This window comes from Sinohyriopsis cumingii, chromosome 9 (assembly GCF_028554795.1).
Source record: "Sinohyriopsis cumingii isolate HCF-2022 chromosome 9, ASM2855479v2, whole genome shotgun sequence".
NCBI lineage: Eukaryota > Metazoa > Mollusca > Bivalvia > Unionida > Unionidae > Sinohyriopsis > Sinohyriopsis cumingii.
Genome location: NC_142969.1, coordinates 33,847,781 through 33,974,673, shown reverse-complemented (window position 1 = coordinate 33,974,673; position 126,893 = coordinate 33,847,781). Strand labels below are relative to the sequence as shown.

At 36.0% G+C, this 126,893-nt stretch overlaps 1 protein-coding gene across 1 annotated transcript; it reads right to left on the bottom strand.

Annotated features, from left to right (window-relative positions):
* Positions 1 to 6,172: 6,172 nt before the first annotated feature.
* Positions 6,173 to 89,572, bottom strand: LOC149791513 (uncharacterized). The gene is made up of 18 exons (XM_089969439.1): positions 89,474 to 89,572; positions 59,968 to 60,064; positions 56,787 to 57,011; positions 55,151 to 55,375; positions 52,934 to 53,158; positions 50,707 to 50,931; positions 48,249 to 48,473; positions 46,019 to 46,243; positions 27,047 to 27,271; positions 24,821 to 25,045; positions 22,355 to 22,579; positions 20,136 to 20,360; positions 17,670 to 17,894; positions 15,451 to 15,675; positions 12,985 to 13,209; positions 10,766 to 10,990; positions 8,300 to 8,524; positions 6,173 to 6,303 (listed from the first exon to the last, which is right to left on the bottom strand). Exons 2-18 carry the CDS (start codon positions 60,053 to 60,055, stop codon positions 6,173 to 6,175), a joined length of 3,594 nt encoding a protein of 1,197 aa, XP_089825565.1. The 5' UTR covers positions 60,056 to 60,064; positions 89,474 to 89,572.
* Positions 89,573 to 126,893: the final 37,321 nt, after the last annotated feature.

The following is a 126,893-nucleotide window of genomic DNA, read 5'->3' as shown; positions in this document are numbered from 1 at the left end:
TATTCTTCACTATGGATATTCGCAGTAATTTCGCAATTCAAATTTGTATTACACGGATGTAAATTCAGTTTGTTAAGGACGATTCTTTCTTTCAATAGCAATAGACATTATTATTCGAAAAGTTTTTTTCTTTGCAAATAGAACGAGTGGAATTGGCCATGAAATATTCTCCGCAAACAAAAACAGCTATGAACAATTTGGAGACATGAATAACGCTCTTAATGTGTTTGCAAGACAATGATGTACATCGCGTGCAAGATAAAAAGTGTTTTAAACAGCGCTAAAGGAATTGATGTTTCAATCTTAGGATGTGCGTAGTTGCCAACCAAGGATATAAAAAGAATGATAAAATTGTGTCGTTTGTAAAGCCTGCTATATTATTCAATGAAGTCTCCGTGATCCGTTTACAAGCAGGAAAGCTTGTAGAAATAAAATATATCTGAGTTGGATTCCGTCTCATTTATTCCAATTCCAAACACACCTACACCTCAATGATTTGTTTCTGTAGTATCTGTGACCCAGAGGTAAATTATACAGCATCATCTTTACTTACATTCTGACCCATGTGCCTTTCAATAACATTTTTACTATGTAAATAATGTGTAGTTGCATTTGTTAATAAATGGTTTTAAAAATCTTACATCTTCTGCAATCGTTTTCTTTACACGTGGACAGAAAACAGTATATGAAAAGAGAGATTTCGAGAAAAGTATACCTTTTAAAATTCTGAACAATTCCATTTTAAAATGTATCTGTAATCCGTTCTTCTTCCCTGCCTAATAAACATCTCAACTTTAAAAGCAATCGGTGAGATACCTATATTGTGCCATTCTAGATCTCTTACAATTGTTCTTGTTCTGGAATGCATGTGTCCATTTTTGCAAGTGAATTGACACTATTACTGATCCTCTGAATCGCTCAAATGGATTCGTCTCGCAATGTGTTGCAGAACAGAATGCTTGTCCTTGTCATATCTCCTTCCCCAAATTGAAATTAGTCTTTGACATTCGCTTAGTTTTAAATGGAGAATGGAAGTAAACAAATGTTTCTCTATTTGTAAATGATGAATATTTGCTATGCTAAAATATACAAACAAGTGACAATCAGATCTTAAGAGATCATTTTGATTTTCCGAGCAGTCTGGAAGAATGTATGATTTGGTAGTCTCCCACGTATTGAATGCAACATTCAATAAGAATCTAAATATCATTTGTCTGGTTGTTTTATTCGTCATCTTATGTACTTTATTATAAATTTCACAGCTTCTTATCAGAGCATGATAAGTAACAAGAATGAATTTTTAAAAGATCTACCATTAGCACTGGTGAAGTGGTCAGCCAATTTGGTAATGTTGGTTGTTGGTTTGAATCAGGTGTTGTTGTTAAGATAGACATAGTTTTACCCTGTAGTAGTGTCTCTATCTGTGGTTGTAGTAGTCGTTGCCGATGTTGTGCTGATACTTGTTGATGGGAGTGTGGTTGTAATTGTGGTATCACTTTCAGTACTTGCCTGTCGATGAAGTCAATGTCGAGCTCGAGGTGGGAGGCTGGTACTAGTAGTTGCAGTTGTAGGTGTTTCAGTGGATAATGTTGTTGATTCCACCGTGGTGCTGCTGGTTGTTGTTTGATCTGTGTAAATACATTGAGAAATAAAATGCCAAGAAAGAATCTCTCGCAATCTGAAAACGTCGCGTAGCATTCGGAGAGGGAATCTGATTCTTATTGTGTTTGCAACCAACCCGATGTGACAGCGAGCAAAGAGAAAACAGTGTTCTTTGCTGCTGCAAACTATCTGCATTATTTTACAGTTTGTACATGTAGAAGTGCAGTCTTTGATATAAGACGATGCTACGAATGCATTGCTGGTAATGTCATCTCCACTATTCAATGATATGATTTCTTTATGATGTGTTTCGGAAGGAACTACACTCATTTAAGTGTATACGTTTGATCATGTTCTCCTTTTCAATACGAAACTTCCATGGTACATATATCCCAGTGAGGGCCCTGAGTGACCGAGTGTGTAAAGCGCTCTCCGTTACGGATCACTGCCATCTCACCTCTATCTGCGTGGGTTCGGGTCTAGGATTCGGGCAATGTGGGTATGTTAGAAAGCTTGCTACTAGCTTCTCGTGAGTCGGTGGTTCTTCCTGGGGTTTTCCCGGGTTCCTTCCTCTACCATTAATACTGGCCGCCATGCATAGCCTATCGTGTGCTGACAAAATGACTTTAAACCCCACAACAACAACAGCATATCCCAGTGATTTCGTTCGATCTATATCTGCTAAATATCATTAAGTCTTCAAGTAATAGAGCAAATACCTAGCACTAATTCTGAGTCTTGTGGGTTACAACAACCGTATAAAGTCCTGGAAATAAGGAAATAAACTGGCTTTGAAAAGTCTGGTTTTAAACAAAATAACCTATGTTCTTTGATTTTATTGAAAGTGATTGTCAAAATAAATTCCTCAACGTTACGTCAAACAAGTGTATCTTCTAGCACACCTTGACAATATAATTTAACTGTATCTGATAAATTTAATTTTCCTTTATAAGAGCTATCTAAACTTCCAAATCGAACTCGTCAGGAAATCATATGCTGGTATTTTGTATGTCTATCATTTATGAATTGAGATCAATGCATTTGTCTCTTTTGTCATTTCTTAATGATACATATTGTTGGAATATATATATCTTAGTATGTTCTCCTTCTCAATTCTTCTAATTTAATGCACATATTACATCAACGATTTGTTTATGTGACCTAGGGATAATTATGCTTCTTATACAGCAACATCTAACTTTACATTCTGAGCCATGTGCCTTTCGAGAACAATTTAAATAATGTGAATTAACGTAACTTGTATTCATCTTATGGTTTTTGAAAACAATTTAATCACTTTCGTTCATCTTTCTTGCAGTGATTGACAATATGTAAAAGAGATTTCTAGCAAGTATATCCTTTACCAATTCTGAACAATTCCATTTATCTGTATCTCGAATCCTTTCCTTTACCGGCTTAATAAACCTCTGAACTTAAAAGCAATCGGGCGAATCCCCTACATTAAGCCATTCTAGATCTCCTACAATTGTTCTTGTTCTTGATGCACGTGTCCAGTTTTGGAAGTGAAAGGAACTATTACTTATCTCTGAATTGCTCAAATGCATTCGTCTCGCAAATATGTTGCCGAATAGTATGCTTGTGTTTGTAATATTTCCTTGCTTGAATTAGGCTTTGGCATTCAGATAGTTTTGCATGGAGAAATGGAAGTAAACCAAATCATTTCTAATTTGTAAATGATGAATATTTGCAACAATAAACAGTACTAAGAAGTGACAAGAACATCTACAGAAAACATTCCGATTTTCTATGTATGATTTAGTAGTCTCTCACCTTTAGAATGTAACATAAATTAAGTATCTAAATATAATTTGTCTAGTTATTTTATTTGTTATCATATGCGTGTGTTATATAATTGAAAACACTCGTCTCGGAGCATGAAAAAAAGAATGAGTTTTCTCATGATCTATCTTGGGTATTGCAGGAAGTCGTCACCGAGGTGGTAATGGTGGTTGTTGTGTTATTAGGTGTTGTTAAGATATACATTTTTTTACCTGTAGTAGTGTCTCTATCTGTGGTTGTAGCAGTCGTTGCCGTTGTAGTTGCTGGTACTTCTTGATGGCTGTGTGGTTGTAATTGTGGTATCACTTTCAGTACTAGTTGTCGGTGAAGACAATGTCGAACTAGAGGTCGGGGACGCCTGGTACTAGTAGTTGATGTTGTAGGTGTCTCTGTGGATAATGTTGTTGGTTCCACCGTGGTGCCTGCTGGTTGTTTTTGTTCTGTGCAAATACATTCAGAATTAAATGTCAAGAACCAATTCTCTCACAATCGAAACACATCAGTACCATTGGGAGAGGGAATCGGATTCTTACAATCTTTGCATGATCCTGAGGTGACAAGCGGGCAAGAGTAAATTCATTTCCTTTGTCTTGTGGCAGACTATCTGCATTATTTTAATTAGTACATGTAGAAGTGCAATCTTTCATATAAGCCGATGGTTGGCATGCATTGCTAGTAATGTCATCTCCATTATTCAGTGATATCTTCAAGATGTGTTCTAAGGAAATGCACTCACGGTAGGTTTATAAGTCTGATCATGTTCTCCGTTTCGATTACTTAAAACTCCAAGGTACCTGTATCCATGTGATTCATTTCGATCTATATATGCAACACATCATTACGTCTGCATGTATAGAACAAGACCTAACACTACATTCTGGGCCAGTGGGTTACAACAACGGTAGAAATCGTGGTAAGGAAGGAATTGGCTTTGAAAAATATGGCTTTAAACAAAATGGCTTCTGTTCTTTGCATTTTATTGAAAATGAGTGTCAAAATAAATTCTCAACGTTACGACAAACAAGATTTATCTTCTAGCGAACATTGAACATACAATTTAACTTCATGAGATACGTTTCAACTTTCCTTTATAACAACTATCTCAACTTCAAATTGAGTTCAAGGGCAAAATAATATGCCCGTATTTTTCGATGTCTTTCATTTATGAACGAGTTCAATGTTTTTGTCTCTTTTGTCATTTTCTAAATGATACCTATTGTAATTACTGTCGCAAAGGACAGGCAAGGGGATTATGATATGATTAATGTACGTTTACCCCAGCAGAGATTCAAATCATTTTCCTTATGATATTGCAGTAATTTCAGCAATTCAATTTGTATTACACGATGTAAATATCATTTGTTAGACGATTCTTTCTTTCATAGCAAAGACATTATTATTCGAAAGTTTTTTCTTTGCAAATAGAAACCGAAGTGAATTGCCATGAATTATTCTCCCGCAAACAAAAACAGCTATGAACAATTTGGAGGACTGAATAACGCTCTTAATGTGTTTGCAAGACAAATGTGTACATCGCGTGCAAGATAAAAAGTGTTTTAAACAGCGCTAAAGGATTGATGTTTCAATCTTAGGATGTGCGTAGTTGCAACCAAGGATATAAAAGAATGATAAATTGTGTCGTTTGTAAAGCCTGCTATATTATTCAATGAAGTCTCCGTGATCCGTTTACAAGCAGGAAAGCTTGTAGGGAAATAAATATATCTGAGTTGGATATCCGTCTCATTTATCCAATTCCAACACACCCTACACCTCAATGATTTGTTTCTGTAGATATCTGTGACCCAGAGGTAATTATACAGCATCATCTTTACTTACATTCTGACCCATGTGCCTTTCAATAACATTTTGTACTATGTAAATTAATGTGTAGTTGCATTTGTTAATAATGTTTTTAAAATCTTAATTTCTGCAATCGTTTTCTTTACACGTGACAGAAAACAGTATATGAAATAGATTTCGAGAAAGTATACCCTTTTAAAAATTCTGAACAATTCCAATTTAAATGTATCTGTAATCCGTTCTCTTCCCTGCCTAATAAACATCTCAACTTTAAAAGCAAATCGGGTGAGTACCTATATTGTGCATTCTAGATCTCTTACAATTGTTCTTGTTTCTGGATGCATGTGTCCATTTTTGCAAGTGAATTGACACTATTACTGATCCTCTGAATCGCTCAAATGGATTCGTCTCGCAATGTGTTGCAGAACAGAATGCTTGTCCTTGTCATATCTCCTTCCCAAATTGAAATTAGTCTTTGACATTCGCTTAGTTTTAAATGGAGAATGGAAGTAAACAAATGTTTTCTATTTGTAAATGATGAATATTTGCTATGCTAAAATATACAAACAAGTGACATCAGATCTTAAGAGATCATTTTGATTTTCCGAGCAGTCTGGAAGAATGTATGATTTGGTAGTCTCCCACGTATTGAATGCAACATTCAATAAAGAATCTAAATATCATTTGTCTGGTTGTTTTATTCGTCATCTTATGTACTTTATTATATAATTACACAGCTTCTTATCAGAGGCATGATAAGTAACAAGAATGAATTTTTAAAGATCTACCATTAGCACTGGTGGAAGTGGTCAGACAATTTGGTAATGTTGGTTGTTGTTTGATCAGGTGTGTAGTTAAGATAGACATAGTTTTACCTGTAGTAGTGTCTCTATCTGTGGTTGTAGTAGTCGTTGCCGATGTTGTGCTGATACTTGTTGATGGGAGTGTGGTTGTAATTGTGGTATCACTTTCAGTACTTGCTGTCGATGAAGTCAATGTCGAGCTCGAGGTTGGGAGGCTGGTACCTAGTAGTTGCAGTTGTAGGTGTTTCAGTGGATAATGTTGTTGATTCCACCGTGGTGCTGCTGGTTGTTGTTTGATCTGTGTAAATACATTGAGAAATAAAATGCCAAGAAAGAATCTCTCGCAATCTGAAAACGTCGCGTAGCATTCGGAGAGGGAATCTGATTCTTATTGTGTTTGCAACCAACCCGATGTGACAAGCGAGCAAGAGAAACAGTGTTCATTTGCTGCTGCAAACTATCTGCATTATTTTACAGTTTGTACATGTAGAAGTGCAGTCTTTGATATAAGACGATGCTACGAATGCATTGCTGGTAATGTCATCTCCACTATTCAATGATATGATATTCTTTATGATGTGTTTCGAAGGAACTACACTCATTTAAGTGTATACGTTTGATCATGTTCTCCTTTTCAATTACGAAACTTCCATGGTACATATATCCCAGTGAGGGCCCTGAGTGACCGAGTGGTGTAAAGCGCTCTCCGTTACGGATCACTGCCATCTCACCTCTATCTGCGTGGGTTCGGGTCTAGGATTCGGCCAATGTGGGTATGTTAGAAAGCTTGCTACTAGCTTCTCGTGAGTCGGTGGTTCTTCCTGGGGTTTTCCCGGTATTCTTCCTCTACCATTAATACTGGCCGCCATGCATAGCCTATCCGTGTGCTGACAAATGACTTTAAACCCCACAACAACAACAGCATATCCCAGTGATTTCGTTCGATCTATATCTGCTAAATATCATTAAGTCTTCAAGTAATAGAGCAATACCTAGCACTAATTCTGAGTCTTGTGGGTTACAACAACCGTATAAAGTCTGGAATAAGGAAATAAACTGGCTTTGAAAAGTCTGGTTTTAAACAAAATAACCTATGTTTCTTTGATTTTTATTGAAAGTGATTGTCAAAATAAATTCTCAACGTTACGTCAAACAAGTGTATCTTCTAGCACACCTTGACAATATAATTTAACTGTATCTGATAAATTTAATTTTCTTTATAAGAGCTATCTAAACTTCCCAAATCGAACTCGTCAGGAAATCATATGCTGGTATTTTGTATGTCTATCATTTATGAATGAGATCAATGCATTTGTCTCTTTTGTCATTTTCTTATGATACATATTGTTGGAACTATATATATCTTAGTATGTTCTCCTTCTCAATTCTTCTAATTTAATGCACATATACATCAACGATTTGTTTATGTGACCTAGGGATAATTATGCTTCTTATACAGCAACATCTAACTTTACATTCTGAGCCATGTGCCTTTCGAGAACAATTTAAATATGTGAATTAACGTAACTTGTATTTCATCCTTATGGTTTTTGAAAACAATTTAATCACTTTCGTTCATCTTTCTTGCACGTGATTGACAACATTATATGTAAAAGAGATTTCTAGCAAGTATATCCTTTACCAATTCTGAACAATTCCATTTATCTGTATCTCGAATCCTTTCCTTTACCGGCTTAATAAACCTCTGAACTTTAAAAGCAATCGGGCGAATCCCCTACATTAAGCCATTCTAGATCTCCTACAATTGTTATTGTTCTTGATGCACGTGTCCAGTTTTGGAAGTGAATGGAAACTATTACTTATCATCTGAATTGCTCAAATGCATTCGTCTCGCAATATGTTGCGTAATAGTATGCTTGTGTTTGTAATATTTCCTTGCTTGAAATTAGGCTTTGGCATTCAGATAGTTTTGCATGGAGAATGGAAGTAAACCAAATCATTCTATATTTGTAAATGATGAATATTTGCAACAATAAACAGTACTAAGAAGTGACAAGAACATCTTAAGAAAACATTCCGATTTTCCTATGTATGATTTAGTAGTCTCTCACCTTTAGAATGTAACATAAATTAAGTATCTAAATATAATTTGTCTAGTTATTTTATTTGTTATCATATGCAGTGTGTTATATAATTGAAAACACTCGTATCGGAGCATGAAAAAAAGAATGAGTTTTCTCATGATCTATCTTGGGTATTGCAGGAAGTCGTCACCGAGGTGGTAATGGTGGTTGTTGTGTTATTAGGTGTTGTTAAGATATACATTTTTTTACCTGTAGTAGTGTCTCTATCTGTGGTTGTAGCAGTCGTTGCCGTTGTAGTGCTGGTACTTCTTGATGGCTGTGTGGTTGTAATTGTGGTATCACTTTCAGTACTAGTTGTCGGTGAAGACAATGTCGAACTAGAGGTCGGGACGCTGGTACTAGTAGTTGATGTTGTAGGTGTCTCTGTGGATAATGTTGTTGGTTCCACCGTGGTGCTGCTGGTTGTTGTTTGTTCTGTGCAAATACATTCAGAATTAAAATGTCAAGAACAATTCTCTCACAATCTGAAAACATCAAGTACCATTGGGAGAGGGAATCGGATTCTTACAATCTTTGCATGATCCCTGATGTGACAAGCGAGCAAGAGTAAATTCATTCCTTTGTTTGTGCAGACTATCTGCATTATTTTAAATTTAGTACATGTAGAAGTGCAATCTTTCATATAAGCCGATGGTTGGCATGCATTGCTAGTAATGTCATCTCCATTATTCAGTGATATCTTCAAGATGTGTTTCTAAGGAAATGCACTCACGGTAGGTTTATAAGTCTGATCATGTTCTCCGTTTCGATTACTAAAACTCCAAGGTACCTGTATCCATGTGATTCATTTCGATCTATATATGCAACACATCATTACGTCTGCATGTAATAGAACAAGACCTAACACTACATTCTGGGCCATGTGGGTTACAACAACGGTAGAAATCGTGGTTAAGGAAGGAATTGGCTTTGAAAAATATGGCTTTAAACAAAATGGCTTCTGTTTCTTTGCATTTTATTGAAAATGAGTGTCAAAATAAATTCTCAACGTTACGACAAACAAGATTATCTTCTAGCGAACATTGAACATACAATTTAACTTCATGAGATACGTTTCAATTTCCTTTATAACAACTATCTCAACTTCAAAATTGAGTTCAAGGGCAAAATATATGCCCGTATTTTCGATGTCTTTCATTTATGAACGAGTTCAATGTTTTTGTCTCTTTTGTCATTTTCTAAATGATACCTATTGTAATTACTGTCGCAAAGGACAGGCAAGGGGATTATGATATGATTAATGTACGTTTACCCCAGCAGAGATTCAAATCATTTTCCTTATGATATTGCAGTAATTTCGCAATTCAATTTGTATTACACGATGTAAATATCATTTGTTAGACGATTCTTTCTTTCATAGCAAAGACATTATTATTCGAAAGTTTTTTTCTTTGCAAATAGAAACCGAAGTGAATTGCCATGAATTATTCTCCCGCAAACAAAAACAGCTATGAACAATTTGGAGACTGAATAACGCTCTTAATGTGTTTGCAAGACAAATGATGTACATCGCGAGCAAGATAAAAAGTGTTTTAAACAGCGCTAAAGGATTGATGTTTCAATCTTAGGATGTGCGTAGTTGCAACCAAGGATATAAAAGAATGATAAAATTGTGTCGTTTGTAAAGCCTGCTATATTATTCAATGAAGTCTCCGTGATCCGTTTACAAGCAGGAAAGCTTGTAGGAAATAAATATATCTGAGTTGGATATCCGTCTCATTTATTCCAATTCCAACACACCTACACCTCAATGATTTGTTTCTGTAGATATCTGTGACCCAGAGGTAATTATACAGCATCATCTTTACTTACATTCTGACCCATGTGCCTTTCAATAACATTTGTACTATGTAAATTAATGTGTAGTTGCATTTGTTAATAATGGTTTTAAAAATCTTAATCTTCTGCAATCGTTTTCTTTACACGTGACAGAAAACAGTATATGAAAAGAGATTTCGAGAAAGTATACCTTTTAAAAATTCTGAACAATTCCATTTAAATGTATCTGTAATCCGTTCTTCTTCCCTGCCTAATAAACATCTCAACTTTAAAAGCAATCGGGTGAGTACCCTATATTGTGCCATTCTAGATCTCTTACAATTGTTCTTGTTCTGGATGCATGTGTCCATTTTTGCAAGTGAATTGACACTATTACTGATCCTCTGAATCGCTCAAATGGATTCGTCTCGCAATGTGTTGCAGAACAGAATGCTTGTCCTTGTCATATCTCCTTCCCCAAATTGAAATTAGTCTTTGACATTCGCTTAGTTTTAAATGGAGAATGGAAGTAAACCAAATGTTTCTCTATTTGTAAATGATGAATATTTGCTATGCTAAAATATACAAACAAGTGACAATCAGATCTTAAGAGATCATTTTGATTTTCCGAGCAGTCTGGAAGAATGTATGATTTGGTAGTCTCCCACGTATTGAATGCAACATTCAATAAGAATCTAAATATCATTTGTCTGGTTGTTTTATTCGTCATCTTATGTACTTTATTATATAATTTCACAGCTTCTTATCAGAGCATGATAAGTAACAAGAATGAATTTTTAAAAGATCTACCATTAGCACTGGTGGAAGTGGTCGACAATTTGGTAATGTTGGTTGTTGTTTGATCAGGTGTTGTTGTTAAGATAGACATAGTTTTACCTGTAGTAGTGTCTCTATCTGTGGTTGTAGTAGTCGTTGCCGATGTTGTGCTGATACTTGTTGATGGGAGTGTGGTTGTAATTGTGGTATCACTTTCAGTACTTGCTGTCGATGAAGTCAATGTCGAGCTCGAGGTTGGGAGGCTGGTACTAGTAGTTGCAGTTGTAGGTGTTTCAGTGGATAATGTTGTTGATTCCACCGTGGTGCTGCTGGTTGTTGTTTGATCTGTGTAAATACATTGAGAAATAAAATGCCAAGAAAGAATCTCTCGCAATCTGAAAACGTCGCGTAGCATTCGGAGAGGGAATCTGATTCTTATTGTGTTTGCAACCAACCCGATGTGACAAGCGAGCAAGAGAAACAGTGTTCATTTGCTGCTGCAAACTATCTGCATTATTTTACAGTTTGTACATGTAGAAGTGCAGTCTTTGATATAAGACGATGCTACGAATGCATTGCTGGTAATGTCATCTCCACTATTCAATGATATGATATCTTTATGATGTGTTTCGAAGGAACTACACTCATTTAAGTGTATACGTTTGATCATGTTCTCCTTTTCAATTACGAAACTTCCATGGTACATATATCCCAGTGAGGGCCCTGAGTGACCGAGTGGTGTAAAGCGCTCTCCGTTACGGATCACTGCCATCTCACCTCTATCTGCGTGGGTTCGGGTCTAGGATTCGGCCAATGTGGGTATGTTAGAAAGCTTGCTACTAGCTTCTCGTGAGTCGGTGGTTCTTCCTGGGGTTTTCCCGGGTTCTTCCTCTACCATTAATACTGGCCGCCATGCATAGCCTATCGTGTGCTGACAAATGACTTTAAACCCCACAACAACAACAGCATATCCCAGTGATTTCGTTCGATCTATATCTGCTAAATATCATTAAGTCTTCAAGTAATAGAGCAATACCTAGCACTAATTCTGAGTCTTGTGGGTTACAACAACCGTATAAAGTCTGGAATAAGGAAATAAACTGGCTTTGAAAAGTCTGGTTTTAAACAAAATAACCTATGTTTCTTTGATTTTTATTGAAAGTGATTGTCAAAATAAATTCTCAACGTTACGTCAAACAAGTGTATCTTCTAGCACACCTTGACAATATAATTTAACTGTATCTGATAAATTTAATTTTCCTTTATAAGAGCTATCTAAACTTCCAAATCGAACTCGTCAGGAAATCATATGCTGGTATTTGGTATGTCTATCATTTATGAATGAGATCAATGCATTTGTCTCTTTTGTCATTTTCTTAATGATACATATTGTTGGAAATATATATATCTTAGTATGTTCTCCTTCTCAATTCTTCTAATTTAATGCACATATACATCAACGATTTGTTTATGTGACCTAGGGATAATTATGCTTCTTATACAGCAACATCTAACTTTACATTCTGAGCCATGTGCCTTTCGAGAACAATTTAAATATGTGAATTAACGTAACTTGTATTTCATCCTTATGGTTTTTGAAAACAATTTAATCACTTTCGTTCATCTTTCTTGCACGTGATTGACAACATTATATGTAAAAGAGATTTCTAGCAAGTATATCCTTTACCAATTCTGAACAATTCCATTTATCTGTATCTCGAATCCTTTCCTTTACCGGCTTAATAAACCTCTGAACTTTAAAAGCAATCGGGCGAATCCCCTACATTAAGCCATTCTAGATCTCCTACAATTGTTATTGTTCTTGATGCACGTGTCCAGTTTTGGAAGTGAATGGAAACTATTACTTATCATCTGAATTGCTCAAATGCATTCGTCTCGCAATATGTTGCGTAATAGTATGCTTGTGTTTGTAATATTTCCTTGCTTGAAATTAGGCTTTGGCATTCAGATAGTTTTGCATGGAGAATGGAAGTAAACCAAATCATTCTATATTTGTAAATGATGAATATTTGCAACAATAAACAGTACTAAGAAGTGACAAGAACATCTTAAGAAAACATTCCGATTTTCCTATGTATGATTTAGTAGTCTCTCACCTTTAGAATGTAACATAAATTAAGTATCTAAATATAATTTGTCTAGTTATTTTATTTGTTATCATATGCAGTGTGTTATATAATTGAAAACACTCGTATCGGAGCATGAAAAAAAGAATGAGTTTTCTCATGATCTATCTTGGGTATTGCAGGAAGTCGTCACCGAGGTGGTAATGGTGGTTGTTGTGTTATTAGGTGTTGTTAAGATATACATTTTTTTACCTGTAGTAGTGTCTCTATCTGTGGTTGTAGCAGTCGTTGCCGTTGTAGTGCTGGTACTTCTTGATGGCTGTGTGGTTGTAATTGTGGTATCACTTTCAGTACTAGTTGTCGGTGAAGACAATGTCGAACTAGAGGTCGGGACGCTGGTACTAGTAGTTGATGTTGTAGGTGTCTCTGTGGATAATGTTGTTGGTTCCACCGTGGTGCTGCTGGTTGTTGTTTGTTCTGTGCAAATACATTCAGAATTAAAATGTCAAGAACAATTCTCTCACAATCTGAAAACATCAAGTACCATTGGGAGAGGGAATCGGATTCTTACAATCTTTGCATGATCCCTGATGTGACAAGCGAGCAAGAGTAAATTCATTCCTTTGTTTGTGCAGACTATCTGCATTATTTTAAATTTAGTACATGTAGAAGTGCAATCTTTCATATAAGCCGATGGTTGGCATGCATTGCTAGTAATGTCATCTCCATTATTCAGTGATATCTTCAAGATGTGTTTCTAAGGAAATGCACTCACGGTAGGTTTATAAGTCTGATCATGTTCTCCGTTTCGATTACTAAAACTCCAAGGTACCTGTATCCATGTGATTCATTTCGATCTATATATGCAACACATCATTACGTCTGCATGTAATAGAACAAGACCTAACACTACATTCTGGGCCATGTGGGTTACAACAACGGTAGAAATCGTGGTTAAGGAAGGAATTGGCTTTGAAAAATATGGCTTTAAACAAAATGGCTTCTGTTTCTTTGCATTTTATTGAAAATGAGTGTCAAAATAAATTCTCAACGTTACGACAAACAAGATTATCTTCTAGCGAACATTGAACATACAATTTAACTTCATGAGATACGTTTCAATTTCCTTTATAACAACTATCTCAACTTCAAAATTGAGTTCAAGGGCAAAATATATGCCCGTATTTTCGATGTCTTTCATTTATGAACGAGTTCAATGTTTTTGTCTCTTTTGTCATTTTCTAAATGATACCTATTGTAATTACTGTCGCAAAGGACAGGCAAGGGGATTATGATATGATTAATGTACGTTTACCCCAGCAGAGATTCAAATCATTTTCCTTATGATATTGCAGTAATTTCGCAATTCAATTTGTATTACACGATGTAAATATCATTTGTTAGACGATTCTTTCTTTCATAGCAAAGACATTATTATTCGAAAGTTTTTTTCTTTGCAAATAGAAACCGAAGTGAATTGCCATGAATTATTCTCCCGCAAACAAAAACAGCTATGAACAATTTGGAGACTGAATAACGCTCTTAATGTGTTTGCAAGACAAATGATGTACATCGCGAGCAAGATAAAAAGTGTTTTAAACAGCGCTAAAGGATTGATGTTTCAATCTTAGGATGTGCGTAGTTGCAACCAAGGATATAAAAGAATGATAAAATTGTGTCGTTTGTAAAGCCTGCTATATTATTCAATGAAGTCTCCGTGATCCGTTTACAAGCAGGAAAGCTTGTAGGAAATAAATATATCTGAGTTGGATATCCGTCTCATTTATTCCAATTCCAACACACCTACACCTCAATGATTTGTTTCTGTAGATATCTGTGACCCAGAGGTAATTATACAGCATCATCTTTACTTACATTCTGACCCATGTGCCTTTCAATAACATTTGTACTATGTAAATTAATGTGTAGTTGCATTTGTTAATAATGGTTTTAAAAATCTTAATCTTCTGCAATCGTTTTCTTTACACGTGACAGAAAACAGTATATGAAAAGAGATTTCGAGAAAGTATACCTTTTAAAAATTCTGAACAATTCCATTTAAATGTATCTGTAATCCGTTCTTCTTCCCTGCCTAATAAACATCTCAACTTTAAAAGCAATCGGGTGAGTACCCTATATTGTGCCATTCTAGATCTCTTACAATTGTTCTTGTTCTGGATGCATGTGTCCATTTTTGCAAGTGAATTGACACTATTACTGATCCTCTGAATCGCTCAAATGGATTCGTCTCGCAATGTGTTGCAGAACAGAATGCTTGTCCTTGTCATATCTCCTTCCCCAAATTGAAATTAGTCTTTGACATTCGCTTAGTTTTAAATGGAGAATGGAAGTAAACCAAATGTTTCTCTATTTGTAAATGATGAATATTTGCTATGCTAAAATATACAAACAAGTGACAATCAGATCTTAAGAGATCATTTTGATTTTCCGAGCAGTCTGGAAGAATGTATGATTTGGTAGTCTCCCACGTATTGAATGCAACATTCAATAAGAATCTAAATATCATTTGTCTGGTTGTTTTATTCGTCATCTTATGTACTTTATTATATAATTTCACAGCTTCTTATCAGAGCATGATAAGTAACAAGAATGAATTTTTAAAAGATCTACCATTAGCACTGGTGGAAGTGGTCGACAATTTGGTAATGTTGGTTGTTGTTTGATCAGGTGTTGTTGTTAAGATAGACATAGTTTTACCTGTAGTAGTGTCTCTATCTGTGGTTGTAGTAGTCGTTGCCGATGTTGTGCTGATACTTGTTGATGGGAGTGTGGTTGTAATTGTGGTATCACTTTCAGTACTTGCTGTCGATGAAGTCAATGTCGAGCTCGAGGTTGGGAGGCTGGTACTAGTAGTTGCAGTTGTAGGTGTTTCAGTGGATAATGTTGTTGATTCCACCGTGGTGCTGCTGGTTGTTGTTTGATCTGTGTAAATACATTGAGAAATAAAATGCCAAGAAAGAATCTCTCGCAATCTGAAAACGTCGCGTAGCATTCGGAGAGGGAATCTGATTCTTATTGTGTTTGCAACCAACCCGATGTGACAAGCGAGCAAGAGAAACAGTGTTCATTTGCTGCTGCAAACTATCTGCATTATTTTACAGTTTGTACATGTAGAAGTGCAGTCTTTGATATAAGACGATGCTACGAATGCATTGCTGGTAATGTCATCTCCACTATTCAATGATATGATATCTTTATGATGTGTTTCGAAGGAACTACACTCATTTAAGTGTATACGTTTGATCATGTTCTCCTTTTCAATTACGAAACTTCCATGGTACATATATCCCAGTGAGGGCCCTGAGTGACCGAGTGGTGTAAAGCGCTCTCCGTTACGGATCACTGCCATCTCACCTCTATCTGCGTGGGTTCGGGTCTAGGATTCGGCCAATGTGGGTATGTTAGAAAGCTTGCTACTAGCTTCTCGTGAGTCGGTGGTTCTTCCTGGGGTTTTCCCGGGTTCTTCCTCTACCATTAATACTGGCCGCCATGCATAGCCTATCGTGTGCTGACAAATGACTTTAAACCCCACAACAACAACAGCATATCCCAGTGATTTCGTTCGATCTATATCTGCTAAATATCATTAAGTCTTCAAGTAATAGAGCAATACCTAGCACTAATTCTGAGTCTTGTGGGTTACAACAACCGTATAAAGTCTGGAATAAGGAAATAAACTGGCTTTGAAAAGTCTGGTTTTAAACAAAATAACCTATGTTTCTTTGATTTTTATTGAAAGTGATTGTCAAAATAAATTCTCAACGTTACGTCAAACAAGTGTATCTTCTAGCACACCTTGACAATATAATTTAACTGTATCTGATAAATTTAATTTTCCTTTATAAGAGCTATCTAAACTTCCAAATCGAACTCGTCAGGAAATCATATGCTGGTATTTTGTATGTCTATCATTTATGAATGAGATCAATGCATTTGTCTCTTTTGTCATTTTCTTAATGATACATATTGTTGGAAATATATATATCTTAGTATGTTCTCCTTCTCAATTCTTCTAATTTAATGCACATATACATCAACGATTTGTTTATGTGACCTAGGGATAATTATGCTTCTTATACAGCAACATCTAACTTTACATTCTGAGCCATGTGCCTTTCGAGAACAATTTAAATATGTGAATTAACGTAACTTGTATTTCATCCTTATGGTTTTTGAAAACAATTTAATCACTTTCGTTCATCTTTCTTGCACGTGATTGACAACATTATATGTAAAAGAGATTTCTAGCAAGTATATCCTTTACCAATTCTGAACAATTCCATTTATCTGTATCTCGAATCCTTTCCTTTACCGGCTTAATAAACCTCTGAACTTTAAAAGCAATCGGGCGAATCCCCTACATTAAGCCATTCTAGATCTCCTACAATTGTTATTGTTCTTGATGCACGTGTCCAGTTTTGGAAGTGAATGGAAACTATTACTTATCATCTGAATTGCTCAAATGCATTCGTCTCGCAATATGTTGCGTAATAGTATGCTTGTGTTTGTAATATTTCCTTGCTTGAAATTAGGCTTTGGCATTCAGATAGTTTTGCATGGAGAATGGAAGTAAACCAAATCATTCTATATTTGTAAATGATGAATATTTGCAACAATAAACAGTACTAAGAAGTGACAAGAACATCTTAAGAAAACATTCCGATTTTCCTATGTATGATTTAGTAGTCTCTCACCTTTAGAATGTAACATAAATTAAGTATCTAAATATAATTTGTCTAGTTATTTTATTTGTTATCATATGCAGTGTGTTATATAATTGAAAACACTCGTATCGGAGCATGAAAAAAAGAATGAGTTTTCTCATGATCTATCTTGGGTATTGCAGGAAGTCGTCACCGAGGTGGTAATGGTGGTTGTTGTGTTATTAGGTGTTGTTAAGATATACATTTTTTTACCTGTAGTAGTGTCTCTATCTGTGGTTGTAGCAGTCGTTGCCGTTGTAGTGCTGGTACTTCTTGATGGCTGTGTGGTTGTAATTGTGGTATCACTTTCAGTACTAGTTGTCGGTGAAGACAATGTCGAACTAGAGGTCGGGACGCTGGTACTAGTAGTTGATGTTGTAGGTGTCTCTGTGGATAATGTTGTTGGTTCCACCGTGGTGCTGCTGGTTGTTGTTTGTTCTGTGCAAATACATTCAGAATTAAAATGTCAAGAACAATTCTCTCACAATCTGAAAACATCAAGTACCATTGGGAGAGGGAATCGGATTCTTACAATCTTTGCATGATCCCTGATGTGACAAGCGAGCAAGAGTAAATTCATTCCTTTGTTTGTGCAGACTATCTGCATTATTTTAAATTTAGTACATGTAGAAGTGCAATCTTTCATATAAGCCGATGGTTGGCATGCATTGCTAGTAATGTCATCTCCATTATTCAGTGATATCTTCAAGATGTGTTTCTAAGGAAATGCACTCACGGTAGGTTTATAAGTCTGATCATGTTCTCCGTTTCGATTACTAAAACTCCAAGGTACCTGTATCCATGTGATTCATTTCGATCTATATATGCAACACATCATTACGTCTGCATGTAATAGAACAAGACCTAACACTACATTCTGGGCCATGTGGGTTACAACAACGGTAGAAATCGTGGTTAAGGAAGGAATTGGCTTTGAAAAATATGGCTTTAAACAAAATGGCTTCTGTTTCTTTGCATTTTATTGAAAATGAGTGTCAAAATAAATTCTCAACGTTACGACAAACAAGATTATCTTCTAGCGAACATTGAACATACAATTTAACTTCATGAGATACGTTTCAATTTCCTTTATAACAACTATCTCAACTTCAAAATTGAGTTCAAGGGCAAAATATATGCCCGTATTTTCGATGTCTTTCATTTATGAACGAGTTCAATGTTTTTGTCTCTTTTGTCATTTTCTAAATGATACCTATTGTAATTACTGTCGCAAAGGACAGGCAAGGGGATTATGATATGATTAATGTACGTTTACCCCAGCAGAGATTCAAATCATTTTCCTTATGATATTGCAGTAATTTCGCAATTCAATTTGTATTACACGATGTAAATATCATTTGTTAGACGATTCTTTCTTTCATAGCAAAGACATTATTATTCGAAAGTTTTTTTCTTTGCAAATAGAAACCGAAGTGAATTGCCATGAATTATTCTCCCGCAAACAAAAACAGCTATGAACAATTTGGAGACTGAATAACGCTCTTAATGTGTTTGCAAGACAAATGATGTACATCGCGAGCAAGATAAAAAGTGTTTTAAACAGCGCTAAAGGATTGATGTTTCAATCTTAGGATGTGCGTAGTTGCAACCAAGGATATAAAAGAATGATAAAATTGTGTCGTTTGTAAAGCCTGCTATATTATTCAATGAAGTCTCCGTGATCCGTTTACAAGCAGGAAAGCTTGTAGGAAATAAATATATCTGAGTTGGATATCCGTCTCATTTATTCCAATTCCAACACACCTACACCTCAATGATTTGTTTCTGTAGATATCTGTGACCCAGAGGTAATTATACAGCATCATCTTTACTTACATTCTGACCCATGTGCCTTTCAATAACATTTGTACTATGTAAATTAATGTGTAGTTGCATTTGTTAATAATGGTTTTAAAAATCTTAATCTTCTGCAATCGTTTTCTTTACACGTGACAGAAAACAGTATATGAAAAGAGATTTCGAGAAAGTATACCTTTTAAAAATTCTGAACAATTCCATTTAAATGTATCTGTAATCCGTTCTTCTTCCCTGCCTAATAAACATCTCAACTTTAAAAGCAATCGGGTGAGTACCCTATATTGTGCCATTCTAGATCTCTTACAATTGTTCTTGTTCTGGATGCATGTGTCCATTTTTGCAAGTGAATTGACACTATTACTGATCCTCTGAATCGCTCAAATGGATTCGTCTCGCAATGTGTTGCAGAACAGAATGCTTGTCCTTGTCATATCTCCTTCCCCAAATTGAAATTAGTCTTTGACATTCGCTTAGTTTTAAATGGAGAATGGAAGTAAACCAAATGTTTCTCTATTTGTAAATGATGAATATTTGCTATGCTAAAATATACAAACAAGTGACAATCAGATCTTAAGAGATCATTTTGATTTTCCGAGCAGTCTGGAAGAATGTATGATTTGGTAGTCTCCCACGTATTGAATGCAACATTCAATAAGAATCTAAATATCATTTGTCTGGTTGTTTTATTCGTCATCTTATGTACTTTATTATATAATTTCACAGCTTCTTATCAGAGCATGATAAGTAACAAGAATGAATTTTTAAAAGATCTACCATTAGCACTGGTGGAAGTGGTCGACAATTTGGTAATGTTGGTTGTTGTTTGATCAGGTGTTGTTGTTAAGATAGACATAGTTTTACCTGTAGTAGTGTCTCTATCTGTGGTTGTAGTAGTCGTTGCCGATGTTGTGCTGATACTTGTTGATGGGAGTGTGGTTGTAATTGTGGTATCACTTTCAGTACTTGCTGTCGATGAAGTCAATGTCGAGCTCGAGGTTGGGAGGCTGGTACTAGTAGTTGCAGTTGTAGGTGTTTCAGTGGATAATGTTGTTGATTCCACCGTGGTGCTGCTGGTTGTTGTTTGATCTGTGTAAATACATTGAGAAATAAAATGCCAAGAAAGAATCTCTCGCAATCTGAAAACGTCGCGTAGCATTCGGAGAGGGAATCTGATTCTTATTGTGTTTGCAACCAACCCGATGTGACAAGCGAGCAAGAGAAACAGTGTTCATTTGCTGCTGCAAACTATCTGCATTATTTTACAGTTTGTACATGTAGAAGTGCAGTCTTTGATATAAGACGATGCTACGAATGCATTGCTGGTAATGTCATCTCCACTATTCAATGATATGATATCTTTATGATGTGTTTCGAAGGAACTACACTCATTTAAGTGTATACGTTTGATCATGTTCTCCTTTTCAATTACGAAACTTCCATGGTACATATATCCCAGTGAGGGCCCTGAGTGACCGAGTGGTGTAAAGCGCTCTCCGTTACGGATCACTGCCATCTCACCTCTATCTGCGTGGGTTCGGGTCTAGGATTCGGCCAATGTGGGTATGTTAGAAAGCTTGCTACTAGCTTCTCGTGAGTCGGTGGTTCTTCCTGGGGTTTTCCCGGGTTCTTCCTCTACCATTAATACTGGCCGCCATGCATAGCCTATCGTGTGCTGACAAATGACTTTAAACCCCACAACAACAACAGCATATCCCAGTGATTTCGTTCGATCTATATCTGCTAAATATCATTAAGTCTTCAAGTAATAGAGCAATACCTAGCACTAATTCTGAGTCTTGTGGGTTACAACAACCGTATAAAGTCTGGAATAAGGAAATAAACTGGCTTTGAAAAGTCTGGTTTTAAACAAAATAACCTATGTTTCTTTGATTTTTATTGAAAGTGATTGTCAAAATAAATTCTCAACGTTACGTCAAACAAGTGTATCTTCTAGCACACCTTGACAATATAATTTAACTGTATCTGATAAATTTAATTTTCCTTTATAAGAGCTATCTAAACTTCCAAATCGAACTCGTCAGGAAATCATATGCTGGTATTTGGTATGTCTATCATTTATGAATGAGATCAATGCATTTGTCTCTTTTGTCATTTTCTTAATGATACATATTGTTGGAAATATATATATCTTAGTATGTTCTCCTTCTCAATTCTTCTAATTTAATGCACATATACATCAACGATTTGTTTATGTGACCTAGGGATAATTATGCTTCTTATACAGCAACATCTAACTTTACATTCTGAGCCATGTGCCTTTCGAGAACAATTTAAATATGTGAATTAACGTAACTTGTATTTCATCCTTATGGTTTTTGAAAACAATTTAATCACTTTCGTTCATCTTTCTTGCACGTGATTGACAACATTATATGTAAAAGAGATTTCTAGCAAGTATATCCTTTACCAATTCTGAACAATTCCATTTATCTGTATCTCGAATCCTTTCCTTTACCGGCTTAATAAACCTCTGAACTTTAAAATCAATCGGGCGAATCCCCTACATTAAGCCATTCTAGATCTCCTACAATTGTTATTGTTCTTGATGCACGTGTCCAGTTTTGGAAGTGAATGGAAACTATTACTTATCATCTGAATTGCTCAAATGCATTCGTCTCGCAATATGTTGCGTAATAGTATGCTTGTGTTTGTAATATTTCCTTGCTTGAAATTAGGCTTTGGCATTCAGATAGTTTTGCATGGAGAATGGAAGTAAACCAAATCATTCTATATTTGTAAATGATGAATATTTGCAACAATAAACAGTACTAAGAAGTGACAAGAACATCTTAAGAAAACATTCCGATTTTCCTATGTATGATTTAGTAGTCTCTCACCTTTAGAATGTAACATAAATTAAGTATCTAAATATAATTTGTCTAGTTATTTTATTTGTTATCATATGCAGTGTGTTATATAATTGAAAACACTCGTATCGGAGCATGAAAAAAAGAATGAGTTTTCTCATGATCTATCTTGGGTATTGCAGGAAGTCGTCACCGAGGTGGTAATGGTGGTTGTTGTGTTATTAGGTGTTGTTAAGATATACATTTTTTTACCTGTAGTAGTGTCTCTATCTGTGGTTGTAGCAGTCGTTGCCGTTGTAGTGCTGGTACTTCTTGATGGCTGTGTGGTTGTAATTGTGGTATCACTTTCAGTACTAGTTGTCGGTGAAGACAATGTCGAACTAGAGGTCGGGACGCTGGTACTAGTAGTTGATGTTGTAGGTGTCTCTGTGGATAATGTTGTTGGTTCCACCGTGGTGCTGCTGGTTGTTGTTTGTTCTGTGCAAATACATTCAGAATTAAAATGTCAAGAACAATTCTCTCACAATCTGAAAACATCAAGTACCATTGGGAGAGGGAATCGGATTCTTACAATCTTTGCATGATCCCTGATGTGACAAGCGAGCAAGAGTAAATTCATTCCTTTGTTTGTGCAGACTATCTGCATTATTTTAAATTTAGTACATGTAGAAGTGCAATCTTTCATATAAGCCGATGGTTGGCATGCATTGCTAGTAATGTCATCTCCATTATTCAGTGATATCTTCAAGATGTGTTTCTAAGGAAATGCACTCACGGTAGGTTTATAAGTCTGATCATGTTCTCCGTTTCGATTACTAAAACTCCAAGGTACCTGTATCCATGTGATTCATTTCGATCTATATATGCAACACATCATTACGTCTGCATGTAATAGAACAAGACCTAACACTACATTCTGGGCCATGTGGGTTACAACAACGGTAGAAATCGTGGTTAAGGAAGGAATTGGCTTTGAAAAATATGGCTTTAAACAAAATGGCTTCTGTTTCTTTGCATTTTATTGAAAATGAGTGTCAAAATAAATTCTCAACGTTACGACAAACAAGATTATCTTCTAGCGAACATTGAACATACAATTTAACTTCATGAGATACGTTTCAATTTCCTTTATAACAACTATCTCAACTTCAAAATTGAGTTCAAGGGCAAAATATATGCCCGTATTTTCGATGTCTTTCATTTATGAACGAGTTCAATGTTTTTGTCTCTTTTGTCATTTTCTAAATGATACCTATTGTAATTACTGTCGCAAAGGACAGGCAAGGGGATTATGATATGATTAATGTACGTTTACCCCAGCAGAGATTCAAATCATTTTCCTTATGATATTGCAGTAATTTCGCAATTCAATTTGTATTACACGATGTAAATATCATTTGTTAGACGATTCTTTCTTTCATAGCAAAGACATTATTATTCGAAAGTTTTTTTCTTTGCAAATAGAAACCGAAGTGAATTGCCATGAATTATTCTCCCGCAAACAAAAACAGCTATGAACAATTTGGAGACTGAATAACGCTCTTAATGTGTTTGCAAGACAAATGATGTACATCGCGAGCAAGATAAAAAGTGTTTTAAACAGCGCTAAAGGATTGATGTTTCAATCTTAGGATGTGCGTAGTTGCAACCAAGGATATAAAAGAATGATAAAATTGTGTCGTTTGTAAAGCCTGCTATATTATTCAATGAAGTCTCCGTGATCCGTTTACAAGCAGGAAAGCTTGTAGGAAATAAATATATCTGAGTTGGATATCCGTCTCATTTATTCCAATTCCAACACACCTACACCTCAATGATTTGTTTCTGTAGATATCTGTGACCCAGAGGTAATTATACAGCATCATCTTTACTTACATTCTGACCCATGTGCCTTTCAATAACATTTGTACTATGTAAATTAATGTGTAGTTGCATTTGTTAATAATGGTTTTAAAAATCTTAATCTTCTGCAATCGTTTTCTTTACACGTGACAGAAAACAGTATATGAAAAGAGATTTCGAGAAAGTATACCTTTTAAAAATTCTGAACAATTCCATTTAAATGTATCTGTAATCCGTTCTTCTTCCCTGCCTAATAAACATCTCAACTTTAAAAGCAATCGGGTGAGTACCCTATATTGTGCCATTCTAGATCTCTTACAATTGTTCTTGTTCTGGATGCATGTGTCCATTTTTGCAAGTGAATTGACACTATTACTGATCCTCTGAATCGCTCAAATGGATTCGTCTCGCAATGTGTTGCAGAACAGAATGCTTGTCCTTGTCATATCTCCTTCCCCAAATTGAAATTAGTCTTTGACATTCGCTTAGTTTTAAATGGAGAATGGCAGTAAAGCAAATGTTTCTCTATTTGTAAATGATGAATATTTGCTATGCTAAAATATACAAACAAGTGACAATCAGATCTTAAGAGATCATTTTGATTTTCCGAGCAGTCTGGAAGAATGTATGATTTGGTAGTCTCCCACGTATTGAATGCAACATTCAATAAGAATCTAAATATCATTTGTCTGGTTGTTTTATTCGTCATCTTATGTACTTTATTATATAATTTCACAGCTTCTTATCAGAGCATGATAAGTAACAAGAATGAATTTTTAAAAGATCTACCATTAGCACTGGTGGAAGTGGTCGACAATTTGGTAATGTTGGTTGTTGTTTGATCAGGTGTTGTTGTTAAGATAGACATAGTTTTACCTGTAGTAGTGTCTCTATCTGTGGCTGTAGTAGTCGTTGCCGATGTTGTGCTGATACTTGTTGATGGGAGTGTGGTTGTAATTGTGGTATCACTTTCAGTACTTGCTGTCGATGAAGTCAATGTCGAGCTCGAGGTTGGGAGGCTGGTACTAGTAGTTGCAGTTGTAGGTGTTTCAGTGGATAATGTTGTTGATTCCACCGTGGTGCTGCTGGTTGTTGTTTGATCTGTGTAAATACATTGAGAAATAAAATGCCAAGAAAGAATCTCTCGCAATCTGAAAACGTCGCGTAGCATTCGGAGAGGGAATCTGATTCTTATTGTGTTTGCAACCAACCCGATGTGACAAGCGAGCAAGAGAAACAGTGTTCATTTGCTGCTGCAAACTATCTGCATTATTTTACAGTTTGTACATGTAGAAGTGCAGTCTTTGATATAAGACGATGCTACGAATGCATTGCTGGTAATGTCATCTTTACTATTCAATGATATGATATCTTTATGATGTGTTTCGAAGGAACTACACTCATTTAAGTGTATACGTTTGATCATGTTCTCCTTTTCAATTTCGAAACTTCCATGGTACATATATCCCAGTGAGGGCCCTGAGTGACCGAGTGGTGTAAAGCGCTCTCCGTTACGGATCACTGCCATCTCACCTCTATCTGCGTGGGTTCGAGTCTAGGATTCGGCCAATGTGGGCATGTTAGAAAGCTTGCTACTAGCTTCTCGTGAGTCGGTGGTTCTTCCTGGGGTTTTCCCGGGTTCTTCCTCTACCATTAATACTGGCCGCCATGCATAGCCTATCGTGTGCTGACAAATGACTTTAAACCCCACAACAACAACAGCATATCCCAGTGATTTCGTTCGATCTATATCTGCTAAATATCATTAAGTCTTCAAGTAATAGAGCAATACCTAGCACTAATTCTGAGTCTTGTGGGTTACAACAACCGTATAAAGTCTGGAATAAGGAAATAAACTGGCTTTGAAAAGTCTGGTTTTAAACAAAATAACCTATGTTTCTTTGATTTTTATTGAAAGTGATTGTCAAAATAAATTCTCAACGTTACGTCAAACAAGTGTATCTTCTAGCACACCTTGACAATATAATTTAACTGTATCTGATAAATTTAATTTTCCTTTATAAGAGCTATCTAAACTTCCAAATCGAACTCGTCAGGAAATCATATGCTGGTATTTTGCATGTCTATCATTTATGAATGAGATCAATGCATTTGTCTCTTTTGTCATTTTCTTAATGATACATATTGTTGGAAATATATATATCTTAGTATGTTCTCCTTCTCAATTCTTCTAATTTAATGCACATATACATCAACGATTTGTTTATGTGACCTAGGGATAATTATGCTTCTTATACAGCAACATCTAACTTTACATTCTGAGCCATGTGCCTTTCGAGAACAATTTAAATATGTGAATTAACGTAACTTGTATTTCATCCTTATGGTTTTTGAAAACAATTTAATCACTTTCGTTCATCTTTCTTGCACGTGATTGACAACATTATATGTAAAAGAGATTTCTAGCAAGTATATCCTTTACTAATTCTGAACAATTCCATTTATCTGTATCTCGAATCCTTTCCTTTACCGGCTTAATAAACCTCTGAACTTTAAAAGCAATCGGGCGAATCCCCTACATTAAGCCATTCTAGATCTCCTACAATTGTTATTGTTCTTGATGCACGTGTCCAGTTTTGGAAGTGAATGGAAACTATTACTTATCATCTGAATTGCTCAAATGCATTCATTTCGCAATATGTTGCGTGATAGTATGCTTGTATGCTTGTGTTTGTAATATTTCCTTGCTTGAAATTAGGCTTTGGCATTCAAATAGTTTTGCATGGAGAATGGAAGTAAACCAAATCATTCTATATTTGTAAATGATGAATATTTGCAACAATAAACAGTACTAAGAAGTGACAAGAACATCTTAAGAAAACATTCCGATTTTCCGATGTATGATTTAGTAGTCTCTCACCTTTAGAATGTAACATAAATTAAGTATCTAAATATAATTTGTCTAGTTATTTTATTTGTTATCATATTCAGTGTGTTATATAATCGAAAACACTCGTATCGGAGCATGAAAAAAGAATGAGTTTTCTCATGATCTATCTTGGGTATTGCAGGAAGTCGTCACCGAGGTGGTAATGGTGGTTGTTGTGTTATTAGGTGTTGTTAAGATATACATTTTTTTACCTGTAGTAGTGTCTCTATCTGTGGTTGTAGCAGTCGTTGCCGTTGTAGTGCTGGTACTTCTTGATGGCTGTGTGGTTGTAATTGTGGTATCACTTTCAGTACTAGTTGTCGGTGAAGAAGATGTCGAACTAGAGGTCGGGACGCTGGTACTAGTAGTTGATGTTGTAGGTGTCTCTGTGGATAATGTTGTTGGTTCCACCGTGGTGCTGCTGGTTGTTGTTTGTTCTGTGCAAATACATTCAGAATTTAAATGTCAAGAACAATTCTCTCACAATCTGAAAACATCAAGTACCATTGGGAGAGGGAATCGGATTCTTACAATCTTTGCATGATCCCTGATGTGACAAGCGAGCAAGAGTAAATTCATTCCTTTGTTTGTGCAGACTATCTGCATTATTTTAAATTTAGTACATGTAGAAGTGCAATCTTTCATATAAGCCGATGGTTGGCATGCATTGCTAGTAATGTCATCTCCATTATTCAGTGATATCTTCAAGATGTGTTTCTAAGGAAATGCACTCACGGTAGGTTTATAAGTCTGATCATGTTCTCCGTTTCGATTACTAAAACTCCAAGGTACCTGTATCCATGTGATTCATTTCGATCTATATATGCAACACATCATTACGTCTGCATGTAATAGAACAAGACCTAATACTACATTCTGGGCCATGTGGGTTACAACAACGGTAGAAATCGTGGTTAAGGAAGGAATTGGCTTTGAAAAATATGGCTTTAAACAAAATGGCTTCTGTTTCTTTGCATTTTATTGAAAATGAGTGTCAAAATAAATTCTCAACGTTACGACAAACAAGATTATCTTCTAGCGAACATTGAACATACAATTTAACTGCATGAGATACGTTTCAATTTCCTTTATAACAACTATCTCAACTTCAAAATTGAGTTCAAGGGCAAAATATATGCCCGTATTTTCGATGTCTTTCATTTATGAACGAGTTCAATGTTTTTGTCTCTTTTGTCATTTTCTAAATGATACCTATTGTAATTACTGTCGCAAAGGACAGGCAAGGGGTTTATGATATGATTAATGTACGTTTACCCCAGCAGAGATTCAAATCATTTTCCTTATGATATTGCAGTAATTTTCCAATTCTTTCTTTCATAGCAAAGACATTATTATTCAAAAGTTTTTTCTTTGCAAATAGAACCCGAAGTGAATTGCCATGAATTATTCTCCCGCAAACAAAAACTGCTATGAACAATTTGGAGACTGAATAACGCTCTTAATGTGTTTGCAAGACAAATGATGTACATCGCGAGCAAGATAAAAAGTGTTTTAAACAGCGCTAAAGGATTGATGTTTCAATCTTAGGATGTGCGTAGTTGCAACCAAGGATATAAAAGAATGATAAAATTGTGTCGTTTGTAAAGCCTGCTATATTATTCAATGAAGTCTCCGTGATCCGTTTACAAGCAGGAAAGCTTGTAGGAAATAAATATATCTGAGTTGGATATCCGTCTCATTTATTCCAATTCCAACACACCTACACCTCAATGATTTGTTTCTTTTGTCCTTGTCATATCTCCTTCCCCAAATTGAAATTAGGCTTTGACATTCGCTTAGTTTTAAATGGAGAATGGAAGTAAACCAAATGTTTCTCTATTTGTAAATGATGAATATTTGCTATGCTAAAATATACAAACAAGAGTAGTAAATGGGGATAGATTAGCGACAATGGGAACTAGCATTACAGAGACCCCTGGGTCAGATTAGCGACAGTGGAAATTTAACATGGCGAAAAATCGGGGGTCAGATTAGCGACAAGGGAAATTAACATGGGAATAAATCGTGGGTCACTCTAGCGACAAGGGGAATTTAACATGGAACTATAGTGTGGGTCTGTCTAGCGACAAGGGGAAATTAACATGGGAATAGAGTTTGGGTTTGTCTAGGGACAAGGGGAATTGAATATTGGATTTTTTTTTAAAATTTAAATTTAAATTTAAAAAAGGGTAGGCAATGGAAAGGCTATCTCTTTTCGAGAAATATGGCTGGCCCTGAAAAGGGTCTTTGGGTTTATGTTAATGTATTCATTAACATAAATGGTACCGCATTGGTCTTCTTCTTGTCCTATGGCTACGTCTCACTGTTGGTCCGTAAATCAGCACTCTTTTCAGGCATCCTTGCCTTTCAAAGTAGATCCTACGTATCCACAGACTGGTGTTTGTCCTGTGGACAACGGTCCACTTGGATCGGACAAACATGAGCATGTCCGTCCGGAACATCATGGAAGACACAAGCGTAGAAGATTGCACATCGGTCCACATCTTGAAGCGACGAGAACAAGTGAATCAATGCAGTGAACTGCGCTTATTTATAGGTACAGGAAGGATTGAAACGGATTGAATTCATTCACCAATCCGAACACGCGTTACAAAATTCAGTCAGCTCGCATCCAATCCGAAAAGAGCAGTCTGTGACGTCACGTGGTCTATATAGATTCGTTAGCGCTTGTGTGCAGTCAATCTATGCGACAGTGATTCAACATGACGAAAACTCAGAAAACGATTCATTGGGGTGCACAAGCAGGGGAGACTGCCCAAGGGAACCCGGACTTACTTTCAGAAGAGGTACATTGGGATTTTGTGGATTTTCTTACCTCGCATGAATTTGTTCCGGAACCTTCGTTACCGTCTTCATTACCGCAAGTGGAGAATTTTAGACAGAGACAGAAAGAAGAATTGGAGAAATTTATGCAACGACAAAAGGAAGCGGAACAAGCTTTTCTCCTACAGCAACAGCAACAGCAACAAGAAGAGGTAAGAAAAAAACAACAGCAACAACAGCAAGAAGAAGTAGCAGCAAAGAAACAAGAGGGTGAAAATCAAACGGCTACGGTACTGTTGGACATTTTAGCGGAGTTAAGAAGTCTGAAACAAATGTATCAGACTTCTTTATCACGACCGAAGAGAATACGACCTTCCCGAGCTAAACACGCCAACCCTGTGACTAAGCCTGTCGTACCACTCTTAGTGATTTCAACCCAAACATCAGAAGTAGGCCTTGGCCGTGGCAAAGGCTTAAGGCAGTTAAAGTTGATTGGTTAAACTCACCCCTACACCAAAATAAAAAGGCCCTTTTCAGGGCCACCCACATTTCTCGAAAAGAAATACAATTTCAATTTGCCAATAACTCAAAAATAAACCCCACCCATTTTACCCTTATAGTACTTGTCTGTGTATGAGTACGTGAGTGTAGCTTCGTATTTTAAAATCAAAACTCAAAGACACTTACCTTATATCATTCATGTATTCTTTTATCCATTTTTTACAATCCAATTCACAATTCACCACAGAACACTTTAATTAAAAGTTCATTGACTTCTTCTTTCTCCTTGTTTAGTCTCTCTGTTTTTTGAATTTCTTCACCGTTTTTTCCTCATTTTCTTCCCTTCTTCTTTTCTTCTCCTGTTTCTTTGCTTCTTTTAAATAGAATTGTCTTCTTTCTTCCTCTTCTTCCTCTGAAGAATCCCTCTCTTCTTCTGAAGAATCCTTCTTTTCTTCTGACTCCTCTTGTTTCTTTTTTGGGCAATCTGGAGACCAATGTCCTTTTTCTTTACAATAATAACAGGTATCTTGACTTTTGTCTTTTTTAGCCCTTGTTTCTTTTCTTTTTTGACGGTCTGGACACTCTGAAGACCAATGTCCTTTCTTCTGACAGATATAGCAAGTATCTTGACTTTTATCTCGAAAGGAAGGAGAGTAGTCCGTCGGCTGGTCTGAAGATAATTTTCTAATGACCCCTCGCAAAGCTCTGACGAAACGTTCCATCTGGGTAGTCTCTTCCATCGTTGTGCTCGGCTTGAGAGTGAAATGAATAGTGAAAGGACAAGACACACACACCCTTTTTATATACGCTGGTTTGCCATGACTATAAATTAGTCTATGGTGTTTGAACTTGAGTCATTTGACGTTTTGCACTCAAGATGAAACGATCCTATTCATTTGAGAAGAAAGAAGAAGAAAGTAAGAGGCAGAAACGTGATCTATCGCCTCGTACCAGGGCTGAAATCTTGGCACAAATTCATGCCAGTGATTTTGAAGAGGACATGAGTGAACCAGAATTTGAAACCTCTAAACCAAGTTCACCACCCTTAGTCAATCCTGAAAAATACTATTCCATTCGAGAGACGGAAAAGCGCTCCTCTAGAAAATTTAGAACCACGGCTTACACCTACACGGTGAAGTTTAAAGATTTCAAGTCCGACGTACCCTTGGAGGAAGCAGAAGGGTTTATCACCGAGATGTGGGATTCTTTGCTCACCGCACTCAAGCGACAATGTCAAGCCAAAGAAGACGATCGCTTGACACTATCCATAGATCACGATGGTTTGAAATCCCCTGTTTGGATCGAGTTTAGCAGACCCGCAGAACTGACCCCTTCCAAAGTCATGGACAAGATTCAACACGTACAACAATCTAATGACCAGTTTGACATCACCGATGGTAAAGCCACACTGAAAATGGCCCACGTCTCTCCTCCTCAAGGAACTGGATGCAAAAAGATGTTATTGGTGGACGACCTTCGCAACACCAAAACAAGTCTCGTCCGAATTAACAACCCTCAAGACCAGATGTGTTTAGCCCGTGCCATCGTGGTGGGACGAACCTATGCCAACAAGAACGACACGGTAGAATGGAAAAGAACCTGGAAAACTATTCAACGATGCGATCGAGCCAAACAACGAAACGAAGCAGAACTCCTGTTACAACAAGCCGGACTGTCCAAAGACACACCCTGTGGCATTCCTGAGATGCAAAAATTGCAAGATGCCCTAGCTCCACGCTACACCTTGAAAGTGCACCCTCAAGAAATGCGTGGAACTCTGTTGTTTCGAGGCCAAGATTTTAAGGACGGAAAATACATTCATGTCTATCATCACGATGACCATTTCGATACCATTACCAGTATCACTGGATTCCTGGGATACGGTTATTATTGTGAGAAATGTGACTATGGTTATAACAATCGAGAGCAACACAAGCATTGTGGAATGAAATGCCCAGGATGTTTGGCCTCTCCACCCTGTCTGAGCGAAGGACCAGTGCCTTGTTCGACTTGTTTGCGCACGTTTGTCAGTCCTACCTGTTACAAACAACATCTGAAGACGCAAGGTTCACAGCAGAAATGTGCTTGTCAGCTCTTGAGATTGTGCCCTACGTGTAGACAAGGCATACGTACCAATAGTACCAAGGCACACGTATGTTCAGGAAAAAAAAATGTCACATTTGTCATCACATCGTGGACTTGGAACACCAATGCTACGTGCAAAAATACCAACCCCCACCACAGAAAGAGGAAGGTCACAAGAAGAAAGGCAATTTCATCTTTTTCGATTTCGAATGCATGCAAGAGACTGGCATTCACATTCCTAATTTCTGCGTGGCTCATCGAGAGTGCGAGAAGTGCATTCAAGAACCTATCTTCAGTCATTGCCCTCACCGCAGCAAGATTCCTGGAGGACGTGAAAAAATCTTTCGAGGACCGAACACGTTAGCCGATTTTGCCCAATGGGTCTTAGACCCCATCGACAAGACGTGGAGCCAAGAGGACATCGAACGTTACGGAGATTGTCATCGTCATGCCACGGTGATGGCTCACAATTTCTCCGGATACGATGGACAGTTTCTTTTGAGATACTATACGGAACAAGGCACCGAACGTCCTAAAGTGACTTTGAACGGAGCCAAAATCATTTTCATGCAAGTGGGACAAGTACAGTTTAAAGATCCGATGAGTTACTTGGCCATGCCTTTGAGCCGAATGCCTAAAACGTTTGGAATGACAGAAATGGCTAAAGGGTACTTTCCACTTTTTTTCAATACGGAAGCCAATCAACATGCCGTTCTACCCCATTTGCCTGAGGCTCACTATTACGACCCCGACAACATGCGTACCGAACAACGAGAAGCTTTCTACGCTTGGTACCAGGCTCACGCCTCGGACCCTTTCGACTTTCAGGAAGAAATGCCAAAGTATTGTCGTTCCGACGTGGACATTTTACGACGTTGCTGTGGAAAATTTCGAGAACTGTTCATGGAACACGGAGGGGTCGATCCTTTGAAAGAAGCTTGCACCATTGCCAAAGCGTGTTCCTTAGTGTACCGCCAACGATTCATGCCTGAAAACACCGTGGCTGTCATCAGTCCTCAAACGACCCACTTTGTCAAACGTCAATACTCGGTCAAAGCCCTACGTTGGTTACATTACTTGTACGACAAGGAAGACAAATGGATTCAGCATGCCCGCAACGGATTAGGCGAAAAGACCATCGGAACGTATTCGGTCGATGGCTGGGACTTAGAAAACCCCAAGATCGTGTACGAGTTTAATGGTTGCTTATTTCACGGATGTCCCGTCTGTTACCCTGACCGTGATACTAAAAATCAGCTTTTGCAACGAACCATGGAAGACTTGTTCCAGGACACTTGTCAGCGACGCCTAAAGTTAGAACAGCAAGGATGCTAAGTGATGGAAATGTGGGAACACGAGTACGATCACCGTTTGAAAACCGATCCCGAGTTTAAACGCCTCGTGGAAAGTTACCAGTTCATGGACCCGCTGAACCCGAGGGATAGTTTGTACGGAGGAAGGACCAATGCCACCTGTTTGCTGTACCAAGCCGACGAAGAGAAAGGAGAAGAAATCAAATACTTGGACGTGTGTTCGCGGTATCCCTACGTGTGCAAATATTGTCGCTTTCCTGTAGGGCACCCGCAATTGTTGACGGAACACATCGACCTGAAAAACATTCGACAATACGAAGGCTTGATCAAGTGTAAAGTTTTGCCTCCCACGAACCTATACCATCCCGTCTTACCTCACCATTGTCAAGGCAAACTGATGTTTCCATTGTGCCGTGCTTGTGCCGTAACGTGCAACCAGGACCAACCTTGCCATCACAGCCAGGAAGAACGTGCCTTGACGGGAACCTGGGTCAGCGTGGAATTGTTCAAAGCTCTGGACATGGGATACCAACTGTTAGAAGTGTACGAAATTTGCCACTTTCCCAAGACACAACAGTACCACAAGGGTTACCCTACTCAGAAAGGCATTTTCGCCGACTACGTGGATGCCTTTTTGAAACTGAAACAAGAAGCCAGCGGCTATCCTTCCTGGTGTCACACTCCCGAAGACCAAATACAATTCAAAGAGAAATACTACGAACAAGAAGGCATCTCTTTAGACCACATCGAAAAAAACGAAGGCAGGCGATCGTTTGCCAAAGTGATGTTAAATTGCTTGTGGGGTAAAATGGCACAACGACCGTGTTTACCCAAGACGGAATATTTGACAGAAACTTTCCGCTACTTCCAGATGATTCACGACAAAACCAAATACATGAAACAGGTGGGCGTCGTTCGAGAGGATTTGATCTTGGTCAATTACGAAGAAGATCTGGACTTTGTACAAGACGACCCTTTTGGAAATGTCATCATTGCGGCTTACGTGACAGCTCATGCTCGCTTAAAATTGTACGAAGCTTTAGAACTGTTAGAAGAACGCGTCCTGTACTTTGACACGGACAGTTGCATTTACATCCATCATCCGATTCAACAGCACCCTGACATCGAAGGAGACCGTTTAGGAGCCTGGACAGACGAGCATCCCGACGACAAGATTCTAAGTTTCGTCAGTGGTGGTCCCAAAAATTACGGCTACTAATACCGGGACAAACAAGGAGAAGTGCACACGACGTGCAAAGTGAAAGGACTGACTCTGAATCATCGTACCAGTCGAGTGGTCAACTTTGGGGTATTGAAAGAAGCCTTGCAATTTGTAGAGGATGGAAACTTTAAAGTGACCACTTATCAACCGAACAAGATTGTACGTTTACCCACTCACCACATCGTCAGTCGGCCCCTAGAAAAAGTCTTTCAAATCGTGTACCAGAAGCGAGTGAGACTTCCCAATCACTTTACGTTGCCGTACGGTCACGTCGGTATTGGTCTGTATATAAAAAGGAACCCTAGGCAAGATCGATAGTTCATTGTTCATTGAAGTAACTTACCATGTCGTTGACGAAGAAGAAACCAGATTGGTTAGGAGTCAAATGTTGGACATCACCGAGACCAGGGTTTTGAGGCTTGGACACAAGAGGTGGCTCAGTATGCACGAGAGTTATTCAAGGAAAAAAGTTACTTTTCAACCCGTGTTAGTGACGGTGCCAGAAGAACCCGTCACCCAGGACAGGACTGTCGTGGACAGGCCTGAAAGATCCCTTCGGGAGGACACTTGTGTGACCTTACCCCCTACTATAGAACTGGTTAGAACTTTACCCAAAACATGTGGTTGTTGTACAGACACTTGTTTTTTATTCCACGTTAATGGTTATCATGTGCCTTTTATTCTTGTACTTAAGCCTTTGGCTTTTATGTATTTTTGTCTTTCGTATTCATGTTTGAAAAAAAACATTCAATAAACGTGTTCTGAAAAAAGTATATAAACTCTTGTCTTGTTTGTTTTTCGTGTCACAAGTGACATTCCTCACACCATGGCTACCTCTACTGTCTCTGCTCCCTCTTCCTCTACTGTCAAAGTCATCGACGAACACTTAGATCGTGCCAGTTGGGAGGCTTTGTATCTTCGCCATCCCTTTAACATGCTCATTGCTGGACCTAGCGGTTCTGGCAAAACCGAATTCGTCAAACGTTTGATCGACATAAACATCATTTGATCGATCGACCACCTCAACGGATCGTGTGGTGTTACAAAGAGTGGCAATCGGCGTACAGCCTCTTGCGAGAAAGTCAAGGCGATTCCATCGTGTTTGTGGAAGGCATTCCTAAAGAAGACGACGGCATCGTCTCTGACTCCCGTCAAACCCATTTGGTCTTTTTCGACGACATGTTAGGAGAAGACGAAGAAGAAATTAAACTGTGGTTCACGCGCAAAGGACATCACCGTAATGCCAGTGTCGTTTACATCACCCAAAATTTGTTTCAACAAAGTAAAGCCCATCGCACCATCAGTCTCAATGCGCATTACGTGGTCTTGTTTAAAAGCCCTCGAGATAAATCGCAAGTGCAAGTCTTAGCCAAACAGTTAGGAACGCCTTGGCTGACTCAGGCGTACGACGATGCCACTCAAACGCCACACGCCTATTTACTCGTCGATTTGAAACCTACGACTCCCGAGGATTTGCGATTTCGTACCCACTTGTTTCACCACTGGTGCCAAGACGGAGGGCCTGTCCTGTACACGTCTCCGTCCTCGACTTAATTTCACTCCCCATAAAAAAATCTATAAAAACCTCAGACCCTTTTTCGTCTGTCTCACACAGTGCGAACATGACGTCCCTTCTGTCGCATCTTCCCGTCAAATTGATTCGTGCCTTGTATGGCATCAGTCGAGAAAAAGATCCACAAACACGAGCTCGTGTCTTAGAAGCTAGTCTCAAAGAAGTCTTACGATGGTTCACGGTGACAGCACGTCAATTACTCCAAGGAATCATTCAGATTCCTCATCAAACCAAACGCTTTTTCGATCGAAACGAAGTCGCTTTGGTCCAACTGGCCGATCCCCGCATCGACACTCAAACCAAAAAACAAATCATTTTGAAACCTGGAGGGAGCGATACTCTAGGAGGGGTCATCATTCGCTCACTCTTAAGATGGGATCCTAATGCCCCCAAAGTTATCCCCAAGACAAAAGTCCAACGAAGCCCCAAGAAGAAAAAGACCAGGTCCCCAAGGAAAACTTCTTCAGTGGCAGGACCCTCCTCTGACCAGACACTACCACCACCCCGGAAAAAGAAAAGAAGCGCCCAGAAAAAGAAACAGAGAAAAAGTCCCCAGAAAAAGAAAAGTCCACAGAAGAAAACTAGTCGCAAGAGAGGCACTTCGGCCAGGACGCAACCTTACACTCGCAAACCACGATCTGCCACGGCAGTGACTGCGTCTCCGGCATCCTCACGTTTGTCCACTTCTGCGTTGATGACACCAGGAACTGAAGAGTACTTGGAGACGTTGATCACACCAAGAACTTCTCCGTTGATGACCCCCAAAAGAACTTCCCCAGTGGCAGGGCCCTCCAATTTAGTGGCAGTGGCTGCTGCTCACAAAGTACCTTCTCCCAAAATCAAAGTTCAAGAAAGATCGGGCATGTTACAAAGTTTACTGGATTTGTCCAAGCAAGAACTGGCTCGATTTAGTCCGTTGCGTACCCCTGCACGACGTGTCATGCCTGTCCTCAAACTGATACGACGTAAAGACAATCAGTGGCGACGCGTTCCAGTATAAAAAAGGCATGTGACCAAGTCGGGTATCAGTGTTTTTTTTTGGTGCTCCTGAAGACTCAAAGATGTCAGAACCAGAAAACCCCAAGGAAAGAAAAGGAAAGGACTGCCACCACGTTTAGCCAAACATGGGGACATGTTATCTGTCCTGTCCAAAGCTTCTCCACCCCTACGAAAAAAAACTCATTCAAACAGCCTCCAAAGAGGTCATCGATACCGTGTGCGAATGTTGTTTGAACGTTTTGAAAGGCACGACCCCTTTGTCCAAACACCAGAAACAATGCTTAGGCAAACATCTTCACGTTCTTCGCCAAATGGTTCAAAAGAAAATTCCCATTCGTCAAAAAAAGAAGATGTTAGTGCAACGTGGAGGTATTTTACCTCTCTTGTTAGGCCCCATACTGAAAGGAGTCTTGGGAACCATGTTGGGAGGACTGGTGGGAGCAAGATAAAAAGGCCTCGGAAGTTCCAAGATCTCAGAATCGACCCCTGACAACCCCATGGAAGGACGAAAACTAGCTTTAGTGCCTTACAAACGATGGATGGAATACCATCGGTGGCAAGAACAACGCACCCCGCATTTACCTCCCAATCCCAATTTGAGCGAGATGTCCCAGTTACAACACGAATTGCAGTCCTTGATGGATCGCCAAGATTTGTCCGAAACAGAAAAATCGCAAAAGTACGGTCAACTCTTGCAACGACTGCAACTCTTTCACCAGAAAGCTTTAGACGAAACAGCTCTACCCACTCTGAAAGATTTTAAGACCTTGATGAAAAGTCCAGCACCATCACCAGTACCAGTACCACCAGTACCCGTGACCAAGACAGAAAAAGGAGAAGAAGAGGAAGGGTTTCAAACTCCACCAGAAAAAGTACGCAAGTTAACAACACCACCTACCTCCAGAATGGGATGGATTAAAAAGATGATGGCCACCCCTTCTTCATCACAAGAGAAAAAGAAAGTGAAGACAGAAGTGAAGACAGAAGTGAAACAAGAACCGATATCCCCCGCTCAGACATCCTCCTCCTCTTCGACACCTATTGCTGGCCGCACACGCAAAGCATTGCAATCCAAGAAAATACCCCAAGAGAAAAAGAGTAGCATCCTCCAAGAGTGGTTGTCTTATTAACACACCAATCAACACAAAAAAATGGAAAAAGTCTTAGCCAGCATTTACTACGATCCCTCCCATCCTGCAGGTTACGCAGGAGTTCAAAAATTGTATCGTGCTGCCAAAACGCGACTGAAAAGTCACCGTTTACCTCAAGTGCAACGATGGTTACAAGAACAAGCTACCTACACTTTACACAAACCCATTCGACGCAAGTTTGCCAGAAGTCGCACCCGAGCGGAAGGCATCGATCATCAATGGCAAGCCGATTTAGGCGATGTCTCTCATTTGGCCAGCTACAATCGTGGCTACAAATATTTGTTTTGTGTCATCGACGTCTTTTCCAAATTTGCTTGGGTCGTACCCTTGACTTCCAAATCGAGCAGCGAGTTAGTGCGAGCCCTGCAACGGGTGTTGAAACAAAGCGGTCGTCACCCTCTTCGATGGCAAACGGACAAAGGTACCGAATTTCTGAACCAAGCTTTCCAAAAAGAATTAAAGAAACGTGACATTCATTTTTTTACCACCGAGAATCCCGAAACCAAAGCCAGCATCGTGGAACGTTTTCAACGCACTTTGAAAGAACGCATGTGGAAATATTTTACGCATCACCACACTCTGAAGTACATCGACATCTTACCGCACCTGGTGCAAGCGTACAACCAATCTTACCATCGAAGCATCGGACGTGCCCCGCAAGACGTGACTCTCGACAACGAAGTGTTGGTGTTTTGTACGTCCCCGACGAGGGCTGTCCCCAAGAAAAGTGCAGAGTTGGCCGTAGGAGATTGGGTACGCATTGGCAAAACCAAACGCACTTTCGACAAAGGTTACTTACCTACTGGACGACCGAATTGTTTCTTGTCACTGGACGAGTGCATGGCCGTCATCCTGCCGTCTATAAATTGGAAGACATGAACGGAGAAGTGCTCAAAGGAACGTTTTATTTGCCCGAGTTACAACGTGTCACCAAAAAAGAAGACGACGTGTACGACATCGAAAGCATTCTCGAACGCAGAACCCGTAAAGTGGGCAAACGACGTGTCAAAGAAGTCAAAGTACGTTGGAAAGGATATCCACCCAGTTTTGATTCTTGGATCGACGCTTCGCAAGTCATCGACTATAAAAAGAAGTGACCATCATGCCCTTTCACACAGCAGACGCAGCTACGTCGACCACTCCTCCTTCACCTAGTTCTTCTGTGCAAGATTTACAAAAACAACCCTTGTGGGTGTGGTGTGGAGAACGTGTGCCTAAAACGCAAATCGTCTTTTTCTGCCAAATCTTCGTGGTGTATTGTGTCATCGGGGCAGCCATCGCCAATTTGAGTTTGCAACAAGGAGACAAACAATTGTGGACCATTTTATTGAGCAGTTGCATCGGTTACCTGCTTCCTAATCCCTCCCTGAAATTCACCTCGAACGGGAACCCCGGGAACCTTGTGTCCAGTGCCAGTGCCAGTCACCACTTCAATCACAACCAGAACCCCATTTTAGACGGAGACACGCATCTGACGTCCAGTAACCCCTCGGACAGCCACAGAACTCTGGAATTATGAGTCACCAAAACCAATTTTACTTAACTTTACCCAGTGACAGTTCCATGGAGGTGTTTCCCAACAACACGTTGTGCTTTTACACGGGCAAATTACCTCAGGCCATCCAGTTAGATCACGAAGCCCATTGGGAAGTGGCTTTAGTAGAAATGATTCACCCGACCCAAGTCCTCAATGTCCTTCCCAATCAAATTTTTTTTGATGTGGAAGTTCATGACGAGCAAATGCAACAGTGGATGGATAGCAATGTCAAATATGACAAGAAAACCCGTACACAAAAGTACACCACCTATCACTTGTTCATTCCCCCAGGCTACTATTTTAGTGGTCAACATTTGGTCAGCACCATAACCTCCAGGTTTAATGTCGTGTTTCTGAAAGCTTTGGAGCATGTCAACAAAAATGTCAACATGGAGTACCACAAAGCAGCTCGTCGCTTCTTGATGAAATTTGAACGAAGTAAAATCCTGTCCATTTTATTTTGTCCTGAATTGTTTGACATGTTGGGCGGAGACATGGACATGAGAAAGACCATGATCAAGAAAAACGAATTACCCATCGTTTACGACAACGAGTCTTTTAGCAAGTTATTTCGTGCCCCGGTAGAACTGAACCAAGGACTGAATTTGATGTTTGTGTATTCCAATGTGGTGGAGTACAACGTGGTGGGACACACCTCCGTACCGTTACTGCGTGTCATTCCTTTCAAAGTAGATTCTGTCACGAACGCTGACGAGGAAGGTGGAAACCCTTACCACGTCCACCGCGAATTTGTCCATCCTCACTATTTGCCGGTCAGCAAGTCGTATTTGGACACGGTCAACATTGCTATAAAAGGAGATTTGGGACAAAATATTCCATTCACCAAAGGAAAAGTCACGGTGAAACTCCATTTTCGAAAACGGTTGTCTCACGACTCTTAAGTCATGTATCCAGTGTACCGAGGGGTTGCTCGACAGCGAGGACACAGCTTAGGAGATATGTTAAAATCGGCCTTTCGTTCGGTGGCCCCGGTGTTGAAACCGATGGTGACACGCGGATTGCACGCCTTGAAAGATGCGGCACTGACGCAAGGCAAAGAATTTCTCCAAAATGTCATCATCGACAAACAAAACCCTAAAGAAGCCTTCATGAGGGCAGGCAAAAATGTCTTGCTGCAAACGGGCAAAGACATTTTAGGCCAACGAGAAACACCTATAAATGCCCTGCACGCTACCGAGTCAGGCATTCAGCAAGGACAAGGCAGAAAGAGACGACGAAGAAAATACCCTTTCACCAGACTTCAAGCGAGAAAGGCCAAGAACAGAAGAACCGTTCGAGACTTAGACGTTTTCGATTATTGAGAAAAGAGACAAAAAAAAATGATGTACCGAGAATCTTGCGCTTGTTCCAAGACGGAACTGGACCTATTTGCCATGCCCCCCACGATGATGACGATGCAAGAATCCCAGTGGGTGGAATTTCACCCCGTTTCCTCACTGACCGATTCCGCTCCCATCGAGTTTAAATCAAAGGACAGCCTGAAGATTACATCGATCTGAATGGCAGTTACTTGTACCTGAAAGTCAAAATTCTAGATAAGACTGGAGGTGCTATAGACGATGAAGCAGTAGCTCCCGTCAACAATTTCATGCATTCCTTGTTCAGTGGAGTGGACTTGTACTTGAATAACAAACTGGTCAGTAGCAGCATGGATACTTACCCTTATCGTGCCTACCTGGAAAATCTCTTGACGTACGGAATAGATGCCAAGAACACTCATCTCAATGCCTGTGTGGTATGGGAAGCTGACGAACCTACCAAGTTTGAAATATTGGAAACTGATGAAAAGAAAGACAACAATGATGGATTTCTAGAACGAAGAAAGAGAATCACGGGAGCCGACATAAGTTTAGAACTGATGGATCGTTTGCATTTGGACATGTGGTTGCAAGAAAAGTATTTGCTGAACGGGGTGGATGTCCGCCTGAGACTGAATCGTAGCAGTGCCGCTTTCCATTTGATGGCTGATAGTGACGGTTACAAAACCAAAATCCTAGAAGCCAGACTCTACGTACGCCGTGTGGAAGTGTTACCTAAAGTGGGAAACGACATCAGTCAGACGTTGAGCAGAACGACTGCCAAGTATCCCATACGACGCATGGAAGTGAAAACCTTCACCATTCCCAAGGGACAGCGATCCATGATCGAAGATCATCTGTTCCAAGGACAGTTACCCAAACGTTTGATCGTTGGTATCGTCGATAATACAGCCTTCAACGGAGCTGCCGAAAAAAATCCTTTCTACTTTCAACACTTTGGCGTGTACAAAATCGAAGTCAGTCGCGATGGCAAGACCTTGTGTACCCGACCTTTCGAACCTGACTTTACCAAGAAGAATTACTTGAGATCGTACTTGTCATTGTACGAAGCCACCGGACAGTTAGGAACCAATACCAGTCACGGTATTACGTACGAGGATTATGCAGGAGGCTACGCTTTGTGGGCTTTCGATTTCACTCCAGACCAAGGCAGCGACGAGGGACATTTCTACCCTATAAAATCTGGCCAGATTCGTGTGGAAATTCAGTTAAAGACCGAGACCCTGATGAAACGGCGAACGTCATCCTGTATGCAGAATTCGATAATACCATAGAAATCAACAGTTTGAGAGAAGTCATCCTAGATTACTAGAAACCATGGAAGACTGTTATCCCTCTTTACCTAGTGGAGAAACTTTTAGTGTTAGATTATTGTTAAAAAATGTTAGAGTTGTTGTTGTTTAGTGTTAAGTGATTTTTGAATAAAAAATGTTGTGTTTTGAAAAAATTGTTTGATGTTATATTGTTGGATTATTGTTAAAAATGTTAGAGTTGTTGTTTTGTGTTAAGTGATTTTTGAATAAAAAATGTTGTGTTTTGAAAAAATTGTTTGATGTTATATTGTTGGACTATTGTTAAAAATGTTAGAGTTGTTGTTTTGTGTTAAGTGATTTTTGAATAAAAAATGTTGTGTTTTGAAAAAAAATGCTTTTGTGGTTTGTTTAGCTATAAGAATGTTGGATTGATGCTCTTTCATTTCTTACTATCCCTCTCATGACACTCACTGAACGTTGCGACTCGAAAAACCGTGTGGGGGATGTTTTCCTTCACGTCCGCGCTTTGACTTTAAGAACCGGGGTTGTTTCCAGTCTAACCATCCATTGTCGACTCATCCTCCTACGAAGATGTGCTCCAAACTAGCTAAGCTCAACGAAGCCTACATGAATTTGCATAGGGTCAGACACAGTCTGATACCGAAGCCAGAAGAAATAGAGAATGTGAGAATGTTAAAAATCACTGAAGACCTGATAGAAGAGCTCTTCAGAGAAGAAATGAACAGGGAAAAAGAAGAATAGACAGAGAAGTACAGACTTCAGAGACAGCAGCAACAGCAGCAACAACAACAACAGCAGCAGCAACCTGAAGCTGACAGAGGCTTTGTCGATTGTCGTATCGACACCAAAGAGTTCTTCTTCTCTTTTCGAAGAAGCAGACCTATCGCCAGAAAGTCTATCCTCAGAGGACATCGCATTCTTAGAAACTAAAAAAGAATGCCATAGCAAACAAAAAAACAACCCTTTTCAGGGCTACCCAATACTCTAGAAAAGAAATAACAATCCATTTGCCAATGTGTGTAGGTAGAGTAGTGTGAAAATGAATACTAACTCTTTTTTAAAAAAATGTGAGGGTATGTGTTTGTGTGTTTGTGTTTGTAAGTGGTTAAGTAAGTTGGTATGGATAGTAGATTAAAATGATGTCTTTTTTTGGTGTTTGAGGTGTAAATTTGGGGTTAGATTGGATTGCTTTGCGTATGTGGACAGTCTATTGAAGTGATTTATAAAAAAGTTTAAAATAGTGATGGGTAGCATAAAAAGTGAGTGAGTGTTTCTTTTAGGTCCGCGCGTTGTTGTTTTTTGGTCATGATGTAGGCAAGATCAATTTTATGTTTTTAGGGGATGTTTTCCTTCACGTCCGCGCTTTCACTATAAATTGAAACTCGTTCGGCAGTCCAACTACCCATGTTGATTGATCAACACCAAAAAATGAACACGAGACTGGAAAAACTGTTGGAACTTCATGTGCATCTGGAATATGCCAGGCGCATATTAAATGAACTGGCCGCGGAAGCCATTATGGAGGAGGGAAGGATAAGAGAGGAGGAGGAAAGAAGAAACAAAGAAGAGGAGGAGAGAAGATATAAAGAAGAAGAGGAAAGAAGATACAAAGAGGAGGAGAGAAGATACAAAGAAGAGGAGGAGGAGGAGGAGGAAAAGGAGAGAAGAAGAAGAAATTTGAGAATCCCAGAAACCGAAAATTGGGATTCTGAAGCCACATATCCTGCCTCTGCTCTCTCCCCCAAAAGGTAAAAAGTAACTGGGGGATAAGATGTGTATGCGGCGCCAGGCCTGGAAGGTGCCACCATTAACCAGGTGTCCATGAAGTTCTAAAAAAACAGCCCTTTTCAGGGCTACCCAATACTCTAGAAAAGAAATAACCATCCATTTGCCAATGTGTGTGTAGGTAGAGTAGTGTGAAAATAAACACTAACTCTTTTTTAAGATAGTGTGAGGGTATGTGTTTGTGCTTGTAAGAGCTAAGGTATGTTTGTGTGAATAGTAGATTATGGGTTACTTTATTGTTTCTTAGCGTATGTGAAGAGTATAGTTAGGGTTTTGTAAGCGCTCACGTACGATTGTGTGGATAGAAGATTATGGATTTTGTTTATTGTTTCTTAGCGTATGTGGAGAGTATAGTTTGGGTTTTTATTATATGAAATGAGAAAGTATAGTTTGGGTTTTATTATAGGAAATGAAAAAGTAGGGGATGTTTTCCTTCACGTCCGCGCGTTGTTTGGTCATGATCTAGGTAAGATCAATTTTACGTTTTAGGGGGATGTTTTCCTTCACGTACGCGCTTTAAGTATAAGAACCCACAGTATTCGTCGTTCAAGCCATTCTGCAAAGAATAAAAAAAGAAGATGGCTTCTAACCAAATGGACAAAATACAAACATTACAAGACGTTTTAGACAACTTAGGAATGATGGAGCAGATGTTAATAAGACTGGTTGAAGACCATTATTCCTATAGTCCCCATCGTGTAAAGATGGAAATTAATAACTTAAAAAAGGTAAAGGACAAGATTAGTGGTGTCATGAAAGAGATAAAGGAGGAGAAGGAGGATGAAGAGAAAAGAATAAGAATAAGCAAATGGAACGAAAAGATTGAAAAAGAAGAAGAAAATGAGAAGAGGAAGAAAGAAGAGGAGGAAGAGAAGAAGAAGAAAGAAGAGCAGGAGAAAAAGAAAGAGAAGAAGAGAAAGAGTGTTGGAGATAAAATAAGAACTTGGTGGAGAAAAAGAAGAAATTAGAAGCAGAAGAAGAAAAAAAACCAAAGGCCCTTTTCAGGGCCAGCCATATTTCTCGAAAAGAGATAGCCTTTCCATTGCCTAACCTTTTTTTAAATTTAAATTTAAATTTAAATTTTAAAAAAAAATCCCATATTCAATTCCCCTTGTCCCTAGACAAACCCAAACTCTATTCCCATGTTAATTTCCCCTTGTCGCTAGACAGACCCACGATTTATTCCCATGTTAATTTCCCTTGTCGCTAATCTGACCCACGATTTTTCGCCATGTTAAATTTCCATTGTCGCTAATCTGACCCAGGGGTCTCTGTAATTCTAATTCCCATTGTCGCTATCTATCCCCATTTACTACTAACAAGTGACAATCAGATCTTAAGAGATCATTTTGATTTTCCGAGCAGTCTCGAAGAATGTATGATTTGGTAGTCTCCCACGTATTGAATGCAACATTCAATAAGAATCTAAATATCATTTGTCTGGTTGTTTTATTCGTCATCTTATGTACTTTATTATATAATTTCAAAGTCAGAGCATGATAAGTAACAAGAATGAATTTTTAAAAGATCTACCATTAGCACTGGTGGAAGTGGTCGACAAGGTGGTAATGTTGGTTGTTGTTTTATCAGGTGTTGTTGTTAAGATAGACATAGTTTTACCTGTATTAGTGTCTCTATCTGTGGTTGTAGTAGTCGTTGCCGATGTTGTGCTGATACTTGTTGATGGGAGTGTGGTTGTAATTGTGGTATCACTTTCAGTACTTGCTGTCGATGAAGTCAATGTCGAGCTCGAGGTTGGGAGGCTGGTACTAGTAGTTGCAGTTGTAGGTGTTTCAGTGGATAATGTTGTTGGTTCCACCGTGGTGTTGCTGGTTGTTGTTTGTTCTGTGTAAATACATTCAGAAATAAAATGCCAAGAAAGAATCTCTCGCAATCTGAAAACGTTGCGTATCATTCGGCGAGGGAATCTGATTCTTATTGTGTTTGCAACCAACCAGATGTGAGAAGCGAGCAAGAGAAAAAGTATTCATTTGCTTGTGCAAACTATCTGCATTATTTTACAGTTTGTACATGTAGAAGTGCAGTCTTTGATATAAGACGATGTTACGAATGCATTGCTGGTAATGTCATCTCCACTTTTCAATGATATGATATCTTTATGATGTGTTTCGAAGGAACTACACTCATTTAAGGGTATACGTTTGATCATGTTCTCCTTTTCAATTACGAAACTTCCATGGTACATATATCCCAGTGAGGGCCCTGAGTGACCGAGTGGTGTAAAGCGCTCTCCGTTACGGATCACTGCCATCTCACCTCTATCTGCGTGGGTTCGAGTCTAGGATTCGGCCAATGTGGGTATGTTAGAAAGCTTGCTACTAGCTTCTCGTGAGTCGGTGGTTCTTCCTGGGGTTTTCCCGGGTTCTTCCTCTACCATTAATACTGGCCGCCATGCATAGCCTATCGTATGCTGACAAATGACTTTAAACCCCACAACAACAATAGCATATCCCAGTGATTTCGTTCGATCTATATCTGCTAAATATCATTAAGTCTTCAAGTAATAGAGCAATACCTAGCACTAATTCTGAGTCTTGTGGGTTACAACAACCGTATAAAGTCTGGAATAAGGAAATAAACTGGCTTTGAAAAGTCTGGTTTTAAACAAAATAACCTATGTTTCTTTGATTTTTATTGAAAGTGATTGTCAAAATAAATTCTCAACGTTACGTCAAACAAGTGTATCTTCTAGCACACCTTGACAATACAATTTAACTGCATCTGATCAATTTAATTTTCCTTTATAAGAGCTATCTAAACATCCAAATCGAACTCGTCAGGAAATCATATGCTGGTATTTTGTATGTCTCTCACTTATGAATGAGATCAATGCATTTGTCTCTTTTGTCATTTTCTTAATGATACATATTGTTGGAAATATATATATCTTAGTATGTTCTCCTTCTCAATTCTTCTAATTTAATGCACATATACATCAACGATTTGTTTATGTATAGCTCTGTGACCTAGGGATAATTATGCTTCTTATACAGCAACATCTAACGTTACATTCTGAGCCATGTGCCTTTCGAGAACAATTTAAATATGTGAATTAACGTAAGTTGTATTTCATCCTTATGGTTTTTGAAAACAATTTAATCACTTTCGTTCATCTTTCTTGCACGTGATTGACAACATTATATGTAAAAGAGATTTCTAGCAAGTATATCCTTTACCAATTCTGAACAATTCCATTTATCTGTATCTCGAATCCTTTCCTTTACCGACTTAATAAACCTCTGAACTTTAAAAGCAATCGGGTGAATCCCCTACATTAAGCCATTCTAGATCTCCTACAATTGTTATTGTTCTTGATGCACGTGTCCAGTTTTGGAAGTGAATGGAAACTATTACTTATCATCTGAATTGTTCAAATGCATTCGTCTCGCAATATGTTGCGTAATAGTATGCTTGTGTTTGTAATATTTCCTTGCTTGAAATTAGGCTTTGGCATTCAAATAGTTTTGCATGGAGAATGGAAGTAAACCAAATCATTCTATATTTGTAAATGATGAATATTTGCAACAATAAACAGTACTAAGAAGTGACAAGAACATCTTAAGAAAACATTCCGATTTTCCGATGTATGATTTAGTAGTCTTTCACATTTAGAATGTAACATAAATTAAGTATCTAAATATAATTTGTCTAGTTATTTTATTTGTTATCATATGCAGTGTGTTATATAATTGAAAACACTCGTATCGGAGCATGAAAAAAAGAATGAGTTTTCTCATGATCTATCTTGGGTATTGCAGGAAGTCGTCACCGAGGTGGTAATGGTGGTTGTTGTGTTATTAGGTGTTGTTAAGATATACATTTTTTTTACCTGTAGTAGTGTCTCTATCTGTGGTTGTAGCAGTCGTTGCCGTTGTAGTGCTAGTACTTCTTGATGGCTGTGTGGTTGTAATTGTGGTATCACTTTCAGTACTAGTTGTCGGTGAAGACAATGTCGAACTAGAGGTCGGGACGCTGGTACTAGTAGTTGATGTTGTAGGTGTCTCTGTGGATAATGTTGTTGGTTCCACCGTGGTGCTGCTGGTTGTTGTTTGTTCTGTGCAAATACATTCAGAATTAAAATGTCAAGAACAATTCTCTCACAATCTGAAAACATCAAGTACCATTGGGAGAGGGAATCGGATTCTTACAATCTTTGCATGATCCCTGATGTGACAAGCGAGCAAGAGTAAATTCATTCCTTTGTTTGTGCAGACTATCTGCATTATTTTAAATTTAGTACATGTAGAAGTGCAATCTTTCATATAAGCCGATGGTTGGCATGCATTGCTAGTAATGTCATCTCCATTATTCAGTGATATCTTCAAGATGTGTTTCTAAGGAAATGCACTCACGGTAGGTTTATAAGTCTGATCATGTTCTCCGTTTCGATTACTAAAACTCCAAGGTACCTGTATCCATGTGATTCATTTCGATCTATATATGCAACACATCATTACGTCTGCATGTAATAGAACAAGACCTAACACTACATTCTGGGCCATGTGGGTTACAACAACGGTAGAAATCGTGGTTAAGGAAGGAATTGGCTTTGAAAAATATGGCTTTAAACAAAATGGCTTCTGTTTCTTTGCATTTTATTGAAAATGAGTGTCAAAATAAATTCTCAACGTTACGACAAACAAGATTATCTTCTAGCGAACATTGAACATACAATTTAACTGCATGATATACGTTTCAATTTCCTTTATAACAACTATCTCAACTTCAAAATAGAGTTCAAGGGCAAAATATATGCCCGTATTTTCGATGTCTTTCATTTATGAACGAGTTCAATGTTTTTGTCTCTTTTGTCATTTTCTAAATGATACCTATTGTAATTACTGTCGCAAAGGACAGGCAAGGGGTTTATGATATGATTAATGTACGTTTACCCCAGCAGAGATTCAAAACATTTTCCTTATGATATTGCAGTAATTTCGCAATTCAATTTGTATTACACGATGTAAATATTATTTGTTAGACGATTCTTTCTTTCATAGCAAAGACATTATTATTCGAAAGTTTTTTCTTTGCAAATAGAATCCGAAGTGAATTGCCATGAATTATTCTCCCGCAAACAAAAACAGCTATGAACAATTTAGAGACTGAATAACGCTCTTAATGTGTTTGCAAGACAAATGATGTACATCGCGAGCAAGATAAAAAGTGTTTTAAACAGCGCTAAAGGATTGATGTTTCAATCTTAGGATGTGCGTAGTTGCAACCAAGGATATAAAAGAATGAGAAAATTGTGTCGTTTGTAAAGCCTGCTATATTATTCAATGAAGTCTCCGTGATCCGTTTACAAGCAGAAAAGCTTGTAGGAAATACATATATCTGAGATGGATATCCGTCTCATTTATTCCAATTCCAACACACCTACACCTCAATGATTTGTTTCTGTAGATATCTGTGACCCAGAGGTAATTATACAACATCACCTTTACTTATATTCTGACCCATGTGCCTTTCAACAACATTTGTACTATGTAAATTAATGTGTAGTTGCATTTGTTAATAATGGTTTTAAAAATCTTAATCTTCTGCAATCGTTTTCTTTACACGTGACGGAAAACAGTATATGAAAAGAGATTTCGAGAAAGTATACCTTTTAAAAATTCTGAACAATTCCATTTAAATGTATCTGTAATCCTTTCTTCTTCCCTGCCTAATAAACATCTCAACTTTAAAAGCAATCGGGTGAGTACCCTATATTGTGCCATTCTAGATCTCTTACAATTGTTCTTGTTCTGGAAGCATGTGTCCATTTTTGGAAGTGAATTGACACTATTACTGATCCTCTGAATCGCTCAAATGGATTCGTCTCGCAATGTGTTGCATAATAGAATGCTTGTCCTTGTCATATCTCCTTCCCCAAATTGAAATTAGGCTTTGACATTCGCTTAGTTTTAAATGCAGAATGGAAGTAAACCAAATGTTTTTCTATTTGTAAATGATGAATATTTGCTATGCTAAAATATACAAAAAAGTGACAATCAGATCTTAAGAGATCATTTTGATTTACCGAGCAGTCTCGAAGAATGTATGATTTGGTAGTCTCCCACGTATAGAATGCAACATTCAATAAGAATCTAAATATCATTTGTCTGGTTGTTTTATTCGTCATCTTATGTAGTTTATCATATAATTTCAAAGTCAGAGCATGATAAGTAACAAGAATGAATTTTTAAAAGATCTACCATTAGCACTGGTGGAAGTGGTCGACAAGGTGGTAATGTTGGTTGTTGTTTTATCAGGTGTTGTTGTTAAGATAGACATAGTTTTACCTGTAGTAGTGTCTCTATCTGTGGTTGTAGTAGTCGTTGCCGATGTTGTGCTGATACTTGTTGATGGGAGTGTGGTTGTAATTGTGGTATCACTTTCAGTACTTGCTGTCGATGAAGTCAATGTCGAGCTCGAGGTTGGGAGGCTGGTACTAGTAGTTGCAGTTGTAGGTGTTTCAGTGGATAATGTTGTTGGTTCCACCGTGGTGCTGCTGGTTGTTGTTTGTTCTGTGTAAATACATTCAGAAATAAAATGACAAGAAAGAATCTCTCGCAATCTGAAAACGTCGCGTAGCATTCGGACAGGGAGTCTGATTCTTATTGTGTTTGCAACCAACCCGATGTGACAAGCGAGCAAGAGAAAAAGTATTCATTTGCTTGTGCAAACTATCTGCATTATTTTACAGTTTGTACATGTAGAAGTGCAGTCTTTGATATAAGACGATATTACGAATGCATTGCTGGTAATGTCATCTCCACTATTCAATGATATGATATCTTTATGATGTGTTTCGAAGGAACTACACTCATTTAAGTGTATACGTTTGATCATGTTCTCCTTTTCATTTACGAAACATCCATGGTACATATATCCCAGTGAGGGCCCTGAGTGACCGAGTGGTGTAAAGCGCTCTCCGTTACGGATCACTGCCATCTCACCTCTATCTGCGTGGGTTCGAGTCTAGGATTCGGCCAATGTGGGTATGTTAGAAAGCTTGCTACTAGCTTCTCGTGAGTCGGTGGTTCTTCCTGAGGTTTTCCCGGGTTCTTCCTCTACCATTAATACTGGCCGCCATGCATAGCCTATTGTGTGCTGACAAATGACTTTAAACCCCACAACAACAACAGCATATCCCAGTGATTTCGTTCGATCTATATCTGCTAAATATCATTAAGTCTTCAAGTAACAGAGCAATACCTAGCACTAATTCTGAGTCTTGTGGGTTACAACAACCGTATAAAGTCTGGAATAAGGAAATAAACTGGCTTTGAAAAGTCTGGTTTTAAACAAAATGACCTATGTTTCTTTGATTTTTATTGAAAGTGATTGTCAAAATAAATTCTCAACGTTACGTCAAACAAGTGTATCTTCTAGCACACCTTGACAAAACAATTTAACTGCATCTGATAAATTTAATTTTCCTTTATAAGAGCTATCTAAACTTCCAAATCGAACTCGTCAGGAAATCATATGCTGGTATTTTGTATGTCTATCATTTATGAATGAGATCAATGCATTTGTCTCTTTTGTCATTTTCTTAATGATGCATATTGTTGGAAATATATATATCTTAGTATGTTCTCCTTCTCAATTGTTATAATTTAATGCACATATACATCAACGATTTGTTTATGTATAGCTCTGTGACCTAGGGATAATTATGCTTCTTATAGAGCAACATCTAACGTTACATTCTGACCCATGTGCCTTTCGAGAACAATTTAAATATGTGAATTAACGTAAGTTGTATTTCATCCTTATGGTTTTTAAAAACAATTTAATCACTTTCGTTCATCTTTCTTGCACGTGATTGACAACATTATATGTAAAAGAGATTTCTAGCAAGTATACCCTTTACCAATTCTGATCAATTCCATTTATCTGTATCTCGAATCCTTTCCTTTACCGGCTTAATAAACCTCTGAACTTTAAAAGCAATCGGGTGAATCCCCTACATTAAGCCATTCTAGATCTCCTACAATTGTTATTGTTCTTGATGCACGTGTCCAGTTTTGGAAGTGAATGGAAACTATTACTTATCATCTGAACTGCTCAAATGCATTCGTCTCGCAATATGTTGCGTAATAGTATGCTTGTGTTTGTAATATTTCCTTGCTTGAAATTAGGCTTTGGCATTCAAATAGTTTTGCATGGAGAATGGAAGTAAACCAAATCATTCTATATTTGTAAATGATGAATATTTGCAACAATAAGCAGTACTAAGAAGTGACAAGAACATCTTAAGAAAACATTCCGATTTTCCGATGTATGATTTGGTAGTCTCTCACGTTTAGAATGTAACATAAATTAAGTATCTAAATATAATTTTCTAGTTATTTTATTTGTTATCATATGCAGTGTGTTATATAATTGAAAACACTCGTATCGGAGCATGAAAAAAAGAATGAGTTTTCTCATGATCTATCTTGGGTATTGCAGGAAGTCGTCACCGAGGTGGTAATGGTGGTTGTTGTGTTATTAGGTGTTGTTAAGATATAGATTTTTTACCTGTAGTAGTGTCTCTATCTGTGGTTGTAGCAGTCGTTGCCGTTGTAGTGCTGGTACTTCTTGATGGCTGTGTGGTTGTAATTGTGGTATCACTTTCAGTACTAGTTGTCGATGAAGACAATGTCGAACTAGAGGTCGGGACGCTGGTACTAGTAGTTGATGTTTTATGTGTCTCTGTGGATAATGTTGTTGGTTCCACCGTGGTGCTGCTGGTTGTTGTTTGTTCTGTGTAAATACATTCAGAAATAAAATGCCAAGAAAGAATCTCTCGCAATCTGAAAACGTCGCGTAGCATTCGGAGAGGGATTCTGATTCTTATTGTGTTTGCAACCAACCCGATGTGACAAGCGAGCAAGAGAAAAAGTATTCATTTGCTTGTGCAAACTATCTGCATTATTTTACAGTTTGTACACGTAGAAGTGCAGTCTTTGATATAAGACGATGTTACGAATGCATTGCTGTTAATGTCATCTCCACTTTTCAATGATATGATATCTTTATGATGTGTTTCGAAGGAACTACACTCATTTAAGTGTATACGTTTGATCATGTTCTCCTTTTCAATTACGAAACTTCCATGGTACATATATCCCAGTGAGGGCCCTGAGTGACCGAGTGGTGTAAAGCGCTCTCCGTTACGGATCACTGCCATCTCACCTCTATCTGCGTGGGTTCGAGTCTAGGATTCGGCCAATGTGGGTATGTTAGAAAGCTTGCTACTAGCTTCTCGTGAGTCGGTGGTTCTTCCTGAGGTTTTCCCGGGTTCTTCCTCTACCATTAATACTGGCCGCCATGCATAACTTATCGTGTGCTGACACATGACTTTAAACCCCACAACAACAACAGCATATCCCAGTGATTTCGTTCGATCTATATCTGCTAAATATCATTAAGTCTTCAAGTAATAGAGCAATACCTAGCACTAATTCTGAGTCTTGTGGGTTACAACAACCGTATAAAGTCTGGAATAAGGAAATAAACTGGCTTTGAAAAGTCTGGTTTTAAACAAAATAACCTATGTTTCTTTGATTTTTATTGAAAGTGATTGTCAAAATAAATTCTCAACGTTACGTCAAACAAGTGTATCTTCTAGCACACCTTGACAATATAATTTAACTGTATCTGATAAATTTAATTTTCCTTTATAAGAGCTATCTAAACTTCCAAATCGAACTCGTCAGGAAATCATATGCTGGTATTTTGTATGTCTATCATTTATGAATGAGATCAATGCATTTGTCTCTTTTGTCATTTTCTTAATGATACATATTGTTGGAAATATATATATCTTAGTATGTTCTCCTTCTCAATTCTTCTAATTTAATGCACATATACATCAACGATTTGTTTATGTGACCTAGGGATAATTATGCTTCTTATACAGCAACATCTAACTTTACATTCTGAGCCATGTGCCTTTCGAGAACAATTTAAATATGTGAATTAACGTAAGTTGTATTTCATCCTTATGGTTTTTAAAAACAATTTAATCACTTTCGTTCATCTTTCTTGCACGTGATTGACAACATTATATGTAAAAGAGATTTCTAGCAAGTATACCCTTTACCAATTCTGATCAATTCCATTTATCTGTATCTCGAATCCTTTCCTTTACCGGCTTAATAAACCTCTGAACTTTAAAAGCAATCGGGTGAATCCCCTACATTAAGCCATTCTAGATCTCCTACAATTGTTATTGTTCTTGATGCACGTGTCCAGTTTTGGAAGTGAATGGAAACTATTACTTATCATCTGAACTGCTCAAATGCATTCGTCTCGCAATATGTTGCGTAATAGTATGCTTGTGTTTGTAATATTTCCTTGCTTGAAATTAGGCTTTGGCATTCAAATAGTTTTGCATGGAGAATGGAAGTAAACCAAATCATTCTATATTTGTAAATGATGAATATTTGCAACAATAAGCAGTACTAAGAAGTGACAAGAACATCTTAAGAAAACATTCCGATTTTCCGATGTATGATTTGGTAGTCTCTCACGTTTAGAATGTAACATAAATTAAGTATCTAAATATAATTTTCTAGTTATTTTATTTGTTATCATATGCAGTGTGTTATATAATTGAAAACACTCGTATCGGAGCATGAAAAAAAGAATGAGTTTTCTCATGATCTATCTTGGGTATTGCAGGAAGTCGTCACCGAGGTGGTAATGGTGGTTGTTGTGTTATTAGGTGTTGTTAAGATATAGATTTTTTACCTGTAGTAGTGTCTCTATCTGTGGTTGTAGCAGTCGTTGCCGTTGTAGTGCTGGTACTTCTTGATGGCTGTGTGGTTGTAATTGTGGTATCACTTTCAGTACTAGTTGTCGATGAAGACAATGTCGAACTAGAGGTCGGGACGCTGGTACTAGTAGTTGATGTTTTATGTGTCTCTGTGGATAATGTTGTTGGTTCCACCGTGGTGCTGCTGGTTGTTGTTTGTTCTGTGTAAATACATTCAGAAATAAAATGCCAAGAAAGAATCTCTCGCAATCTGAAAACGCCGCGTAGCATTCGGAGAGGGATTCTGATTCTTATTGTGTTTGCAACCAACCCGATGTGACAAGCGAGCAAGAGAAAAAGTATTCATTTGCTTGTGCAAACTATCTGCATTATTTTACAGTTTGTACACGTAGAAGTGCAGTCTTTGATATAAGACGATGTTACGAATGCATTGCTGTTAATGTCATCTCCACTTTTCAATGATATGATATCTTTATGATGTGTTTCGAAGGAACTACACTCATTTAAGTGTATACGTTTGATCATGTTCTCCTTTTCAATTACGAAACTTCCATGGTACATATATCCCAGTGAGGGCCCTGAGTGACCGAGTGGTGTAAAGCGCTCTCCGTTACGGATCACTGCCATCTCACCTCTATCTGCGTGGGTTCGAGTCTAGGATTCGGCCAATGTGGGTATGTTAGAAAGCTTGCTACTAGCTTCTCGTGAGTCGGTGGTTCTTCCTGAGGTTTTCCCGGGTTCTTCCTCTACCATTAATACTGGCCGCCATGCATAACTTATCGTGTGCTGACACATGACTTTAAACCCCACAACAACAACAGCATATCCCAGTGATTTCGTTCGATCTATATCTGCTAAATATCATTAAGTCTTCAAGTAATAGAGCAATACCTAGCACTAATTCTGAGTCTTGTGGGTTACAACAACCGTATAAAGTCTGGAATAAGGAAATAAACTGGCTTTGAAAAGTCTGGTTTTAAACAAAATAACCTATGTTTCTTTGATTTTTATTGAAAGTGATTGTCAAAATAAATTCTCAACGTTACGTCAAACAACATTATATGTAAAAGAGATTTCTTGCAAGTATATCCTTTACCAATTCTGATCAATTCCATTTATCTGTATCTCGAATCCTTTCCGTCTCGCAATGTGTTGCAGAATAGAATGCTTGTCCTTGTCATATCTCCTTCCCCAAATTGAAATTAGGCTTTGACATTCACTTTGTTTTGAATGGAGAATGGAAGTAAACCAAATGTTTCTCGATTTGTAAATGATGAATATTTGCTATTCTAAAATATACAAACTAGTGACAATCAGATCTTAAGAGATCATTTTGATTTTCCGAGCAGTCTCGAAGAATGTATGATTTGGTAATCTCCCACGTATTGAATGCAATATTCAATAAGAATCTAAATATCATTTGTCTGGTTGTTTTATTCGTAATCTTATGTACTTTATTATATAATTTCAAAGCTTCTTATCACAGCATGATAAGTAACAAGAATGAATTTTTAAAAGATTTACAATTAGTACTGGTGGAAGTGGTCGACAAGGTGGTAATGTTGGTTGTTGTTTTATCAGGTGTTGTTGTTAAGATAGACATAGTTTTACCTGTAGTAGTGTCTCTATCTGTGGTTGTAGTAGTCGTTGCCGATGTTGCGCTGATACTTGTTGATGGGAGTGTGGTTGTAATTGTGGTATCACTTTCAGTACTTGCTGTCGATGAAGTCAATGTTGAGCTCGAGGTTGGGAGGCTGGTACTAGTAGTTGCAGTTGTAGGTGTTTCAGTGGATAATGTTGTTGGTTCCACCGTGGTGCTGCTGGTTGTTGTTTGTTCTGTGTAAATACATTCAGAAATAAAATGACAAGAAAGAATCTCTCGCAATCTGAAAACTATCTGCATTATTTTACATTTTGTTCATGTGGAAGTGCAGTCTTTGATATTAGACGATGTTACGAATGCATTGCTAGTAATGTTATCTCCATTATTCAATGATATCGTTAAGATGTGTTTCGAAGGAACTATACTCATTTAAGTGTATACGTTTGATCATGTTCTCCTTTTCAATTACGAAACTTCCATGGTAGATATATCCCAGTGAGGAGCCCTGAGTGACCGAGTGGTGTGAAGCGCTCTCCGTTACGGATCACTGCCATCTCCCCTCTGTCTGCGTTTGTTCGAGTCTAGGATTCGGCCAATGTGGGTATGTTAGAAAGCTTGCTAGTAGCTTCTCGTGGGTCGGTGGATCTTCCTGGGGTTTTCCCTGGTTCTTTCTCTACCATTGATACTGGCCTCCATGCATAGCCTATCGTGTGCTGACAAATGCCTTTCAACCCCACAACAACAACAACAACAACAACATATCTCAGTGATTTCGTTCGATCTATATCTGCTATATATCATTAAGTCTTCAAGTAATAGAGCAATATTTAGCACTAATTCTGAGTCTTGTGGGTTACAACAACGGTATAAAGTCTAGTTATTTGATTTGTTATCATATTCAGTGTGTTATATAATTGAAAACACTCGTATCGGAGTATGACAAAAAAACAATGAGTTTTCTCATGATCTACCTTTGGAATTAAAAGGTCAAGAACATTTATCTCACAATCTGAAAACATCAAGTACCCTTGGGAGAGGGAATCGGATTCTTATAATATTTGTGTGATCCCTGATGTGACAAGCGAGCAAGAGTAAATTCGTTCCTTTGTTTGTGCAGACTATATGCATTATTTTAAATTTAGTACATGTAGAAGTGCAATCTTTCATATAAGCCGATGGTTGGCATGCATTGCTTGTAATGTCATCTCCATTATTCAATGATATCTTCAAGATGTGTTTCTAAGGTAATGCACTCACGGTAGATTTATTAGCCTGATCATGTTCTCCGTTTAGATTACTAAAACTCCAAGGTACCTGTGTCAATGTCATTGATTTTGATCTAAATCTGCTACACATCATTACCTTTGCATGTGGTAGTTTCTTTATATGTGGTTGTAGTATTCGTTGCCGTTGTAGGAATGATGTAAATATAATTTGTTTTGTGGATGATTTTTATTTTTGCTTTGGACAGCCATTTTATATTTTACAGTTTATTTTATGCAAATTGATCTGGAAATGATTTGCCACAAATTATTATCTCGCAAACAAAAACATCCTTGTACCATTTAGAGAAGGTATGACTTTCTTAATGAGTTTAAAACAAAGCATGATGTGTAAGAGTGAAAGTTTATTTTGGACATCACAAGACGTTTTGTTTTTCTAATCTTAGGAAAGGAATTATGATTGAGTAAGGTATAATTGAACACGTTGAATAAATCGTATTAGAGATCTTCTCGAATGGTACATTAAGAACTACCCTTTAGTGTTATGAGGTGTTTTGATGAAGTCTGCGATATGTGTCAAAATACTTGCAAACGTAACCTACGATTTTACATTTTGATCAAGCAAGGAAGAATATATCTGCATGAATCAGACAATGATGCCAGAAAATTTAACGTTTGCTGATATTGGCTCGATCTACAATTATTGCTCAAACTTTTCGACACAACGTGTTAATAAATTGTCAATGATCTATTTATAATCAAAGAGTTAATCTCCTTGTAAGGTTATGTCTGCAATAGGTCAATAATTATCTTATGCACAGTCGTCGATTCAGTTGGATTTCAAAGCAGCAATTATCGTATTTACATGTAGTTGAGAGAGTTGAGTGAAATATAACGATAGCACAGTAATGCATGCCTCTTTAATGCTATGCAAGAGAGTGCGTACACGTTTCACTTGACAATGAACGAAACCAAGTTTCTTAAATTGCATGTTATTCTGAGTGGATAAAAGTCTTCTGTGGATATATATATATAATGATTGGCACATTGTACCAAAGTTCTCTCTCTCTGTTACCCCACCCCTTCTCTATATCTCTTACTAATATCAGCAATAAGCGATTGCTGTCCATCAAGTTTCAATATTTGGATCATCTCTTTGAAATGTAAGATTCTGGATGTTTTACATATTGTCTTTTTTTTAATTTGGTTGTTATTCATTCGTTGATTCATATTCGTTGATATTACATTACGGTCAATCTAGTCCTTACAAACATTAATTTTAGGGACCGGTCCATGGACAAGAAAAAAGAATGGATTCATGTTGGCACTGAAATTAACATTATTAAATCAAAACTTGTTTGAAAGTGAATTTAAGATTTAACAATATTGAAGATGCAAACATAGATTATTGAATAAGTAAACTATCACAGCTCCAGGTACGTGTGCGTGTGTATGTGTATGCGTGTGTGTGTGTGTGTGTGTGTGTGTGTGTGTGTGTGTGCATCGTTATGTGTGTTTGAGTGTGGTGGAAGTCGGCCAATATATAATTAGCTGATGCTTTTAGAATAGCGTAGAATTACATTTAGATAAAATGGACTCGACCTTTTATACCTGATACAAGCCATTTGCATTCGCCTGATCAAAGTATAATAAGTCTTGAACTTGTTTACTTGTGTTTAGAAAAGAAACTGAATAATATACTGATGTTGTTGAAATTATTTTTGCTCATAGTTTGTGTTACATATTCATCTACGATAAACATCCAATATCACACTGGTTCATCCCATTCTAATCAGTCTCCAAATACGTATTAACAGAAGTCAAGTATTTGAAAGAGAAATATCATTAGTATTTCTATTTAGTGTGTCAATATTGCCGTGATAGTAGCATGCTTGTTTTCTTGTGATACTTATGTAGTGCCAAAATTTGTAATTATTTAGTCTTGCTGCGATTGCGTTGAACTTACCGATTGTGCTTGTACATTTGCTCTGTTTTATCTCAGTCATAAGCAGGATAAAAGCGGTCATACAGGTGACAGATAACATTATATCCATCGCCTATTTCTGAAAAGAAATAAGATTATAAACTACTTTATGTAATTCATTTGTACGTTAAATGCATACATTTGTAACAAATTTAATCACAATGACATTAAGCAAAATCAACATAGAGTCAAATATCTAAAACAACTTCACCCAGTAAAGTTTTATTCCATTTGCCTTGTATATAAACTTGGTACTTATACAATCTGTTTGAAGATGAAGGCGAATGCGTGTACTGATTCGCATGCCTACTATCAAACGGGTGACATCTTGTCTGCTATATCGCGATAGGAATAAATCCCCAATGTAAGAAGCGTTTCACATTTTTTCTCAAAATGTTCTCTGAACCATAAAGTCACGTAAGCATATTTATAATACGTAGCAATGCGAAGAATGATTAAAATCCAATTATAATCTGAATATATAATTACAATAGATATAACAACTGTGTTTATGTATGTGGTATGCTTATTTCTGTTTCGATAATACTCGATAATTGAATGTGGATGGGAGGCTCATTCAAGACCGATAGTTATAAAATATCATCTTGTTTTCTCCAAGCCATTTAAAAGAAGGCTGGGTGTATCGTTTGAGCCTTCAAATAAATTCTGAAATAACGTTACCCTTAATATTGAATCAAATCTATTCTCTTCAACAACATTGCCACCACAATCTATAAAATACAATAACTGGTGTAACCTTCAGTAAAGTATTCCTTTTTTACGAAGTCCTTTAAATGATCTATATATACGTATGCTTAATGAGAAATCACATGGGTTCCGACAAACAAGGGTTTTCGTCCAATCGATAGCTTATCTGCTAACGTTTCGCAGATGTTCATTGCATGAAGTGAAGTGTATAATATATTAGTGCGACATCAAGGTTTATATTAGAATAATATAAATACAATTACAGCCATAATGAGCATGTTTCGTGGTTTGAGTATATGTTACAATGAAAAAGCAACTTTAACTAACATGTTTCTCCCCTCTGCTTTATTCCACATGTTAAAATAAAAATGTATTTTGTAAATAGTTGTGTACCCTAGGCGAATTCCAGAATTCATTGTGACTGCTTGAGTAGTCCACAAAATAGTGATATATAGGCCTGATATATTTTAGTTGCTGTATTTTGCCATATTTGCAATTCAAAAAATTAAAATTATTTCCCAAAAGTCTTGGTAATCAAACGTTTGGAGTGTTTCAAAAATCAATACAAAAATTATTATGCCACTCAGTGGTAATAACAACTATCTCATATTCGGAAAATAAATAATCAAAACATGTGACCTGGCTTTTTATGTACATATTTATGAAACACTCACTTAGCATGTAGTCTATGTTTTTTTTAAGAAATGAAACCAGATACCAGCGCTAGCTGTTTCCAGAGGTTTAACACTATATTCCAGATGTGTGCTTGCCAGTCTAAATGACGATTTGTTCTTGAGTTAGGTGGTATTCGATTGAACTATAGTTTCATGCTACTTATAGTCAAATAACAGGTTTTATTTGCATCAGCATAATTTACAAATGTCCATAATACAATTTTAATGTACGAAACGTATAATATGTTTCATCCAGATATGATCATATTTGTTTGGAATTTTATCCACTTCGAGTGAATGACTTTTGGAATTCAAGCTGGACCATATCACCTCTGGCGATGACTCATTCATATAGTCTTTACTTTTCAGCAGCATGCATCATTTGTCGTCCCTTGATTCAAATATTTGTAAATATACACTCTCGTTGTTTATATTATTACGTGTGTCTAGTTTGTATTCTTCTTTTAGTGAAACTAGATGTTCAATTAGTGTTTGTTAGTTATTTTATAACTTTTCAATGCGCTATATGTTATGGGTAGTGTAAATTTGGATAAGTGACCTTGTCCAAAATCAATGATATTGTTTGCGGACAACATTGTTTACCTTTATCTGACTGAAGATAACATATTAGTATTATTTTGAACCGCGCAGACGAAATTGTGGTACCACAAATTTACTGTACGTATTATAAGAAACCTTCTAATTATAATTATGATTTGATCTCGGAAACAATAGGAACCTGATAGAGTGAAATGTTTTATTAAGTATTTAAAATTAATAATTAGAAATGCTAATACTGATTTAGGTAAAGTGGGGTAGTACAAAATCTTTTAGCTGGAAATTAGTTTATTCCTCCAATAACGTATGAAGAACAAATCAGTCTTATTGTTATGTCGAGTATTTCTTTTCGGATGGGATTTATATATTCAAATTATTTGTCCCTTGAAATACAAAATGCTCACCTAAAATAATGTTCTTAGAAAGAGAGACATGGACATATATTTGAAAGTTAGAAGAAAGATATAATATATGATTACATAATTCTGACTCACAAAAGACTGTTGGCAATCATTACAATTCAGGCCATCACAAGCACATTAACACATTCAGCATTGGATTTATTCAGCGTGACTACTAATGTTTATTCAGACCTTTGACCATTATGATTTACGTTATAAATTAAAGGATTAATTGAGATTAAGCTAGCAATACTGTAAACTATATTAGGTCATTTCACTTTGTATTCGAAGGAAATAATTTGCTTTATTGACATTTACAAAACGTGCTGCTTTTCACTATGCTATGTTCCATTGTTTAATACCATACAGTCCTACCAGTCGAAACACTATTTTATTAATTTCCAATCCACGAATGTTCTGTCTCTAAATATAGTGTGAAGTACGGACATTTGTTTCAACAGTTATTTGATCTCAGAGATTAGATTCTCACTGCTTCAATATTAAGACGTTATTGAAGGGATCGTGACATGTGTTATACAGTTGTTTTCCATATATTGCGTAAATCGTACTTGGGCACGTTGACATAAAGGATATTTTAACTTTGACTACAATATGTGTAGTCTAAATGTTTCGAAAACGAAACCAAGATATTCTGACATGCTGATATATAATAGCCGTTGATATTTACAGAAGTCTGCAATCTAAAAGAGATTAAAATGATACCTTTGGAAACGAAAGAAATAAGCAATGGAAGATAAGCAAAATACATACGAAGGAAGAAAACTGACCTTTAGGAATGGGAGAGATCACAATAATTATGGACAATTCAATATTGATGAATATCAAAGCAGGGGGTTGAAACAACAGTTGGTAGAGCTGATTATAGAACATTGTGTACGATACCAAATATAATAAGAGATGGTTGCTTTCTCTAGGATATTTATAAGATGAGTCGTGAAACGTGTATGTACTTCATTGCGCGCGATTGAATAATACCTTTTCAATCATTTCCGCAACAAGACGGATGAGACTCGTTATAACTGTAATTCAGGGAAGGTCGAAATGTGTTTCACTCTATTGCATAAGCGTTTAAGAACGCAACTCTAGATTTGTAAACATAATATCGTGTTTTATATTGCTTTAATCGTATTGTACAGTAAACAATATGATTTATAGTTCCTGGTTTTAGCTACTAATATCTGCTTCAGCAAGTGTCAAATAATTCTGAGATCCTTCAAGGATATATTGGACAGTGTAATGTTATTATATGAAAGTCCAGTAGTATTCCTAAACATTTTACTATTGGGAATTAAAAATATTTTTTCCAATTATTTTTGCATAACCACTCAATTGAATTCAAACTCGTGAATATAATCAGTTCAATTGAAACTACATCTCGCAGAATTACACAGAAGTAAAGGAATACATTATGTCAATCATCGTATAAGTGATTTTGCCAGAGTTGAATTTCAGACAACCAAGCGGTTAGCTATCGGCGAATTATTGTGACCTAGAGCATCCATTGAATAACATTAATATTATTCGCGATCTTGAACAAGTCCTAAACCATCACCCACCAAGCCGCTGTAGTCCGTGTTAACTCCACGCGAATAAAATCATTACTTGTTTTCGTGACTTTTTTATGACGTACATTAATACTCGTTATGAACCTCCCGACCAGCATCATTACTTTAAGTGAAAACTTGTTCGGGTAATAATCTGATTTCACACCTAAAACAACGTTAAGATTGGTGAATTTCGGAGAAGGCACACATAAAATATACTTTCCAAACCATCAGCTGGCAGGGTGAACCCAATAACTTTTGGAGCAAGTCTTTTTCTTGAAAATAAGGCATTCTACGAAAATGAAAATACACGAAAGGTCAATAACGTCAAACCGAAGCTTCTGTCCAACCGAGATTTCTCTAATTGGGTAGCCTCGTTATATTACTTTAGTTTTGACGCTTGTGTTTTCCAATTTGTTTGCGTGTTTGTTTACTTACCCGGTCACTAAATTTTTGTTGTCACCTGCTATGTTACTGTGTGGGTGTGTTGTAATTAAATTATTATTATATCAATAATGGAATCTCACACAGCTAGACCAGCTCGTGAGCGATTAAAGGCAATTAACAAATATATTCTAGGACTTGATGCTGTCCAACAAAAATTGAAAGCGCGTCAGGGGTCTCAAGGGGAATTTTCAGAATGATACAGAACAATTATTTAAACTGGCTACGAAGGCTATCGTAGGAATTACAAACGCTAAAACAGATCTTCCCACTTTGGTGCAAACCGGTAAAGCAAATGGAAAAATAGAAGAAAGAACTGAAAAATACAAAAAACGATTATAGGAGAACTTCCAGGTGAAATAATTGCTGTTCAACCCCAATTGCGAGAAGAAATATAACAATTACTTGAGAGTGTTAACAAAGCTAACGAGGAGGTTGTCGATGTAAGAGATCTTGTTATGCCAACACCAGAAACAAAACCACCAGCCCAATGTTGAGTTTCATTTGATTTTACAATTTCACCTTCTAGTTCAATAAATACTTCATTGAGTAAGAACTATTTTCTTCTATCATGAATCTGCAGTTCATTTCGTCCACGCTGATTTGGTTCTTGTGCGTCATAAGAATACTATTGATAATTGCGCTCCGATTCGTCCTTAAGGACTGGTGTATCTGTGTCAAATGTTGGATCATTACATAACTTGATTATATTTGTTGTCGTCTCACACGAAGTCCATTTCCTGCTATTAAACTTGCAGTTATGTTATTTTCTTTTTCTGACAGAGGTACACCATCCAACTCTGCTAGATTCTTTTTGCAGCTTGATTTATTATTTACTATTATTTGCAGGCATAATTTCAGTGCTGGGCAGTTTTACTGGCTTAGGTGCTCGTCTATCCTTAATTACTGAGAATGCTTTGCCGGCAAAATCACCAACATCACCATTAGCTTTTGCACGAAAAACGTCATGCCATTCATGGGACGTGATCAACATTTTGATTGTGATATGCATAAATCACAACTAGATTTTACAACGCTGTATCCTATTTATTACTTCTCTATTGGAATATTTGAATTTAGTTAGGCAATCTGTCATTGACAATAACACTTATAAATGGGATACAGCGTAGTAAAATCTAGCTGTGATTTATGCATACCAGAATCAAAATGTTGAGCGTTTGCTCTATAATTAGCAATAACTCTTATTGCTAATTACAGAGCAAACGCCCTCATACTCTCAGACAAAAGAATGTTACTTTAATGTGTTGGGGATGAGTGAAAGTCATTAATGCCCAAGTAGATAATATGTAATTGGATCGCGAGCGATCAGTAACTAAATGAATCATGATATTATAATGTCATATCATCATGTTAGTGTTACTATGACTCCTGATCAGATTCAAAACCTAAAATCAGTATCAAAAGAGAACTGTGGAATATTAAAAAAAAAACTTGGTAAAAATAACAACTCGAAGGTGATTCAAATAAACTATTTTTGTCAGTACCTCAACTTATGTACTACAACGATTCAAAACGACCAAAGACCGGCGTACTACGTAATATTTCTGCGTTTGCCATTAAAGACATCGCTAAGACGGGTGGTATATTTCCATTTTTTGAAGTTATGCCAGCGGTGATAGCTTCTGTAGACACAGCCGTTGCAAAAGCAGCTGCCGTTAGCGCTGTTGGAACTGCTGGTGATATGGCATTAAAGAAAGCAACAGGTCACGGAACAAAAACTTTCAATAAAGGAAAATTTCTAAGACTGCCAGGAAATCCCCATTCTTGGTAAGGAACGGGTTTAAGACTTCCTGGGACATTTCGTTGATTCGTCCTATGTCCAATTTTGATTTACTTCATGCTGCTACACTATACATATAAGAACTTTCAGAGGTGTTTTATGCGTGTTAAACTGGTATCTTTAATCTCGATAAAAGTTATGTTCCACGTTCTCATTGGTTTGCATACGCGATTGATTCACGTCGAATTGTTTATTTCGAGTCGTATGGGTTGGCACCATCAAAAGAACTTCTAAAAAAATGTGATCACTGGAATACGTAATATTCCTACAATCTGGTATTAAACAGTACCAACACAGACAATAATGGATCCGCAAATATGTGTTATCGTGAAGTAATTGCTATAAGCGGAGCTGTGTCACGGTCCCTAATATCACCACATAAAGTCACGCAAATATATGGACGTGAAGTAATTGCTATAATGGATGCTGTGTCAAGGTCCCTAATATCACCACATCAAGTCATGCACGAATATAACACTTTAACCAACATTTTAAATATATCTTAAAGTATAATGGTAGAATTTTGGGGAATATGTACACTCAGTAAGAATCATGGCATGCCCAAATGTGACATCCAAACATGCAACTCATCATGATCTGAAGGAATAACTCGCTGATATTTCGAGTCTCGCAAATGTGGACTAAAATGAAATCGTTGTTTTTCAGGATAAACAAGGACCATTATAGAGGAGCAACATTCCCTTGACAGATATTATTCTGATGGTTCCAGATGCGACAGACGATAAATTAATGTTGTTTACTAAAAACGGTAAAATTAAAAACTCGGAGGAATAAATGTTAACACTCATGGGAGAGATTGCTCGACGTATCAGAACAATTGAAGATATTATGTATGGCAATCTCAACATGAGCAAAAATACCATTATTAATATGAAAGAACCAAAATTAGATGAATTTGTGCCAACAAAAACATACGTATACAGCAACAACAACAGGACCATAACTGAGATCAATACTCGTTTACAAACCAACGGTGATGAAATGTCTGGTTCTATCGATATGGCTAATAACAAGATTACTGGTCTTAGAGAACCAGAATCGACGAATAACACTTCAATAAAGAAATACTTTGACAATAGCAACATCACGATGATGACATCCTTAATGACAATCAATGATGAATTGAGCACATTTCGATCTGGATATTGTAATCATATAAACGCGTTTACAAATTTGTGCAAAAGAAAAATAAATCGTTGATGATTTCTTATGAAAGCTAACAGTTATCGGTATTAAGATCTCCGAAATCAGAAGGATCACCGACAGTGTATTTTATATAGTGGCGTCTGGCTCAGCATTACGGTCACCACACAATAAATCCGTCAAACATCGCGCTAATGTTACCAGTATATGCAGGGTCTCATTTCTCGGCGTTACAAGATTTACGCCATCTAACACAATTTGACGGCTGTATCCAATAACGGGATCTTCTTTATTGTTGTCGTTACAAGATCAAAACGATGAGGTACAATTTCTGGTTGAACCCAACGAAAAGGTCATTCTCGTTTGTACTTTTGGTGCCTTGAATTAGTAGCTAAACTCCTACCTACTTAAGATATAATGACACAAAACCAAATGTTCAACATTTCAGATACGAGCAAGAGTGTTCGTGGCATACATAACTAAAATATATCATCGATGAATATACAGTAAAACAAAACAAAATACCGCAGACGTGTCGTTTGTACCTATTTAATTGTATTCTCTGCATCTGCGGTAATCCCTGGAACAGTAACGATTATCTGCGCACTGTCAGTGTCATACTTGATAGCACCAGTTATATGAATTGATGTCGCCGTTAAAACTGACGTTGCTTGTATTTTTAATATCATGGAGAAAAAATATATACATGCCTGGTTGATAAAATAAACGAGTATAAGATAAAATTACACACAACGACGATAGTATACACCAAAGTAACTTCGTTGATATCGTCAAGTCTCAGCGATGAAATGATATCAGATCAATAATTTTCAGAAATGATTTAGATTTACCACGAGGCAATTACGTTGTCAGAATCTACGAAAAACGATATGAGACCTCCGATTTAAGAAATAATAATACTGTCGTCAAACGAGCAAAGATCGTCATAATTACTACAACAGATCTTCGCGAATACAACTCCGTCATAAACCACGATCAAGTTCATCCAATCCTGAGTTCAGCGTTAGATTTCCAGCTGAGATTTCAGGGAAGGATATAGCACTAGCACATTTATGACTATATCACAGCTCGCCAAGTATCAGATCAATGTCATTCGGAGGATTTCTACCAAATAAGTCATTGGTATTTGCGTATCAAATAAACCTGATTGCAACCCAGATTGGCAAGTTGTGAACATACATACGAGCAGTGATCAAATCGAACAGATACAAGATGAATTCCTGCGCTGAATCAGATCTATAAATAATCCAAAATAGATATCACTGTTCATGAGCAAACTCCAGACTATGTCGTCGATATATACCAGTCGTCGATCCGAAATGTGTTAGCATGGCCAGAGATAGCACATGTTTATGAAAGACTACCAGAACCGCAACGCGGTGAATATTTTTCAGACGAAAACAAATATTTTGGAGTAATCTCTATAACATATGACGACGTGTTGGTATATTTAATAAGGGGGAGATTGGCACCTAAAAAGGTTGCTCAATTTAATGAAGATGGGACCATAGATATATATTATGGATTTGAAAATTCATTGTGTTATGTGATATTTCGTTTTAACATTATCAGAATGTATTTGATGATAATGTTGTCAATTATAATGCGAGCATAAATTTGCCAAGTACGCAATATAGTATCCCATTGATAAACTTCGTGAAATTCCTTCACATATAAAACAAACAAATACAATCGAAGATGATCTTAAATTTTCCAACTGCAAATTTGTACAGTCTGTCACTAATTCAACATATACATTTACCAATAATTGGTATAATGATGGCATCAAACATTCAATCACAACATGAGTTTTTAAAGGTACTGGTAGTATCATAAACTGATTTACCAAGTTTCTAATTTTACTGAAATCGTGTCAACGTCAACGATATCATTGATTAATAATTTCCACAAATCGTTGACGCATGGTTAAAAATAGCCCCACCAGTGAAATATTCTCCGACACAACAAAGATCCATACGGTGGAAGTCGTCACCAGGTGTTGTCACCATCACATCAACAATTGCAGTTATTCTTGTATGTGAAGCAATTGATGGCAGTCATCAAGTAGATCTTGAAAAATAAAGTCAGGCCAAGTAGGGAGATATTTTCTATGCGTTCACACCTCAAGGACTCCATGGATGTTTGATCGTGTTAGAACCCGTTAATCTAGTTTATTAGTAATGCCAAGATCCGATCTTATCACGGATACATTTCAAACGTACTGATCAACGCAAATACTTGCTTGATTTAAGAAATCATGTTTTATATATTGATCTCTATGTGCATTCGTAGACGATTATGCAAAATCATTTCTTGAGTCGAAGTCCTCACAATCAATTATGTTTGTGGTATTATATAATGTAGCAACACGTGAGAGGTTTTGTATACAATAAAGAGATACTTGAAAGTGCCGTCAGAACAATATTGACGCTTCCATAACGGATTTGTGTTCACCCCTGAGCTGCAGCGAGAACATGTTATTACGATTGTGTGCAATATAGATTAGTTTCTAAATTATGGACATTCTTAAATTTAATTTGATAAGCGGAAAAAAATGTTATTATTTGATTCTGAATAAGTATGAGAATAGAAATAAATATTATATAATCTGTTTCAGAGTACAAATGGCTACTTTCTTCAGATGGATGGGTATATTACCCGTAACGTTTCAGATTATCAAACAATTTCATCACATTGATGGGTATTGTACCAAAATTAATCAGATTAATAGTCATATTCATTAACGATTTTATATTCGATGATTTTATCATTGATTTTAAAATGCTTTTATCGTTATTATCATTATTTAAGATTAATGGTTCATTTCACAGATTTCACGGGTATATTGCCCATAATTTTTCAGATCATCAAACAAATAATTACATCAAATTGATGGGTATATTACTCCAATTTTTTTTTCTCATTCAATGATTGTATCATTGTTGTTAATAGTTATATTTCAGAATTAATTTTCAGATTAAATGATTTAATCACTGTTATTACTATATTTGCTTATCGACCCAATGATTTATCATCGTTTTCAGATTAGAAAGTCTTCAGCCTGATGGATATATTATTCAAATTTACCATCTCGAGATGCTTTATAATTCTTGATGATGGGATATTTTGCAAATTCATTTTGTTTCAATTATATAATAATATTACTTGTCAAAATAATCATTTTGAAAGTCGGGCTAGATGGTCTTCAGCGTTTCTTATCCCGAGGATATTGTCATTGTTTCCGAAGTTACTTTTTATCATGATATCGTTTTAGCTCTCTTTAGTTTTAACCACCACAATATATACACAACTGCGTTTCTTCTGTAACCCCAACATCACATCGTAAACAGTTTTGGTCCCAGAAGTATTCTTCCAACGTGTTGCATGTGTAAAACCAATCATTAGCCATTTGCATCTATTCTTTGAATGAATGATTTTATAAATATATATACATATATATATATATATATATATACATTTTAATTTAAATATATATTTGCCTTAATTACACTGGTCAACAGTGAAATCATTACTGACTTGAAAAGGCCCTAATCTGTAGTATTTTGGTGTGCCGAACACGAATATAACCGTGAAAAATTTGTATTGGCTCTCGTTTTGAAGATATTCATATACCTCATTTTCTATGTTTCACTGTGTAAATTTCTCCAGTAGGACTGCAGCAACATCCGGAATAATGATGTAACATTGCATAATACCATCATGCTCACATCACCCACAGTTGATTGCATCATTTTCTGATGCAATGCAATACTAATGCCATGCGGCTGCTGAAGTAAGTTGACGTCAGCAGTGTACTATACATGTGTAGGCCTATTATACTAATGCCAGGCGGCTGCTGAAGCTGACGTAAGCAGTGTACTATATAAAGCCCAATCAGATAGGTTCAGCATTTAAAATATTTTAGACGTTGTGTGAGACAGTTCAAGCTACTGTTACATAAAACTTATTATTTTATCCATTTACGTACACTAAAGAACAGTAATGCCTCGAAAGTGTGTTAATACCGCGGACAATTTTTGCTATATTTGTGGGGAAGTGACATTTGCCAACCAGAAGAAAAGTATCAATTCTCAAGTGAAGAAGGCATATCATCTTTACTTCGGATGCAAGGTTGGTGACCAAGACAAGCCTTGGGCTCCGCATATATGCTGTGCTACATGTACAACACAGCTTTCACAGTGGTTGAATTGCAAAAGGTCATCAATGCCGTTTGCAGACCCAATGGTGTGGAGAGAGCCAAGCAACCACCTAAATGACTGTTACTTCTGCTTGGTTCCTCCTCTTTCCGGCGGAATAACGAAGTGAAAGAAGTCGAGAATAGTCTACCCAAACATTCCGTCTGCATTGAGACCAGTTCCACATGGTGAGGGACTTCCTATTCCAGAACCTCCAGCAGAATATTCTCTTGATTCATCTGACGAAGACAAAGGTGAGTCGACCTGTTCTTCTCCTGGTCCATCAGCATGCAGTGATCCAGATTTTCACTGTGGTGCATCATCAACCCCACACAGAATAACACAGGAAGAACTAAATGACCTGATTCGTGATTTGGACTTATCAAAGAACAAGGCAGAATTGCTAGGATCAAGACTCCAACAATGGAATCTTCTAGAAGAAGATGTCACAATTACTGCATATCGAAAGCGCCACCAGCAATTGGAGCCTTTCTTCAGAAAGGAAAGTAATCTGATATTCTGTTCCGATATTGAGGGCCTCATGAATGCTTTAAAAATCACTCATGACCCACAAGAATGGAGACTATTTGTGGACTCTTCGAAACTGAGTCTCAAGGCTGTGCTTTTGCACAATGGAAACATTCTTCCATCTATTCCAGTAGCGTATGCTGTCCACATGAAAGAGACATACGATAACTTAAGGCAGCTACTGAATTCCATTGAGTATAACAAGTACAGCTGGCACCTCTGTGGTGATTTGAAGGTAGTTGCCCTTTTAATGGGACTGCAGCAAGGATATACAAAATACATGTGTTTCTTATGCGAGTGGGATAGCCGAGCAAGGGAAATGCACTACATGAGGAAGGAATGGACTCACAGGCAGAATGTAGCCATTGGAGAGAAGAATATCCAACACCCAGCTCTGGTTGAGGCTCAGAAAATCTTGCTACCACCCCTTCACATCAAACTAGGTTTGATGAAGAACTTCGTGAAAGCCATTGACCGGACTTTGCCAGCATTCCGATACCTGCATGAAAAATTCCCTCGACTCAGCGAAGCAAAGATTAAAGAGGGAGTTTTTGTGGGTCCTCAGATTCGAGAGCTTTTCAAAGATGACCGGTTCAACAACTTGCTGGAAGGTGACGCGAAACAAGCATGGAATGCTTTTCGCCTAGTTTCTACAAACTTCCTCGGAAATGTTAGGGCAGAAAACTATAAGGAACTAGTAGAAGACATGTTGATGAAGTATAAGAAACTTGGCTGCAATATGTCTCTAAAGATTCACTTCCTTCATTCCCATTTGGATTTCTTTCCTAGCAACTGTGGTATTGTTAGTGATGAACACGGCGAACGTTTTCATCAAGATATCGCAACAATGGAACAAAGATACCAGGGAAAATGGTCCACTACAATGCTGGCTGACTACTGCTGGACACTCCTCAGAGATGCTCCCGAACAGCTGTACAAGAGACAGGCGAAGAAATCTAAGATGTAGTCAATGACTTGATTTTTTATAGGTAGGCTATTACAGTTGACCTTTTACTATTGGAATGCATTTCGTTATGTAAACATTAATTTCTTGCAGATTACAAAAAACTAGAGCCAATTTTGCAATTTGACTGTCATATTCGTGTTCAGCACATAAAAATTGATAAGAATTGACTAATTTTATTTCAGTAACATGACTTTTGTAAAAATTTGTTGTCCAGTGTTATAATATAGAAGAGTTTGAGAGGCCATCTGCGATTAAACCCTCTAAGGCTAGATTCGATCTTGACATAATATCCTCTCACTTGCCTAGGCGAGCTCTGGTCGTTCCGACGAATAAAACTCTGATTAAAATTATTCGTGTCGCCAAGAACGAATTTCGCGCGATGGCTTGGTTCACGTGTGGTCAACATTCAGAATTATACAAAACGTAGATGCTACAATGAATGACCAAAAAGCAGCGACGATTACTAATTATCTCGACGAATCAAAGATACTGTATTATGATAAAATGTATTGTGGATATAGTCGATACATGGATTACCCTTAACAAACGTTAGCCTGTTCGATTACATTACACTGAATACATTGTAAAGTTAAATAACAATTCCAAACCCGGAATATAGACTGGTGTTGACAGACCTTATTATGAACGAACGCATCCTGTGAATGCAGATATTTGTGCGATCTATACGCTGAATGACAAACCTAGCGTTGCTGATCTCAAACCGATGAAACTGTCAAGAGTTAATTGCGTAGCTGAGCGAGTTACAAAAAACTTCACAATGCGATACGTGGAAACGGTTTAACGGATTTAGTGAGTGGGCAGAAACAGCTAAAGATACCGGATTGTCCATCAAAGACATGGCTGAAATGTGAAACATATGAAGATTTTCAAACTGATTAGAATATTACCCGTGAGATTTTGTACGAATCGAACTATAAAAGCAGAGCTACGATAAAAACGCACACGCCTGGAATTCAGATATAACAATATTTCCACGAAATCGAACTGTTCAATTCAATGACGGTGATATGTTGGATTTTATCATAAATATCAGTAAAAGCGATCCTGGATTCGCGTAGCAGTTTCAAAGTTCCAATGATGGAAACTCTGATCAATTTGTACTAAATCATGCGTTGAAATATACCGCTGGTGCAGAACAATTACTGCGTAATTGTTTTACCATTCCGTTAGTTGCTGCTCATTTTAATCAGAACAAATATTCAAGGAAACCATCACGGTTGGATTTTCTTGAAGACATATAATGTAGTTGTTTTCAATACGGACAAGGCCGATTATGGAATACTTAATACGAATATAATGGTGTTAAGTCCGTTTTACATGTCTGCAAGTTATCCTGGAAGTTTTCTTGGAATGGGAGAGTGTTCTGCATATTTGAGGAGATTTGGACTTCCATCACACGAGATAACCACTGTTGCGATAAACGAACCTTTACCAGATTTTGACTTAACTGGATCTGCATGCATTGTGTCATTCGAATTTTCACCGAAAAACCTTCATCCTGTTTTCGTTGTTCGGATAGGGAATCATGTTAGCGAACGCTTTGTTACGATATATGCTTTATATACAAATATTGGTATCGATGGTTATAAGTGAAGCAATTAGATCATATCGTACACACAAAAAATGTCGGTTACCACAACAATATAAATATTCCCATGATGATAATCCTGATATGATATATTTCGGAAATAAACTCGAAAAAATTCTTGGTTGAAAAAAAATGGTACATTTACGCAAGGAGAATCATATGATCATAAATGACATTGTACAAGATTAATTATAGACGATGCTCAATTTGATTTTATACTTGCTGATACAACGGAGAGAAAGACATTTATAAGTTGAATAATGTTAACTTATCGAATGGACTTAGCGTTACAAGTGTGACTTACAATGATGGTGACTAACCACAGTTTACGCATTTAAGATTTTCGATGCTCGCGTACATTTTGATAAATTTATTATTCATGATAAACATATTTCCTGATACCGCAGCTAGAGTCGCCACATATTCATTTCATATCAATAAAAATACAGGATTGCTAGAACAATTACATTTCAGCGCTGATACATCATGGGGCGTATGGAGAAAATAAAACGAGAAAAGATACTAAGTTGTTCTCAATTTGCCGACGTTGAAATAAAGAATAATTATGACAAAAATAAACAGATGCCAGACTTGTCATCAGCACCATCTTTTTAGATCATGTGAGGAGACATAAAACAGTTTATCGCAATGGGCCTTGAGTTCTGGAAAAACAATACATTTCATTGAATTATTCCAGAACATCTTTTCAGGGGATTTTGATCTGACACCCATATAATGATTCGCCAGTGCAATGAACGAGCGAGGATTTAAATTCCATACTTATCACAGCTTCTTCCGATGGAAGGGAGCTACATGGAATCCTGAACGAATTGATGAGAAATATATTCTACTAACTTTTTTATGGGATGAAATATGAACAGTGTCTCTGGAGACAATACAAATATTTCTTGATTTGTTACTTACTAAATATACTGTTGTTATCATGTTTGGTGATCATGGTCAACCACCACCTTTTGTTGGATCATTCCCACATGAATAGTCGTAGATCATTATGAGGTGATAACTGAAGAGCATAGATCGCTTGATCCATAATGAAGAAAGCTTATAAAACTAATCAGACAACAACCAAATAACGTTCAGTGTGAAAAAATGCGTGAGATTACTTCAGAAACTCATATGAATGATGCTAGTAATTTGTGGAGACGAAATGATCTGATAATTGCAAGTAGAAAGATAGATCGTGGTGCACTTCAACAGCAATTATTTATGTTACATAAAGAAAGAATTTCAAATCTACCTGTACCATTTCGTTATCGCCCAGCTGATACCCGACAGCAAAATATCAACGTTGACATTCCAGGTTGCGATAGTAAAGAATATCTTGTGTTAAATGATATTGTATTAGTTCATGTCAGTGCTGTCGAGAGCGCATTAACAATAGACACAACTCCATGGACGCTAGGATATGTTATCGGGTTTCATTCTTCACAACGATTAACTATTTCGGATAATAATATTTGGATTGTTGGTGGTTATATTGAATGGTCAAATTAAGTTTATCTTGCAGTGTCTCGAGTCAGATGCATTTCTCAGTTGCAAAAGGTTATCATAGCCTTCAAATGAAAATAATATTCAATCTGCTAGCAATGACGTCAATTTAATAAGAAAACAATCAGCTAGTTATAAACAATGTGACAAATAAAATAAGAGCGGCGTTTATCTCTATGCTGATTATTCATGATACTGAAAAAAGACAGAATAATTGTTGTGCGCGCTGTAACACAATAATGTTGTGGCATTATTAAAATATTAATTAAACGTAGTGTTAGTCACACATGCGGAAATGTGATGTTCACCTGTATTGAATGTAATCGACGTCGACGAGCAGAGTTCACAAACGTTAATGCGGTGGCAAGTGTGTTTCCTCAAGATTTACTTTAAATGTTCACGTACAAATCCACGCTGAGGAGCAGTTCAGTCTAGTCTGTATATTGCAGGTTTACCCATAGATCTTACCAATTTGAAAATTGTATGTGTGGTGACACTCCATAATGGATCAGTTGCTCTTTGTTTACCACCTTCACGTTCACCAGGTTCATATAAATATCTTACAGTCACATTACCTTTGTTCAGGGATATGTCCTGCCTATACTGATATCCAAATAAACGCTTGACATGTGTTCGATTGAATTGTTCAACAAATTTCATGATCGCAATGAATTGCTGTGTGTTCTCGTCTAATTTTGGCGTTATGATTTTTGTATCAGAGATGACACTGAAACCAAAACATTCCTTGCCGGAATCATCCTGTAGCAACTGTGGCCATCGCAATGGTCCTCGTTGATAACTTCGTTCAAAAGCAGATGCAAATTATGTTGCTGCTTTAGTTGATTGTGGTTCTGCTTCTTTATACCTATTTGCATTGTCAAAGACAGTCAAAGCATATTTGTATGTACGTCATTGACGTCTACCAGTTTTAACGTATCAAACAAAATATCTGCCTGATGAATTTTATCGGGAGCGCTGACATCAAAATGCGAGTAATGAGATTTTTAGATGGTGGTAGGTAAATGTGCCATATTGCTTGTCGTGCTGATCAATTTTCAGCATCCGAAAGTGTGACATTTGATGCATCAGCAAGTTTACGAATCGCTGCTCTACCCCTCCAATATCCTCTTGGCTATAATACATCGATTCCATTATTATCATAATAATGTGTATAAACACATTCCTAAAATGGTCAGAGATAATTGCAATATATTAGGTGTATTTAATGGAGTCGATACACATACTCTGCGAAATATTCATCATATTTCCTTTTCAGGAGATATGTATAAGATTACGTTCAAAAACTTCTTTTCAAAAGCTAAAGCTACCCCAAAACGGATTTATCACAATACATGATCATCGGTCGCGATATCGTGTAGGTCGGAATAACAGTTTTGGTTAAGAGACACCGGCATGGAGGGTGACGAGACAAATTGGGTGTCCGGGAAAGTAAACCATAATGCATACAAAATTTAAACCACAAGCGCTGAAAATAAAGTAACAGAATGAGCTAACCAAATTAGATAAATCTCGGTCGATTAGAGGCTTTGATTTGGCTTTATTGACCTTGTATTTTCGTTTTCGTAGTAATCTTTACTTTAAAAAAAGACTTGCTGATAAATATAAGGGACAGAAAGATTAGAAATATGATTCTCTGTACATATTTGATATCAGCACATTTCTCACATTCTCTATTATGTGAGAAAATCAGCACATGGTATGAAATATAGGTTTATAACGCTTCACAATGCTTTATCGGTGCCAATATAATAATAATAATAATAATAATAATAATAATAATAATAATAATAATAATAATAATAATGATGACTTTGTATAGCGCCTAATCTTTAGAAGCTCTAAGCGTTTTACAACATTAGACAACACATATAAGATAAAATACATATAATGATATGATTACAAAAACAAACAACATAAAATTAGAAAACATGAAAAAAATATGCTGAGATTATTTAAGGTAGGAAGCATTATTAGGTCTTTAAGTTTGTTCTTGCAGTCGAAATACTTGAGTTTTGAGAGCACTCTTTAATGTGATCAATGTGTCTTTGTTTCTAAGTTCAGTGGGCAATTCATTCCACGTTGCTGGGCCCTGTTATGCAAAAGAACGCTGTCCATATGACTTTGTTTTCATAGAGGGAATAATGAGTATACGATTGGCAGATGAGGAGCGTAAGACTCTTGCCGGTGTATAAACATGGGTGAGGTCGGATAGGTATGTTGGACTAGAGTCCGACAGTGAAACGTAGCACATAGATTAAATTGTGTGTTTGATTCTGGATCGAATGGATAGCCAGTGTAGGGTACAGATCAGCGGGGAGGTGTGCTCTGATCGTGGTACTCTAAGGATGATCCGAGCAGTTGTGATTTGAACTTTTTGAAGTTTCTGAAGCAGATTTTGAGATGAACCAGACATAATTGAGTTACAATAGTCCAGTCTTGAAAGTGCTAATGAACACACAAGTGTATTAGTCGCATCAACTGAAAGATTTTTGCGAATTCAACTGATGCGTCTCAGCTTAAGATATGCAGCCTTGCATATGTTTCATGACAGGTTGGTGCAATGTGAGAGCACTGTCCAGATTAATACCTAGGTTTTGTACTGATTGTGTGAATTTAATGTTGATGTTGCTGATATTCATTGTTTGAGGTAGAGGATATGAATTAGAAAGTATTTGTGTTGTGATCAGAATGGCCTCATTTTAGCATCATTCATCAGCAGCTATTTACATGTCATTCATGATTTCACATCAGAAATGGACCTCTCAACATCTTGGATGGTAGCATCAACTTCAGTTGGGTGGCTAGATTTGAATATTTGGGTGTCATCAGCGTAAAATTGGTGAGACACTGGATGATTATGACACTTGAGAGCGACTGAGTGTACAGAATGAAAAGAACAGGTCCAAGAACAGATCCCTGTGGAACACCACAACATAGATCAACTGGGTTGCAGTGTATTCCATTTGCAGATATAATTTGTGTCCTGTTGACCAAGTAGGACTTGAACCACAGTAAGGCTGTATCATGAATGCCAAATACATGCTGGAGACGGTGAAATAATATACCATGGTCTATTGTGTCGAATGCTGCAGACAAATCAAGGAGGGTGAGGACTGTAATCTTTCCGCTATCCAAAACAGATAGAATGTCCTTAACTACTTTTAGAATAGAAGTTTCAGTACTGTGGCAAGGGCCGTATGCAGATTGTACATTGCAAAAAGACTGTTTGAATTTAGATCAGATACAAGCTGGTATAGAACAACCTTTTCTTTGATATTTTATATGAATGGGAGATTAGAAACTGCGCGGTAGTTAAATCGTTATGGTCTAGTGTTGAGGCTTTACAATGGCAGTTTTGAAAAATGATGCTAATTCCCCGGATGAGAGAGAGGTATTAATAACATCAGTTAGTGAAGGCAATACTGGATCTAAGCACTCAAGCAGCAGTTATGTTGGAATTGGATCAAGTTCACATGACTGTGGTGCACCCTTCATCAGGATTGTACGTACGAAATCCATAGACACAGGTTCAAATGCTGCTAATGGTTGCCACTCAAATTCTGTATCCAAACTGTATGGTGACGACGAGGAAATTGAAATTGTGGTGTCAAGCTTATCTCTAATGGTTTGTACTTTGTCACGGAAGAAATTTGCAAGCAGGTCCGGAAGGGCGACTGGAGAGAAGGTAGTTGGAAGTGGTGTACATTTGTTCCTTGACATTAGCTTGTTAGTAATCTCGAAGAGCTTTTTGCAGCTGAAACTTTCCATGCTCTTATTAGTGTAGTGGGCGCATTCGCTGCATGGAATATATGTGTGACATTCTTCTTAGCGGCTTCATAGCTTTGCTTGTGGACAGTGAGTCTTGTGGAAAGCCAAAGCCTCTCAGCTATACGGCGGTCTCTTTTAACAGTGCAAAGCTGGTCCCTAACACTGCTATACCATGGAAAACACTTTTGAATTGATACTCTGTACTTGGTAGCTGGGGCATGTTTTTCAAGCAATGAACGTAGGCAGTTATCGAATTGTTCTGCTGTAGGAGGTAAGCAAGTTGTTAGGTTAGCTTTGATGTCGTGCATTAGTTGGGTTCTATTTATCATACGGAGGTTTATCTTAGTAGCAAACAAAGGTGGAGGGTTAGGGACTGATAGGTCAAGATGGCATATAATACAGAGATGATCTGATGCCAGGTTATGGGATACCAGGGAGGACTGTACAATGGTATCATCAGGTCTATGAAGAATCCTGTGTAAAATGTGACCATGTTTATGGGTGGTTTGGTTAACTGACTGTTTGAGGTTGAAAATATCAATGGAATCTATGCGTTTTGATGTATTTGGTTTCCGGGACAGTCAAAGTGAAAGTTGAAATCTCCAAAAATAATCAGGTTGCCACATATCGAATTTCCATAGTCGAGGAGATTCGGAACCTGCTCCAAAAAGAGGGAGTCAGAAAGCTTGTTTTTCTACTAGGAGGAGGGCGGCATAGGCAGAAAAAATGGACCGACCTTTGCTCCAGTGTGAGTGTGGTTTGGACCAGTTTAAACGATGTGTGGTCGAAATTGAATGTTGAAATATCACGCTATCTTTACTGATTAAACAGCAAAGTATATGATTGTTTCGTGTTAATATATATGTTGTGTATTTCTGGAACATTTATCAAGGCTGTCATAATATGTATGAACATATTATTAAAGACTGTGCTTTATGGCACATTAGTACTCAATATATACCTAATAGTATCATCCCACTTCGTTCCCATTAGTATTAATTGATAATACATATTCAAGAATATGCATATATTTGTTTTATACTTGGTGTCAGAGCTCCTGGACACAACAACATACATCGTGTCGATGCAAAATCCCTATTTGCATTTTCTACGAGTGATGTGTTTTAGAGTATTGTCAGAGGTGAATAACTGCAGGAATACATCATGCTACCTCTGGTATTCAGTAAATTTATCATGCAGATATTTAAGCAAAACAAATATATAAGCGAATTTTCGGTGTAAGTTTTAGGTAAGAAAACATTTATAGAACATCCCAAAAATTGGCATAGTTTACTCGCATAGTTGTCATAAATCTGAATAAATTGTGATCTTTTTACACTGAATGACCTCTAATCGTTGGAGCTCTTTGATTCATCAAGTTGAATGTTAAGAGTGATGCATCTTTTGGAGTAGTGTATTCCAATGGCGTGAACTGGAACCGTACTATGGTCTACAGTTTGACACGTTTTACATTATACAACATATAATCATGCTATTGAACCAAATGCGGTTTCAGGAGGAAAATTTGAGAGTGTTTAAAATAATGGCACCAGTAACTGAATATTTGATGATTCTATTCCTGTTTTCTTTCAATCAGTTTTTCTTTATTTCCCTTAGATGACGGAGATTTAAAATTATCCAAGGTAGAGCACTCAATATCAACCACGTTGAACAAACATGATAACACCTGTTTTCTCCCCTTGAGTAAGTGCGAACCTGTTTGTATCCTAGTGTCCTTAACACAATGTCATGTTTACATTGAAACTTTGAAAAAAATATTTGATCATCAAGATCATAAATTGATTCATTATTCCCGGTATCGTATAAATTCACCATACCTTCAATAAAAAATTAACATAAAACTGACCCATACATTCACTGTGATTATATGGTAAACACGAATCTAGGTTGTTGACACAATTAAACACGTGATAGACAAGTTTGACAAATCCCAGATATACAGTAAAACATGTTTATCAGCAGTGGTTTTAATTGACCGAATTGACTCAAGCAAATAAAAAGGATCCTAATCAATGTTTGGAGTACATTGATGCTTTGTCTAGTGCAAATTAAATTTTCAAACCAGCATTTATGTGAATGACGATGGACAGAATAGTATGTACAATTCAGACACGCTGATTTTCAATGCACATACAATTTGCCAAAGTTAAATACTATAAATTATTCTTAAAGTTCCAATAAATGAATAATGATTGCATTGCATCGCAAGTGCTACAGCTATATATTTATATAGACTGTCAACCCCGATTACTTTATGGTCTGTCCTCCTGCCTGCCCCTATAACCATATCAGCATATTTTATATCTAATAGCAAATCCCATATAGTGAGGCATGACTTGCAAGAAGTACGTCATGGTTTTTCATAATTATAATATTCTTAAAAGTGCCTGTTTTCAGCCATAAGCCTTATTAAAATATACAGAAACGACAATATGTGTGCCTTCTATCAGAAGGATACAGATTTATTTGAAAATTTCATGTCTGGACTCCAACAGAAAAAGCTTCTATATATTTTCAAATAATTTCATTTAAACATTTGGCGATTTAGATGAGTGAGGTTATTTTTTAATTACACGGTAGCAGATCATTTATATTTTCTGAGGGGTTTTCAATAACATAAATATTATTTCTTTTATGTTGTATACATTTGCATGTTCTTTCCTTAAACTGAACTGATCCATTGATATTCTGATAAATAATGTTCTACAGCATCAAAACATTTTCATTTCACTGCACTGATCCATAGATATTCTGATAAATAATGTTCTACGGTATCAAAGGTACAACACTAAAAACCTTGAGTAGGAGTTTCTTACAATATTCTTAAATCATTTGAACTGATCAACTGAGTGCCTGTAAAGAGGTCTGGTCAGTTAAAACTTCAGACGAAAAAACAAAGGTGAGATCGTTCTATCAGCCAACCTTTTCTTAACGTTTTATATACTCATCGAGCACCAATGTTTAACAACAAATATTTCATATAATATTCTAATGCTAAATCCACCACCACAAAAGGAATTACTTTTTTCTACACTTTTCTTACAATACCATATAATACCTGAGGTGAACAGGTTTCATGCGGCAAAGTTACAACCTGTTCTGAGAGTATTACTTGATCTATACAATTTGGGGTTTAAATATAGTGAATGTAAATTGTTTAACATCAACTAGTTGATACTGTTACTACAACTATTAGTGACGATGATGATGGTGATGATGATGATGATGATGATAATAATAATAATAATAATAATAATAATAATAATAATAATAATAATGATGATGATGATAATAATAATAATAATAATAATAATAATAATAATAATAATAATAATAATAATGATAATGATAATAATATTACTAATAATGACACAAAGAAAAAATGAAGAAGAAGAAGAAGAAGAAGAAGAAGAAGAAGAAAAAGAAGAAGAAGAAGAAGAAGAAGAAGAAGAAGAATGAAAACTAATTCACATGTACAACGAATTCAAATTTCTCACCTGTCAAATGTCTATACATATAGCTCATCAGAATTAATGAATGTAAAACAAACGTGAACGTTACAGACTCTAATAATTTAAGTCTCAACTGATCAAGAAGAGTAACTATCATCAAATTTGTTAGCGCCACACCTTTAAACATGCCTATAAGGAAATGCAAATTTCCGGTTTCGATTTTTCTGTACAGGTAATATTTGATTTACGATATGACTATATTGTTATAGAATACTTTAGGTTTATGATATTAAATTATCTCTGAACAAAATCGTGTGAATTTGTAAGATTTATATATATTCATCGATTACGCCTTATGCAACTGTCAGTGGATGGACAAAAGTAAGCTGAGTAAGCAATGTCAACTTTAAAATTATTACTCTTTATAAATTATCAGATATTGATTTAGCACTTTTCTTTATTTACACTGAAGATTTTTAAAGGATTCTTTGCTAGCGTATCGATGAAGAGATTAGGAACCAAACGAAACACTGTTGCCTTATTGTTTCCTTGTGGTTGAGGTAGTGATATTGGTTGAAAGAATACTTGTATGAATCTTAAAATTGTTTTTTTTTTCTTCAGTGATTATTTAATACTTAATATTGTTTACTTCCTTATATATGTGTTTAAGTACCGTATTTGCCACCGGCTGTGTAAGGTCTCGTTGGAACTCTTGTTTGTCTATTGTTCCTGTAATTGTTGTCTTTTTTCTTTATTATTTAAATGTTATGAAAATTACCAAAGAAACCCATATATCAAAAACAATATAAACAAATTTTAAGTCATTGTATTTTCTGAAAGGTTCTTCTAAATGTTTTTGAAGCTTCTATGTAAAACATAAGGTCAACAAACCCAACGACAATATTAGTCAAATGACCTGCCATGGTAGCAACATCGGCAGTCCAACGAACAACCAAAATCTGACAATGTCTAATAAACACTCTGCTAAGGTAACTAAATATATGCAAAGGATCTAAAGGGTCTATCAATTTAATTAGGCAAGTGTCTACCTAATCCGGGCGGACAAAAAGTTTTGGTAAAAAGAGGCTGAAAATGCAACAAGACGACTATTAAAAAGAAAACCTGGAAAGCCAAGGTTGTCAGATTGACAGCTAAACCACTTTAGCCATCATATCAATATTAACAAGCTAGAGATATTTAACCCAAAACAAAAATCGCAATTATATTGATAAGTACATAAGGAAGGTCCTAAATACAATAACATCGATAAGTGTTTAATTAATATAAAATCACAGATTGCAGATAAATATTCTACATACGAATAATGGAGAAAAACATCACATTTTATTAAAATTTTATTTTAAGGTGAGCCATATTTAAAATGTTTTCAAGCACAAACTACGGGGTATACAGATTATAACAAAACATAAGTCATTTCGTGACTCTTAATTTAGAAGACAGCAAACACCATAAAGCCGTTACCCAGTGTGCATTATCAATGATTGTAACGTTAATTTAATTTTGTATGTTATGCAAACCCGTATATGGCCACAAAAAAATATTACATTAAAATGTAAACAATATATTTCCTATTCAAACTATACTGTTGCGAGTAGTGGAATATTGCTGGTTAAACTGTATGTAGCAAAGTAAGATACAATATCATCTTATTTTATTCATCTAATATATTTATGTTTGGAAGTAATCGTGATGTTCATATTCCAGTTGTAAATATTTTAAGACCTGCTGCGGCTATCCTTATTGCACAAGTTAGATATTCAAAAGATTATGGAGCAACATACGTGAAAAGATCTTGATAAAATATGTAAGTAAGATGTTCGAGCCAGGTTGGAAATGGTGCGAGCTTTATAATTAACGAAACAAAGATGATATACAGCTTATTATAATGATACAAAAAAGACCAATTCTATAATTATTGTCAAGATTACCAAAGGTTTCATAATGTTCTTAAAGCAGCAAACTATATATTGCTCGATTATTTTTATTACTTGTTTTGCTGTTTTTAAACTTATAAATTTAGTAGGAAATAGTATACCTTCATTTATGAGGTAACAAACACAATGATATAAACTGTTAAATAAATACATTCTCCAACTGTATTTAAAATAATGCTTATTAGACACGAAATAGCATTACACATTGTCATGCATGTTTAGTTAGCTAAACCGAGAAAATTATTTACACTACTAGGGAGACTTTAATTTATCCAGGAATGTGTCTACCTTAACAGGTTGCAGTACTTCCTGACCAGACTAATACCCGTACCGATATTGCTATTTACCTGTTAAACTTTGTGCTCTCTTTTATTGATTATACAAGAGCTTTTTAATCCTAATATATGTGCTACAATGTGTATACATTAACACATAAACACAACACTTGCAACTATATAATTTGATTAAAGTGATGATGTACAGCATGTAATTCTATGGTTGTGGTAAATTCATTATCTTTTAAATTTCCTTTATGTTCCAGTGAAAGAATGTCTAATGTTCCACATGGGTAAGCTATATGATGTGAAGTTTATAAGTTATACAGTCCGGAACCAGCAATATATATTGGACAGTACATATAAAGAATGAGCATCATATTGATTTTGTCATGTCCGTAATACAGACATTCGTTAACTCTTTGAAAGGTGTCACCTATAGTCAGTGTGTCCTTCTTGACGTAGTAATCGTAAATGTCACGGGGAGAGAGAGAGAGAGAGACAGACAGACAGATAGACCGACAGACAAACAGACATAGAGAGAGAGACAGACATAGAGAGATAAAGAAAGAGACAGACATAGAGAGATAAATAAAGAGACAGACAGAGAGACAGAGAGACAGAGAGAGAGAAGGAGAGTCGACTATTATATAACATAATTTTGCTAGATGGTAAATTTTCTGGTGCATAACTAAACGGCAAAGCATTATTTACATGTGTATATGTGTGTTTATTCATATTGTTATGCTTACTGGTGATGATGCCGGCTTTTATATAGCTTTATTGCCAACATAATTATATATTTTGCAATGACCCAAACAGCATATACATTGCTATAGATACATTTATGTTTTATTTAAGTCAATTTAACCTTCACAAGGTATGTATCTTCAAATAATGGACATACATTGCGTTATCTTGTTGGGTTCTGTGTTTATGTCATTTTAAATTACCTCAAATACATACAACTGTATGCAAGTTTTGTATGCTTCAGCTATTCACATTAGTCCATATGTGAACTTTCACGTCTTTATTAGTGTATGCCCAGATGCACTCTGACATATGCTATTGCATGTTGCCTTACACATATACTCATTATAGTGAATTGTAAATTATGTTAATACATTGACAAATATAATAATATTAACTCTGTGTGAGGCTTTCAGTGACGAGTCAGTGTTAAATTCCATCGCCAGCGCTAGCTGGTGTTATCAGGGTAACGTACCAATATATGTAAACGTGACATTATATAGCGATTCAAACGAAATAGTCGTTATTGTGTCATCTGAACAAAATATTTTCCAAGAACTATTTTTATTACCTGTTTCACTTGGTAGTAATTATTTGCATTATGTTTAACTTTGTTTACGTTTAAAGGTTTATCTTTACTATAAATAAGTTTTAAATAACTGCTATGGAGAAATTGCTCAACTGCATATGACTAAAACCTCAGTAAAGCGATCATATTTCACCTTGCCTAAATGTTAGTTAAACTGGTATGGTGAAAATAGAATACCATATTCAATAGTTTTGCTTTTTTCTACAAGCTACAATCCGAATTATTTCGCTCGGCAGCTTGAAAACATTAAGAAGCCGTCTTCTATTATCCCAATTACCGACAATATCACGTTTGATGCACAACTGATAAAATATCATGTTATAGCATGAACACTGTGATGCAAATTGTAGAATTATTTGTACTAAATATGTATTTATTATGTTTTGGTTAAAGGAATTTATATTAATTTATAATATCTTTGCTTAAATCACTTTTTTGCTAAATGAAATATGAGGTTGAATAAGCGTTGACTTATGTGATTTGTTTACTTAATATTGAATATTGTGATAATTTTATAAATTGATAATGTCATATAAATAATTATAGTATCTCCTTTGAACTTTGCATCTAGCCTTATATAACACTACATTCAAATATAGCTAATTTAAGATGCATACTGCCTCACTCACCAGCAAAGTAAACAATCATTGACCACCTACATTCACCTAATGAGATACTGGATTAAAACGAAAATAGCCACAGTAATTAATTTAAGAAGAATTTAGAAAGGTTCGGTCTTTATACAAAGGTTTCGGAAGGAGAAAAGAAAGCAAAAGAGTAAATAATACGATTACAACAAGTTTAAAATGAATAGAAACAAATCATTATCCAAGCGAATAATACAATATGATTATAAGTAACCCAACTCCTAACGAAACTTGTGCAGCATGTTGACTCCGGAATACGCGTCCCACTTTGGCATGTATGTAAATGGAGTAATGTAAATGTATCAGGTCTGTGTGTGCTAAATTGGAGATGGCCATATCTGCACTGGTAAAATAATATATTACAAAGAGTATTGAAAATATATCCTATCTCTCTTTTGTAAAGCCAAATGAAATATATTCATCCGCAAACAATAATACAAAATATAATGAAAAATAAAATAAAACTAACTACTATGTACCAAAACCAAGATTATAATTCTGGAATAGACTTACAGGCATATGCATGGAAATAACTGGAATATTAACTTAAAGGACCCCCAAAGTATTTTAATAACAAAATATCCTTAATGTATATCTAAGCACTTGTACCTATATGCTGCCACAATGACTGACAAACAATACATGCAAATAAATGAAATACATAGTAAATGAAGAACTTTTAAAAACTCCTTTCTGCTACAATTGATACATAACGTAAATGTAAACTTGAACTATATTAGAATGTATGAATGTATTGTGTAAAGCATTATGCTATTATATCTTGACAGTCATGTACATAGCGGTTGTTAAACAGTCTTTTGAATGTTATAGTGTTTGGTGAAACACCTGATTCAATTAAAAGCAACAGTAATACCATATTCCTAGAAATTTCCAACCTCTGGCGTTCACATGGACTTCTTAAAGTTATGACATATACTTGAGAGAAAACTAAACTAGGAAACAAATAGTAAAGGCAGTAAGACAAACGCAAGGTCACACAAAATACATTTATTTCATGTACTATCTTTTCCTTGCTTATGTATCTCTAATAAGTGATTACACGGAATAATGTGAATGGCCTGTTTTGTGGGGTGAGTGGGGGGGTAGGAGAGTAAGTGCTTCTGACATTATACAGTCATATTCACACCTCTCATGCCGAAACACTATACGTTTGCAAAGTTTGTGAATTGGTTTCCAAGGCGGGACATTATTAAAAGTATTATACACTATTCATCTCCCAGACAAAATCATTAACATATGTTCCACCTGACGGTAACATGCATGATCTTGTACACGCCGAATGGAAAACCTGTAAAACCATTTTAGTATATGTATAAACTTTAACTGTCCGTGAGAAACTAGATAATTTAATATTTTCCATAAAGTACGATAATAACGGCTGGGATAGGGTAATAATAACTAGGTCTACTAATTGGGATGATATGGAATTGAAATTATTGTGATCAATTCCGTTTCCGCATTTTCTTTCTTTCTAAGTTCTAAGATATTAAATATCTTCCACAGGTAATATATTACTGAAATATAAGCTATGACATGAACATGATGTAAACATGTATCTGCGATAGAGTTCAAGCAATCTCTTTTGTATTAATATTTATATACTGAAAATTATGTACAAATAACGTGTGCTCAATGCAAAAATATAGTAAATTTGAATAGATACTACTAATATAATAGGCAAAAATATGAGTTTCTCATTGATAGAAATTGACAATTATTGATTCGCTTTGCAAATATATAATATATAAATTATAAATTAAATGGATTACAATTTGATTTTTTTTTATTTTAGTTATGAATGTGTCCTCGTGGGAGGAATCCTCAAATAAGCTAAGATTTCTTACCTTTATGTGCTTCTCTTCACATCACAATACAATAATGAAGATGATATTTTGTTTTGTGAATGTCGAATATAACAAAACGATATATTCTCCGAAACATTAAATAATCCAAGTTAATGGCACACTTCCTGACAGGTAAATGTGAACAAGATTTGACACGTTTTTGTTTGTTTCGCTCTTGATTGGTACAGGATATCGTGTTGCAGGGTGCGGAGATTTGTAGGTAGATTGTTATAAAGTTGCAAACAGAATGACTTAAGTACAGGAACAATGTCCTGTAACGACTATGCGTGGTAGGACAGTCCCAATTTCTGTGAATTTATAAACTGCGATTAGTTTCGTTTTCACCGATGTACATGTACCTATTGACAGAAGTGAACAGAATACAGTATCAAAAACAGTGTTTAATGATATGGTTATCTGATAAAAATAAAGAAGACGTACATTAATATGCGCTTTTTGTTTAGGCAGATCTTACTTTTTTGAAGTCTTTCTATATATGCTCAACCGTTATAAGACATTAAATTTAAATCGCACTGTAAAATAGGCCCACCAATTCAGTATAGGTTATAAAGGATTTGATGAAAGTGAGAGTTCAAGGGAAAAGTGATGGTTTAGTTGTAGAATAAACGAAGATAAAAAAAGAAATAAATCAACTTTGTATAAAGCTGATCAACCTACATCAGGATTTGTTCAAATCACATAGATCAGGTGATCAACTTTTAAACGTTTGTATTGTTCAGTCTAAATAAATATGCTGCAAAATTACAGCTCTTTGGTTTGGCAAAGCAAATCAAAGGAATGAAAATAGACTTGATTTGTTGTCTAAGTAGCTGTTTCGTTTCTTCTGAAACATTGATTTATATATTTTTCGAAGTCGTCTGCTTCAGAGATAAAATGCGCTATTTTTGTTGGATTTTGATGTGCTGAATTCAAATATGACAATTAAAATATTTATTAGGCTACTGTTTCCAAGATTTCAACTTTTACATTTTGTGTCAATGTGCATTGTGTAGATAGCAGAGATGTAATAATAAATTGTGAACTTAAAGTTTTGCATGTGCTTATGGTTACCTTAGATGATATTAATTAAATTGTCATGTGTATCTAACACCTTGAAAAACAGTAAAATGGTTATATAAATAAAATGTATTTTGAAACAATAGGCAAGGAAATATTATGTATGTATAAGTAAATAGTTTAGACATTATTCAGTGTTTACTCAACGCTTCTCGGCTTCTCTCTTGTATTTATTAAATGGAGCATCTCTTGTCACTGTCCATCAATAGCCAGCTAGCATTTATGGACTCTATTTGATCTCAAATGTCGCAATGTCCTGGTGAAATCGCTCGGTCGAATATTTTTTAGATGGGAGTGCATAACATGTATCTTTAGTCACATGTTGCAACCAATGGTACTGTATGCAGTGAGGAGGTTATCCACCAACTCCATGTAGTTGGCTGCCTTGTTGCTTCAAAAAAATGTTGTTGTCACCAATTGGAAGGCTTACCATGCCGTCGTTTCCTTGCCACGCAATGCACAGTCAAATGCATCATCTCGAAGAAGTTCGCGAATCTGGGGACCAACAAAGACACCTGCCCTTATCTTATCTTCACTTAACCTTGGTTATTTTCTGCGTAGGTACTTGAAAGCTGCTAGTGTTTTGTCCATGGCCTTGACATAGGACTTCATCAGACCAGGTTTGTATTAAAATCTACCTTGATTCAACAAGTAGTAGATGCTGAACACGTTCTGTGACAGGCTCAAATGATTGTATTGGGAATCTCACACGCACGACTATTACATTCGCATAGAAAACAACAGTACTTTGTGTATCCAGTGTGCAGACCAAAGAAGAGAACATTCAAGTTGCCACAAAGCGGCCACAGATGTTGGTAATAGTTGTTGGCAATAGTTTATGCACCTCAATTGATGCTTCATGTTTTCATAGGTTTCATTCATTTTGGTCAGCATGACGAACTGCAATTGGTTACAAAACATTTCCAATATGCAGCAAGACAGATTTAAAACTAGTCTTCGATGAATCAATAAACATTCTCTACTCATCATGATCATGAGCGATATTGAGGGCTGCCATCACACCATCGGTGTTGTTACTAGCTACAATATCACCTTCCACGAAGAGGAATGAGACAAGATCCTTTTCACGGTCACGGAACATGAAACCTCTTTTATCGGCTGCCAGGATATTATAATGCTGCAGTCTGGAGCTCAAGAGCTTACTCTTGCATATTTCATAATGCCATACATGGTCATTTAGATCCCGTTGTTTTATGAGGTGTGCTTCAGAGGAGGAGGATGGTAGAAAATATAGGTCATGTGACATCGATGGTTCAGGCCTAGAAGTTTCATCATCTTCCTCTTCATCGTCTTACTTATGTGAGAATGATTCAGGTGCATCAGGAAACGGCAGTCTTTTTCCCTGGGTACTGGGCGTATAGCTGATGTAATGTGTGGATAGTGCATTGTCCACGTTTCCTTCCTTTGCACACCTTTCCCAACTGGAAGTACCATTCAGAAGGAACAATACCTGATATATGTTGGCTCTTTACAAATCAATGGCACTGCAAAAAGGATAGATTACCTTTTCCTGTTCATCTAACGTATATGTTGATAAGTGCAACATATCTGTGGGGCCCACCTCTTGTCCTGATTTCTAATTTTGCAGCCATTCTAAAGGTGACAGGCTTTCTCAACGTAAGTGGTTATACAAAATGTGATTCGAAAATCACTTCACCGCAAACAAAGCAGTAGTTAGCTGTATTGTGGACATAAGTTTGAGGCATCTCTGCTCCTTTTGGCTAAACAGAAATGTGTACTTTTCCAAAGTAAAACACTTATAAATAAGACAGCGTGACACTGAATGATTTCTAGAGCTTATATAGGACAATTTGTTCAGCAGAGTGATGGAAGCTTAGTTCGTATTGCATCATCAATGACGTCTAGGAACAACATCATGTAATTCATATCATGTATCACTCAATATCAGCTTCAGATTTCATCATTCATTGTTTTTACTATAAAACGAAATAATGTGCAAACCCAGTCATCAATTTATTCATAGAACGAGCCATAGTTGCATTTTAGTCATATATGGTTTAAATTGAGATCTCTTCCCTTTATAACTCGCTTAAACATAACCATTCCCAAGTCAAGGGTAATATATACTGACATATTATCATATATTTGGAACTAGAGCCAATTAACAGTTTTAAGCATCACTTTCATTCTCAGTGACCCAGAATAAGTAAAGCTTAACTACATTGCGCTGTATAACAGTGGAATCTTTCATGTTTATATGATATGCCGTTGCCTGTAAATCATGCAATTTTATACGGAGTATGAAAATTAAAATGACCAATATTATCATTATTTCTTGGTCATCCTGGGAAATCCTACTAAATTTCAAAATTGCAATTGTAAAGACTATGTTGAAGACAACAAGGCTTGACCATGCGGATGTCAGGTAATCTTCCCTTTATGTAAAAAATCTTAGACAAAACATTCTATCCCAACTCGCTTATTGTTTGAATTCTGATAGCTTTTATAAAGGTACTGTCTGCATGTCGCCCTCGCAAAGGTGCTGACACTGTCCTTCTGAAAGTAGTTATCGACCTGTTTTCTCCTATGGAGGGTGGATAGTTTACAGCCCTTACCCTACTTGACTTGATACTCTCTCCATCATGTATTTTAATTCACTATACAATCTAACTACGGTCCAATCGTTATTCTTCAAGACAACATTGTTCGTAAATGCAAAATATTCCAACCCAGTAGATTAATATGTTGTTTGTTAACAAGGCTCTATTATCGGCTCTATTCTCTTGTCTCTATTCACTAAGACGCTCTCATTTGTCAAAGGTCTACATCCGGTTATCAAAGTTGTACGCTGATGAAACTGAAATATACAAATCTAGCTTCACAGATAACCTAAAGGAAACAATCCAAGGTCTCCAAAGGCTCCTTTTCCGATGTGAAGGCAAGGATGACATGCAGAAAGCTGCAGATAAATGATAATAAAACTGAATTGTTTTTTAATTTATATACTTTACATCAGTCAATAAATATCAGCAATCAAGACAGTGAATTACCACAGTAAGTATAAATCCTATGTGTCACCCCCATCTGTGCTCTCTAATTATACCAGCATGTAATGAACTTATGCAAAACTGCATATCTGGAGGTGAGAGGCATCAGCTCAATTTGCAATTTTCTTTAGGCTGAATCTACTAAAACACTTGAGTATTCTTTAGTAAATTGAGGAATGCACTATTGTAATTCACCAATATCAGGTTCATCTCAGTATCTACTACATAAACCTAAAACGTTCAATACACAGATGCTCTGGTTATCCTTGTGGTACGATGAGCTGAGGACTCATCCCCATGTTCAGTAATATCGAATGACTACCTGTTCGATCCTGAATCAAGCACAAAATATGTTCACTGTGATACATTTCGTTGACTGGATCTATTTCAATATCCAATCTGACCTCAACCATGTGTACACCAAAACTAGAAATATACTCTCCTCTTCGGACAAACGTATTGACATTGATCTCACGCACAACATTATTTTGCCCACCAGGGTCAAGCTACGTGAAACGGATTGCATATTGACCTCATACCCAAGCACACTGTGGCAACATTCCATAGTGCTCTTAATGCGTACCTATTTATACAATATAAACATGCTAAATAAACTTAATAGTATTTACTTTCTAAGTTCATAATGACTGTAAAAATGTTTCTGCTTTCATGTTGTGTTTTGTAATCTTGTTGTAGATGTTTCATGTAATATCTAATATTGTAAAGCGTATAGTTTCTAAACATTAGGAGCTGTACTAAGTCCACGTTATTATTATTATTATTATTATTGTTATTATTATTATTATTATTATTATTATTATTATTAGTAGTAGTAGTAGTAGTAGTAGTAGTAGTAGTATTGTTAATGAATAAGTCAGGCCTGATAAGCTTAGTTATAACCGATCTCATGGCATTAATATCTAGCATCGCTTGCCGCTCTCTTCTTAATTCAGTCAAAGCATTATATTTATTATACAACGTATGTATAGTATGTGGTATTAAGGGAACTTTTTTATTTTCTTTTTTGTAGATTGAGAGGAAATAAACATAACTAAGGAAATTCAAAGTATCTTGTGAAACATCAACTAGATGTATACATTAACTACTTATTTAGCTAGATAGGTTTCCGATGCAAAAAAGTTTGCTTCAATTTGCAACCGGACCTTGTAAGATGTCTTTCATTGAAGGTCCCTTTTACACTCACATATAATATATCAATCATAGAGTCGCGCCGAAAAGCTTCGTAAATATATTAATGCTGGCAAAGCGAATACTTTACTCAACTACTGAGTATGTATCTCATGTGAACCTATTAGAAATTCTCGAAGCAACATACTTTCTTATTGCAGGTGTGCTATATTCCTTGATTTGAAGTCATTACTAATTCCCGAATTGTTTTATAAAATACAACATTTTACCAAAACGTATGCTTTCGAGATTATACTAATTCTGGTAATGGTAACAACTTGTCAAACGTTTTGGTTTTTAATTGCTCATTTTGTGAATCTTCTTTGGGCTGCACTATGCTAGCTTGTTGTAACTCTGAGACAGCTTTTCAGCAGAGTATCTTCAGGATGATCTCTTCTGCAAAGACTGCAATGTTAAACTAGTTGAAGACTCATACATTATAAAGACCCGCAAAAATCGCAAACAACAAATTACATCATAGGCCCTTTGTCATTAACTGAAATATCGTATGAATTAACGTGAATCTCAAACCCTATTGTCCTCTTTTCTCCTAGTAAGTATTACAAATCAGGAGTTATTTCATTCACTGATTACCATATATCTCTCAGGTTTTATAAATGACGGAAGCTACATGCAACTTATTGAAATTTTCATCTTAATCTCTCATAATTAAGTCCGGTGTATAGGTGCAAGCATATACTAACAGATTAATGCTTAGTGCCATTTCTGAAAACGTCAACAAAGTGTCATGCATTTATCCTTATCTTTTCATGTTATATTCAATAGTTTTAACATGTTTTAAATGTTCTTATATTTTCGCGGTGATCTTGGCAGGTGGTAAAGTAGATCAAAAGAATTACCATATTTTATTCACAAACATTGCAAGAGAAAATAAATGTTGATATAATTTGTTTTTAAGGAAATATTATAGATACTGGTGATGTTTATATAGAAAGAATGCTATGAAAAGTGGTAAATTTTCCAACACTGACTCGAGTAAGCTGAAAATCAGTCCTATCCCTGTCATTCAAGTTTGAAACTTTTCATTGTATATTGATATCTTTATATATTTGGAACTGTAATGCCATCATACACCTGAGTTGTCACATTTACAGAACTCGTTCCTTGAAAATTGATATGCTAATTATATAAATATTTAAATTATAATCAAAACGTTGCATCCCCTCCCTCTGTCTCTAGTGATCACTGTCATAATATTACCTTAAGAGGAAATCAGGTTAACATCTTAGAAATTAAATAATATGGAACTCAACACGTCATGGAATTATTCAACAGTGTGTGCTATCGCAATTACAAGCGAACTAATCCATCAGAGGATTTAATGAATGTAATAAGCAACCGTCATCGTGTAGTGAAAATGAAACGTGACTAACAGGTAATCGAATAAAATTATTCCAAATTATTAAGCTACTGACTAATGAAAAACTGTCACACTACTTCTTTGATGTTATTAATCCATATAGTAATATCGCCTCTACGAGTTTCCTGTCACTCTTTACACACACACACACACACACACACACACACACACACACACACACACACACATACACACACACACACACACACACACATATATATATATATATATATATATATATATATATATATATATATATATATATATATATATATATATATGTATGAAGCTCTTAATCTCTCTTAACTCACGAGATATATTATCTAACTTAGTGCTAATGCGGATATGTAATATGAGAAATGTCACGAAATGTTATTTTCCATGTTAATATATTTAATGTATCATAGAAAACACAAATGAACGACATACGAAGCATACAGTGTTCAACTACTCAGATCTATACAGTACTCCAGTTTTCAAATTTCAAATGACTAAGATACAAATTTAGCCATCATATTTGAAAAGAGTCACTGTACCCGTTAGAAATATAAATACAATATTATAACAATTGTCTTATTTGATATCAGTATGTATTGATATGTAATATATTTTTTTCTTTTTCACGATATGTGTTTACAATACGATGACTTGTTCCTTCAAGTATATTTACCTTTTTCTACCCTACATTATGCACCTGAGGACTACAGAGCAAATTATGTGATCTCAGTTGCTCACATGAAACCGGCATTATGAAGTTATCATATACCATTAATTCATTCTAATGCAAGACATTTAAAGCAGTCAAGTAGTTGATGCAATTGTTATAAAACGCGTAATATACATTAAAGACTCGTTTTAATATAACCTTAGCTTTTATATAACTTAAGGAATGTTTTCTTGTTAAATTATGAAATATATATTTATGTTTTACGTTCTACTTTTTAACACCCTGGGCCGATAACTACCCACTCATACAAGGATATTGCAGGCGCTTTTACACGAGAGCGATCGCAAACAACCGACATCATGTGCTTTAAGATTGGAATCTTTCGAAAATAGATGTTATTTTTTCCTTTCAGTTCACATTTGTCATCTATCATGCAAATGTATTATCTAATTCACTTGCGTAATAGATACTGTGCAAGTGATTGCTTTTACCCATGCGTTACAAGCGTATATAATTGAATATTTGTTTTTATTACAATGACACATTAGTCGGTGATAGCTAAGTTTATTGATTTTATTTAGGTTATGAATTGTCCAGGTAGTGACTACTTTTATCGGCAAATCTATGCGGATTATACTTGGGTGGCATTATGTAATTCGAGGAATGTTTACAATTTAGTTAACAAGCTTATACAATCTTTATTGTACTTGGCCTTTTTGTGCATCTTTGCTAGGGAGTCCATTCGAACGTTATTTGCCCAGATATATATATAATTATTTCAAAGCACATTTATTTCGTTCGAATACATATGCTGCTTTTGGTGAGCTCGCTCTTTTAATATATGAACTGAACAAATGAATAAACCGGCAGTTGTTTGCGTTTTGCACATACTTAAATTCGTTTTCTAGATTTTGATGCTTTCTTTAAATCATGATTTAGCCAAGGTTTTGTTCCAAAAGGAATACTGGAATGTGGACAAGTTGCCTTTGAAACACAGATTACCACTAACATTAGCTATACATAACGGCTTGTATTATTTTGGGTCTAATACGACTAAAAATGACGTGTGTGTCCACATTTGCGAGACTGTAATGTTATAAGTAATTTAGTGCATTCGATTAAGACGAAAAAATCCCAGATATACAAATGAATTAAATTACAAATATATTAATGTTATTATCTTTCAAGAATCGTAGACCACAAATAAAAAATGTTTGTATGTTGTATTACTAAATTTAGACATTAAATATGCTGAATAAATTTAAAATAGTATGTTGACAAAATATTTGATTGAACATCACTCTACAGTAAAAGGTTGCCTCTTGTGAGGGATTAATAATAGTAATCCTCAAGTTGCCTTATCTTGAGGAATTTTATTTTGTGGTAAACAAGTTATCTCATATGGTTCAAAGACCAAACTATGATAGACACTTATCTCTAAGAGCCGTCCGTCTCGATGCTAGCCCATAACAACCAAGTTACGTGTGCAACGGTATATCAGCTATTCCCACGAACAGCTCTCAAGGCATTAGTGTAACATTCATTAGAGCATTTTGACCCACAGCAGGACAGCATTTTGCTTATAAGAATTTGAAATAGCTTCTACAAACACACAATATTAAATACATTTATTGATAACCAACTTTGGAGACTAACCGACATAAAGTAAGATTGACATGATCCCAAAGACATTCAATGCCTATCTTTTGCCTAACAATAAAGTATATTCTAGCTAATTTTATGAGCATTTTTAACATGATAATAATATCTCAAGGTCGTTCTATAATACACGGCTCTCATAATATCGCGCTTTGAAAAATTATTCATTTTTGTATATATTATAATATATAAAATATAAAATACATTAGTTTAAATTAAAATCTGTATAATGATCTAGGGTAAAAATAATCAGATTCGTTTTGTCCGTCACATCGTAGAAACGATCGTGCGGGAATACTTTGTTCGGTCCAGTGTCCTAGTGGTTAGAGTGTCAGTCTCGCATGCATGAGATCGCAGTATCAAACTCCGACTGAGCCATCCTACGATCAATGAAAATATTTGGACCAAAACCTATCTGTCTTCACGCGTCGCATTAAGAACGTGCTTGGACTGTGCACATGGATGCAATACAATAATACTATGATGACATAACAGGTCGGAAGTCTCCCAATATCGGCTGTAGTCTATAGTTTGGAAACAGATATGCTAAGCCAGGTTACATCTGCCCATGTAACGCCAGGACACATTTATGACAATATGTAAATATATCATACCAGGTATGTGCAGCCCGAGTTATCAATATCCGCGCGATACGTTCAACACCAGGACGTAGGTGAGAAGTATACTATCATTCAAATACGAGCAAGAGGTAATATTTCCATTGGAACGTGGAATCTCAGTACAGTATCGTAGTCAACTAACTTTCAGATTCTCATTGACCAGGCACCCACGAATTAGTTTCAAGTTGTTCAAGGAAACTTGATTGCTAAGATAGGAGCGAACGCACAAGCAGAATTAAAAAGAAGCCTGTGGTCAATACGGTATTTAATAGAATAATGAGAGAGGATTCGAGCTCCTCCTCCACTTTCAATAGCTTGATGCTAAGGACCTTCACTGGTTCCATAAACTATCTAGAAGTTCTACTTCACATAGTCAAGACTGAAAATATCACAACTAGATTGACTACATATTGGTGTGGAGGCGCTCCCGGTCTAGCGTTAACCTTGCCAGAATGCATAACTTCAAGTAGCTGACACGAGAAACGACCATGATGTCTGGATTATGACTATCAAACTTTGTCCATGTAAGAACAAGGAGTCACGACAGTTTTGGATCAGGCTTAAATTTATCATATTTAATGATATAAGTATGGCACAAGAATCTGGAGCACCAATAGGCGGCAATTCATACACTCACAATTACGGGTGCTGAGGAAATAAACCTAAACTCCATGATCACCACCATCAACACGACAATAATAGGCAATAATAGGGAGACCCAACTAGATTATTGGCAAGCATCGTATTATACAGAAGCCATTGGGTGCAACATATATTTTCAACCTATTTTATTTGAGGAGAATACTAAGGAGGAAGCGAGGAGACCTTGAAGGAGTGGAATATACATAAAGATTAAGAACAGAATTAAGAAGAGCATACCTAAAGCGAAGGAAAGCTGACTATATAACCAATGTAAGGAAGTTGCGAAAATCGTGAACATGAATAGTTGATGCAAGACCGGGCAAAATAGAAATATGGGAAATTTACGACGATCCAGGACTAAATTGGTACTAGTCTCACAGACAATCAAGAGATTCTTTAACAGATGGACAGAATATTGTTTGGAACTTTACAGTCAGAGGTCGAACACTGATCCTCGGGGAAGAAATAGATGCTACGGAAAAGGCACAACAAATTAAAGTCAGCTGATGTTGACAAAATACAAGGAGATCTCATTCAAGCTGGAGGACCCTTCGTAATAGATGTCCTCCCAACAATACGTGGCAAACTCAGGGAATCATGAGAATAGTCAACCCAAAAGACCCTGTCATTCCTCCTAAGAATTGGAATCCACGGCTGTACCAAAACTACCAAACAAGCATTTTTATTCGTCAACCAATCAAACTTAAGCAGCAACATATAATAATTGTATGGTTAGCGTAGTTCTAGTCCATGGAAACATAGCAGATTGGTTCAGAACCACATGAGCAGTCGGACAAAGTTGCCTTTTCTCTCTCGACCATCTAACTAGAAATGATCATGACCAATGCTTTAGAAAACTACAAAGACATTGTATGAGTTAGAGGCAGAACAGTCTCCAACCTGCACTCATAGATGACATTGATGGCTTAGCAAAAGATGAACAAGAACTGAAAACCTCAGTGAAACCGTCTTTCCCAAGCATCATTAATAAGTGGAAGTTTGATCAGCAATGAAAACGACAAACTTATTAAAACAACGTGAGTGGATCCAAAAGAAGAAAGAATGAGTGAACACAAGCTAGGTACAATGACACGCTTTGAATATATAGAAGATGTAACCTTTGATGAAGGTTAAAAACATGAGATTACTTTCAGGATTGCGCTGACAACAACTGCGTTGATTGGCCGAAACCTGTTTTAAAGGACACCAACATTACGCTTAAGTACAAGATCACGTTTATGCGCTTCCTCGTCATGCCCATATTTAGATATGCAGCTTGTAATTTAGGGACACTGAAAGCAAAACTAGAGAGAATAATTCATGCTTTAGACATGAGGTGATATCGAAGACCCCGAAAATCTTTAATGAGGATCACGTCTCTAATGAAGATATGTGCATTGGAATCCAAGGTAAAATTTGGTCAGTTGAAAATCTGCTCACCACCATAAAGGAACACAAAGAAAGATGGTATGGTGAAATGCCATGCTAATTTGATGTCAAAAATAATCATACAGGGCATAGTGAGTGGGATGAATAAAGAAGGCAGATATTAGAAAGGATGGGAAGATAACATCAAAGAGTGTACAGGCATGGACTTTGCAACGTCCCAAAGATCAGTGGGGATCATGGCAAAATGGTGAGAGACTGTTGCAAAGTAATCAGAGGAGCTTTCACTAACTGCCAGTTTACGGGAGAAATAAAAGACAATAACGACGGTAAGAATAATTCGATTCGTAATGTGCGTCACTTCGCGTAAACTGTTGAGCAAGAATGCATTGTGTGACTAATATTAAATTCCGGGCTTCTCACACAACTGCTTCAATCTTGTGTAGCTTTGTAAGATAACTGCAAGGATTTTAAACTGCTCTTTAGCTTGTTTTCGACCATGCTGCTGTAAACTCAGCGCTTGTCCTTACTTCCCGCCCTGGGACATTTTATAAATTATCAATAATATAAAAATCTGCCAACCTTTACATCAAATTTAATTAAGTGATGACGTACATTAGGAAAGTGCTGTATATACTGAAGGGTTACGCCTGGTTTATGGTGACGTGAGAACGCTAGCACATTACGCATTGTATATTCACACTATCAATTCACACTATAACACATCCGCTGTACTGCTGTAGACCACGATAGTTATCGATCGGCTTTCAACTGAATCTTCCTACCCTGCAATAACGTAGACGAAACCTAGACAGAGTATAAAACCATTCCCTTCAAATCCACGGTCAAGACGATAGTAAGCAAAGTCAACGATTGTCTCCCTGACCTGGAATGAGGGATAATCAATATATTTCGAGAAAAAAAAAGAAAAAAAACAACACAAAAGACAATTTTTATATATATGTGCGTCAGTTCGCTTCAGCGTAGCTGTTTTAGATAGAATACTTGCTTGAACAATATGGTGTTCAGATAAAAAAATCATATCAGACGGTCTTCAACGTGGCGGTACTCGAGGTCATCCAGGTAGATGTCGATATTCAAATGAACACGATTATCTAATTGGTCGCTATGAAAATATTAATTTATTTCCTTCCGTTTGCTCCTAAAAATATGTCATTTTTGGTTATGTATGTATCATTCCAATAAGGACTGCACTTCTTTACTCTGCAAGCTATGTTATTACAAATTTAATTAGGCGGTAGTGGGGCAGCACATTCTGCACGACGTTAAAGTGTTATGCACATGCATTGTCTGAATAAATTATTGCCGTATGATAGCTTTCTCAATATATTAAATATAAGTAGGATCTAATATTATTAAACGACAATAGTATGTTTGCTAACGTAAAGAACTTGACTGTCAAACCTACTACCCTACTGAAGAAACAACTTGAGTACCAAACGTACAGTAAACATTACGCAACGGTGTTAGTTCATGCCTAGACACTCAAAATTCCAGTCCCCATTTTTGGGTACATATAAAAGACTTGACAATATCCCTTGGATGGAGAGAGATCGGAGTAGCATCAAAGAGCGTAAATGGGACCAAAAGTTATACCGACCAGAAATCTAGTAACAGAACCTCTTTTCCTTATATACTGTTGCTCAAGACTAATGGAATTATGCAAATCAACAAACGTGTGGAACTACTATGAAATGCGCCAGTTAAAAAAAGATGCTGATTATTGCACAAAGCTGTAACAATATCAAGTCTAAAAGATATTAAATGTATCAAAGACACGAATGGAGTGGCCACCGGTAATGCACATTCCATATTTAACGATTTGAATATAGAAGGGAAACATAAATACTTTCTATTAACATGAAAATGTTACAGTATATGCCTAATAAAGATAGATACAAGGATTATAGATGTGATGTCAGAAAAAATGGATCGCTCACAAACTTGACATGTAGACTTATTCTCGCTAGTAGAACATGCTGGGCATTACTTGCCTTTGATAGTGTTTATAGAATATTTTTTCATGTCATATCTTTTCAAGCCGATCAAACCTCACAATGGTCGTTGTGCACATACTACACAATGTGATATAATAAATATCAAAATTACATAACATTCAAGGTGTCTAATTGTAAATATATCAGTGTAATGTGTCTGCTTCACTACAAGAGACCATAACACAAAGGTGGGAAGAAAATGCAATAGCCCAGACTAAAGAAAATACACTAATTTAATTATATTGAGCTTGATCACACCGACAAGTTGTAGGAACGGATAACCTATAACGAGAAAGAATTTAATCAAGCCATTGAACATTCTTTCTAGTGATATGTATATTTAATTTGCATTTCTTGTTAGTTTCCTTTTGAACTGTTTTCATTATATGTTATTCTAATGTAACAATGTATGTGTTACTTGACCTCGTCCAAAGTGAAGTTAATTTTTTGCTTGGCTTGAATTGCTGAGTTTGGTTTTGCAGTAAATATGTTTATCACAATCTTTGTTTTGAACATCGGAAATTCCTTATGAAGTGGAAAATCTAATTATTGTTTACAACACATTTTAATATGATTATTTTAGTAACATTAATTAATGGCTAAATTTCATTTTATAAACATTAGGAACTTTCTGAAAGGTTATTCTCTATTAGAAAATGGAGATTGTATCCGGGGTACAAGTGGAAGACTACAACATAATCTTGTTAATATGATTATTATTTATTGGTGACTAAGATCTAGCAGAATCCATTTGTATTATTGCTGCGTGCAGAAGTTATTTTGGGCTGGAATGTATTTCTCCAAATTATTTAATGCAATGATTATTTTTTTCTGGAAATATAGAGGGCTCATAAAAATAATATTCATCGACAGAGATATTCACTGGGATTAAAAGTAAATTAAAATATGGAATTATATTACCGTGGTATAACAACATGATACAGGCCGACAAAGGCACATCAACATCTTTGGCGTTGGACCTTAATTGGATTTCAGCTAAATGGTATTCAGAACATTAAATTATTGGTACTTGCGTCTCTAATTCGATGATTGTTTTGAGATATAATCAGCACAAATCGTAGATTGTTTGTTTTCATTTTCACTTTGCATTCTAGAGAAATAAATTATTTTTATGTTGCTTATTTTAAGAGCATATAATCGTAATACTAGTCCTACAGTACTCCAAGGTGACACGTCTGGTTGTATTTACAGACGTAGTATATTGAGTGAAAAGTTGATGGAATAGAATATGTTTATATTTACAGTTAATAATTGGAGTTTGTCAGGAAACAAGCACTTTGTTTCTTTTTCACATAAACTAAATTAGATTCAACTAAGCATGTCGAAAAAGCTGTCAGTGGAGTACCTGTCAATAGTTCAATGCTATAATTCTGCAAGTTAAGACATGAATGTGAATATGAGGTTATTTTGGGCACTTTATCGAACAACGATAAGGAATCTATATGTTGAAGACGTTATTGCTGCTCCCGTTGCAATGATGTGTACAGTACAAAAACTTTTGCAGCACTTTTCTAATATAGGGTTGTTTACAGCTTAATATATAAAATCCCTATTGCCGAGAAACACTCTACGGAAGCGTATTTTATCTTATCCACTAAATAGCTCCCTTGATTACATTAACTTAATGCGACCTTTTGTAACTTAATACTGTATATCGCACATTGATAGCATATAACAAAAGTCACCTCTCGGCAAATTCAGAGCTTTGCTCTTAAGTACACACATTTTAAAAATATCTTTACATACATTTATAGAGTTAGATTAATTCTTTAATATGCATTTGTATTTATACCTCTTTAAATGGTGCATTGTTGGTCAATGAACTATATTATTTATAAGACTTTTTACTCACTTGCAACAATTACCTGTTTTATTGACATAGAACTATCCATCAGAATCAGTTTTTAAAAGCCTTAGTTGTCAAAATATATATTATTCAAATTGTAAAAGCGTAATTTACAAATTAACTAGTTCATGGCATTTAACAATGACAAGCCACTTCAGCGAGACTGTGTTAGTGATTTTGCTTCATTTGTCATGCTTACAATAGTTTTATTTCGGTAGAAATTATCTAGATAGGAAGAAGAACGAATATTTTTTTTTTCTGACCGACACGGTACCTTTCATTTGTTGTGCGTAAAATATAGTCCCAAACAAAGCGGAAATAGTTAAAGTAAGTTGTACATGTTTGATAACTGTAAATCAAAGAATAAGCCTCCACCCAAATAAAGGAACATTTTACAAAAGACAAAACATTGTGAACACTAAATATCCAACACGTGTGATGTCACATTGTTTGATATTGTGAACAGTATCGGTTTGAGTTGGCTAACATCACATCATAACAAAGCATTATATTGTTGCGATAGTTTTGTGAGAAAAACGATTATTTGATGCGCAAATGCACATATTTACTATAGTGTATTTGTGACTGTATATTTACAGTATTTGATTTGGAACATTAGATCGTACATAAGGCATAAACAAATTTCTTTCTGAGTCTGACATGCGTCACATATTTACAACATAAGCATGCTGTGGTTGGAAAACTTTCTGTCAGTTCCGGGGACTGGTTTATGTGTACATTTTGCTGTGAACAAAGGTGGGGTTATTTGCTTCAGTAAGGTCACATGTACACCAGGCTTGTATAAAGGGTCGATTCCATGCTACAGATACATCACCATTTGTCCATACCCCAATACTCGTTATAGCATATGCAATAGCCGAAGTTTTACTTGTTGTTATTGTTAATGTCTTATGTGTTTTGCCATTTTTCATGTTATATGTTACACATGACATTACAAACCCCTGTTGGCGTAAATTGGCAATAATTTGACAGACGAGACCATTTTATCCCAATTCCCTTTCACTAGTCGAATCAAAACATGGCGGCCAAAAATGTTCAATGAAAACAGAAACATTCCAGACGGCTGGGTTAAAACAAGTTTTCCCACGATCTCAGCCAATAAGTAAAGAGGATAGAACATAGTAAGTTCATGGTCTTATTTGTACTAATCAGAATCATTTAAAGTGATATGTTCACATGTATAATGTCAAAAATATTAAACTGCACGCACTATAGGCATAATGTAACGACTATATGATACAATCATTTAGAAAAGCTAACAAATACCAAAAAATGAATATATCATTATGTCTATGGCCGCCATCCCATCTCTCTGTTTATCTGTATGTATGTATGTCTCTCTTTGTCTCTATCTCTGGACCATCATAGCGTGTGTCATACGACGATCTCACTGGAGCTATGAATGATGTTGATGTCAAACCGTCCACAATGGAGAGAGAAACAATGAGACAGACATACAGCGAAGGAGTTAATTGTATGGTCAGGTGTAATGTTATTTAAGCAGAAAAATGATTTAAATTAACTGTAAATATGATATTATAGTTTAATTACCTCTTGTTATTTCGTCATTTCGCTTAGTTTCTATTCCACGTCAATTTCATACGCCAGTACGCGAATGCCTCTGTGTTCAGTGTACGAGAAACTAATCATGTTTGTAGTGCTCTACTTTCTTCATACAAAAACAATTTTCGTGTTTAAATCCTAAATGTGCTTTCTGTTAAATTAGTCAATGTGAATGAAACATAAACTCAAGAAAGAAAACAAAATATATATATATATATATATATATATATATATATATATATATATATATATATATATATATATATATATATATATATATATATATATATATATATATATATATATATATATATGTATATATATATATATGTATATATATATATATATATATATATATATATATATATATATATATATATATATATATATATATATATATATATATATATATATATATATATATATATAAATATATATATATATATATATATATATATATATATATATATATATATATATATATATATATATATATATATATATATATATATATATATATATATATATATATATATATCTTTAGAGAATATCACAGGTCAAGTCTAAGCATGAATATTTTATCTGATAATATCTTAAGTTGTTATGCTATGTCAACTAATATGCTTTGTCATTGGTGATGATGTGACAATGGATATGCAGGAGAATGCGGATGCAAATCACTAAGCAGCAAACGACTCGCAAATATGTATCACTATATATATATATATATATATATATATATATATATATATATATATATATACTTATATAACCATTCAATCATACATGTAACAATAATTTGAAGCTATATGACTACGACATATTTACCATATACTAACATTCGTGGTTACCTGTATCAATTAGAAATAACAGGATTGGGCGAGGAAGATCAAGTGCATAGATGTATCCATATCTTTTTCTCCAGATGCTTAAGATTTAAATCCAGAAAAGATTCCACAAAAATAGAATTTACAATAGAAAAACTAGCAAAACCTCTGATGTAGCATAATACTGACTTGCCTTTGTACGATTACATAAAGACAGAGATAAATAGATGGGTAGAAGGGTGTGTTGAATAGTACGATTGAATATATATATATATATATATTAATGCGCCTGCAGGAGAACTGGAGAAAGTGATTCCGAACATTTTAATGCTTGGCAATAATGACTATCTCAATCTCGGCTATTATAGAATCTGCTAACTTGGGTTTTGCTAAGGAATCTTGATTGAAACAGCTGTGTACGGATCGCATTAAGCATTCCTTTAGTGAGCAGCCAATGCATGAAAATATGAATGAATCAAATGTCACGAATCAAAATTACATCTGGCTTTTACTGAGGAGTACTTAGATAACAAACCAGACTACATGGTAAGGGTAAATGTGTATAGATTTCCAAATCATGAAAAACAAAGTATTTATATGCACGCACCGCACACAACATACACATACATACGTACAAAAATACATACATACATATATACATACATACACACACATCCATACATACACACACATCCATACATACATACATGCATCCATACATCCATACATACATACATACATACAGACATGCATACATACATGCATGCATACATACATACATACACACATGCAAACATACATATATACATACATACATACGTACATACATACATACATACATGCATGCATACCTACCTACTTACATACATACATACATGCATATATAGATGCATACATAAATACACACATACATACATACATACATACATACATACATACATACATACATACATACATACATACATCCATCCATCCATACATACATACATACATACAGACATACATACATACATACATACATGCATACATACATACATACATACATGCATGCATGCATGCATGCATACATACATACGTACATACATACATACATACATACATACATACATACATACATACATACATACATACATACATACATACATACATACATACATGCATGCATACATACATACATGCATACATACATACATACATACAAACATACATACATAGATAGATAGATACATACATACATACATACATACATACATACATTGCGTGAGGTTAGCATTCAGAGAATCCTCTCAAGTTATTTTGTTGTTATAAATGCCCCTGAATACAGGTAAATTGTAATTTGTTAGAGATAACAAGCAAATATTGTCCAGATTCTCATCGCAAGAGGCATACGGCCTAATATGACTGCTCAAAGACAAAATGTAATCTTTAATAATGGATCATTAACAATGGCATTCGTTTTAGACATGATCCAAAATTAAATTCCTCTTTTAAGAGTGGGTTAACATCGACGCACGCATTTGATTTCTTTTTAAAAGCACATTACTAATGCGTTTATTCACCTAACGCTATGACCCCAAAGTAGGTTAGATTCAGTGCATTTCAATTTAAGTACATTGTATTGAGGGCATTTACTCGGCTAAAACTCCAGGAGCTTTGACCTTCGAGCGGTACGTTAACAGTAAGTTAACATGATCTCCTTATGATGTATAGAGTATCTCTTATCTGAAATAAACTACCACTATTCTAAAAAGTAAACAAATAATGTTGGTTGCAAACTAATTTCTAAGCGCTATACAAATGCACATTACTTTAGTTTAACCGATGGACTCATAACCCCTTGAGGTAGGTTGCTTAAACATATTTTTCTAATGCAAAGTTGTATACTAGGCACATGTATTAGACGCAAATTCAGCTGCATCCATTATACTGTTTTGCCCAGTATGTACATATAAGCATTTACAGATTCAGCGGTATTACATCTTTACCTCTAAAGTGATCCATATTAGAAGACTATTTGTGTTTCTAGTTCTCACATCTGTAAATTCTTTATAAACTTTCACTTTGAATTCTAGGGAAATAATGTTGTACTGACTTTTGCCCCACTTAATGCTTTCGCTTCTTCATGTTGCATAGTTTAAATCCATACGGTAACATCTATACGAGTATATACTGAGAGAGGTATCATTACTTTATAAAACAGCCTTAAAACGTTCTTACATAGATGTTTCAAAGCATGACAAATATTTTTGAGTTCTGCAAAACAGTTACACTATATGTAAATATCTTTACTTTCGTCATTCATTCACTTTCTTGGAAAGATTCCATCTAGGTGCCATGACTTCCTTTCACCTTATTTACCCTCACAACTATCTATAACTATATCTCGTGTTGGGAAGAATAAACGACTCGGATTGTTATATAACAAAATTATATTCATAGTATGCATACCTGACCACTAACTTTCTTGTTTGGAAATAGTGTAATTTGTTTTCAAGGATGTCATAATTAAACAAATGTTAGGCAATGTTTACCTCGCAGAGTACCAAACATATATTTGGTTCATGTGGTGATAGCTTGTATGACTGTCTCCCAACCCACTGGAAAATATATGAACCTCATATATATAAGTTTATTATATATGTTTATGTTACTGGCTGACTACACTACCGATCTTTTTATGTCTGTTCCTCTTTGTTTATTTTTATTTCTTTGTTAACTGTCCATATGTGATAAAGATTACCAATTTGTACTTATAACAGTACATATATTTATTTAGCCGTGATGTTGGATTGTTGTAAATTGTGTAATGTGATATGATAATCAAATGACAAATGAGTTTTAGGGTGGTCTAAAGCTTTCAAGCACTAATTTTGGTTCAAAGATCACACATTGGAAATGGTTTTAGCACTGGTATTTGTTCAAACGTTAGGAATACTAAATTTGCAGAAGAAATGATATTAAAGTAGAAACAACGCACGTAAAACAGAAAGAAGTCAAATGTTTGTTCCAAAGGTACAAAATTATTCGCAGCCCTGTGGGCATGACTCTAGTAGATGTTAAGAAACATTACTCTTCGGACCCTTGCTATTCGGGTAGTTTTCAAATATAATAATGCATTGGTTTTCATAATTATTAATTTGGTATCAAACTATAGCATACATACTATACTTTAAAACAAAAGTATTAAAAAGATGTACTACATGTTATGATCTCCTATTTTGTTGCTTTAAACATGTGAGGGCTGCATGATTCCATAATCAGAGTATGCTAAGATTTCTTACCTTCCTATGTTGATCTCCCCATTACTACATAACAGTCACAAACACAATCATGTTTTCCTAAAGTACACAAAGCAGAATCGATATATAGTCCCAAGTTATAAATAATCTGCGAAACTAAACTGATAACATAAAAGACAAAATGTGACAAAGAGTAGCGTTTCCTGACAAACATAAGCGTTGGGTATCGATGTGGCACATACAGCTTCGTCGAGGGCTATGTTGCATTTATGACTAGAATGAGGTGTTTTAGTACAATGTTTTATCAACAGTTATTTTTTATATTCAAGATTATATCGACTGGGTAACGACTTCACTTTATCCGAACTGATTAACTGCAAGAAATATTGTTTTAGTTCAAAATGTACTTATTGACATGAGTTAACGGTGAATATTATAATATATCTTTATTACATGTCATTTGTTTGTCATGTTGTAGGTGACATGCGACAGCATTGGGGAATTTCATCAATTATTTTTGTTATCTAATACTTTCATTTTGAAGCTTCATTTTGGATAGTTGTTTGCTTCCCCGCTATCTTGCACTTCACCTACCGTCTCACAGGTATTCAATATTTATAAACGTATTGCAACCTAACTGTCTCAGCGGTCAACTTGTTAAGATTTATTTGATGGATTTTTTTACAATGTGACAATGGTGGAAGTAAAATGGATGGAGAAAAACAAAACGACGAGGATACAGCTCTTGAAACCTTTGAATATGAAATAATAAATAAGAAATGGATATGTATATTTCACAAGCATGGGCTACCTTACAATCTGTACAAAATATGACTTCAAATCACATGACATTGATACATTTTTAGTTTATGGACGGTTGAAGACTAAACATAGGATTTGCCGAACTCGACTTTTGTGTTATATACTTAACAAACCAAACATATTTATTTATTTTTTCAAAAACAATTATAAAGAAATGAAATTATAATGTGTGGGATTTTTTATGCTGCCGTTTTGTTTCGATAGTGCCTGTATTATTTTGTGATGATCTATTGCCACACATATATCCATCACTTTTATATGGAATTTGGCAATCCTTAGTTACATGTGAAATAACAAATTCTTCCATTTTATATAGTTGTGAGTCTTGTCAAGCTTTCTATATTACACAATTGCCTGGTTAGAGACATGGATAAATCGTATGGAAAACTGTACACACTCAAAGGGACACGGAATCTGGTCTCAGAGGCTCAAACGAACACACTTTCTATGTTACAATGGCGGTTGTTTGATCAATAATCAAACAAGAATTATTAGATTAAACATGAGGTTCAAGACGTGCATTGAATATTTTATTCGCAATTAAGATTTGTATATATTGTTTATACCCTTTTTTTTGGAAACATTGGTTAAGATGCACAAACGTAGATGGAAATCGCTTATGAAATTACTTTAAAGTAGTTATTTTTTATATTTTATTTATCTTATCTAGAACGTTGCATTTATTTTCCCAATGGCACCGCATTTATGCTTTTACTTTTATCTTCGTATAACGTGAGAGATCTGTAATTAGTGTGGATGACATATTTCACAAGTATTCAGTTTCAGAATTTATTTAAACTTCAGTCTCTAAATTCGGTTTCAGTTATGAACTTTTGCATTACTTTTAATATCAGCGTTTTATAGCAAAAATCCTCTATTATTTTAGTCGCAGCTACAATCTATTTCCAAATCGGTACTTTTCAATTGCTGTTAGTCTCGAATATTCAAGATATTAGTTTAAGGAGACGGCTAAATGATTGTGCTATTTAATGTATGTATTTGCTGGTCAGTATTGCCCACTTTGTTAGTATGTAGCGTCTTGCCAGAGGGATTCTGTGTTGGTCAGCAAGTGGGTATTTTGTACAGCTTAATCGTAGCAGTTGTTGGGCAAAATGATTGTCTATGTGTTTTTTGGTGAAATTATATATTTCCTCCAGAGTGACCATCCCAAAATAAACGCGCCCTCGGCATGTTAAATTCTTACTGCCGCATTTCCCGTCTCATAAAATGACCCTTGCATATAGTGTGGCGCACTCTCATTCCCTAGTTACGGCTATTTCCATCATCTATATAATGTACACTACACATTTAATGTAAGTGATTTGGGTATATAATATGTACATGTTAAATTCTTAATTCAGTATCAGGCTATCACTAATGGAAAGTACGGGGTAGGAATCTAATTCATTAGCCAAGGCCGATCACTAGGTCAAGTAAAGAGCTATTTAGCTCATATTTAACCTAGATGATGGTCACATAAGCATTGTGTGAAAGTAATAGCGCAATTGCCCGGATAGAGCTATCATCCAAGCCCAAAAGTTGTTGATAGATTCAATAGCCTGAGGAGACCATTACATGACCATTTAAGTTGTTGTAAAATAATAAGATCTAATTGTTCCATAATATTTCGGTGAATCAGATTATGTTGATCTGAATTAGACTATATAGCGATAATATAGAGAGAGTTTATGTGCTTCTCTCAGAAAGACTGTGTGAGAGTCTTTGAGAAGAAATAGAGAATTGTTCATAATATTTGCAGATTGGCTCTAGTTGTGTGGAAACCCTTTAATTTAAGCAGCCAGTACATATTGAATTATGTACATTTTTCTAATGACTTGAACATTTAATTACTTCCATGGGATATTATATGGATATAGATTATACGATTTCTCAGTGGAGATAGCACGTTGGAAGCACTTAAACGCGTAACAAATATATTTAGACAGTTTCCGTATAAGTCATAAACTGACAGTACAATATAGGACATTCCATGAATTCATGAAGTGCAATTATTTTGTATTCATTTCATTTCTTTGATTTTATATTTTGTTTAAAAAACACATTATCATTGGTAAAATGTAATGTTTGTTTGGTTTCGCTGTTTAAATATATTTAAGTCTCTAATCATAACACAATGTTTCCGATCAATTGGACTGATGTATGTATACTGCATCTAACCACCACAGATGACATTTTTATGTGCATCTATTTGTCTGATGAAACGAGATCAAGACGTTTTGGAGAAAGGAATACAATTTATCTTTTTCAAAATGTTCAGTGAAAAACTTGTATCAATGAATTGAATATAAAAATATTACTCTACATTAGGGAAACAATTGATTGGATGATATTATAATTGCACTCATTATCCTTATAGTGCACTCATCATCCTAATAGTCGTAGAGTCAAGGATAGAAGAAAACCTATCCAAATTATCAGTCAAATGAATGGTGCAAAGATGATTTTTGGACATTTTTACATATTTCCTTTCGAACATCCGTCATGGTTTCACAACATGTTGCTCATATATTTATTCATCCTTTACATACACTTCACGGTTTGCATTTGTGAACTAAAGATACATTTTAAAGACCATGTGTTGAATGCATTATACAATGGTACACAATAAATTTATGTCAGCCGAGGTGGTTTACACGCACAACATAACCATTTTGTCACTAAACAGGACAATCACGAAGCAATGACATCAAGCTAATACCACTATCCATAATGCGTGTATGGTATGCCATAATTAATGTCGATTTTTGTTTTTTTGTTCACGTATTAGAAGACCAATGGAGCTTCCATGAAAAGGTGATGGTCTGGCTTAATCTTAGTCTAACCAATTTCTACTTGTTGGAACATGTATACAGTATTCATATTTTTGATGGGATATGTGCAATGGTAATGTAGTCAAGACACATTCCCTTAAATGATATAATGTACTATAATAGTCAGAAAAATAATTTTGAGAAATTTTACTGTAAGGGGATAATATCCAACGTAATGATTACATGAAAATGATATCAATTATACACATCTTTACATTTTCAAACTTTTGCCTGAACTTTGGAACGTAATATACATCTCGTGATTCAAATATAAAACATTCCATTGTCCCATGACTACCAACTGATTTGGAACGTGAGTGCAAGACAAGACTTAAATGTTACTCCTTTACGTTTTAAAATAGTTCCTTTAAACACCGTCTCCTTAGTGAATGCTTAATTATATTTCACTCTAATCGACGTGTCTTGTCAATCTCAAACCCTGTTAAAGTTGGGTTAAAGTGCGCATATTGCAGTATGTAAATGCTCCCTCTCCACTAAACCCTGATGTTATATTTAGTGGTAGTCATGCAGGTAAGTGGCTCCAGGATCTTCTTGCGATTTGATAAAAATGCTTTCTATGTGAACGTAGACACTGAAACTGCACACCTTTTATTTGGCTCCGAATAAATATATATTATTAATATAACGATCTTATTTGATATCAAAACATTTGACACGAGCGTATAAACGAGTGTATAAAACTAACTGTTCATATACTTGTTTCACAGAGCATGGCAATGGGTTGTTTTATTTTTATTTTTGGCAGATCTCACATAAACGTGGGTTCACTGTTTTATATCGACACCATAAACTCCGTAAAGTATGCTCCGGCTGTACGTAAAAATCAAATTAGGTGTTGAGCTCCTTTACGTAGGTAATAAAAGATTACATAATTAGTTGAGACTCGGAGATTGATATGTGGTTTGTTTTGCTTCATGTTTACATAATGTTACAAGACGATATTTGTATGTATGTAAATGTTAAAATAAAATAGCTCAAAATTTACATTGCTGCAGCCATTCTGTTCTTTATATGTTCACATGTATTAGAAACAGTTCCACCATCTATATCATCAAACTATTTCCTTTAGAATTAAAATGCCAGTATTAATTCAGATTTATACAAGACACTTGTACAATAAATAGTAAATATATATAAATTTGTTTTCCTCGATCAATATATATTTTTTTTGATACATAATGAACTTTGAATAGTTATACGTACACTAAGACACTTGACGTTTAACTTGTAAAGAAATATTTCATATTTTGGTTTATATAATGTAAATACACAAAATGGACACAAACACACATGGGCATAGGGACACAGAGACGCAGGCAACCAGCCTTGGGTGATTTAGTGTAATAAGGAATTATAAGATAGCTGCAATTTCCGTTTAGGGTATTAGTATGTATATCTATAGTATGTGTTGGACTTCGTAATTGAGTCGAGGGTATTTATCTGAGGAGTACGACGTATCACCATGAACCAAAGCAGCAGCACCATTTCCTTAACTCTTTAAACATATAATACAATATGTATGACCCTTATTTACGATGTAGCTCGAATGGTTATTTAGAGGACTGTCATATATAGTGTTTTGTTTGAAGTTTCCACTGATGATAAAGCTATTTAAACTCTAATCATTAGTTTGACTTTTATTTCATTACTTTTCTTCGTGAACCCGTCTTCCCCGAACCCATTCCTCAATGCATTTTGTAGGGTATATTTTTCATATCAGCATATTGATCTATCCTCAGACATATGTTTGCCATAATATGGGGCATTATGAATGAATAATGAAGCTTATGCTTGGAATGTGATACTTAAATTATAGTCTCCATGAGCAGGACATGTGTAAGTTTCCATTAAGTGATCGGGTAATTGTGTGTTCTTTCACAGCTTTTTGATACTTGTTTAGATATCATGGCCATGTAGTTATTTATTTTTTTGCGATCAATGCCGCTTTAAAATATTTGCCAGTATCGTTTGTGAATTGAACTAAACCTTGAATGTTTTTGTTTGATTTTGCACTGTACTTCATGTACAGGTTGATTGATTGATTGATTGTTTTTTTTTTCATCATCATCAGCACTGTTAGGCTATTTAACGCCAAATGAAATGTTATTTGTATAATATTTTTAAAAAATTATAAAAGGTCCAATATCGACCAGCGATATAAAAGAAGAAATGGTTGAAATTAAAAACGGTAAGATGGTAACGGTGCAAAATAAAGCTTCCCGATCAACGGGAGATGTAAATGTTCTATGTGAATGAAAAAAGATGAAAAGGTATTAAAATGGGACGGTATTTATATTGCATAAAACTGCACAAGCTGATAGCATAAAAGTCAGAGTTTAGAGTAAATATTTACGCCTTTCAGGAACTCTATAATACGAGTGATGTTTATAGTATCAAAAAGTTCTTTCATGAGATGCACAATGTAATAACGATCGCGCGTAGGTTCCAGGTCAAAGCACTCTATCATAAAGTGCTTTACAGTGAATGGTTCATTGCAAGAAATGCACTCTGGTGGGTCTTCACCTTTTAGTATGTGGGTGTGGGTGATATAAGTATGACCAATTCGGATTCTTGCAATGACTACATCCTCCCTACGCATGGTTCTGTAGAAGGAGTCCATTCTCCTAGAGCTGGCTTGATTGCATGAAGTTTGTTATTCACGGCATCATTCCATGCCTACCTCTTCTGACGAAAGAACTTTCTGATACAAGGTTTAAAATCAGTATACGGCATTTTAAAATCAGATGGTTCTTGAGTAAGGTCCATTTTAGCAGCTTTTTCGTTACCTTTAATACCAATATGGCTGTGCAAACAACAGTATATTATATAGTGGGAGAAACTCAGCTCGGTATTTTTGACAAGTACGTTTTTCAATAATGGATTCTCCAGTTTTCTATTGTGTAGTGACTGGAGTATTGATAGCGAGTCGGAGAAGATGATACTGTTTAAAATATGTTTCTTTTCTATATGTTGCAGAGCAAGGTCTATTGCTCTGATGTAGGCTGTAAAAATTGATGCTCCATTTGGTAACCGAACTTGCGTTGTGTGATTTCTACAAACAAAGGCTGCAGCAGCCTTTTCCTCATCCTTTGATCCATCAGTGTAAATTCTAGTGTAGTTTTTAAATTCGGCGAGGAGTTCATGGTAAGAGTTGTGGAAGACAGAAGGGTTTGTTTCCGATTTGTTCCCATCGTGTAGCGTAAAAAGTACTTTTGGTTGTTTAATTAGCCAGGGTGGTGTTTCGGAGATGGACGCTTTCTGAATTTTAGAAAGATCTATATTTGTAGTGTCAAGGCTGGATGATATTCTAATGACAAAGGAAGGTATGGCGTTTGGTTTATTTTCGTATAAAGTTTTATATTTGGGTTGAAAAACAGCCGAAAAATCAGGATTCAAAGGGTTTGATTTTAATCTGAGACCATACTGTGTGGAAAGCATTTCTCTACGATGCGATAACGGTGGCTCATTCGCCTCAGCTAGAAGGCTTTCACACGGGGATGTTTTAAATGCTTCCAGAGACAGTCTTATTCCCTGATAATGAATTGGATCAAGCATTTTAAGATATGGCTTTCGGGCTGAACCATACACAACGCAACCATAGTCCAGTTTGGAGCAAATAAACGTTCTATATAAATTCAGGATGACTTTTCTAACAGCACCCCAGTCAGTGTGCGCTACTACTTTAAGTAGGTCAAGTGCTTTTAAGCATTTGGCTTTCAAGTTTTTTAGGTGTGGAATAAAAGTCAGTTTTCTGTCAAAGATAATACCCAACAATTTTGTTTGCTCAACAACTGGAATAGGTGTTCCGTACAGCCTGAGGTGAGGTTCTTCGTGGTGTCATCGGAACTGACAGAAATGCATGCATACCGTTTTTGATTTTAAGAATTTGAAGCCGTTCGTACTAGCCCAATTTTGAATCTTGTTTATATTTTGCTGTAGTTGTCTTTCAATTGTATGCATGTGCTTTGATCGATAGCATATGAGAAAATCATCAACATATAGCGAGCAATCCACACCAGGAGTCAAACGCTTGGTGATGTTATTAATTTTGATATTGAAAAGTGTCGCAGATAAAATACTGCCCTGGGGCACACCCATCTCTTGCTCGTGCAAATCTGAGAGAGTAGAGCCCATTCGTACCTTGATTTACTTTTTTTCTGAGAGGAAATTGGATATGAAAGAGGGCAGACGGCCTTTTAGACCTAGATCGTGTAGGTCTTTTAGTATCCCGTACTTCCATGTTGTGTCATAGGCCTTTTCTAAATCAAAGAAAACTGCTACTAAATGTTCTTTCTTAATAAATGCATCGCGAATGAATGTTTCCAATCTAACCAGATGATCGTTGGTGCTCCGTCCATAACGAAACCCACTTTGGAAAGAAGATATTAAATTGTTAGCTTCCAGGTACCATACAAGCCGAGAATTGATCATTCGTTCCATTGTTTTGCACATGCAGCTTGTGAGTGCAATAGGTCGATAGTTGGTAGGATCTTCGCTATTTTTACCTGGTTTGGGAACTGGTATCACTGTTGCTTCTTTCCATATCTTAGGTAGATTACCAGTAATCCATAAATCATTGAAGAGTTTCAAAAGAGATGTTAAAGATGATTCTGGAAGATGTTTTAAAAACTGGTAATGTATTTTGTCAGGCCCAGCGGAATTATCATGGGCCTTGTCTAAAGCCTCCATAAGTTCTGATAGTGAAAACAGTTGGTTGTAACTTTACGAGTTGTTGGATGTGAATTTTAAACGTGACTTTTCTTTCTGAGTTTTCAATTTTTGGAAGGCTTCGGAATAATTAGATGATGAGTAATTTTTAGAGAATGTATCAGCAAGAACATTTGCTATGTCAGGTTTTGAGCTAAAATTGTTATTGTTCAGTATCAGATGTCGGAAAGAATTGTGTTTTCTCTTTCCGTTTATTTTGCGGATCGTGTCCCAAACTTTCTTAATTGAGGAACGAGAGTTTAAAGAGGAAACATATTTCTTCCATGATGCTCGTTTACTCTCTTTCATTGTGCGGCGAGCTTTGGCCCGGAGAATACGATATTTACTTAAATTCTCGGGCGTCGGATGATTGTTAAATTTTTTCAAGGCTTCTCGGCGTTGCCGTGTGGCTTCCTTACAGTCCTTAGTGAGCCAAGGTTTTAGGGTTCTTTTACAGTTTGTTGACGACTTGGGAATATATTCTTCTACAATGTCGGTTAAAATAGATGTAAAATGCTGAATGGGGTCGTTAACATTGAAAACTGTATCCTCATTCAGCCTAGTTTTACAGAGTGTTTTAAAATTGGCAAAGTCGGCCTTCTTTAAATTCCATTGTGGAATTACTTCACCAATTGTAGAGTTAAGATTTTCAAGGGAGATTGGGAAGTGATCGCTGCTGTGAAGGTCATCAGCGACCTTCCACTCATAGTCCAAAAGCAGCGAAGGAGAACAAATTGTCAAATCGATGCATGTGTATGTACCCGTGCCTGGGTGTAAATATGTCGGTATTTTGGTGTTATATAGACACAGATCGTGTCTAGAAATAAAGTCTTCAACTGTGTGACCTCTGTCACTTATATGATTTGAGCCCCATAAAATGTTACGGGCATTAAAATCCCCGAGTAAAATAAATGGCGCGGGAAGTTGTTGAACAAGGGTGTCTAATTCGTTTGGAACTAGGTTAGTGTTTGGTGGTAAGTAAATAGAGCAAAATGTAATCACTCGATGAAGAGTGACGCTTACAGCAATGGCTTGTAAATTTATGTTTAAATGGATGACGCTATGAGGGGCTCTGTTGTTCACAATGACACAGACTCCTCCTGAGGCCCTGCTAACATTTTGAGAGTAGTTGTTAAACAGGGAGTAGTTTTTAAGTGTGATGTTATCTGTATTTTTCAAAAATGTTTCCTGAAGACATAGTACTGCAGGAAGATGTTCGTTTAAAAGCAGAAGAAAATCATGGCAGTTGGCTTTAAGTCCTCTACAGTTCCATTGTAAAATGGTCTTCTTCATTACAACTTTATATTGAAGATTCTGGAGCTAGGTTAGACCTTTCGCGGAGGCAATCTGTTTGGTTATTTATTTGGAGGAAGTACGGGGGTGTATTTTTTGTTGTTAGGTCTGGAGCTACCTTGAGGACATGCAGCAGATTCTTCTGCATCCATATCCTCTAAGTCTCCAAACCTGTTGTGCAGCTTTATTTGGTCAGCAGACCACTTTTGCTGCCTACTTTGTTTGTGACTTTTTCTTGCTATTTGGTGATCTTGGAGGTGTAGTATTTTTGATTGTTGTTTGCGTCGATGTTGAGTTTTTCTGGGGTTTGTAGTGCGGGATGTTCGATTCGGAATGGGATTCACGTGGGTTTGTTTGAGTTTGTGCGTCTTTCGTTGCTTTTTGGCTGCTCTTGACTACAGTTGAGAAGGATGGGCGGGGAGTGATCTAGCTTAAACAAGCTTCCTGGCCTCTGGATAGGGGATGTTGGACGTGTATTTAACCCTCTGAATTTCCTTCTCCTGTTTCCATGTGCCGCATTCCTTTGAAATAGAATGGTGTTCCTTGCCGCAGTTGACGCAATGCGAAGTGGCTTTGCACTCTGATTCCCGATGGGAGGGGTCGCCGCATCGGCCGCATATTTGACTTCTAGAGCATCTGTCTTCATGATGACCGTATTTTTGATATTTGTAACATCGGAGAGGATTTGATATGTATACCTCAACCTTAACTTGTAGGAATCCAACCTTGACCACTTTAGGTACTGTTGGCTTATTGAAGGTGAGTATAATAGTGTTGGTGTCCTGCAGATTGTTGTTTCGTTTGATACGAATTCTGCGGACTGAAGTGACACCTTCATTTTTCATCCCCTCGACGATTTCTTTGTCGCTGACTCCAGCTAGGTCACGGCAACGAATGACGCCTTTTGATGTATTAAGTGTAGAGTGGGCGAAACAGGTTACTGGAATATCGTGAAAGGTCTAATTTTTAGGATATTGTTAGTATGTGCTTTTCGCTCAAACTCTACAAGTAGGCCGCCTGATTTTAGTTTTTTGACACTTTTCGGCTTGCCGACTAATCCAAGTATAGTCTTTTCGACTATAAATGGCGATAGTGCAGCAATTGGTTTAGACTCGTCTTTCGATTGGATGACCATGAAGCGGGGAAAGGATGCCACACTACATGGCTCATCATTCGACTCTGATCCAGTTTTGGTACGTTTATGTTTGTTTTTTTTTGGAATTATCCATGATGGCTTGGATAAATATTCAGCACCCGTGCTCCCCACCCACCAAGGAGCCCAACAAGGGGACACATTTCAAGTGCCAGGGATACACAGATGCCATACTCAGTTGATAAAATTACCTTTGATTGACCCTGAATTCGCCAATTCCTAAGGTCGGTAAAATTAGCCCCCGATTGACCCGTTAATCCACCGCCTTCTAGGAAGTCTTCTAAGACTTGGAAAAGGGAAAGATAAAGGAATAGAATATAGGGGCAACGGTGGGATCAAGAGACATACAAGGATTCAGATAAAGAAGGTGAGAGAGTAAATAAAGACTTCCTAGGGCTCGGCGTGACCAGCCGATTTGTCGGAACCGGGCCCATCCCGACCACCCGTCTAAGAGAAGTAGAGGCCAAAGTAGTGTATTGCATGGTAAGCCTCTGCTCAACTACCAGGATAATTTCCTCCCCCGACACGGGACGGAACCCACGGCAAACAGGTTGCCTCTACTTAGTCGCCTTTTACGACACGTAGCGAGGCACGTCGGGCCAATTCTACAACCCCGGACCCGCAGGGGGGTCATATACAGGTAAAATATCATTAGATGTAACTCGTATGTGTGTGTGTGTGTGCATGCATGTATATATTTATGCATGTATGCATACATATGTCTATCAAAATATATCTGTCATCCTATTTATCTATTCATCTATCAATCTTAACCCATGTGGATACGGTTAGAGAGTAATTTAATCTGACTAAAGTGTGCTCGCAATCAAAAGAATAAAGATGTCACAATGTATATCCACCACCTTTTCGTTCAATCAAATAATCGAATGAATCTTTAATTGCTTAATAAAGACGTGCTGATATATCAAGTTGAAGTTCCGTGTTTAGTGCAGATTAATGTAATGGGGCATCTGCGAAACGAATAGCTGTATATAAAATGATTCTTAATTGTGATGGCGCGAGGTGATGCAGTTGTGGATACATATTTTCAACTACACGATTAAGGCAAAATAAATATCTTTCGTGACAGTGTTTGTGATGTGTGCAAGTCTTTTTATTGTTATTCTATATATAAAGACCGATACAACAGGTTGCACTTATCAACTGAATGATTTGTACTTTTAAACTATAAAACTGTTCAGCTGGGAAAAACACCTTGTATTCTAACTTATTGCTAATGCAAATTTGGTAAACAATATATATTTTACTCTCTATATATCTGTCTATCTAATCATTTCACACATGCTAGATACTTTTTAAATTCATTGGTAAGAATTAAAATATTATCTAACCTATATTACATTATTGTTTTGTATAATATATACACACACACACACACACACACACACACACATATATATATATATATATATATATATATATATATATATATATATATATATATATATATATATATATATATATATATATATATATATATATATATATATATATATATGGGGGTGATTGTGTGCATGATTAAAGACTACAAGAGATACTATCAATTAAATATTTAAGTATTAAGAAAGTATTTTAACAAACCGATAGGTACTTCTGGCTCAAATATTTGAAATTGAAAGACTCATATGGACAGTGAGTAACTGACGATATGATCGCCAATGGATCATAAACTGAGTAAGCTCAAAAAATGTTGGAACTCCCTATTTCGAAACTTCTTTTTGAAAATGCAAATGCTAAAGTATTAGTAGATATTTCATCAATAAGAATTAGAGAGGGAATGTTTATGTGTTTGCCCTGAAAGACGTAGTCAATCAAAAAGAAACAAATAATAAGAAATAAGTAAATAAGTAAATAAATAGATACACAAATATAGAAACAAATAATTACATAAATAAAAATATAAATAAATAAATTGGAATTAATATCACAACATGGATTTAGCTTCCGTTGCCCAATTAGAACTTAACATCCCAATCAGCGCATTCCATTTCAATGTCTAGCTGGTCCTAGTAAGCCCACAAGCAAATCATAAAAAACGGGATATTAGTTTACATCGTTCTGAAGAATGCAGTGATTGATATGTCATCTGAACATGAGACGTTGCTAGTTTTATCTATATATCCTCTTTCGCATGCAACATAAATGCTTACGTATCGCGTGAGTTTGTTTCCAAAGTTTATCATGAAAATTTAACTAAACTAATCTATTTGAATCTGGGGTTTGTTGACCTTTATTCAATTTAATATTTAATAACTGGACTGAATATGTCGTTTTTGACATGTATGCTGCATAAATCCTACTTAACTTACATTCAGTACTAGCTGTAACTTCTGTCACGAAACATATATTATCTGGTAATCACTCTAGGGAAAGTTATGACGTATGTCCTATAGCATTTCAAGTATAAAGTGAAATTGTCTCTTTGATTTCACTATACTATATGGATGCTAAACTAAATGTGGATGCATCGTGTGACTGTGAGCAGTGGATTGATTTTACTTTTACACTTGCATATTAAATGTGTGTGTGTTATTTGGATGTTTAACGTAGCTTTAAAAATGTTTCAGTCATATCACTACTATTCTGCAGTGTGACAGTTTATTGTGATGTCTAGCACTGGGGCATCATGCCGCAGACACGTAGCAAGTCTCCCACCCAGTCACATTATCGTGACACCACATCTTAATGCTGAGCGCCAAGCAAGGTAGCTGTTAGTACCATCTTTGTAAGTCTTTGGTATGACTCGCCCGGGGATCGAATTAACGGCCTCCCGCATCCGAGGCGGACGCTCTAGCCACTAGGCCACCGGAGCGGTCCTGCGGATTGAAATTTAAAAAAGTCAGAAATTTTAACAAAAACGATTTTAGAATAAGCAATTCTAAATTGTACACATTTTGTTATAAAATAGTCTGTCTAAAACAAACACCAAATAACCCCACAAGTACACGGAAGTCCATGTTTCGGCGTGTTTCATTTGTTTAGGATTTCATCTTCGACTTAGCACAACTTAGCCAAAGGATATTTCTTTTCGCGATCGAAATTAAATTCATGTAAATTAAATGTATCACCGCAGATGCATTTGAACTAAAAAACATGTATTAAACTTGATCGCCCAGTTAATGTTAACATAACGTGGACTTTGAATTGAATATTTAAAACTTGAGACTGGTTCAATAATTTCTATATATAGTTTGGTATTCCTCAATAACTGAACAATATGTTCTTATGATATATTCATTTATATTTATATATATGTTATCTGAAATGCGATATCATGCTATAAAGCATTAAGATTAAATCTTGTTTGCACATTAATGTATTCTCACTGTTGATACTAAATTGTTACGACGCTATGGTCTTACGCTACAAAGTAGAAAAAATAAGGGCCAAGTGTTGTAAAATGTACATATAATTTTTTTACCGAAGTCAAAAAGTGTTGGAGCAATTTACAGTGTTGTGAAATAAATCCCAAATGGTCTTAACGATTTTATGACTAGTCCAAGATTGTTCTGGATGAATTCATCCCAAAATTGTGCTGATGCACCAGTAGTATTAATGTATCATAATGATATAATCAATAATGTCTTTTCGCCAAAGGAAAAAATAGGCAAAAAATTTATCTAAACTTATATCTGAACACAACAAACCTTTACTCCACTACGACTCTTATTACAAAATAGGAGTTAATAATTGTTTACTTGTTGGTCCTGATATGCATTCTCTCATCTGGCCCAATTATAGAACAAAATGACATGTACCAATATCATTGCTGATCAAATTCGTAAACAAAGTGGGGATCGTTTACTTAAATGTTAGAAGACAGCCTGACAAAAACATTTTTATTGTCAAGGCCCTGAACTCAAACCAGAGTAAATATTTCGTTTGCAAATGATCGTTATCTTCCATTATTAATCTACAATTATAACCAGTGCGATGGAATACGTTGTTTTCAAATGATCGTTATAATCTACAATAATCGACAATACATAAATGCGCTCAGGCTAGTACGAAGATATTAGTTTGGCAATGTTCGTTGTCAGTTTATTGCATTTACCTTAATTAATCCTGACACGCGTGATCCCTTACTTGACCCAGTGAACTTGAAAGGATTGTTACTCACAATATGACTTGCATTCTTTAAATATATATATATATATATATATATATATATATATATATATATATATATATATATATATATATATATATATATATAAGATGAACCAACTATTTCATGTTCCCGTGTAAGATACATTGGAGATGAGCTTGCCAAATAGACCAACCATATCATGGTTCTGTATCAACAAAAGGGCTTCTCAGCAAGGAATGCATGTTTATCATCACCAGTCAGAAATTCCATGCTGGTGTAAAATATAAGATGTAGCATAGTCCAGTTTATTTTTTCAATATGGCTTCTACAAAATCGGATGGTTAGGAAATTATAGACGTATTAATTTAAACAAAAAAATGTGTCTCAGTTTGTGTAATAATTACATAATTTATTTTTGAGCACTTACGATAATAACTTACAGACTTTGTGTATACCTATTCATTGAGGACATATATATCATGCATACAAAATAACGAAATAATTAAAAAGTTCGTGTGTAACTTTCATGCGTAATTTACAAAGTGTATTTCCCTGAAATTATGATATCATATAAATATTTAGAAAACTTCAAACTAATTCTGAAGTACCTTCCTGTCCCTCAGTGAAAAACTAATATGATATCACTTTATCAAATATTAGCTACCATGGCATCTAAAATGCTTCCTCACAATTACTAGTCCTTTTTGAGTTTTTATACAAGAGACCTAATCACAACTATTGCAGATAGCACACTAAACCCATACGCACCAAAATAAGTCACGTAGATACACGGACTTGTATTATATTAAGTCATGTTCTTAACAGTATAGCATAGAACATTTTGGTCATTAATGGCTCCCTGTTAGGCAACAACATAAATTGTCTCGAATTTCAATCACTTTGAATCATCAAAGGGAAAAGAATAGAACGATTTATGAATTTTGTTTCGTCTCCTCAGTAGTTCCCATATGCTTTTAACTTAAATGAGGGACGCGTTGTGACAGTCAAGACCCTACTATTCAATTCACTTTGTTATAGGCACACACTATGCACATGTGTAAACGTGCTAAATAAATATTACAGTGGATAGAGAATGTTCAATGAAAAAAATCGTTCTGAAGTAATATGTTACTTCATTTTTTCAATTGTTTTCATAATGTTTCGCAAATTGTGTTCCACTTGGTACGGTGACTGATCTCCTGACTGCTTGGAATCCCGGCAAATACAGAAAAGTAGGACTTTTATTGAAGTCATGTAGGAGATAACGATGATAAAACTAAACGAACTAAGTGAACCAC

Coding starts and splice junctions, on each gene's coding strand:
- LOC149791513 (XM_089969439.1), bottom strand. CDS start 60,055: ATGGATATAATGTTATCTGTCACCTGTATGACCGCTTTTATCCTGCTT. Junction 50,932..52,933: donor AGATAGAGACACTACTACAG/GTAAAAAATCTA, acceptor GTATTTACACAG/AACAAACAACAACCAGCAGC. Junction 10,991..12,984: donor AGATAGAGACACTACTACAG/GTAAAAAAATGT, acceptor GTATTTACACAG/ATCAAACAACAACCAGCAGC.